This window comes from Cervus elaphus, chromosome 8 (assembly GCF_910594005.1).
Source record: "Cervus elaphus chromosome 8, mCerEla1.1, whole genome shotgun sequence".
NCBI lineage: Eukaryota > Metazoa > Chordata > Mammalia > Artiodactyla > Cervidae > Cervus > Cervus elaphus.
Window position 1 is genome coordinate 48510788 of NC_057822.1, and position 121896 is coordinate 48632683.

Sequence of the window (121896 nt, forward strand, 5' to 3'; positions counted from 1 at the left end):
CTGTTGTACAGCAAAATCAATCAGCTATACATGTATCTGCTGTGTTTTGGGTTTCCTTCCCATTTAGGTTACCACAGAACATTGACTAGAGCTTACTGAGCTATCCAGTAGGTTCTCCTTAGTTATCTATTTTATACACAGTATTAATAGGGTATGTATGCCTACCCCAGTCTCCTGATTCATCCCACCTCCTCCTTACCATCCTTTGGTATCCATATGTTTGTTCTCTACATCTGTGTCTCTCTTTCTGCCTTACAAATAAGGTCATCTATGAAATTAAAAGACACTTACTCCTTGGAAGGAAAGTTATGACCAACCTAGATAGCGTATTAAAAAGCAGAGACATTACTTTGTCAACAAAGGTCCATCTAGTCAAGGCTATGGTTTTTCCAGTGGTCATGTATGGATGTGAGAGTTGGACTATAAAGAAGGCTGAGCACTGAAGAATTGATGCTTTTGAACTGTGGTGTTGGAGAAGACTCTTGAGAATCCCTTGGATTGCAAGGAGATCCAACCACTCCATCCTAAAGGAGATCAGTCCTGGGTGTTCAATGGAAGGACTGATGCTGAAGCTGAAACTCCAATACTTTGGCCACCTGATGCGGAGAGCTGATTCATTGGAGAAGACCCTGATGCTGGGAAAGACTGAGGGCAGGAGGAGAAGGGGATGACAGAGGATGAGATGGTTGGATGATATCACCCACTCAATGGACATGAGTTTGGGTAAACTCTGGGAGTTGATGATGGACAGGGTGGCCAGGCATGCTGTGGTTCAGGGGTCACAAAGAGTCAGACACAATGAGCGACTGAACTGAACTGAGACTAGATTCCATATGTATGCATTGATATATGATATCTGTTCTTCTCTTTCTGACTTACTTCACTCAGTTTGACAGTCTCCAGGCACATGGACATTTCTTCTAAGCACATTTTTATGACCATTATTGAACTGATTATCAACTAAATTACTTATCTCTGTCTCATAGGTTTTATCTTGTTTCTTCATTTGGGACATATTCCTCAATTCTTTCATTTTACTTGAGTCTTTTTGTTGGTTTCTATATAGTAGATAAAAGAAACACCCCTCTCAGTCTTGAAGGAGTAGCCTTGTGTAGAGATGAACCTTATTGTTCAGCCCATCTCCAACTTTTCATTGTCTCTCCATCCTTTGTGACTGTCCACACAGCCTATTTTATTTTTAGTTGTTCCCAGTAGTTGAGTGTGTGTCAAGACCCATCCTTGTTCCAAAGGGGCATGTGTCAGTCAGCACCTAGATTCATGCAGATTTGGAAGCCAGACCTTTAGGCAGCAACTTTTGAAGCATGCAGATATATACAGTCCTCTGGAACTGTGATCTGGAGGTGACCCCTGGGCAACAGTTGCAAATATCAAGGCTCCAGAGGAGTGTATTAGCTCCTTTTCTGGGAGTGAGGAAGAGGAAGAGAGCATAGATGGTGTCCTCTTGCCTATATTCCTTGAGAGCACGTCTACATGGTTCTAAACACATGCTATAGCTGAATCCTGGCCAAAGCTCCAGGGCAAGTGAATACCTGCTTTGCAGGAAGACCAGGGGTGTGATTCAGTCTTCTGTCTGTGCAGTGCCCTGCAGTGGCAGTCTGCCAAGAATTATCCTTTCAATTGTTACAGTTCCGTGGAACCCAGGAATGTGAGTCCCTGTGGCTCCCAGAGCCAGGTAATTAAGGGGTGCTCCCCACGGCAGCCACAGAAAACCAAGGCACCAGAGATAATGACTGGGGGCACTGTACATGCGTAAGGGCTCCTCTTCAAGATATCCTGGCAGTTTGGAGTGTGCAGGGGGAGAGCACGGAGGCAGTGCCCACCCTCTGCAGTCTCCAGAAGGGTTTCCAATCAGTCCTTGGTGTGTCTTTAATGAGAAGCTTTGCCACAGCCCCCCCACACCCCCAGTGCTTGCTGTCAGTGATGGTAAGCTTTTAGGCCCCTTTCACAGGAAGACTGAGCTGGATCTGTTACCTCTTGTTGTGCTCTAAGCGTAGCTGTTTAAGAACAGCTTCTCCTGGTTGTAGTTCTGTAGGACCCATGAGTGTAAGCCACCCTGGCTGCCCAAGCCAGACAATGCAGAGGTGATCCCTGGTGGCAGCTGCAAAAATTAGGGCACCAGACAAGTATATAAGCTGCTTTCTGGAAGATAACCAGCAAACTGGAGTGAGGCGGGGGGAGAGCACAGAACTGTGCCCACCAGCTCCCTTCCTCAAGAGTACGTCCTAGAAGTGTACCAGGCCAGAAGCCTGCTGCTCAGGCCAGAGCTCTGCATGAGCAAATAGGCCCCTTTTTCAGAAAGACCATAAATATGTTTAAGCTGGCTGCCTTTGCAGTGCCCTCGGATGGTAAAAGCTGTCTCTGACTGTTATAGCCCTCTGGGACCTGGAAATGCAAGCTCCTGGGCCTCCAAAGCCAAGTGAGGTTCCAAAGGGCATCCCATGGGCATCAGCGACTAAAGCCAGGTACCAGATGCATATAAAAGCTCCCCTCTGGGAGATACTGACACTCTGGAGCACAACAGAGAGAGAGAAGGCACAAAGATGGCACCTACTAAGAAGAGAAAAGATCTAGGGTGGAAAACAAAAGATGACATCACTAGGTTTAGCAAGGTTAAAGTTTTGGTGAAGATGATGCTCCCCAGTTGGAGGATAGAGATGACACCTGCTGAGGGGTGAGAAAAAAAGTCACCCACTGGGTTTAGCAAGGCAGAGGAGGAGTGTGAAAAGGGCACCCACCACCCTCCATCCCTGGAGAGTATTCCAGCATGTCCCAGCTCTCTGGTGAATGCTCTAAGATTAGCAATGGGAGATCTTTCCCGTGAAGTCTGGGTGCTTTTCAAGTGGCTGTTTCTGGGCTGGGCTCCATGACAAGTGAGTTCAGGGCCATTTCTCAGATTGCTGCAGCCCTTTGGGTCTCATGGACATGAACCCTGTTGGATTTCAAAGTCAGGGGTCTTGGAGGCTCATCTTTCACGGGCAAGTCTTAAAAGTTGGGATGCCTTTTTGGGCTACAAGCCCTTTGCTCCTCAGGAAGCAGTTCAGTTCAGTTGCTCAGTCATGTCCAACTCTTTGTGACCCCATGGACTGCACCATGCCAGGCTTTTCTGTCCATCACCAACTCCTGGAGCTTACTCAAACTCATGTCATCGAGTCAGTGATGCCATCCAACCAGTTCATCCTCTATCATGCCCTTCTGCTCTAGCCTTCAACCTTTCCCAGAATCAGAGTCTTTTCAAATGAGTCAGTTCTTCACATCAGGTGGCCAAAGTATCAGGAAGCATCAGGAAGCAGGGATGGGGTTTATGGTGAAATTGGGTCTCAGACTCTCTTAAAGCGGGAAGCGGGACTTTGATTTCCAGCCAGAGGTTGCGGTGTTGGTGTATTGGTGTTTTCCTTTTTGACTTACTTCACTCTGGATAATAGGCTCCAGTTTCATCCACTTCATTAAAACTGATTCATAAAGACCAATACAGTATACTAATGCATATATATGGAATTTTAAAAGATGGTAATGATAACCCTATATGCAAAACAGAAAAAGAGACGCAGATGTACAGAACAGACTTTTAAACTCTGTGGGAGAAGGCAAGGGTGGGATGTTCTGAGAGAATAGCATTGAAACAAGTATACTATCAAGGGTGAAACAGATCACCAGCCCAGGTTGGATGCATGAGACAAGTGCTCAGGGCTGGTGCACTGGGAAGACCCAGAGGGATGGGATGGAGAGGGAGGCAGGAGTGGGGGTCAGGATGAGGAACACATGTAAATCCATGGCTGATTCATGTCAATGTATGGCAAAAACCACTACAATATTGTAAAGTAATTAGCCTCCAACTAATAAAAATAAATGGAAAAACAAACAAACAAACAAAAAGAACTGATTCAAATAAATTCTTTTTAATGGCTGAGTATTATTCCACGTGTATCTGTACCACAGCTTTCTTATCCATTCATCTGCTGATGGACATCTAGGTTGCTTCCATGTCCTGGCTATTATAAACAGTGCTGTGATGAACATTGGGGTACACGTGTCTCTTTCAATTCTGGTTTCCTCGGTGTGTATGCCCAGGAGTGGGATTGCTGGGTCATATGGCAGTTCTGTTTCCAGTTTTTTAAGGAATCTCCACACTGTCCTCCATAGTGGCTGTACTAGTTTGCATTCCCACCAACAGTGTAAGAGGATTCCATTTTCTCCACATCCTCTCCAGCACTTATTGCTTGTAGACTTTTGGATAGCAGCCATTCTGACCAGTGTGAGATGGTATCTCACTGTGGTTTTGATTTGCATTTATCTAATAATGAGTGATGTTGAGCATCTTTTCATGTGTTTGTTACCCATCTGTATGTTTTCTTTGGAGAAATGTCTGTTTAGTTCTTTGGCCCACTTTTTTATTGTGTCATTTATTTTTCTGGAATTGAGCTGCAGGAGTTGCTTGTATATTCTTGAGATTAATTCTTTGTCAGTTGCTTTGTTTGCTATTATTTTCTCCCATTCTGAAGGCTGTCTTTTCACCTTGCTTATAGTTTCCTTCATTGTGCAAAAACTTTTAAGTTTAATTAGGTCTCATTTTTTAATTTTTGCTTTTATTTCCATTACTCTGGGAGGTGGGTCATAGAGGATCCTGCTGTGATTTATGTCAGAGAGTGTTTTGCATGTGTTTTCCTCTACAAGTTTTATAGTTTCTGGTTTTATGTTTAGATCTTTAATCCATTTTGAGTTTATTTTTGTGTATGGTGTTAGAAAGTGTTCTAGTTACATTCTTTTGCAAGTGGTTGACCAGTTTTCCCAGCACCATTTGTTAAAGAGATTGTCTTTCTCCATTGTATATTCTTGCCTCCTTTGTCAAAGATAAGGTGTCCATAGGTGCGTGGATTTATTTCTGGGCTTTCTATTTTGTTCCATTGATCTATATTTCTGTCTTTGTGCCAGTACCATACTGTCTTGATGACTGTGGCTTTGTAGTATAGCCTGAAGACAGGCAGGTTGATTCCTCCAGCTCCATTCTTCTTTCTCAAGATTGCTTTGGCTATTTGAGGTTTTTCGTATTTCCATACAAATTGTGAAATTATTTGTTCTATTTCTGTGAAGAATACTATTGGTAGCTTGATAGGGATTGCATTGAATTTATAGATTGCTTTGATTAGTATACTCATTTTCACTATATTGATTCTTCCAATCCATGAACATGGTATATTTCTCCATCTATTTGTGTCCTCTTTGATATCTTTCATCAGTTTTATAGTTTTCTATATATAGGTCTTTTGTTTCTTTATGTAAGTATATTCCTAAGTATTTTATTCTTTTCATTGCAATGGTGAATGGAATTGTTTCCTTAACTTCTCTTTCTGTTTTCTTATTGTTAGTGTATAGGAATGCAAGGGATTTCTGTGTGTTAATTTTATATCCTGCAACTTTACTATATTCATTGATTAGCTCTGGTAATTTTCTGGTGGAGTCTTTAGGGTTTTCTATGTAGAGGATCATGTCATCTGCAAACAGTGAGAGTTTTACTTCTTCTTTTCTTATCTGGATTCATTTCTTTTTCTTCTCTGATTGCTGTGGCTAAAACTTCCAAAACTATGTTGAACAGTAGTGGTGAGAGTGGGCACCCTTGTCTTGTTCCTGATTTTAGGGGAAATGCTTTCAATTTTTCACCATTGAGGATAATGTTTGCTGTGGGTTTGTCATATATAGATTTTATTATGTTGAGGTATGTTCCTTCTATTCCTGCTTTCTGGAGGGTTTTTTTTTTTTAAATCATAAATGGATGTTGAATTTTGCCAAAGGCTTTTTCTGCATCTACTGAGGTAATCATATGGTTTTTATCTTTCAATTTGTTAATGTGGTGTATTACACTGATTGATTTGCAGATATTAAAGAATCCTTGCATCCCTGGGATAAAGCCCACTTGGTCATGATGTATGATCTTTTTAATATGTTGTTGGATTCTGTTTCCTAGAATTTTGTTAAGGATTTTTGCATCTATGTTCATCAGTGATATTGCCCTGTTTTCTTTTTTTTGTGACATCTTTGTTTGGTTTTGGTATTAGGGTGATGGTGGCCTCATAGAATGAGTTTGGAAGTTTACCTTCCTCTGCAATTTTCTGGAAGAGTTTGAGTAGGAGCTAACACCTGTTAGCTCTTCTCTAAACTTTTGGTAGAATTCAGCTATGAAGCCGCCTGGTACTGGGGTTTTGTTTGCCAGAAGATTTCTGATTACAGTTTTGATTTCTGTGCTTGTGATAGGTCTGTTAAGATTTTCTATTTCTTCCTGGCTCAGTTTTGGAAAGTTACACTTTTCTAAGAGTTTGTCCATTTCTTCCAACTTGTCCATTTTATTGGCATATAGTTGCTGATAGTAGTCTCTTATGATCCTTTGTATTTGTGTTGTCTGTTGTGATTTCTCCATTTTCATTTTTAATTTTGTTGATTTGATTCTTCTCCCTTTGTTTCTTGATGAGTCTGGCTAATGGTTTGTCGATTTTATTTATCTTCTCAAGGAACCAGCTTTTAGCTTTGTTGATTTTTGCTATGGTCTCTTTTGTTTCTTTTGCATTTATTTCTGCCCTAATTTTAAATATTTCCTTCCTTCTACTAACCCCTGGGTTCTTAATTTCTTCCTTTTCTAGTTGCTTTAGGTGTAGAGTTAGGTTATTTATTTGACTTTTATCTTGTTTCTTGACGTAAGCCTGTATTGCTATGAACTTTCCCCTTAGCACTGCTTTTACAGTGTCCCATAGGTTTTGGATTGTTGTGTTTTATTTCATTCATTTCTCTGCATATTTTGATTTCTTTTTTGATTTGTTGGTTACTCAGAAGTGTGTTGTTTAGTCTCCACATGTTGGAATTTTTAATAGTTTTTTCCCTGTAATTGACATCTAATCTTACTGCATTGTGGGCAGAAAAGATGCTTGGAATGATTTCAATTTTTTTGAATTTACCAAGGCTAGATTTATGGCCCAGGATGTGATCTATCCTGGAGAAGGTTCCATGTGCAGTTGAGAATTTGGGGTAGGCTCCATGGCAGAAGTAAAGGAGGTTTTGCCTTCCCTCCTTTAATAGGCACAAATATAAAGTAGGGAATTTGTTATAGTAAGAAAAAAATTAATGTGAAACTATTTTTAGAAAATATGTGATCAGATGTTTTTAGAGCACATTAGAAAGTAAACACAGTAAGTAAACAAGGTCTCTAGATAAAATTGACCCCTGAGTAAAAACCAGACCAAAAATTTTGTTAAGAATTGGAAGCCTATACTACCCAAAGTAATCTATAGATTCAATGCAATCCCTATCAAGCTACCAATGGCATTTTTCACAGAACTAGAACAAATAATTTCACAATTTGTATGGAAATACAAAAAACCTCGAATAGCCAAAGTAATCTTGAGAAAGAAGAATGGAGCTGGAGGAATCAACCTGCCTGACTTCAGGCTATACTACAAAGCCACAGTCATCAAGACAGTATGGTACTGGCACAAAGACAGAAATATAGATCAATGGAACAGAATAGAAAGCCCAGAGATAAATTCACGAACCTATGGACACCTTATCTTCGACAAAGGAGGCAAGGAGATACAATGGAAAAAAGGCAACCTCTTTAACAAGTGGTGCTGGGAAAACTGGTCAACCACTTGTAAAAGAATGAAACTAGAACACTTTCTAACACCATACACAAAAATAAACTCAAAATGGATTAAAGATCTAAATGTAAGACCAGAAACTATAAAACTCCTAGAGGAGAACATAGGCAAAACACTCTCTGACATAAACCACAGCAGGATCCTCTATGACCCACCTCCCAGAATATTGGAAATAAAAGCAAAAATAAACGAATGGGACCTAATGAAACTTAAAAGCTTTTGCACAACAAAGGAAACTATAAGCAAGGTGAAAAGACGGCCCTCAGATTGGGAGAAAATAATAGCAAATGAAGAAACAGACAAAGGATTAATCTCAGAAATATACAAGCAACCCCTGAAGCTCAATTCCCGAAAAATAAATGACCCAATCAAAAATGGGCCAAAGAACTAAACAGACATTTCTCCAAAGAAGACATACAGATGGCTAACAAACACATGAAAAGATGCTCAACATCACTCATTATCAGAGAAATGCAAATCAAAACCACAATGAGGTACCATTTCACGCCAGTCAGAATGGCTGCTATCCAAAAGTCTACAAGCAATAAATGCTGGAGAGGGTGTGGAGAAAAGGGAACCCTCTTACACTGTTGGTGGGAATGCAAACTAGTACAGCCACTGTGGAAAACAGTGTGGAGACTTCTTAAAAAACTGGAAACAGAACTGCCATATGACCCAGCAATCCCACTCCTGGGCATACACACCGAGGAAACCAGATCTGAAAGAGACACGTGCACCCCAATGTTCATCACAGCACTGTTTATAATAGCCAGGACATGGAAGCAACCTAGATGCCCATCAGCAGACGAATGGATAAGGAAGCTGTGGTACATATACACCATGGAATAATACTCAGCCATTAAAAAGAATTCATTTGAGTCCGTTCTAATGAGATGGATGAAACTGGATCCCATTATACAGAGTGAGTAAGCCAGAAAGATAATGACCATTACAGTATACTAACACATATATATGGAATTTAGAAAGATGTTAATGATAACCCTATATGCAAAACAGAAAAAGAGACACAGATGTACAGAACAGACTTTTGGACTCTGTGGGAGAAGGAGAGGGTAGGATGTTTCAAGAGAACAGCATCGAAACATGTATATTATCTATGGTGAAACAGATCACCAGCCCAGGTTGGGTGCATGAGACAAGTGCTCGGGCCTGGTGCACTGGGAAGACCCAGAGGGAGCGGGTAGAGAGGGAGGTGGGAGTGGGGATCGGGATGGGGAATACATGTAAATCCATGGCTGATTCATGTCAATGTATGACAAAACCCACTACAATATTTAAAGTAATTAGCCTCCAACTAATAAAAATAAATGGAAAAAAAAAAAAAAAGAATTGGAAGCCTATACATAAAGAAATCAGGAGATATAGTGCAAGTTAAAGGGGCAATGAAATAATTGTCCAATACTAGCTAAGAACCTGAAAGACAATCCAAAATCTAATCACGGCTGCTCTGAGGGAGACATGAATCTCTACAACAGGTCCTCATCCTTCCTCTAAATTCCCAAGTGGAATAATATAACGTTCTTGGTATTAGTGTTATCTACACTTAATAGTGGCTCAAATGGTAAAGAGTCTGCCTGCAGTGCAGGAGACCCAGCTTCAATCCTAGGGTCTGGAAGATACCCTGGAGAAGGGAATGGCCGGCCACCCACCCCAGTTTTCCTGTCTGGAGAATTCCATGGACAGAGGAGCCTTGGGGGCTACAGTCCACAGGGTCATCAAGAGTGGGACCCAACGAAGTGACTAACACTTTCACTTCACTTCACTAATCCCATCACTTTGGAACATCAGATCTTCACACCAAAGTGTAGAAGTTGTGTAAAAAGCAAAAAGAAAAGCAAAATAACTTGCAGTGAGAGTGAGAGAGGAATTTTGTCTTAATGTAAAAATGACTGTCATGATAACAGTTGATGAATTTGAAAATGTTATTACAGAAGCTTGAGAAGAAATAAACTTAATTTGATTTGGTCTACTGGAGCCACTGTTGAAAATGGGAATTTATAACAATTCTAAGTCTCCACTCACATCTCATATTTTGGGATCACTCTTGGAGAAATATTATTTTATTCTTTGTGACACCTACAGATTTAACAGGCAGGATCTACTTCCAGAGAAAATATGCTGCAGTATGATCATAGTTGATGTGACATTAATATATCTAAAGAAATGACTCAAGAAATTACCAAAGATACTTATATGTGGAATCCAAAAGGTCAAACTCACAGAAACAGGGATTAGAAAAAGTGATTTCCAGGTTTTGGGAGGTAGGTAGGGAAAAATAAGGTGCTGTTGGGAAAAGGGTACAAACTTTCAGTTATAAGATGAATAATGTATACCGTGATGATTGTGGTTGATAATAGGGTATTATGTAACTAAAATTTACTAATGGAGTAGAAATTAAATGCTGTCACCAGATATTTTTTAAAGGTGTGAGGTGATGGATGTGTTAATTAGATGAGAACAATCAGTGCTTATCAAGTTATTACAATGTATACTTTAAATTTCTTACAATTTGTCAGTTATACCTCAATGAAAGTCGCTCAGTTGTGTCCGACTCTTCGCAACCCATGGACTGTAGCCTGCCAGGCTCCTCTGGCCATGGAATTCCTCAGGCAAGAATACTGGTGTGGATAGCCATTCCCTGCGCCAGGGGATCTTCCCAACCCAGGGACTGAACTCAGGTCAACAAAGCTAACCAAAAAATTGTCAAGTTTCTTTTGACTATGGTCACAGAATACCCAAGGGTAAAAGACTTCATAGACAGGCTAACTGAAGCAAAGTTCATTATAGAGTCCAGATGCACTCTTACTGGATTTTCATAGTTCTCTTTTCACAGTAACATGGAAAGGTTAGGCTGGGCTCTTGGGGTGTTAACATGGCATCGCCCGTCTCTAAAATCAGCAGTAGCCATGGCTTAGTCTCCTTGCTTCAGAACAATTACAGTCCATCTCAGTTCACTGATCGTAAAATGTTGATGTTCCCTCTTGCCATCTCCTGTTTGACCACTTCTGATTGACCATTCACGGGCCTAACATTCCAGGTTCCTATGTGATATTGCTCTTTACTGCATCACCACCAGACTTTCACCACCAGACTAATCTGCAACACTGGGCATTGTTTCCACTTTGGCTCAGCCTCTTCATTCCTTCTGGAGCTATTTCTCCACTCTTCTCCAGTAGCATATTGGATATCTTCTGACCTTTTCATACTGCTCATGGGGTTCTCAAGGCAAAAATGCTGAAGTGGTTTGTATTAGTTCAGGGTCAATTTGATCAATTTGATTTTCACATTAGGGGTCCTATTTTCCTGCTTCTTTGCATGTCTCATAATTTTGGATGCCAGAAATCATGATGTTAGCTTGATATGTGTATTTTTGTATTCTAAATATTCTTAAGCTCTGTTTTGAAATGCAGCTGCTTTTGGATATGGGTCGTTTGGGGTCATGGTGTTAAGTAAGGAGCACAGCACTGTTGGCTCCAGGGCTCACTGGTCTCTACTGAGGCAAGACCCTGCTTCAGAGGCTACCCAATGCTTGTGAATCATGAAGTGTCTGATTCTGGCTGGTGGGACCTAGGACCGTGTGTGTGTGTGTGTGCCGGGCATTGTCGCTTCTAGCCCTTTTGAGTGGCCCTGTCTCCAGCCAGTGCTGACCAGTAGTCAGCTGAATACGCAGAGGGGGCCTTTAGGACATCTCTGAGATTCCCCTCTGTGCAGCTCTCTCCCATCTCATGCTCTGTCCTGGAACCCGAGCAGCCAGTGTCTTCCCTGGACTCTGAGTTCTCCTCCTTCAACTCAGGGACCCACCCTGATTTCACCTTCCAGGCTGTAAGCTGAGGCAACAGAAGAGCTCACTTCCCTTGTTCCTTTTCTCTCAAGGGATCACAGGGCTTTGCTACATGATGTTCAGTGTCTTAAAAATCAGTGTCATATTTTTGTCTGGTTTTTGGTTATTTCACATGGAAGTAGAGGGTCATAATAGAAGGTAGTATGTACAGTAGACACTCATCAAGTACTATAGAAACACTTTTAAAATATCATAGAAATACTTTAACAAATCATCACACTAAACAGGCAGTTTTAACTATAAGCCTGACTAGAAATGATCACCAATCTAATTCTTCTCTCCTGTTCTGGATGAGGATGTTAGTATTCTTGGCAAGTATATCACACTCAGGGACAATGTGTTTACAACCCACTAAGGCTGATCTCTCTTGTGCAGTAATTGGGACCTTATTCCTATGCAGAATTCAGGACCACGGTTTTCATGCCATCCCAGGACCAAGGATAATTCTTCTGCGGGGCTCCTAGGCTGTTTTAAGATTCTGACTCCCCAATACCATCAAACTGACTAGTGTTCGACTCTTTGTGACCCCATGGACTTGTAGCCTGCCAGGCTCCTTTGTCCATGGAATTCTTCAGGCAAGAATACTGGAATGGGTAGCCATTCCCTTCTCCTGGGGATCTTCCCGACCCAGGGATCAAACCTGGGTCTCCTGCATCACAGGCAGATTCTTTATCATCTGAGCCACCAGGGAAGCCCCATACTTATAGAATCCAAAGAGATAAACACCAGAGGAGTTTGACAACTTGAGGCTTTTATCAGCTGCCCATTCATGCAGATACAGAAATGGACACACTCCAATAAACTTGCCTCTGAATGTCAGTTAATCAACAATGGTCTTACCCAAGTAACCACTTCTACAGATGATGTCAACCCATTTAAGCTTCTGAAAGTCTTCCAGTGCTTGAACTCCATGCTTCCTTAAAATCCTATATAAGATCAGAGGCTGGCTCTGATCAGGGAGGATTCTGTTTGACCAACATAGCTCTTCCCTACCACAGTAGAACAAATGCAGCAGTAAATTCAGCTGTGTTTTTTTATATCAGCTATGGAGTGGTAGGCTCATCAGCCTCTGAGAGTTTGATATTCTCTCCAGTTTCATAATTGCTCACTTGATTTATTATGGTTTCTTATTTATTATCAGCAACTATCATTACTTGAACATCAATTAAGCTAGGCATTCTGGCAGCTATTTACATATTTTAGGTCTGGATTAACTAATCCACTACTCTATCTGAAATGAAAAGGTAAAGCTGAATTTATTGCTTACTGTATGGTAAGAGACAGCTTGGTTGGTCAGGCATAATCTCATGGAGCAGAATTCAATAACTCTGTAAATGTCGAAGGAAGCTGCAAATACAATCTCTGAGATATCTTATATAAAAATAGAGACATGGTTTTACTAAAGGTATGCTAGTAATTACCTCACATAGAAAAATATGTTTACTAGACAGTGGGACAGTTTTTACCTTTTTCCAGGTTACTGTATTTCCAGGGATTATCCTCTAGATGTTAGACTAGAACATTTCACTCAAAGTATATCATCAGTACCTCATTAAATGCTTTTTGATGAAATTTACTTAGGAAAAACAGCCAAGTATCATGCAACATCATCTCCTATCATAAAACACGTGAATATAAATTTATTGGGTGGAAAATACGGAAAGGGACAAAAAAGATGGGATGGTTCTGAACTGATATCATAGAATTCATAAAAGGATAAACTTAGGTCCAAAATCCTCAGCCCACATCAAAGACTTCATGTTCTGATGACTGTGGAAACAGGCCAGCCCTAGTTGCTGGGCTCAGGCAATCAGGGTGATGAAGCTGTTCTAAGTTGAAGAAGCTGCTCTGTCAAGGACATCACTTTCTCTCTAGTCCAGAGTGGCACTTCTTGGGCACAAGTCTATTCTGCTTACTCTCCCATCGATGCAGAGCAGACTGGTTTGATGTGCTGTTGTGCCTTTTATCTTGGTCCTGCTGGAAAGAACACACACCCCAAACTGTTCAAAACAACTGGAGAGCTGAGGACCTATTTTGTCTTTATGAAGGTCATTTTCTTCCCCATAAATATAGGTGGTTCTAATCTAGACAGCATGGGAGAAGTAGAACTTTTAAGAAAGAAATTCAGTTCACTGGTTTTCTAAGCAGTACGGTAAAGAAATCTACAAATTAGTGGAGTGAGTAGCTGGATGAAGAGAGGACTTGTGTAATTAGAAATCTGAGAAGGAACAAATCCAGAATTGCTTAAGACAGTTAAATATTCTACCTCTTCCTGCCACCTGTCTTCCCGGGGAAGCCTCTGCAACCGGTTTTTGGTCAGCTCAAGTTGTAGACCGTCAAACCTGCACTTAAACCAGCGGTGAGCTTCTTCCAGGTTAGCTGTTATCTGAATGTACAAATGTTATTAAAAATTACAACAAAGAAACAGTTTAAGTTTTTCTGTGTACCAGTTTGACTCTTTTTACACTGTATAATTTAAAAGCTTTATTTCCCCCCACAACTAGCAAGTGGGTTTCACATTAGTGTGAAAGTTTTCTTACTATAGCCAGTTTGAGAGACTTTTTACCTAGATATTAAAGACTTACATTCTGACTGCATGGTCTTTGCAACCTATTTGCATGTACACATCCTCCTACAGACGAGAGAATAATTTCTGAATGTGGAGTTAAAGAATGCATGCAGCCCTGCTACTTCACATGCATTTGTTAATATTTTCTGGATGTGAAGTGAGGTGAGAGAGGACTCAAAAAAAAGGAAAGGTAGGCAAGAAAGTGTCAGATGGCACTGAAAATTAATGTGGTGGTCTGAGCCACATTCTGAATTTGAGTTCTGTTCTCTAAGACTAAATACTTCTCCAGAGTCCCTAAACTATAAAGACTAGATTTTTTCTGCTGTGTTTTATGAAAGTAATAATAAATAAATAAGTATAAATAAGAATAAATTAGTAAGAACACTGGAGTAGCTTAGTGTAAATTGTACTCTTTATTTCCTTTATCAAAATATTTTATACTTGGGCCCCTAAGCACAAACTTCCAAATTATCTTTGTTAGACTTGAAAACAGTCCCTCTAATAGTCTGCCTTTGAAGATGATCTGGAATCAGTTTCATTTACTTGACAAATATCTGAGTGCCGATATGTGCCTGGCACTCCACTAAGGACTTGGGATATTCTGATATTTTGAACATGGAGCCAACAGGGCTTTATATAAAGGTTGCTTCAAAATGGCTCCACAACATATCCTCTAGAATAAAAAGTAAAATGACTGACTTCCCTCTCTTGATTACTTATGTTTCATGACAGCATTTTCATGTTTTGACTCAGTTCTCAGAGAGTAGTATATTTCTCTCTTGCTTGAGAAGGCAAATTTGGGAGCAGAGGCTTCATCTGGCTTGTTCACCCTCTAATCTCCATCACCTAGCACAGCGCCTGCCATGTAACAGGTCCTCAAATTTGTGCTACTATGTACCTGTCTCCTATTAACCAGGGCACAGTGTGGGTACAAGTGTGAGATAAGAAAGCAGAGCTCTCCTTGTCATTAATTCTTAGAAAGCCACAAAGCTAAGTGTTTTCCAGCCTGTGCATCCTGATGGTAGACACTTCTCCCACACAAATGAAAGCCCGCTTTTCTCTGGCACTCTATCAGAAGTGGAGGGAAAGATACTTGTAGTGGCATCACACATTATATCTCTTCTCTTGTATGGTGAATGAGAAGGGAGCTAACGTACATGCAGACTTACTCCGAGCCATCTATCAGAGAAACAGTGGTAGGTAACAACTTCCTGTTACAGACATGGTAACTGATGAGTTAAACAATGTAAACCTCACTTTACTTAGGCATAGGAAGTGTCACAGTTGGCAAACTCACAACAGGAGTCCATAATCCATTTAATATACCATTCTCACAGTCATACTGTCATGTAATTTAATGGCTATAAAAGGGACAAGCTGGCAGCAACGTCACTGTGCTACCTGTAGTCAAAGAATCTCCTTCCTTCTCTGGATAATAGGGGTGGTCGTGGTAGACTAATAATTTCGAAGATCTTTTCCAGTTCTAAAAAATGTAGGATTTTACAAATAGCTTCTATAAATCAACAACAAAAAGTCCAACTGAAAACCAGGTTTTTGTTTTGTAAATAGACATTTCTACAAAGAAGACATACAGATGGCCAGTAGGCACACAAAAAGATGCACAACATTGCTAATTACTAGAGCAATGCAAATCAAAACTACAAGAAGACACTATGTCACACTGGTCAGGATGTCCATCATTAAAAAGTCTATAAATAACAAATCCTGATGAGGATGTGGAGAAAAGGGAACCCTCTTAGACTCTTTGTGGGAATGCACCCTGGTGCAGCCACTACGGAAACAGCATGCAGGTTCCTAAAAAAACCAGAGCCACCATATGATCCAGAAATCCTACTCCTGGGCATACACCTGACAACACTGTCATTCCAAATGATACATGCACCCTATGGTCATGGCAGCACTATTCACAAAGAGCCAAGACATGAAAACCACCTAAACGTCCGTCGACAGGGAGCAGATAAAGAAGATATGGTGCACACACACAGTGGAGTATTGCTCATCCACACGAAAGCAAGCAAGCATGCTGTTAGCAGTGACACAGACGGGCCTAGACATGGTCACACCGGGCGAAGTGAGTCAGAAAGGAAAACACCACAGGACAGCACTTACACATGGAATGTAAGGTATAACGGAAATGAACGTATCTGTGAGACAGCCTCACAGACATAGAGACAAACCAGTGGTTACCAAGGGGGAAGGGAGTGGGGGAGGGAAGGAGTCAGACTTTGGGATTAGCAGATATAAACCAGGACACACAGGACAGATAAACAACAGGCTCCTACTGTACAGCACAGAGAACTACCGTCAACATCCTGTGATAAATCACGATGAGAAAGAATATATGTGTAACTGAAGCACTCTGCTACATAGCAGAAATTAACACAATGTTATAAATCGGCTCTATTTCCACAAAATATTTTTTTAAATGTATGATTTTAAATACCTTCAAAAAGGCCTATTTAAGAGAAATCAAATTCACAAATTAATAAGGTCTACCTTATATTTCTAGTTATTGGTGGAAAAGTGTTTTTACTTTTATTAGTTCATGTCAAATAATAATCACTAAAATTCAAACACATGCTGGTCTTCCCTTATATCTAGTGGTAGGGACTTGGACTATCAAGTTAATATCAGCATTTCAGTATTCTATGATCTCTCGTCAAGACACAGAACCTTAATCTAAAACTATTTGTTCTTTATAACATGTTAGAGGTGATAGTAAGGTATTGGTTCTTGCCTTATGCACTTCTGACAACTGTGTTAATGGAGGATTTTACAGAGACTTTTGTGTTTCAGGGTCATCCGTGTGTCTGGCTCACCTGCTCTGATTCCACACTGGCTTCTTTCAGCTTATTCTCTGTCGCCTCTTTACATTTCTTTAGGTGTCTGATAGTTTCTTCCAATTCCTGAAAATGTGATACAAAGATTTTTACAAACTCCCATGTGCCATATATGGGAGAAAAACCTTCAATATTGTAATAAAAGACAAACCAAATTATGAAAGTATGATAGGATACTTTCCAATTCCAGGTGCTACCAGACTACAAGCTAAAAACTTGTTTTCAGTTTAACTGACTGTATACACATTTGTACATGATGACAGATTTTGATTTATTGATTCTCCTGAGGAAAGGTGATTAACATTTCTTTCTAGAACTGAGTGAATAATATTCGTAGCAGACAATCTCTGTTGGAAGGCAAGAGCTTGATGCTCTCCTGAAATCCCTTTTCAGGAATAAAATATGCTTTTCATTAGGTTGGGAATAGGCAAAAGTCCTGTAATGGCAACAGAGAGATCTGAGCTACGGGTAAGAACCAAGGAGTCTAAAGTTCCTGAAAGACTATGAAATTCAGAAGTCTTACTCAGTAACTAGTACTTTGCATATGTGAGCCTAAACTGTTCTTTAAAAATGAGGTTTGTTTTTTTTTTTAACATTGAAAATGACAATGAGGTGCCATATTCAAAGCTACAGGCTTCTTCCTAGATATGATTCTGAGGTCTTAGCTAATATGAACAACTTGTAAATTTGTTTTCTTCTCTAGAGCCTAGAAAAGCGCATGGCATTTGCTGGTCATCTCTGAGAGGAATCCTAGGAAGCCTTTGCACCTGGCACCGACTCTCCAGCTCCTGCCTCAGCTTCCGCTCAGACTCCAGGCGCAGCTCTTGCTGCTTATTCCGTGCTGAGGTATCATACTGGCTCCTGGCCAACAGCTGCATCTCCTTCTGCAGGTTAGTCATTTCAGACACAAATTTCTGGATACTCAGTGACTGCAGGGCACAAAGGGAGACGGTTGGCGAAGCTGCCCAAGTTTGGGACTTTACATGAGTGGTAAACAGTATGTGGAGATCATCTACCTGTTCATAGTTCTTCCTCTGATACTGATCCTTAATTAGCTCCATCTGCCTCAGTTCTGTTTCTATTTGCTGAAAGTAAATGTGGAAATAACAGAAAGATAATCAGTGGAGAAACTGGCTTGCTCTTTTTGCCTATAGGATGACAGAAAGAATCCCACACGAGACCCAGTTATCAGTTCCTGCTGGGCTCTTCTTCCATCCAGCCCACTGACGCCAACAGAGCCAAGTCCTATACAGTCCCTGTGGGAGGACAGCCGGGAGCCAGCATGGGGCATTGGCAGCTAATGAGCAGCCGAACATTCACACAGCAACATCTTTGCTGGAAAGAGAGACAGCTCCCGCCCCCTGCAAGGCAATCTGCCCATGCCCCAGGTGTAGCTATAATTCCCCGAGGTCACAGGGCGGTGTTAGAGCTCTGACCATCTTCCTCCAACACCACTGCCTGCCTGGATCCTCATCAGATACTAGGAGGGGATGGGAGACCGAGGGTTTCTCAACAACCTTCATCCTCTCCACGTTCTGAGCGTTATTCGCCTTGGCCGACAAGTGGAGCTTAATCTGGGCCCTCTGGTTCTTTATTTTCTCCTTGCTGCTGTTGAGGAGCTTCTCCAGCTCCGTAAGTTTCTGCCGCAGCTCGCGGTTCATCCGGGACACTTCCACTGATCTGAAGTTGGCTTCCTCAAGGGCTTTCTTCATCTGTGGCACACAAAGGGAAAATGAGAACATTTTAACCTCCCATTCAGTAAGAGAACGTTAATTTTAGCTGTGTCCCTATATTTTGTTCTCATTGGACTATTCTTTTAAAAAGGAGGTTAAGTGAGGCAGTAAGAGATTTGTGGAGAAACACTCTTAGTGATTTAATGCTAAAAAACACAATCTTTCTTAGAACACATAAACCATATAAATATATGTTCATCATATATTAAGAGCATGGCTTTTATATCAGACACTTTAAATCTCAACTTCACCACTCACTAGTCAAGTAATTTCAGATAACATCCTTAAGCCCCGGGTTCATCTCTGGAGAACTGTGTGAATAGGCTACCTCATAGGAGTCATGTAACAGTTAAACAAGGTAGAAAAAGAATATAGAGCCTGACACACACTAATTGCTCAGTGATCATTATCATGCTTTAAAGCTTTTTTTTTTTTTTTTTTAATTAAGCTCATCTCTGTCACTTGTGATGTCATGTTTGGAGAAGTGAAAATAAATTATATGGTAGTTTATGGAATGGGCTTCCCTGGTAGTTCAGCTGGTAAAGAATCTGCCTTCAATGCAGGAGATCCTGGTTTGATTCCTGGGTCAGGAAGATCCCCTGGAGAAGGGATAGGCTACCCACTCCAGTATTCTTGGGTTTCCCTGGTGGCTCAGATGGTAAAGAATCTGCCTGCAATGCGGGAGACCTGGGTTTGATCCCTGGGTTGGGAAGATCTCCTGGAGGAGGGTATGGCAACCCACTCCAGTATTCTTGCCTGGAGAATCCCATGGACAGAGGAGCCTGGTGGGCTGCAGTCCCTGGGGTAGCAAAGAATAGGACATGACTGAGCGACTAAGCACACATGTAAATACCTATCAGCTACTGAGTATTGTTGCATGCATTTATTTTTAATTGGAATATAAGTATTTTTATATTATTGCTTTTCTATTGAGGTTTAGTTGATTTATAATATTTTTAGGTATATGAGTGATTAAAATATAGATTATACTGCAGTTGTTATAAATTTTTTTAGATTATATTCCAGCTATATTCCATGTGCTGTATAATATACCCTTATAGCTTATTTATTTTACATAATAATTTGTACTTACTGCTTTTAGAAATTTTAGGAAACTTGCCTTGTGGTAAAATAACAGTGATTATTAATAAAAAACAACACAACGGCCCCAAACAAAATCACTTATGCTAAGCCCTACTGTCACCAAACTTAAATAGTTTTGGCTCTCCCAGAAACGGACTCTCAAACCAGTCAATCAGGAATCGTCTGATCAGCATTAGTTGGGGAATCTGCCTGGTAGACACCTGCCATCCCCTAAAGGAAGTAAGTTTGCTGTAACCCATCTACTCTTCTGCCTAGTTTAACTCTCTTGTTCCTGCTCCCTTCTGCCTATAAGAGTCTTCCATTTTGTACAACTCCTCGGACTGCCTTCTACTGCAATCAATTGCATAATGTCCAATTCAAACAGATTTTTGTTCAAATAAACTCTTAATTTTATTATGCCTCAATTTATCTTTTAACATTACTTAAATCATTTTACAGAGTTCCTCTCCTCCTCTTGTATCCTTGAATTTTTAGGAAGAAGCACCTAAAAAGTACCACTTGATTTTTAGGAAGAGGAGGCAGCTGAGAAGGGAGAAGAAGGGAAGGTGGTATTCTCTATGACTGGTAAGTGTTTAACATGTCAAAGAAAGAACCAAAATTATGTTACCTTTTCTCTTTATACTAGCTCATTCCTTCAGCTCCTAAATTCACACTACAGTGTTATTTAGTCTTCTATCACCCAACCAAATTTCTGTTAGATATTACACCATTACCTCAATCACAGCTTTGTCAAAACTGAGTAAGCCTTAAAAACTATCACTTTGTACTTATGTTCAGGACTGTTATAATTACTTTTCATATATTTTCCAATTTAATCCTCTAAACCACCTTGGAAAGTAGTTGTGATGATTTCCATTTTATGATCAAGGAAACATTCAGAAATTCCATTTTATGATCAAGGAAACAGACTCAAAAGTTCAGTCGTCTGCAGATAGTAAATTACCACACTGCTCTTAAGAGGCAGAGCTGAGGCACTTAAGCAGTGCACCCCAAGGCCCCTCGCGGCTAACTGCTCAAGACAGCTCCCTCTTACCACCGTTCTTTGGTCTCCTGCAAAGTTCACGATCTTCACTGATTCCTGTTAAAAGGGTTTAAACTAAGTATTCTGAACAACTATCTCCGATTAAAGGTTATCTTTAACTTCAGTGTCCATTTTTGTTTCCCACAGAAATTGTTTTCATTATAATATTTATACAGTGCTTTTGCAATTTACAAAGTACCATATAAACAGCTGAATCTGATTTTTGAGACTGCTCCTTGTAAATTGCAAAGCAATGCACTAAATCTGGCAAAATATAGACCAGCTACTCCAGCTAAGTCTTGGAATTATTTTAATTACTCCCTCCCCTTTGCTTATGATACATTTCTTGTGTTTGATTTTTCTATTAAAAATGGCTTTTTTTATTTAATTGTTCCCTACTTCCAACAGAACCACTTTTCTTGGCCCCAATCATCTGAAGCCAAAGTAACTGCTCTAGTTCCCGTGAGCCTCTATGTTTCCAGTTTATCTTCATTATTATTTACTCTCCACCACCAACAGACTAACCTACTTAAAACTGTGCTTACATCCTTCTCAGAAACCTACAGTGCTTTACTTTTTTTTTTTTCTTTACTTTTACCTAACGGTTTCCAGCCAATATTCTGGTAGTTAAGATCGTCTACCAGTTGGCTTCCATTAAGCTAGCCCGTCTTTCTCAGGAATTTCCTAGTCCCTGCTTTAATCAAGACAGGCAAATGCTTTTCCTTTGCTCACATATCCTGTTCATTTTTCATTTGCTTATCCTCTTACATAGCGTGTCCTACCCCTGCAAGCTCTGCCAGTCTCAGTCCCGTTCTTTGGTCAAGCTTCCCTCCTCCTCCTATCACCCAGCCAGCCTAAAACAAACTTTCCTTTACTCTGAATTCATTTAAAATTGTACATAGCTTCTAAATACCAGAGAGTCTTCTGATGTCTTCCCTACTCATCTCATGTAAGAGTGGAGGTGACAAATAAGGGGTCATTTAGAACAGACCACGTTTTCTACTGTATGCCTTTAAATATGCCTCTCAGGAGAAGGTAGGTGCATGATGGATGCTAGTGAAGTGAACTGAGGAGATAGGTGAGTTGCTATCTGTCTAGCAGATGGCAGTCTTCTCCTTTCTCTTTACCACTCAAGTTATTATTCTCCAAGGGGAAGACTATCATCAAGGCATCCCTTCACTGGGCAGATAACTGTATATCAAACAGCTTAGAGCTGCATCTCACTTGCTGGTGAAAGGAGGACTAGAAGAGCTAAGGAACAACTGCAGCCGTTCTCAGGAACCCTCTCGCTGGCAATCACCTAGAGGACGGATGTTGTGTCTTTTGGTCATGTGCCTCCATACCTCAGTCACTTCCCGCTGTGCTGCTTTCTTGGCAGTTTCTCTCTCAATTTGAAACTGCTTTCTTAGAGCATCTATGCGTTCAGCATGCAATTCTGCTTCTATTTTGGATTCTTCACTCATCCGTTCTCTGTTTTGAAAAAGAGAGATTTAAATCACCTTTAGAAAACATCTTAGGCAGTATGATTTACAACTGAGCAGATCAGTCACCATGTGAAATCAGTGATCTGGAACTCATTAACAGAAAGAAAAATAAGCATTTACCTACAGCCTTAAAAAACAAAGTCATTAATATAGAGATCCACCCTTAAGAATGAAACACATATTCTTGTTTTAACCAATACTGAATAGTCCAGAGCTAGCAACATTTCACCAGAATATAAAATTTGTACAGATTACAAACATGAAAAATACCCTCCTTAGCTTTAGCTTATATAAATATGCTCTGCTATATCAATATGTTCACTCTATGTGCACAATATATTTCCCTTGGGTATAAATTTTCATGGGATGTTGTTAATATCTAAATCATATTTGCCTAGATACAGTTTAAGAAAAAAAGTCTAGTGGCTTGACTTGAATTAGAAGGATTTGAGCTAACTAATCTCAGGGCAAAATGGAAAACTTAATTTGGTCGAGCATCTACTTAAATGGAATTATCCCACTCCTGGAGGGGTTATTTCCATCCAGGCTTCTGTTGTTCCTTTTCCAAATGATGCCTTTAAAGGACACATAAGCTTCTGATAGAAAAGGTTTGGCAGAAATGTGTATATGTCCCTCCCGAATTGGTTTAACGTTCATGTACAGAAGATCAACACCAGATGAGGGAAGAGCTGAAGAGGACCGTATGCCAACCAGCATCCTCTGCTGTTTAGCTGTGCCGTCTCCTTCACGCAGTTCTGCAGGAGGACCAGCTCAAAGTAGGGAAAAGGCTTTAAGTGGTTTATGTGAATGAGCCAGACTTACTCTCCCAGAGGCTCTTCCCTAATTTCACTGTGACTATACTGCTCTTACTTAAAGGTTTCCAAATTCTGTCGCTCAAGTTCTTTGTTTTCCAGTTTCTCTTGAACATGATCAAGCTTTGTTTGTAGGTGATTATTTGTCTGGAGAGCTTGTTCCAAGCTCATAGCCAGTTTCCTGTTGTCTTCTCTAGCTACATCTAGAGCTTTTTGTAGAGGTTCCATCTGAAAAAGAAGATTGTTTTTAATCCTGCTGTTCCACTGTAAAAGATACTAGAAGTACATAACACTGTATATTCCCTCTTTAAACTTTGAAACAATAATTACTTGGAACCAGAAACAAAGACTCCAGAGGCCTGGGGTATGTATAAGTGAGAACTCATTACAGACAGCGCTTAGTGGGCTCTTAGAAGGTGATGGGAAGGGTATGCTCCACTGGTCACTACAGAGTTTTCGAAAACAGAGCAAACTTATTTATCCTAATTTCTAAAATTTTAAATTAGTTAAATTCCCCTTCTTGATTCTTTAACCTCACTGCCTACAGAGATACGGACTGGCAACTGCTCCTTGTATATTCCTCTAGAAAAAGCTTATTCATATGAAATATCCCTGTGTATTTTACATGTGTACACATGTGTAGATACATATTTATATATGTATATACCTATGAATGCATGTGTTTCCTTATTTAGTGGGACTACCCTACTTCTAACTGAAGTTATGTTATTTTCTAAACCCCTTAACATTTGCAATACCTTACGCATTAATATATGAAAAGAATGTAGACCATATAAGACAAGAAGAATCAGGCATAACTATGGTCCTGGTTTGCCAAATGACTCACTGCAAGATTACAGACCAGTTTCCCATTTGGGAATATGTATTGTTTAAAACTCAGACTTGAGTGGGAAGGAAATTTACCTGATTATTTTACTCCGTTTTTCCAAAACAGTGCTATCCCAATAAAATGAAAAAAAAAAAAAAACAACTAACATTATCATCCATAAAAACCTGGCTCCTACCTCACTGTTGTGCTGGGCATCCACGACAAGCATTCTGGCCTGCCACTGGTCCACTTCTGCTTCCAGCTTCTGTACCCGCTGCTGATTTAGGGCCCTAAAGATGGAGAGCACAGAGAAAGTGACCACTTTCTAGAAATGGAAAGCACCATCTAGAAATGATACCACTGGGACATGCAGGGCACTCTTCCAGGAAGCTGAAATGGCATTAGGTCATGGGCTACAGATGCTCAGAATATCTGAGAGCTGGCAGGTGATAATCTGCAACCCCAGCGTCAGAGTAAGAAACGAATTCTCCTGGGGATTAAAAATCTGTCCCATCTCTATGATTCAATTTTGCTTGGTATATTAAACTATCAGTACATGTTAATGACTAAGTGAAAAATGGGTAATTTTATACTATATATATATATACATATATATATATATCACTGGCACAAAAATGTATCACTTCTAGATGGACTGGCTTACTCTTGAGATTTCTGCTTTTTACCTAGAATTTTATTGTGAACAGTAAACTGTTTTTTTTTTTTTCATTTATTTTTATTAGTTGGAGGCTAATTACTTTACAATATTGTAGTGGTTTTTGTCATACATTGACATGAATTAGCCATGGATTTACTGTTTTTAACACCATCCCCTTGATTTCTTTAAGTTCAGAGGTAACAGTGATTCATAATGTAAAAAAAAAACTTAGCACGATGAAGAATATAAAAGTCAATAATTCTCCCATAACACAGAGGAAATATGTACCAGTAATACATTGTACTTAGAGGCCTTATTAAACTCAAACCATTTGTTCATTAACCTAGACGGGAAATATGCATGTAATTTTTTAAACATTCAAAGGAGTTCTCTTATAGCTGAAAGTAGTTCTCAGAATGCTTCCTCTAAAAGAATTTATTAAATAGTATACTAATAAATGGATAATTAATTCAAAATGAAGTAGATGCCTGGCTTTAATAATCTTGAAAATTACTATTCTGTAGACCCAAGGGCAGGTTTAAATGGTGTAGAAAACAGCAAGGATAAGACAGCATTTATCACATGAATTGCTGGAATACCTATTAATTTACCCTACTACAGAATATGTGAATTTTTGGACATTATTTCTGTAATTCCAGATTCTCCCAAATGTGCTAGTTCTTTAAACACCATTTCAGTACTTTTTTTCATAAAGGAAGCAATATAAAGTGACTGCTGCTTGCTCACACACTGTTCCTTACTACAACACAGCAGAAAAGTGTAAGTACAAAGACAAAAATCTCTGGTACCTTTCTTTCTTGAGGCCTGCAATCTCTGAATCCCTCCGGCCAAGCTCTATTTGCACTTTTTCCAGAGCACCTTGCATCTTACTGTGAGAAGCCAACACATTCTCTAACATGATTGTCACTTTGCAGTTGTCTTCTTTGGCTTCCGCCAGTTGTCGCTGAAAGTTTCCCACCTAATAGGAGATGAAATAAGACAATGTTTTGATCCGGTCTAGTTATTCTTCTGGAATTCCATCACATCCACTAGCTTTGTTCGTAGTGATGCTTTCTAAGGCCCACTTGACTTCACATTCCAGGATGTCTGGCTCTAGGTGAGTGATCACACCATCGTGATTATCAGGGTCATGAAGATCTTTTTTGTACAGTTCTTCTGTGTATTCTTGCCACCTCTTCTTAATATCTTCTGCTTCTGTTAGGTCCATACCATTTGTGTCCTTTATTGAGCCCATTTTTTGCATGAAATGTTCCCTTGGTATCTCTAATTTTCTTGAAGAGATCTCTAGTCTTTCCCATTCTGTTTTGTTTTCCTCTATTTCTTTGCATTGATCGCTGAGGAAGGCTTTCTTATCTCTCCTTGCTATTCTTTGGAACTCTGCATTCAAATGGGAACATCTTTCCTTTTCTCCTTTGCTTTTAGCTTCTCTTCGTTTCACAGCTATTTGTAAGGCCTCCTCAGACAACCATTTTGCCTTTTTGCATTTCTTTTCCACGGGGATGGTCTTGATCCCTGTCTCCGGTACAATGTCATGAACCTCCATCCATAGTTCATCAGGCTCTCTGTCTATCAAATCTAGTCCCTTAAATCTATTTCTCACTTCTACTGTATATTCATAAGGGATTTGATTTAGGTCATACCTGAATGGTCTAGTCATTTTCCCTACTTTCTTCAGTTAAAGTCTGAATTTGGCAATAAGGAGTTCATGATCTGAGCCACAGTCAGCTCCAGGTCTTGTTTTTGCTGACTGCATAGAGCTTCTCCATCTTTGGCTGCAAAGAATATAATCAATCTGATTTCGGTGTTGACCATCTGGTGATGTCCATGTGTACAGTCTTCTCTTGTGTTGTTGGAAGAGGGTGTTTGCTATGACCAGAGCATTCTCTTGGCAAAACTCTATTAGCCTTTGCCCTGCTTCATTCCGTACTCCAAGGCCAAATTTGCCTGTTACTCCAGGTGTTTCTTGACTTCTTACTTCTGCATTCCAGTCCCCTATAATGAAAAGGACATCTTTTTTGGGTGTTAGTTCCAAAAGGTCTTGTAGGTTTTCATAGAACCGTTCAACTTCAGCTTCTTCAGCGTTACTGGTTGGGGCATAGGCTTGGATTACCGTGATACTGAATGGTTTGCCTTGGAAACAAACAGAGATCATTCTGTTGTTTTCGAGACTGCATCCAAGTACTGCATTTCGGACTCTTTTGTTGACTGTGATGGCTACTCCATTTCTTCTAAGGGATTCCTGCCCACAGTAGTAGATATAATGGTCATCTGAGTTCAATTCACCCATTCCAGTCTATTTTAGTTCGCTGATTCCTAGAATGTCGACATTCACTCTTGCCATCTCCTGTTTGACCACTTCCAATTTGCCTTGATTCATGGACCTAACATTCCAGGTTCCTATGCAATATTGCTCTTTACAGCATCAGACCTTGCTTCTATCACCAGTCCCATCCACAACTCGGTATTGTTTTTGCTTTGGCTCCATCTCTTCGTTCTTTCTGGAGTTATTAATCACAATAGTGTGATCACTCACCTAGAGCCAGACATCCTGGAATGTGAAGTCAAGTGGGCCTTAGAAAGCATCACTACAAACAAAGCTAGTGGATGTGATGGAATTCCAGTTGAGCTATTTCAAATCCTGAAAGATGATGCTGTGAAAGTGCTGCACTCAATATGCCAGCAAATTGGGAAAACTCAGCAGTGGCCACAGGACTGGAAAATGTCAGTTTTCACTCCAATCCCTAAGAAAGGCAATCCCAAAGAATGCTGAAACTAGTGCACAACTGCACTCATCTCACACGCTAGTAAAGTAATGCTCAAAATTCTCTAAGCCAGGCTTCACCAATACGTGAACCGAGAACTTCCAGATATTCAAGCTGGTTTTAGAAAAGGCAGAGGAACCAGAGATCAAATTGCCAATATCCGCTGGATCATCAAAAAAGCAAGAGAGTTACAGAAAAACATCTATTTCTGCTTTATTGACTACGCCAAAGCCTTTGACTGTGTGGATCACAATAAACTGTGGAAAATTCTGAAGGAGGTGGGAATACCAGACCACCTGACCTGCCTCTTGAGAAACCTGTATGCAGATCAGGAAGCAACAGTTAGAACTGGACATGGAACAACTGACTGGTTCCAAATAGGAAAAGGAGGACATCAAGGCTGTATATTGTCACCCGCTTATTTAACTTATATGCAGAGTACATCATGAGAAACGCTGGGCTGGAAGAAGCACAAGCTTGAATCAAGATTGCTGGGAGAAATATCAATAACCTCAGATATGCAGATGACACCACCCTTATGGCCGAAAGTGAAGAGGAACTAAAAAGCCTTTTGATGAAAGTGAAAGAGGAGAGTGAAAAAGTTGGCTTAAAGCTCAACATTCAGAAAATTAAGATCATGGCATCTGGTCCCATCCCTTCATGGGAAATAGATGGGGAGACAGTGGAAACAGTGTCAGACTTTATTTTTTTGGGCTCCAAAATCACTGCAGATGGTGACTGCAGCCATGAAATTAGAAGACGCTTACTCCTTGGAAGGAAAGTTATGACCAACCTAGATAGCATATTAAAAAGCAGAGACATTATTTTGCTAACAAAGGTCCGTCTGGTCAAGGCTATGGTTTTTCCAGTGGTCATGTATGGATGTGAGAGTTGGACTGTGAAGAAAGCTGAGTGCTGAAAAATTGATGCTTTTGAACTGTGGTGTTGGAGCAGACTCTTGAGAGTCCCTTGGATTGCAAGGAGATCCAGCCAGTCCATCCTAAAGGAGATCAGTCCTGGGTGTTCATTGGAAGGACTGATGCTGAAGCTGAAAATCCAATACTTTGGCCACCTCATGTGAAGAGTTGACTCATGGAAAAGACGCTGATGCTGGGAGGGATTGGGGGCAGGAGGAGAAGGGGATGACAGAGGATGAGATGGCTGGATGGCATCACTGACTCGATGGGCATGAGTTTGAGTAAACTCTGGGAGTTTTTGATGGACAGGGAGGCCTGGCGTGCTGCGATTCATGGGGTTGCAAAGAGTCGGATACGACTGAGCGACTGAACTGAACTGAACTGAGTTACTCTTCTGCTGCTGAGTCCTGTGACTACTAGAAGAGTATCGAAACCAGGTCTGGTACAATGCCAAGAGGAATAAGTGTGTATATATAAATATATTTTTTGATTTTTTAATCAAAGCAGTTTTATTTAAATAAACAAGAGAATATAAAATTCTTAAATTCATTTACAATTCCCCAGAAATTTTCCACAGATAGGTGTGAGGTATGCTTCTACTATGTTTTATTTTTATTTTTAATTGGAGGATAATTGCTTTAAAGTATATTTTATTTTTATTTTGTTTATTGAGTTATTCTGACTTTGAGAAAAAGAAAACGAGACCCCAGATCCTATGGCTCCAGTTAAAAAGTCTGCAGTGCTTCCTGACTATTGTCATATCCCGGCACACACATCAGTATTAACTAGAGACATAAGGACCGACAACTTCTTGGGTCTGGAGGTAGTCCCAGGGTGGCCCATACAGGCCCTGCTCAGCTAATCTTACCATGAGCTCAGAAGAAGATAACACCTCTGAAGCCCATCAGAATGATCTGAGGGAAAAAAGAACATGAGGGAGAGTGGGAGCCGCTGAAGAATGGCGTTAAGTCACAGCCCTCTTCAGAGGGGAAGGAGTCTGGGATGTGACCTCACCTCCCACGGAGAACACACACTAAGCAGAAAGCATTATGTGATTTAACATAGATTCATAACAAAGTCTTATCACATTAATAAGACATAAGTAGGTGGCTATTATTACCAAGGTCAGATGTGTTCAACAAAAAAAATAGACCTTTGATTAAGAAAGAAAAAAAACCACTGTGAGTTAAAGCATCTATTTTTAAGGGAATTTTAAAGTTTTTCTAAAGTTATCTTTCCTTTAGAAAGGAAAATTCTCCTCTGATCAATCCTCTTTTTTTTTTTAAACTAAAGGTAACAAGAAATGAAAGAACGTGGCTCATAAAAATTTCAGAAGCGCTTCATGTCAGTTACAGACTTCACAAAGGGGTGATGTCTTACCTTCTTGTTCTCCCTGTCCTCCAGAGTTTCAAGGTCCCCTTTCAACTTCTGACTCTCTTTCAGGGCTGCATCACGACCCTTCACTGCTTGTGAAAGCTCCTCTTCATTCTTTTCGAGAAGGGATTTCACCTGAGCAGAAAAGAAAGAAACGATAACAAATGACTTTCCCAAAGCACAATCAGCAGTTAGAACGTCCTGCGCTTAAGTCGCTCAGTCTTGTCCGACTCTTTATGACCCCATCGACTGTTAGCCTGCCGGGCTTCTCTTCCATGGGGATTCTCCAGGCTAGAATACTGGAGTGGGTTGCCATGTCCTCCCCTCCAGGGGATCTTCCCAATTCAGGGATTAAACCCAGGTCTCCCTCATTGCAGGTGGATTCTTTACCATCTGAGTCATCAGGGAAGCTCTGGTTAGAATAAGACACAGTAATTTAGAAGCCAAATTTAAAATGTTTAATTAAATATGCTTATCTATAACTGCAAATAAAAACTAGCTCTAGTAGCTGTTTTTCCCCTTAAAACTACAAAGGAAAAAAAAATCTGTTAATAAACATGGGCAAATCTCTAATACATATGTCAATATGAAAAGCCTGGAATGAGGGATAAGGGAGATAAGACTATGATTAGGATGGCTATTGTATGGCACAAGGAACTCTTCTCAGTACTCTGTAATGACTTATATGGGAAAAGAGTGGATGTATGTATAACTGATTCACTTAGTACACCAGAAACTAACATAACACTGAAAATCAACTATATACCAACAAAACCTTTAAAATACTAAACAAACAAACACACCAAAAAACCCTCTGATGGTAAGCCGAAAACTGGGGGAGAAATTGGTTATCACAGAATTTGAAAATATGATGTAAATTAACATAATACATAATAAAAGCAGATGAGTAAGTATCAAATAGTGTCAAGAAAATAGTTATAAAAGTGTTCTAAATAGCGTTCTAATCCTAATTAAAAGTATTACGATTTTACATCCCTGAAACACTTTCAGTGTATCTACACAATCACTTCAGATCATCATACTATCTTAAATACTACTCTTAAAAAAAAAAAAAGATTTTATCTTGAAATAATTATAGACTCACAGGATGTTACAAAATTAGTGACAGTCCCCCCGCACTCTTCACCCTGCTTCTAATAATGACATCTTTACACCTTCACAATCTTACATGATTGTTAGTCAGATTAACTGGACTACAAAAGTTACAATTTTCACCATTTTTTAACCTGCATTCATCTGTGTATGCACACATACATATAACTCTACATAATCTGATCCCACGCACAGATTCCAGTGACCACCACCATAGTCAAGATACAGAACTGCCCCACTGCCACAAAGAGCTCACTTGTACTATTTCTTTGGGTTCATGTCCTCCCCAAATCCATTCCATACTCCTTGGCAACCACTAACTTGTTATCTATCTTTATTGTTTTTGTCATTTCAAGAATGTCATTTTAAATACTTATTACTTATACAAAAATAATTACTTATACAAAAATGAACATTTTTAAAAACAGCCATACTGGGATATAGCTGACATACAGTAAGTTGTGTACATTTAACATGTACAATTTGAAATATGTATAAGCTCTTAAAATCATCATCACAATAATGAACAATTTCCATTAACAACTTCCCCTACGCCTTTTAGTAATCAACCCCATTCTCTCTCTCCCTGTTCCTACATGTCCACCCAAGGCCTCCACTGGCCTATTTTCTGTCACAATAAATTCATTTTTATTTCCTAGAATTTTATATAAATGAGGTATTTTATGTACAGTAAGTCCCCTACATACAAATGAGCTCTAAGAACGTGTTCATAAGTTCAATTTGTTTTTAAGTCCAACTGTTAGTCTGGGTACCCAACTAACACAACCAGCTATGCAGTACTGTACTTTAATAGGTTTATAATACTCTTCAGACAATACATAAAGAACAAGCAAACAAAAATACTTCTAACCTTACAGTATAGTGCCTTGAAAAGCACAGTAGAACAGCAGCTGATTGGCATCAAGTGAACAGGTGAGAACTGGCTGGAAGAGGGAGTGGAGGTGGGGGATGGTTAAGAGCTACAGGCTCATCAGCAAGAGGAGACAGAGGGCAAGGTGCAGTCTCACTCATGCCTGGCACAGACGGCACAGGTTCTGGTTGTGTGCTCGATTCATTTCCAGCGACCCTCTTGAAAAAATGATCCAGTGACATCTGGGTAGTGTCAGTCACTCAGTCGTATCTGACTTTTTGTGATCCCATGGGCTGTAGCCCGGCAGGCTCCTCTTTTCACGGGATTCTCCAGGCAAGAATACTGGAGTGGGTTGCCATTCCCTTCTCCAGAGGATCTTACCGAACCAGGGATTGAACACAGGTCTCCTGCATTGTAGGCAGACTCTTTACCGTCTGAACTACAGGGTCATAGCTCTTTGGTAGCACTGGACTCTTTGGTAGCACAGCCACGAAATTAAAAGATGCTTGCTCCTTGGAAGAAAAGTTATGCCCAAGTTAGACAGCATATTAAAAAGCAGAGACATTACTTTGCCAACAAAGGCCCTTCTAGTCAAGTTATAGTTTTTCTAGTAGTCATGTATAGATGTGAGAGATGGAATAATAAAGAAAGCTGAGCACCGAAGAATTGATGCTTTTGAACTGTGGTGTTGTTGAAGACTCTTGAGAGTCCCTTGGACTACACGGAGATCCAACTAGCCCATCCTAAAGGAAATCAGTCCTGAATATTCACTGGAAGGACTGATGCTGAAGCTGCTACTCCAATACTTTGCGTCTGGCCACCTGACGCGAAGAACTGACTCATTGGAAAAGACCCCGACACTGGGAAAGACTGAAGGCAGGAGGAAAAGGGCACAACAGAGGATGAGACAGTTGGATGGCATCACCGACTCATGAGACATGAGTTTGAGTAAACTCCGGGAGTTGGTGATGGATCGGAGGCCTGGCGTGCTGCAGTTCACGGGGTCGCAAAGAGTCAGACACAACTGAGCAACTAAACTGGACTGAACTGGACTGTATTCTGAACAGCTGCTGCAGACTTCAAGTACTAGTCTATATTCAAACCCTGTGCTGCCTCAAATAGAACTAACCTTCATGACTGGACACGTGAACGCAAGTTTGAAAGTTCACAACTTAAAGATTTGTATGTAGGGGATGTACTATACTCATTTTTGAATGGTTTGTTTTACTCAGCACAGTTAAGATTCACTCAGTCTTCTGCATGTATCAATAGTTCTTCCTTCCTGTTGCTGAAGAGTATTCTGCTAGACATGTGAGTTGTTCCAGTTTCCTGTTCTATTCAGTTGCTCACTCGTGTCCGACTCTTTGCAACACTATGGACTGCAGTATGCCAGGCTTCCCTGTCCTTCACCATCTCCTGGAGCTTGCTCAAACTCATGTCCATTGAGTCAGTGATGCCATCCAACCATCTGGTCCTCTGTTGCCCCCTTCTCCTGCCTTCAATCTTTCCCAACATCTGGGTCTTTTCCAATGAGTAGGCTCTTCACATCAGGCAGCCAAAGTATTGAAGCTTCAACATCAGTCCTTCCAATGAATATTCAGGGTTGATTACGTTTAGGATCAACTGGTTTGATCTCCTTGCAGTCCAAGGGACTCTCAAGAATCTTCTCCAATACCACAGTTTGAAGGCATCAATTCTTTGGCATTCAGCCTTTTTTATTGTCCAGCTCTCACACCTGTACATGACTGCTGGAAAAAACAAAGCTTTAACTATACAGATCTTTGTTGGCCAAGTGATTTCTCTTCTTTTTAATATGCTGTCTAGGTTTGTCACTGCTTTTTTTCCAAGGAAAAAGCGTCTTTTAATTTCATGGCTGCAGTCACCATTTGTAGTGATTCTGGAGCCCAAGAAAATAAAGTCTGTCACTGTTTGCCCATCTATTTGCCATGAAGTGATAGTTTTAAGCTATTACAAATAGAACTGCTTTGAGCAGTTGTATACAAATCTTTGTGTAGATATAAACTTTCATTTATCTTTGGTAAATACATAGGGGTGGAAGAGATAGGTCATATGGTAGTAATATGTTTCATTTGAAAAAAAAAATTGGCTGCACCAGGTCTTAGTTATGGCATGTGGGATCTAGTTCCCTGACCAGGGATGGAACCCGGCGCCCCTGTACTGGGATTGCAGAATCTTAGCCACTGGATCACCAGAGAAGTCCCCTGTTTCACTTTTAAAGAAACTACCAAACTACTTTCCAAAAATGGCTGATTTCACACTCCCTTCAACAATGTATGAGAGCTCCTCCATATCTTCACTAACACCGGTACAATCAGTTTTTCAATGTTAAACATTCTACTAGTATGTGGTGGGCTTCCCTGGTGGCGCTAGTGGTAGAGAATCCGCCTGCTAAGGCAGGAGATGCAAGAGATGCGGATTGATCCCTGGGTCCAGAAGATCCCCTGAAGGTGAAAGTGAAAGTGTTAGTCGCTCAGTCGTGTCTGGCTTTTTGTGACTCCATAGACTGTAGTCCTCACCAGGCTCTCCTGTCCATGGAATTCTCCAGGCGAGAATACTGGAGTGGACCACCATTTCCTTCTTCAGGGGATCTTCTTGACCCTGGGATCAAACCTGGGTCTCTCACATTATAGGCAGATTCTTTACTGTCTGGTAACCCACTCTAGTATTCTTGCCTGGAAAATTCCATGGGCAGAGAAGCCTGGGGGGTATAGTTCATGGGGTCATAAAGAGTCAGACGTGACTGAACACACACCCACACCAGTGTGAGGCAGTATTTCTCTGTGGTGTTAATTTGCATTTCCCTGATGCCTGATGTTTAACATCTTTTCAAGTTCTTATTTATATCCACGTATCTTTTTACTGAAATATATGTTCAAATACTTTGCCTCTTCTTTTTCCAAACTGCTTCCTTCTTACTGAGTTTTGTGATTTTAATAAATTCTGGAGACAACACTTTCATCACATATGTGATTTGCAATTGTTTCTTCTCCCAGCCTGTAGCTTATCTCATTTTCTTAACAATGTCTTTGAAGAGCATAAGCTGTCATTTATCTTTTTGCCTTCCCTTATGGATCATGCTTTTGATGTCAAATCTAAGAAATCTTTGTGTAATTCAAGATTACAAAGCTTTCCTCCAATGTTTTCTTCTGGAAGTTTTAAAGTTTTAGGTTTTACCTTTAGGGTTCTCATCCATTTTAATTTTTATATACGGTAAGAGGTACAGATCAAAGGTATTTTGTTTTTTGTTTTTGCATGTGACACACAATTGCTTCAGCACCGCTTGCTGAAAAGACCATCCTTTGTCCACTTTTGCTTTTGTTGAAAATAAAATGTGCATAAAATTATTCAAGATAGGTATCACATTCACATTATTTTTAAGATACAAAAGGATACAGTGAAAAATCTCCCAGCCACCCAGTTTCCTTTCTTGAAAATAACATTGCCAATTTATTACCATTCATTTTAGAGATACTCTTCGCAAAGGTGAACACATGTATATATTCTTCATCCTCCCAACCCTTTTGCACACAAAAAGTGAAATATTTTATGCACTCTTCTGAACCTTGTTTTAACCTACGTTAAGATATTTATATATCTTATATTTAAAATCTGAAGATATTTATATATCTTATGTATCTGAAGATATATATATAAAATATATATTTGTATATCTTAATGCATCTTATATATTGTGTGTGTGTGCTAAGTCCCTTCAGTCATGTCCGACTCTCTGCGACCTTACTGACTGTAGGCCACCAGGCTCCTCTGTGAAAAAGTGAAACTGTTAGTCACTCAATAGTGTTTGATTTTTGTGTTGCGACCCCATGGATCGTGCCTGCCAGGCTCCTCTGTCCATGGAATTCTCCAGGCAAGAATACTGGACTGGGTATAGCCATTCCCTTCTCCAGGGGATCCTCCCAACCCAGGGATCAGACCCAGGGATCGAATCTGGGTCTCCTGCATTGCAGGCAGATTCTTTACCATCTGAGCCACCAGGGAAGCCCAAGAAATAAAAGTAAATAAAGCCAAATTGTCCTTTGTGGGAAGAGGGCACTCCAAACATCAACAAAGAATGCCTTTTCCCCACATCTCCCTCAACATTATACTTCCCTATAACTTTTAATGTGTAACATTTAAAATACTTTTTCTGTAGGGATCTAAGCATGGTACAAAAGATGCTAACTTAGACGTTTTGAAAACCTATTGAATGGGAAAAATACATTAAGAAGAATATAGTTTTTACAGTTTTACCACTGTTTATATAAATATGAAACGGCCGCTATCTAAAGTACTTAACAAAAATATCTAAACAGTAGTCAACTCTAAGACAAGTTAGAGTACTTTCTGTTTTTAAATAGGAAACATAGATAGATACTCTGGTAAGTTTTTTGGGGGAAATATATGCCAGCATCCAAGATATTAGGGCTCCTATTTATGTACTTCTACTTTAAAAATCAGCCTTTATCCAAACATTTTACTGTAAATGTTAAGATTATTAACACACTAATTTTTAAGAAATAGAAAATTAGATTTAAAAAATCTCAATGGTTAGTGTTAAGCCTAATTGGACATTTCTGTGTCCAAAAGAAAAATTAAGTATAAGATAGCCAGAATGATGGTTTCAATCTACATTAGTCTATCCTGTTTGAGAAGAAGTTTGTTTCCTTGTTACTACGCACATCTCTAAACTTTATCTCTCTAGACGTTACTACTTTTCTTCATTGTTGTATAAATCTGAAATTTCGTTATGATTTCTGGTCTTCACTTACCGAATCTCGATTAAGAAAATTTGGTGACTCATCATTTATTAATGGTCTTGAGGCAAGAATGTCTATTTTACCTTCTAGTCTTCCCTCCATGGTTTTAATGGCATTCAAAAGAGTCTTTAGAGAGATCCTAGAGTCGCCAATCTCCTGAGAAGACCTCACAGAAGCCAGGGTGGGTGCAAAGGTCACACGGCGTGTGGAGTTCGGCGCGACACTGGGCAAACCAACCGAGGAAGTCCGCTCCTTCACACTGTTTCCAGGAGGCCTGTAGCTTTCAAGGAATCTCGAAGAAGCAGGCCTCTCTGGAGATTTCCTTCTTCTTGGAGGCATCACCAATTGAGAAAAACAAATCAACTAAACCTAGGATTATTTCTCAATGAGCGCCCCGTTAACTGTGAGAAGCAACACAATGTTTTAAACAAAGCTGTGATGGAAAATATACTTAAAAATGTGTCCTTTGCTTTCAGAATGAAAAAAAAATACCAGAATGAAGTACGTCCTGGTGAAGAAAGAAAGCGTATCTAACGAAGCCCCCTTTACCAGTGAAGTCAGATGGTCAGAACGTTAGCAGCATTCCATCTGAAGACACATTCTAGTTCCTCGGTTACCAGAGGTATAACACACACAAACGTTACGGACACAGACATTACACATGCTAACACTGAGTGTTACGAATTAAAAATAAACAGATAATGTGGTAAACTGTCAATCACTGAAATGAATCACTTTTTTTTACTAACACATATTCCTGGATTGTTTTCTTCACTAAATGCTTTATATCCTAAATGTTTATTTGCCTAATTTTCTCTTCATCTGTTAAAGTATTATGTGACTTATTACAGGTTTTCAGTCTCAATAGCCACGATGCAGACAAGTAAGCACCTTCACTACTAATACCTCTTTCAAGTGCGCTGTTGTGGGTCTTGCTGGCACCAAGTTCTGTCTTTGCCTATAACTAAAAAATCAAAGATACTTGTTCCTCGCACTGGCCAAAAGTTTTAAGGCTCACATCAAAGAAACCTACTTTCTCTATGAACAACATGATTCTTGATGCTTTCATCATAATAATGCTCCTTAAGGATGCTCCCAATACAATCTATTTTGTTTCTGAAAGCCATAATCTTCTATAATAAAATCTACTGAGGACATTCCTAATCCTCCAGTTAGAGCATAAGCAAGCTGAATGTCCCGATCCTGATTCTGGCATCTTTCTGAAACCCTCTAGGATGAAGCAGAACTTTGTACATAGAGGGTGTTTTAAAAAATGTCTGTTGCACAGTGAGAGCACAGTGAGAGAATATTCATCTGCCTGGGATTGTATGGTGAGGTGGGGACAAAGGCCTGTTTCTTAAAAGCTAATGAAAACATAAAAGCAATCTGTTTTGTAGCTATTAATCACACCTGAGCATATTTGCCTTCTAGTGCCTTATTCAACTTGCGTAGATGGTCATTCTGTGAACTGGTTTCAGTAAGAGAATGCAGTTGTTCTTCTAGCTGCTTAACTTTTGTCTAGAGGAAAAATAATAGAAGAGCAATAAAATGAGCCTTGCTGATGAAATATACAGATATATACACTCAAAAAAAGTAAAAAACAAAACAAAAGCCAAGAATTTGGGGGGAAAAATCACAGCAAATTCTTAAGAAAGCAATCCTACATTTTCAATGATTCTATGTCAACTAAAATAGTTACTTTGACAAATAAAAGTAGGCCATAGCCATATACAAGTACTGAGATAACTTATTTGGTTTATAGCACTTATGGAAACTCCAAATTAACACGGTTCATGAACAGTGAGACTTTGTGGGCAATGTATTTCCATTTCTATTTCAAAGGAATTGTGGTATCTAGCACTCTGAAACCTGAGTATAAATAATTAGAATTGCCAGTATGTAAGGAGGAGACAGAATCTTGTGTTTTACCAACAGAGAATTACAAAAGCTGAATTAACAGAATTCTTATAGGCTGAATTATACTTGAAAACAAATTCATAAAGCTGACTATTCATATCTTTAAAGATGATGATTATTTGGGGGAAGGTGCATGTTAAGTTGCTCCAGTTGGTCCAACTCTGTGGGATCCTATGGACCTCCACCAGGCTCCTCTGTCCACGGGATTCTCCACGAGCAAGAATACTGGAGTGGGCTGCCATTTCTCCTCCAACCCAGAGACTGAATCCTAGTCTCTCACTTCTCCTGCATTGGCAGGCAGGGTCTTTACCACTAGTGCCACCTGGAAGCCCCACTTGGGGAAGTCAATCATTAATATTTATGTACAAATCTCCAAATTGTGTATTTCTCTATGTTTTCTTCCTTATTTCCAATCCTCTCATACAAATCAACATTACTGAGCCTATCTCTGAATCAGAAAAAGTTTCATCCAAAAATTTTAAGTAAATTTCTTCCTCTCTTGGAATCTTTTATTTCCCACCTGTGAAGGGCATACTCCTCTTGGTTGTAGCTACTGATCATTTTCAGGAACTGTTAAAATTTGAGGGCTAATATTAACTTTTTTGGGAAAGGCTACATGAGAACACATTTTGTCTCAGGAAATCCCTCCTGTTCTATCAGCAGCATCCTCCTTTCTCTCATCTTTGCCTGGTTCTGTTTCTCTTTTCCACAGTGTACAGTATAAAACAACTTTACACATGGACATCACCAAATGGTCAATACCGAAGTCAGACTGATTACATTCTTTGTAGCCAAAGATGGAGAAGCTGTAGACAGTCACCATAAACAAGACCTGGAGCTGACTGTGGCTCACATCATTAGCGTCTCATAGCAAAATTCAGACTTAAAACAAACTGGGAAAAACACTAGGCCAGCCCAGGTATGACTTAAGTCAAATCCCCTATGAATACACAGCGGTGGTGATGAATAGATTCAAGGGGCTAGATCTAGTAAGCAGAGTGCCTGAAGAACTATGGACAGAGGTCCATAATATTGTACAGAGGCATCGAACAAAACCATCCTAAAAGAAAAGCAAGAAGGCAAAGTGATTGTCTGAGGAGGATTTACAAATAGCTGAAGAGGAAGAGAAGTGAAAAGCAAGGGGGAAAGAGAAAGGTACACCCAACTGAATGTAGAGCTCCACAGAATACAAGGAGAGATAGCAGGCCTTCTTCAATGAACAACGCAAAGAAAAAGAGGAAAACAGAAGGGGAAAGACTAGAGATCTCTTCAAGAAAATTGGATATATCAAAGAAATATTTCATCCAAAAATGGGCACAACAAAGGACAGAAATGGTGAAGACCTAATAAAAGCAGAAGAGATCAAGAAGAGAGGGAAAGAATACAGAGAACTGTACAAAAAAGATCTTAATGACCCAGATAACCACAATGGTGTGGTCAGTCACCCAAAGCCAGAAAAAAACCTATAAACCTAGTGGAGCTGATCAAATTCCAGCAGAGCTTTAAGATGACGCTATCAAAGTGCTGCACTCAACGTGTTAGCAAGTTTGGAAAACCAAGCAGTGGCCACAGGACTGGAAAAGGTCAATTCTCATCCCAATTCCCAAGAAAGGCAGTACTGAAGAGTGTTCAAAACACTGGACAACTGCACTCATCTCTCATGCTAGTAAGGTTATGGCTCAAAATCCTACATGCTAGGATTCAGCATTGCATGAACTGAGAACTTCCAGATGTCCAAGCTGGATATAGAAAAGACAGAGGAACCAGAGATCAAATTGCCAACATTTGCTGGATCATAGAAAAAGCAAGGGAATTCCAGAAAAACATTTACCTCTGTTTCATTGACAATACTAAAGCCTTTGACTGTGTGGATCATAACAAACTGTGGAAAACTCTTAAAGAGGTGGGAATACCAGATCATCTTACCTGTCTCCTGAGAAACCTATATGCTGGTCAAGAAGCCAAAGTGAGAACCCTGCATGGAACAACTGACTGGTTCAGGACTGAGAAAGGAGGATGACAGGGCTGTTTACTGTCACCTGTCTATGTAACTTACACACAGAGCACATCATATATGAGTTATGCCAGGCTGGGTGAGTTACAGGCTGGAAACAAGACTGCCGGGAGAAATATCAACAGCCTCAGATACGCGAACGATACCACCCTAGTGGCAGAAAGCAAAGAGGAACTAAAGAGTCTCTTGATGCGGGTGAAGGATGAGAGTGAAAAAGCCAGTTTAAAACTAAATGTTAAAAAAACTTAAGATCATGGCATCTGGTCCCATCACTTCATGGCAATTAGAAGGGGAAAAAGTGGAAGCAGTGACAGATTTTCTCTTCTTGGGCTCCAAAATCACTGCGGATGGTAACCGCAGCCATGAAATTAAAGAAGCTTGGTCCTTGGAAGAAAAGCTATGACAAACCTAGACAGTGTATTCAAAAGCAGAGACATCACTTTGCTGACAAAGGTCCATATAGTCAAAGCTTGGGTTTTTCCAGTAAGACATGTGCAGATGTGAGAGCTGGACCATAAAGAACTCTGAATGACAAAAAAGTTTATGCTTTCAAACTGTCATGATGCAGAAGACTCTTAACAGCCCTTGGACAGCAAGGGGATCAAACCAGTTGATCCTAAACTAAAGGACATTAACCCTGAATATTCACTGGAAGGACTAATGCTGAAGCTCAATACTTTGGGCCACCAAATGCGAACTGCTGACTAATTGGAAAACACCTTGATGCTGGGAAAGACTGAAGGCAGAAGGAGAAAAGGGTGACAGGATGAGATGGCTGGATGGCATCACCAATGCAGTGGACATGAACTTGGGCAAACTCTGGGAACTGGTGGGGCACAGGGAAGCCGGCATGCTGCGGTCCATGGGGTCATGAAGAGTAAACATGGCTTGGCGACTGAACAGCAACACAGTATAAAACACGTTGTGTGGCTCCCCGTTAAAACAGTATAAAACACGTTGTGTGGCTCCCCGTTAAAACAGTATAAAACACGTTGTGTGGCTCCCCGTTAAAACAGTATAAAACACGTTGTGTGGCTCCCCGTTAAAACAGTATAAAACACGTTGTGTGGCTCCCCGTTAAAACAGTATAAAACACGTTGTGTGGCTCCCCGTTAAGCGGTTTCCACTTAAGGTTCAGAATTAGGATGGCTGCCCCTAAAGGTGTGTTTTGATGTAACAATTATTCTCATTTTAAATACAAGCAAACTGCTGATAATCTTAGAATTCAGTGGAAAAGTACTGATAAACACTCAAAGAATTTTAAATTTGCCTCTCTTCAAGCAAAACACACATTATTTTTGTGTGTAATTTTCCTCAGGTAATTACCCTACCCCCAGCCTCGAGGTACTCAATAAAATGCTCTGAAATTTGTTAGATGGCTTATTCGCATCTATAAGCCACTTTAGTTTTTGCAGTGGGTCTCTTTTTCAAAAGGATCTTTAATTCAGGACATTCAAATGGGGAAGAACATAGAAGCAAATAAATCCTGCTACCCTCAGAGATCTGATGCGTCTATGTCATTAAATCCATGAAAAATAGCTTCCATAGCTAGCTTATTAGGCAGTCTCAAAAAAAGCAGTATTTAGGTCAAGGTCATTTCCTCCTATTATTTCAAATGATCTATATATAGAGATGTATTTTTAAAAATTGAGGTACAGCTGATTTACAATATTATGTAAGTTTCAAATGTGCAACACAGTGATTCACAATTTTTGAAGATTATACTCCATTTAGTTATTATGCAATATTGGCTACATTTCATGTGATATACACTGTATCTTTGTAGCTTATTTTATGCATAGTAGTCTGTACCACTTAATTTCTTACCCCACTATTGCCTGTTATATATATTTTAGAATATAAAACTATGAAAATGTAACAGCAGTTAGGACCCCATGCTTCCAGTGCACGGGCACAGGTTCGACCCCACATACTGCACAGGACAGAACCAAACAGAAAAGAAACGGTGAGACACCTGAGACACCGAAGAAAAACTTAGTCTCATGTGTTTATAGTGCAAGCATTCTAAATGAATGCTATTAAGAAATTTCCTAGGATTTTTTTTTCAGTACGTATGATAAACTAGAAATTAAGTAGGACAAGCCTATACTGTTAGCTCCTTCATAGTTTAGATTGAGTTTCATAACGGAAACAACCTGAACTGCCAAAGTTACGTATTTTGACTTGAAATATGATAATATAGTCATAAGACTGATAACTTCAGCACAGCACTCTTAATAATATTCATATAATTCCATGCAGCAATTCAAGCCAAAGAAGCATTAACACAACAAACAACATGGGTGAATCTCTCAATTATAATGCTGGGTGAAAGAAACAAGACACAAAAAGTATATTCTGTTACAATTATATAAAGTTCAAAGCAGGTAAAACTGATCTGGCTAAAGAAGTCAAGATGATGGAGAGTAAGGTGGGAGCCTGACTGCAGAAGGTTACGGAATGAGTTTTGGGGACATTCCGTTTCTTACTCTGAGGGCCGGTCACACGGACACCTTTACTTTGTGAAAATTCCCTAGCTGTTCCTTGTGTACTTCTCTTTATGTCATGGCTTAGTGAGATTTACTAAAACAAAACTCTTACACAACCTTTAAGTTAAGATCATAAAAGCAGCTGCCTATGATAAGGGGCCAAGTAGCTAACATAATATTGGAATGCAGCTGGTGTAAGAGTGATGTGACTGACGGTAGATTGGTGAGCATAAAGCACTAACTGACATACGTTTAAAGACAAGGAAAAAGGTGATAGAAATCTTTCAGACCTATATAGTAACAGCCCATCTATCCATCACTCAGCATAAAAAGAATAAAACATACAAATATACCTCTGTGTAGCCTAATCCAACAAATCTCTTCCTGCCATCCTAGAGTTTACTACTATCCTGAATTTGGTGTTTATCATTCCTATTCCTTTAAAATAATTTTACTATAAATGTATCCCTAAACATCCATGGACAGAGGATCCTGGCGGGCCACAGTCCTACAGCCTCGGGTCACGAAGAGTCAGACACAACTGAGTGACTAACACTTTCACTTTTAAAACATCATGTAGTATCATTTTATGAGATTCATCTACTTTATAAGATTCATAACACTGTCATTCTACATTCTCTTATACAGACTGCTTTATAAACTTTCAGGAGAAATTTGAGAGAATCTAGTAAAATTCAATCTATGTACACCCTGAACGCATGGTAAGTCACTTCAGTCGTGTCAGGCTCTTTGTGACCCTGTGGACTGTAGCCCACCAGGCTCCTCTGTCCATCGGATTCTCCGGGCAAGAACACTGGAGGGCGTTGCCATTTCCTTCTCCAGGGGATCTTCCTGACCCAGGGATTGAACCTGTGTCTCTTATGTCTCCTGCACTGGCAGGCTACAACCCAGTAATTCTCCTAATAATTACAGTTAGAGACTCTTTGGATGTGAGTACAAAGACAAGTATAAGAATTTATCATCATATATATGGAATTTAGAAAGATGGTAACGATAACCCTATATGCAAAACAGAAAAAGAGACACAGAAATACAGAACAGACTTTTGAACTCTGTGGGAGAAGGTGAGGGTGGGATGTTTCAAAAGAACAGCATGTATACTATCTATGGTGAAACAGATCACCAGCCCAGGTGGGATGCATGAGACAAGTGCTCCGGCCTGGTGCACTGGGAAGACCCAGAGGAATCGGGTGGAGAGGGAGATGGGAGGGGGGATCGGGATGGGGAATAAGTGTAAATCTATGGCTGATTCATATCAATGTATGACAAAACCCACTGAAATGTTGTGAAGCAATTAGCCTCCAACTAATAAAAAAATTAAAAAAAAAAAAAAAGTTGGACACACAGTAAAAAAAAAAAAAAAAAAAGAATTTATCATACAAGCATTGTTTGTAAGCAACTGAAAACTGCCTAAATATCCATCAACATAAAGGATAAATACATTTGGACATATTTAGACAATGTAACAGTATACAGCACCAAATATCAAATCAAAATCAAGTTTGAATGCAAGGCAGCAGTTTCTGACAGTCTATATTAACACCTGAAACCCAGTATTTATATTATTAGTTTAAAAATGCAATCTCTTATCTAATATGGTTGATACATAATATTTTAATTAATTATAATCCAATTGAGAGAAAACAAACTATTTTGATTATGTTTAGTATGCAGCTCTTTCTTTAGATTACCTGGCAAGAATAATGTATCATTTACAATAGCCAAGACATAAAAGCAACCAAAATGTCCATCAACAGATGAATAAAGAAAATGGTGCATGCATACACACACACACACACACACACACACACACAATGGAATATTGCTCAGTCATAAAAAGAGCAAAATAATGCCATTTGTAGCAACATGGATCACCCTAGAGATCAAACTAAGTGAAGTCAAACAGAAAAAGAAAAATAACATAGATATTTATATGTGGACTCTGAAATATGATATGAAAGTGAAAGTCACTTGGTTGTGTTCGACTCTTTGAGAACCCATGGACTGTAGCCTGCCAGGCTCCTTTGTCCATGGCATTATCCAGGCAAGAATACTGTAGTGGGTAGCCTTCCCCTTCTCCAAGGATCTTCCCAACTCAGGGATCGAACCCAGGTATCCCACATTGCAGGCAGGCTCTCTACCGTCTGAGCCAAATATGATATAAATGACATTATTTAGAAAACAGAAACAGACTCACAGGTATTAAAAACACACACACACAAAAAAAAAACTTATGGTTACCAAAAGGGAAAGTGAAGGAGGTGGCTAAATTAGGAGTTTGGGATGGGAGGTGGCAAGCTATTGTGTATAAAACAGATAAACAACAAGGTCCCACTGTACAGAAGAGGGAACTATATTCAGTATCTTGTAATAAAGTATAATGGAATATAACATGAAAAAGAATATGCATGTATAACTGAATCACTCTGTTGCACACAGAAAGTAACACACGACTGTAAATTAACTGTATTTCAATTAAAAAGAGTAATTAATGTGCTATCCGGGCTTCCCTGGTGGCTCAGGCGTGATGACTTAGCAACAACACCGCCACCACCAATATGCTATATAAGAGCACTTTCCCTTGGGCTGATGAGATCAGTATCTTTGTAGTGTTTCAGCACAAAGCTTGACATAAAAACACCAGTGGCTGATTCATATCAATGTATGACAAAACCCACTGAAATGTTGTGAAGTAATTAGCCTCCAACTAATAAAAAAAAAAAAAAAACACCAGTGAATCAATAGCTTCAAAAGTGTTTCAGCTTTCAAAGACTATCAAAACACTTTGGCCCTTATTATAGGAATATAGGCAGAAAAAATGCACGTATTTTCCTTAAGATTATAAGGATAATCTCAAACATGTAACTGAGGTTTAAAATGTTAGATAAGTAACATCAGACTCACTAACAAACCTTAAAATGTAATCCACACCCAGAAAAGGTTTGGCTTCAAGTTGCCTATGAGTATTTGTGATTTTTCTCACACACATAAAAATATACTTCATTTCTCCTGGGAAAGCTAAAAGAAGGTCAATATTCTGGGCCACAGCTTCTATGAGAACATTAGTTTCACAAAGGAGAAAGTTCTTTTGTGCCTGTAATAATCTAAATATCCAGCCTGCTACAGTCTTTTCTAGTGAGAAAGTAATTGAGAGAGGTGTGTTTCCCCAGCTCACTTCATAGGTAAGATGAAACTCAAGAAAATTAAGACTTGTGCAAGATTACACAAGTATAGATTATACTTAAATGTATCATTGCCTCCAGAAAATATTAATTAAAAGCATGCAAATAGTGGTCAAACAGCTCTCCTGCTGTTTCTGAGCTGGATCATGTCTGCTAACCCAATGGCTAAGTCCCTTGAATAGATGAGATTAACACTGAGGTGCGTGGCAAGCCTCTAGTGAGATTACTTATTCTATCAGCTCTATAGCTGCCAAGCCTAACCGGACATTGCTTCATAGCATTCAGTCCAGTGCTCAACTATGGCTGCACATTGGAATCACTGGGGAGTTTTAAAAAGTATTGAAGCCTATATAATGTACTCTTTGAGATTCTGATTTAATTGCTCTGGAGTGCAAGCCTTTTCATGGGGATTCTTCCCCTTTTATTTTGAAAATGTTTAAACATACAGACACCTGCCATCCAAATGTAGCCATTCACATTCTTATACTCACTTATCATATATCCATCTATCACTTCTTCTATGTATGTAAAAAACTAATTTTTCTAATGATTCATTTGAAAGTAAATGGCAGACATCATACACTTCCCAGCATGAGGTGGTTTTAAGATTCCCCAGAGGACTCTACTGTGTAGCTGAAGCTAAGAACCATTAATTCAGACTTCAGTGTTTCTACCAAAGTTGGTTTAAGGCAGACTTAATCATATTAGTGGCAAGTTTCCTGCTCTGTGGATACTACAGAGGCAAAACCCACATTAAATTAAAGAACAGTGGAATTAAAGAACAGGGGATTAAAGAATCATCTTATGCATTCAAGTCAATTCCATTGCCTTGAGACCTAATTTCCAGGATTATTTCTTTTTAGGAATGTTAGAGAAATTCAGCAAAAAAGAAAACATATGTGATAAAAACCAAGATGGTGGAGTAGGACAACACTGAGCTCATCTACCCTTACAAATAAATCAAAAATACATCTGTATGTGGAGCAGCTCTCGTTAAAAACAAATGAACCTGGAGAAAGATGTCTACAACCAAGGCTGTAAAGAAAGACAAACACAGCTTGGTAGGAAGGGAGACGTGATCAGGTCAGGATTTGTGCCCCTAGTAGAGACACAGAAAAAAAAAGCGCTATCACAGGATCAGAGATCCTCCCTGGGGATTTGGGGGCTCATGCCACATATTAGGAATCTCAGTTCTGGGGACCAACACTGGAAAGATGAGTCCCATTAGCTGATTTGAAAATCAGTGGGCCGTACCAGAGAGTTGTAAGGAACAGACCCCACTCCTAAAGAGCACACGCAGGCTTGCTTACTCCCAGGAACAAGGCAGAGGAAACCAACGGAAATTAGCCTGGGGCCAGGAGCCGAGCCCACACCAGACGCCAGCTCCAGACCCTCTTGCTCTGGAGCAGCTCCCCACTAGGGCAAAGGCTGGCACTGTCAGGGCGAGTGAGCAACTGGGGGAGATGGAGCCGATCAAACCCAGCGCTGTGCCTGAAGAGGGGGAGGGTAACCACAACCAGGGTGTGTCAAAGTGGGGGCGGGGGCCGAAACTGCAACTCTGACGTGTGGGGACCGCCCCAGCCCGCAGGCTCCTGCTCCTCCCTCCAGCCCCAAAGCAGCTCCACACCAGCGTGAAGGCTGTTGCTGTGGGCGGGGGGAGGAGCGCACACAACGCGTCACGGACCAGGGATGTATTGAGGCGTCTTTTGTTACCTGGACGTTACTGACCAGGGGCGCTGCAACAAAATGGCAATGAGGACACACTTATCAGTAATCACCTTACAAATCAATGCATTAAAGCTCCAATCAAAAGATACAGGGCAGTTGACTGGATAAAAATCAAGACCCATTTATATGCTGTCTGCAAGAGACTCACCTCAGAGACACACACACACACACAGTGAGAGGATGGAAAGACAGTTCATGTAAATGGAAGAGGAAAAAAAGGTGAAGTAGCAGATAAAGTAGACTTTAAAACAAAGTCTGTAACAAAAGACAAACAGCACTATATAATGACAAAGGGATGCACAGAAGAATTGGATTTATGTTCACTAACATACATATGCCTAAATAGATACATCTAAATAGGAGCATCTAAATATATAAAGCCAATATTAATGGCCATAAAGGGAGAGAATGACAACAGGACAATCACAGTACAGGACTTTTAACACCCCTCTTGGATCAGCGCACAGATTTATCCAGAGTCCATGGGGTCGCAAAGAGCCGGACACAACTGAGTGAACTGTGTTTGGAAAACTGGACCACTAACTTATGCCATTTATAAAAGTTAACTTGAAATGGATTAGACTTGAACGTAACACTTGAAACCATAAAACTCCTAGAAGATAAAACTCCTAGAACACACTTTGACGTATATTATAGCAATCTTTCTTGGAATCTGTCTCTTAAGGAAAAGGAAACAAAAGCAAAAATAAACAAAGAGAGACATAATTGAGCTTGAAAGCCTTAGGACAGCAAAGAAAACCAGTGACAAAATGAAAAGACAACCTACCAGATAGGAGAAAATGCTTTCAAATGTTATGACTGATAAGTGGTTAATATTCTAACCATATAAACAGTTCATACAATTCAATATAAAAAATCCCAAACAACCAAATTTTTAAAATGATCAGAAAACCTGAATAGACATTTTCCCAGTGAAGACATACTGAGGACCAACAGGCACATGAAAAGGTGCTCAACACTGCTTATCATCAGGGAAATGCAAATCGAAACCACAATGAGATATCACCTCACACCTGTCAGAATGTGACATCAAAAGACCACAAATAACAAACGTTGACAAGGATATGGAGAAAAGATAACCCGAGTGCAATGCTGGTGGGAATGTAAATTGTGGTATAGTGGTGCCTCAAAAAACTAAAAGTAGAACTAACATACAATCTAGAAATTCCACCAGAGTATGTATGTTAAGAAAATGAAAATACTAATTCAAAAAGACATAGGCAGTGTTCAGAGCAGAACTATTTACAATAGCCAAGATACAGAAGCAACCTAAAGGCCTATCAACAGACAACTGCATCAAGATATGGCACACACACAGACACACACACAGACACAGACACACAGACACAGACACAGACACACAGACACACACACCAGACACAGACACACACACAGACACATAGACACAGACACACAGACACAGACACACAGACACACACACAGACACAGACAGACACACACACAGACACACACACGAACACAGTCAGACACACACACACACAGATATACACAGACACAGTCAGACACACACAGACACACACACAGACAGACACACACAGACACAGACACACACACACAGACACACACAGACACACACACAGACACACACACACAGACACACACAGACACAGACACACATACAGACAGACACACAGACAGACACAGACATACAGACAGATACACACACACAGATACACACAGACATACAGATACACACACACACACAGACACACACACACACATAGACACACACACACACATAGACACGAATATAGACACGAACACACACACACACACAGACACACACACACACAGAGCAGGGTATTACTCAGTCATAAAAAAGAATGAGATCTTGCCATTGCAATAATATGGATGGACCTGAAAGATGCTGTACTTAGTGAAATAAGTTAGACAAATAACTGTATGTTAGCACTTATATCTAAAACCTAAAGAATCTGAAGAATCAAAGGAATGAAAATAACAAAACAGAGACAGACCAATAAATACAGAGAATAAACTAGTGGTTTTCAGTGGGGAGAGGGATGGTAGAAGGGGCAAGACAGCAGTGAGGGATTAAGAGATACAAACTACCATGGATAAAATAAGCTATAAGAATCTGTTGTTCAGCACAGGAAATATTGCCAATATTTTATAATAACTTTATAGAGTATGATCTATAAAAATACTGAATCACTGCTGTATACTCAAAGCTAACATAATATTGGAAATCAACAGAACTTCAATAAAAAGAGACAGACCATAGGCTTTCTACACTGGCAGCAAATGACTATGCATAAAATAATTATAATAAAGTTTCATTCTGTCACAGAATGAACCTTGGGATCACACTTTTAGGTTTCAGCATTATTTTATAAGTGTATAAATAGAGGTCAGCTGGATTTGAATAAGGGACCAAGCTTACGGAGGTTTAAAAACTTGTCCAAAGTTACAGAATTGGTAAATGACCAAGCTAGGTTCTCTTCAAAGTCCAGCAATATTTAGCTTCACAACTGGCATTAGAAAATTAGAAAAAAAAAAAAAAACAGAAAATGAAATCTCATACCTGAAGTTTTCCCTTTTCATAGGCCAGTTTATTTTTACTGTCAGTAATTTTTCCCAAGACGTTTTCCACCTGTTGTTGGGCAAGCTAATAAAACAAACACAGGTATCAGTATCTCTAGACATAGAATAAGTAATCATTTTTCTTCTTAAATAAGCATTTATACCCTTACTATTTCCACAGTGATGAAGCCAGGATTCATATTTATTTGCCCCTGCTGCCCCTTTGTCCTTCTTTAGGCAGCTGATCATAGTGTAATATGCAACACATGTATGTGTGTTAATCGCTCAGCTGTGTTCAACTCTTTGCAGCCCCATGGGCTGTAGTCCACCAGGTTCCTCTGTCTGTGGAATTCTCCAGACAAGAATACTGGAATGGGTTGCCATGTCCTTCTCCAGGGGATCTTCCTGACCCAGAGATCAAACCCAGGTCTCTCTTCCACATTGCAGGCAGACTCTTTACTGTCTGAGCCACCCAGGAAGCCCTGCAACACACAGGGAAACTTCTAATAGAAGTATGAGTGCCTTAAGAGTCACAGAGTTTGTTTTTGTTTCCTATCTCTATTTTTGTTACATAAATTATCCCTTTGTAGTTGCGATCTAAGCCAGATGTGGATGGTTTTATTAGTGGTTACAGATATGCAGTTTGAGGATTACATGCAGTCAGCCCTCTGTATCCATAGGGTTCCATATCCACTAGTTCAACCAACTGCGGATGGAAAATATATGAGAAAAAAATAATTTCCAGTTAGTTCCAAAAAGCAAAACTTGAATTTGCCACATATGGGCAACTGACAACTCCTTATAATAGCATTACATCATGCTAGGTATTATATGCAATCTAGAGATGATTTAAAGTATATGGAAGGATGTCTAGAATATATGCAAATATACCATTTTATATAAGAGACTCCAGTATCCACAGATTTTGGTATCTGTGCGGGTCCTGGAACTAATCCTCCATGGATACTGAGGGATAACTGTAGCTCCTTAAGAAAATGGTCACAACCACTTGGACAAGAGAAGACACTTCAGTTACCATAGTTAAAAGGCAGTGAGGAAAAAAAAACTGAAAAAGCAAAATAAATGCTTGTTGGAAACATTATTTGACAAAGTACTCAACACAATGTTACCTAGGAAAAACATTACTGAAGCCTCCATATTTCACGAAATTACATTTTTAATCATTAAAAACAGCTTTAATAATGACAGTTATTTTTTTCCTTTTTCCTCAGAGGAAATAGGTATATTTCCTATTTCCTCAGAGGAAATAGGTATATATAAATAGGTATATATTTCCTTGTCAGAGGAAATAAGTATAAAATAGATTCTCTTGATTACATTTTGGACCTTACTGGTATACTTGAGGAACACTACTAGTGACTGAAGATGGAAATTTTCACCTTCCACAATCAGTTTCACTGTTATATCTTAATAACAGAAAACACTGATATTTGCCATTAAGTGAAAATCATCTTCATAAGTTCATGGTAGGGATAATACACACATTCTTAATCACAGAGGCTAACTAGCTGCACTATGGATCATTGGCAGTTAATTTTGAGTTCAAAGTCTTGTTAATGTTAGTAAATATCCTATACTGACAAAATCATTATTTCTGGCTTATATTTGCTTAATCTGTGAATAACAGAACAAGGCTCCTTTTTAGCATTTAAAGCCAAAGAATTTACATTCAAAAAGTTTTAAAGATAAAAACATATATGTTGGGATATTAATTTATACAAGAGACGTTCCTCACTGTCTTCAACATAGCCAATCTGTGGTGCACTTTATTTCATCTTATATATTGTGAATATTTTCCAAATAAAAGTAAAAACACATTCCAAACTAGATTACTATATAACATGCAGCTCATTTTTTCCTCTGTTCAAATATTTTCATGATAGCATATTAAGAGATCACATTAGTCTGAAACACTGTCTTCTTCTTGGTAGTTGCCTCGACTAGAAGAATTAAGCCATTTCAGACATTCTAGGCTTAAAAAAAAAAGATGGAAAAATTATAGTGACTAGTTCTACTATAAAATTATGTACATTCAATATAAAAATGTATACCCAATATTAGGGATCAGTGGGTTACTAACTAGTATGGCCATCTAGGCATTTGTCACATTAGATCAATATTTATTTCATACTTATTTATATATATTCATACTTTCAGTTTTTTAAAGTTTCACTTTTAATCACTGTGTGTTGCTCCCACCAAGGCAATTTTTTTTAAAGCATTAAGACCAATTAAGTATCAGTTACAAAGTAACCTAACAGAAATGTAGACTGCTAGCAATAAATAGAAGGCTAGTAATGATATATTATCATAACATTAATTTTTTTTTGTCTATGGAAGACATACCGTCCTCCTTTAACGCAACATTTTAGAAACTATGATCTAAAAAATGTAAAATCATCCCACAAATGAACATTTGGGGCTATGTTTTGATCAAGTCTTCAGCAGAAAATATATCACAAGGATGGCCAATAACACTACAAAAACAAAGCTACACCATATAACTATTGAAATAACAGCTTAACTACTTAAAATTTAAAATTCAGTTCCAAGTCCTATAAATCAAGGTGCCCAAAGTATTGCAAAGTGTAGATAAAGCTTATAAAAAATCAAGAGCTAGATTTAACCAAAAATGTGCCATTACACATAAGAACACTCAAAAATACTCTGTGTTCCTGGTATGTTGAAGACTTTTATTTTTTTAAAAGAACTTGGACAGTCTGGGTCTCTTATACAAATTTTTAAAATAATGGCAACTTTTTCTTCAATAAAATTTCCTTTTTTAGGCAAAGGCATAAATAATTCTATTAATCTTTTAAATAAACTTTAGAAATAATGTCCTCCTTTTTTGCTAACATAAGGTAGATGTTAAGGCAGTAATTTAAATTATCATTTAAACAGGCCCTAGACTTAAGAAAACTGATGGGACACCAGAAATTAGAAAGAGACCATTTAAATGAGTGAATATCTCAGATTCTGAGTTGTGGAATGCTGAACTCAAACTATCCTTTGTTTAAATAATCTTAGCAATATACAAGGAACCAGAATGAATTGCTAACATTCATTAGATCACAGAAAAAGCAAAAGAATTCCAGAAAAACATCTATTTCTACTTCATTGACTATGCTAAAGCCTTTAATTGTGTGGATCACAAAAAACTGGAGAATTCTTAAAGAGATGAGAATAGCAGACCACCTCACCTGCCTCTTAAGAAACCTACATGCAGGTCAAGAAGCAACAGTTAGAACTGGACATGAACAACAGACTGGTTTAAAATTGGGAAAGGAGTACGTCAAGGTTGCACATTGTCACCCTGTTTATTTAACTTATATGCACAGTACATCATGCTACATGCCAGGCTGGATGAAGCACAAGCTGGCATCAAGATTGCCAGGAGAAATATCAGTAACTTCAGATATGCAGATGACACCACCCTTAGGGCAGAAAGCAAAGAGGAACTAAAGAGCCACTTAATGAAAGTGAAAGAGGAGAGTGAACAAGTTGGCTTAAAACTCAATATTCAGAAAACCAAGATCATGGCATCTGGTCCCCTCACTTCATGGCAAATAGATGGGGAAACAATGAAAACAGTGACAGACTTTATTTTCTTGAGCTCCAAAATCACTGCAGATGGTGACTGCAGCCATGAAAATAAAAGACACTTGCTCCTTGGAAGAAAAGCTATGACCAACCTAGACAGCATATTAAAAAGAAGAGAAATCACTTGGCTGACAAAGGTCTGTATAGTTAAAGCTATGGTTTTTCCAATAGTCATGTATGGATGTGAGAGCTGGACAATAAAAAAAGGCTGAATGCCAAAGAAGCAATGCCTTTGAACTGTGGTGTTGGAGAAGACTCTTCAGAGACCCTTGGACAGCAAGGAGATCAAACCAGTCAATTCTAAAGGAAATCAACCCTGAATATTCTTTGGAAGGACTGATCCTGAAGCCGAAGCTCCAATACTTTGGCCACCTGATGTGAAGAGCCAACTCATCGGAAAAGACCCTGATGCTGGGAAAGACTGAGGGCAGGAGGAGAAGGGGGTGACAGAGGATGAGATGGTTGGATGGCATCACTGACTCAGTAGATAAGAGGTTGAGCAAACTCTTGGGAGGCAGTGAAGGACAGGGAAGCCTGGAGTGCTGCAGTTCATGGGGTCACAAACAGACACGACTTAGCGACTGAACAGCAACAACAAAGCTATTTTACAAGCAGACAGGTAAGTAAGAATTTTATTCTATTAACAACCAGTATGACATGGGCCCATGCAGATGGAACCGATTCTGTCACCCTCACAAGTGTACACTGAGTAAATGTCATCCGAGTTTTAAGAACTAATATATTTAATACATTGTTTAATTTCAAGTCATTAAAATCCTAGTTGTATATGGAAATAATTCTGTTTCTTTCTGGAGCTACCACTTGAAAATGTATGTTTAAAATACCAACAAAAAGTGAGGAGACTAGTCATTTAATTTGAACCCAGAACAGTAAACTTCCCACATTTGGATCTTTTCTCACTGTGGTTCCCTTCATGATGGCCTGTGGTAATGGACTTAACTTACGCCGTCATTCATAGGAACTCACTTGTGGTTGTCAAAGGGGCGTAGGGAGCGTGTGAGGGATGGAGGGGAGTTTGGGGTTAGCTGATACACGCTATTATATACAGGACGGACAAACACCAAGGTCCTACTGTCCACCACAGGAGCTATATTCAACATTCTGTCATAAACCGTAGTTTGGAAAAGAATAGGAAAAAGAATACATGTATGTAAAACGGAATCACTTTACTGTGTGGCAGAAATTAACATTATAAATCAACTATACTTCAATAAAAATTTTTAAAAATTACAGTCACTAAAGACTGAAATGGCAAACACAAACCTAACATAAGGAAGTGTGAGAAAAAAAACGAGCATGGTGTTTACACAGGGATGCTGTATGCTGGCCCTGTGACTGGTACTTTACTCACAATATCACACTTGAGTCTCAGTCTGGCAAGATACACATGACCCTCCTTGTGTTCTACCCAGCCAAGGTTTCTTAAACACCTATTACGTACGGGCACTATGCTAGGCCAGGGAGCACAGCGATAAGTAACTATTCTTACACTGTAAGAGCAGGAAAGCAGAGGCATGAAACAGGTCAGTTTCTAACTTAGAAGTGACAGTAACTGTTTTAATGAGCATGCACAGTAGGCTCTGGGAACCCTCAGGGGAGTTCCACAGCGAAGATCCCCTTGGCACTGAGGGCCACGGAGGTTAAGAACCTGTCCAGGTCACACAGTAAATGAAGCCATGGGTTAAAACTGGATCTGAATTTAAATCTATGGTGTGGCTTATAAGACACACCCTCATATGCACATCTCCAAAATAAGAGGTTATGCTAGAGGGTAGTTTTTATTGAGGATTAAGTGTTAATTTTTAAAGAACAAAAATATACTGCCAGCAATGAATGGCAATAGGTTTAACGATATTGCTCAGATTAAAAAAAAAAAAAAAGTCATAAAATCTCAACCTCTTTCCTCAAGACTCATTACAGCCAAATGCAACACTTCCAGGCAGGCCTGGTTAGCGATTATGCGGAGACATGTAAGCTGGAATTGAGGTATGGGTAATTACTGCGAGACCTTAATCAAGAGGTGTGGTGAGCAGGCAAGAATCAACACTGACCAAGTGACCTGCAAGATCTGTCAAAGTCACTAAAAGGATAAGGCCACAGGTCTGCTCCCTGGCAGTCCAGGCATGAAAGCCATGCACACTGAGAGACAAACCTGGTGGGTAGATACGCCCAGCTGAGGTCTGCCCAAAAGCAAAGGACAAGGACAAATCTTTAATTTTGAGGGAGGGAGGGCTGGGCCTGAGATAATACCAGGATTTAGAGCTAATGCACCCTGTTGCTCTGAAAGGAACTTAACAGGCTTTTTCCAGGGATAGCTGAGATACTAAGAATTCAATAAAAGTTAAAAATGTGCTACATGTTTTACATGTATTAACTCACTTAATCTCAACAACCTCCTAATAATAGTATTATCCCCATTTTGACAGATAAAGAAACTCACGTTCAGAAAGGTTAAGGATCACACCCAAGGTCACAGCCAAAATTGAAACACAAATAGTCTGGCTCCAGAGGCATGAAAACTAACAGGATTTAGATTTAGTTTCTGTAATTTTTCATAGTTGAAGTAATGAGCAGCTTATGACAGAGCTTGGAGGAATTTAGCTCAGATTAAGACAGACTTCACACCTTCTTTGGAATTCTGAAAGCTGAATTACATACTATAAAAGAAACAGATAATCCTTAAGTATTCAAAAGCACACAGAAAACTTACTAGCTGTTAGTAAACAGAACAATCTCTTTAAGTCTCCTTCACCTGGAGATGTTGTAAGACTTATGTTTATTTGTAATGACTTCCCTGGTAGCTCAGATGGTGAAGGGTCTGCCTGCAATGCGGGAACCCGGGTTCAATCCCTGGGTGGGGATCTTCCCCAGGGAGAGTCCAGAGGACAGAAGAACCTGGCGGGCTACAGTCCATGGGGTCACAAAGAGTCAAACACAACCAGTGACTTCACTTTCACTTTCCTTTTCATTTATTTGCAATGTAATAACCTTGTCAAACAGCTTTAAGAAATCTAACTTACTACTGATTTCCCAACAGAACTGTCGGGGGGAAGAATACAAGTTTCTTTCTCACAATTTATGGAAAAGAAATTATTTTAAAATGTTAGAAACACTGGTACTTTTCATCATTACAGATCATCTGTGTAGGCAGGTGTTTAACAGCTGCTTTCAATCCTCGTTCTCCTAAATCTATTGCCTGAATACTGCAGGGCTCTCTGACATACTTGGCCTGCTAAGTTATTCAGGACATGTGATAATATCATCAAAACACAAACAAATGAAGAAACCCATCCCCTAATTATCCTGATTTGTAAAAAACTCTTTAGTTATTAATTCCTACTTTAGACTGACCTTTTTATACCCACCCAATGGTAATCAGAAGATGCTTGCTCAAGTTCTAGGGAAGCAATCTTATCTGTCAGTTGCTTATTCTTTTCCTCTAGAGTCTGCACGTTGCAGGTTAATGCATTTATGTCTACCTTTGAAAAACAAAGGGAGAAAAGAAATCTATGCAGATCCAAAAATGATATCTTGTCTTTAAAATGACATTTTTAACCATAAAATAAATGGTATCTTATGAACACGTTCCCCTGCTTTTCTAGTTGTCTTTAGCAGGTGGGTTATAACAAACTGCATAGTGTGCATTTACCAGAAGTCCTTCTTATTTAAATATTGACTTGTGTACTTATTTAAATATTAACTCAAGCATATAAATACAGATGTAAAAATAAATCCTCCAAAAAATATTAGCAAAATGAACCCAGCAATACACACAAGGATAATAAATCAGGACTAAGTGAAGTTTATCCTGGTAATACAAAGCATGTTCAACATTCAAAATTAATTAGTATAATTCACACCAATAGACTGTAGAAGAAAATTCATATAACCATCTTAACATATAAAGGAAAAGCATTTCACAAAATTCTTATTAATTTATGATAAAAACCTAGTAACCCAGAAACAAAAGGGAATCATCTCTACCTGATAAAGTATACCTATAAAAAACCTACAGCTAATACCAGTATTGGTGGAAGACTGAATGTTTTCCCCTAAGACCTGGAAAAAGGCAAGGACATTTGCTCTTGCCATTTCTATTCAACATCAAACAGGAGGGCTTAGTTGGTGCAATCAGGTAAGAAAAAGTAACAAAAGACATGGAAATGGGGAGAAATAAAACTGTCTCTACTTACGACAGACACGAGTTTCTATACTCCAAAAAGATCTATAAAAAAGGTGCCTGAGTAAGAGTTTCAGTAAGGTTGAAGGTCACAAGGTCAAATCAACTGCATTTCTATATATTAGAAAAGAAACTGGAAATTCTCTATTTCTTTAAGGTTCCATTTATAACATCAAAATCCATGAAATTTTTAGGTAAAAATCTAAAAAAATCCAATATTTGACATGCTGAAAATTACAGAATACTGACAAGATAAATCAAAAACCTAAATAAAATGGAGAGATATATTGTGTTCCTGTCTGAGAAGATTCAATATTGCTAAGATTTCAATTCTATCTCAGTTTAAACCGTGTCGGGTAATATTACCAGTGTCCATCCTTTCGTGGGGTCTGGATTGTGAGGCTATAAAAATCACCCTACAAAAAATATTAAGGGGCAGTCTTCAAGATGAAATAAAAGGGCATTACATGATAACTGGAATCTACACAAAGAAATAAAGGGTACCAGCAAATGTAGCAATATATAGGTACAACATACAGCTATTTTTGCTTGTAACTCTGTTACCTATAAATAAAAAATATACAGTAAAAGAAAGATTAAGGGAGTTAAAACAGTTCACAAAAATATCTAATACAAAGGAAGGCAGTAATGGAGAAACAGAGGAACAATAAAGTATATAAACCATTAAAAAAATAGCAGAGTGGCAGATGTAAATCCTACCTTATGGGTAATTATGTTAAATATAAACAGATTAAACACTCCAACGACAAAACAGAGCTAGGCAGAATGAATTTTTTAAAAAAACCAACTATCTTCTGTTCATAAGAGACACACTTTAGATCCAAAGACACAAATGGGTTGGAAATAAAAGGATGGAAAAAGATATACAGTGTAAATAGTAACCTGAGAAGAAATGGTGTGGCTACACCAACATTAGACAAAGTAGATGTTAAAACAAAAATCTGTGAGGTGAAGGACATTATACATTTAAAAAGGGACCGATCCATTAAGAAGATAACATTGATAAATTAATACACATCTAACAGAGCCCCAGTGAAGCAAAAACAATAAAGCAAAAATTGACAGAACTGAAAGGAGAAATAACAATTCAACAGTAACAAAGACCTCAATAATAGAACAGTTAGAAGATCAATGAAAAAACAATTGATGACTTCAACACTATAAAGGAACTGAACCTAACAGATCTTTATAACTCCTCCAAACAACAGAACACATTTTCGCCAAGTCTGTATGATGCATTCTCTACAATATACCAACATGTTACAACTATAAAAAAAGCTCAATATATTTGAAAGGACTGAAATTACACAAAGTATGTTTTTCAACCATAATGAAATAAAATTAAATCAATAAAAGAAGGAAATTTGTGGGAAATGGGAAATTTCTCACATATGGGAAATTCAACAACATATTTTTGAATAACCAACTGGTAAATGAGAAAATTACAAAGGAAATTGAAGAATATTTTGAGATAAATGAAAATGAAAACTTGATAAACAAAATGTATGGTATGCAGTTAAATTGGTGCTTAGAGGGATATTTTTAGCTGTATAAACATATTTTAAAAAGGAAAAATATCTCAAATCAATAATCTAACACCATACACAAAAATTAACTTGAAGTGAGTTAAAGACCTAAATATAAGATCAGATACTGTAAAACTCTTAGAGAAAAACAAAGGCAGAATACTATTTGACATAAATAGCAGCAATATCTTTTTCAATCCATCTTCTAGAATGAAAGTGAAAAGTGAAAGTGAGGTTGCTCAGTCGTGTCCCACTCTTTTCGACTCCATGGACTGTAGCCTACCAGGCTCCTCTGCCCATGGGATTTTCCAGGCAAGAATACTGGAGTGGGTTGCCATTTCCTTCTCCAGGAGATCTTCCCGACCCAGGGTTTGAAGCCGGGTCTCACGCATTGTAGGCAGAGACTTTACTGTCTGAGCCACCAAGGAAGTCTAGAGTAATTGAAACTAAAGTAATTATCCTCCAAGTAAAATAAATTAAAAAAACAAAAATATACAAATGGGACCTAATTTAACTCAAAAACTTTTGCATAGCAAAGGAAACCATAAACAGAAAGAAAAGAACTCAGAGAATGGGAGAAAATATTTGCAAACAATGCAACTAACAAGAGATTAGTGCTCAAAATTTACAAATAGCTCACGTGGCTCAATATCAAAAGAGCAATCTAATAAAAAAATGAGCAGAAAACCTAAACAGACATTTCTTCAAAGAACACATTCAGATGGCTAAAAGGCACAGGAAAAAATGCTCAACATGGCTAATTACTAGAGAAATGCAAATCAAAATACGAGATTATCATCTCATACCAGTCAGAACGACCATCATCAACAGTCTAAACAATAAATGCTGGAAAGACTGTGGAGGAAAGGGGACCCTCCCACACTACTGGTATTAATGTAAGTTGGTACAGCCACTGTGAGGAATATCAGTTCAGTTCAGTTGTTCAGTCGTGTCTGACTTACTCTTTGTGACCCCATGGACTGCAGCACGCCATGCCTCCCTGTCCATCACCAACTCCTGGAGTTTACTCATGGCCATAGAGTCGGTGATGCCATCCAACCATCTCGTCCTCTGTTGTCCCCTTCTCCTCCCGCCTTCAATATTTCCCAGCATCAGGGTCTTTTCTAATGAGTCAGCTCTTCACATCAGGTGGCCAAAGTACTGGAGTTTCAGCTTTAACATCAGTCCTTCCAATGAATATTCAGCACTGATTTCCCCCAGGATGGACTGGTTGGATCTCCTTGCAGTCCAAGGGACTCTCAAGAGTCTTCTCCAACACCACAGTTCAAAAGCATCAATTCTTCAGTGCTCAGCTTTCTTTACAGTCCATCTCTCACATTCATACATGACTACTGGAAAAACCATAGTCTTGACTAGACAGACCTTTGTCGGCAAAATAATGTCTCTGCTTTTTAATATGCTGTCTAGGTTGTCTAGGTTGAAAAGTTCCTCATAGCTTTTCTTCCAAGGAGTAAGTGTTTTAATTTCATGGCTGCAATCACCATCTGCAGTGATTTTGGAGCCCAAAAAAATAAAGTCAGCCACTGTTTCCCCATCTATTTGCCATGAAGTGGTGGGACTGGATACCATGATCTTTGTTATCTGAATGTTGAGTTTTAAGCCAACTTTTTCACTCTCCTCTTTCACTTTCATCAAGAGGCTCTTTAGTTCTTCTTCACTTTCTGCCATAAGGGTGGTGTCATCTGCATATCTGAGGTTATTGATATTTCTCCCAGCAATCTTGATTCCAGCTTGTGCTTCATCCAGCCCAGCACTTCTCATGATGTACTCTGCATAGAAGTCAATAAGCAGGGTGACAATATACAGCCTTGATGTACTCCTTTTCCTATTTGGAACCAGTCAGTTGTTCCATGTCCAGTTCTAACTTTGCTTCCTGACCTGCATACAGATTTCTCAAGAGGCAGGTCAGGTGTTCTGTATTCCCATCTCTTGAAGAATTTTCCACAGTTTATTGTGATCCACACAATCAAAGGCTTTGGCATAGGCAATAAAGCAGAAACAGATGTTTTTCTGGAAATCTCTTGCTTTTTTGATGATCCAGTGGATGTTGGCAATTTGAAGTTCCTTAAAAATGTACAAATAGAACTACCGTATGATACAGCAATCCCACTCCTGGGCATATATCCAGACAAAACCATAGTACGAAAAGATATGTGCATTAATCATAAAAGCCAAAAGGAAGAAATAATGCAAATATCCATCAACGGATAAACAAACTGTGGTATCACACACAATATTACTCAGCCATAAAAAGGAATTAAGTACTGATACATGCAGAAACATGGATGAACCTCAAAAACTATTATTGTAGGTGAAAGTAGTCAGATACAAAAGATGACATATTGTATGATTATATTCATATGAAACATTCATAGAAGTTAAATCCATAGAGACAGAATGCAGACTGGTGGTTGTAAGGGGCAGGGGAAGGAGGGAGTGAGGAGTGCCTGGGGTGTGGAGTTTCCTTTTGGGGTGATGCAATGTTTTGAAACTAGACAGATGTGGTAGTTGTAGAATACACAACTACTAGTTGTGGATGTACTAAATGCCACTGCTCATTTTTAATGATTTTATACTATGGTCACTTTTAAACAGATGAATTTTTCAAATAAACAGAAACACAATGAGATATTTCACACCTACTAGGATGGGTATAATTTTTTTAAAGTGGACAAAAGTTTAGGTGAGGATGTAGATAGTGAAATCTTCCTACAATGCTAGTGGGGTTCTAAGATAGTGCAGCAACCTTATTTGTAAAACAGTTTGGCAATTTCTCCAAATGACAGTTATCACATGGCCCAGTAGTTTTATTCCTATATAACTGAAAACATATGCTCACAAAAACAATTGTACACAAATATTCATAGCGTTATTCTTAATAGCCAAAAAGTGAAAAAAGTCTAAGCGTCTATCAACTGATAAATGGATAATAGAAGTGTGGTATATTTATGTAAAATTATTCAGTCATAAAAAAATGAAATATATATACATTATATATACTACCAAATGGACAAACTTTGAAATCATCATGCTAAGAAGCCAAACCAAAAAGCCATATATTGTTTGATATGACATGTCCAGAACAGACAAACTCATTGTTGTATAAAGTAAAATGGACTTCTCAGATGGCTGAGCGGTAAAGAATCTGCCTGCCAACTCAGGAGAAGCAGGAGATGTGGGTTTGATCTCTAGTTCAGAAAGATCCCCTGGAGGAGGAAATGGGCAAAACTCCCTGCACAGAGGAACCCGGCAGGCTGCAGTCCACGGGGCTGCAGAGGGTCAGACACGCCTGAGCACCTGACCACGTGCAGGCACACGGACAGGAGCGGCCGGGGCGGCGGGGTGAGCAGAGAGGCTCCTCACGGGCGCTGGGTGCTTCCTCAGCTGATAAAAAGGTTCTGGAATAGGAGAGTGGGGGGTTTTGTGCAAGCTGTGAATATACTAAGAAACTGCTAAATCGTGTACTTCAAGAAGGTGAACTTATGGCATATTAATCATATCTCAATAATAAAGCTTACTAGAGCAATCAGATGATTCACCTAAAAATAAATGAATCTTGGATTATATCTTGCATGATGCATAAAAATTAACTCAAAGTGGATCAAAGACTTAATATCGTACCTAAAACCAAAAAACTTCCAGAGGAAAACAAAGAAGAAAGTCTACACGATCTTAGATTAGGCAAAAACTTCTTAGATATGACACAGAAAGTATTCTCCATAAAATTTGAAAAATAAACTGGACTGAAAATATAAAACTTCTGCTCTTTAAGAGATCATAAAAAGGCATGAAATAGAAGAAAAAATATATAGAGCACATACAAAGTTTATTTATGTGCAAACAGTAATAACTTACATAAGAACTAATGAGACTTTTTAAAGCTCTGAAAAATCAGTAAGAAATCTACTGAATTAAAAATGGTTAAAAGATCTGAAGAGACTCTTTAAGTTGTTGATGGCAAATAGGCACATGAAAGGACACTCAACATTACTAGTCACTGGAGAAAAGCAAATTACAGCACAATGATGTATCCCTACTCACCAAATGGAATGGCTGAAAACTAAAAAAAGTGACAATACCAAGTGCTAGTGAGAATGCAGAGGAACTGGAACTCATTACCAGCAGGAATGGAAAATGGCACACATCCTCTGGAAAACAGTTGGAATGTGTATTTATTGCAGGATCTAGAAGCCCAACTCCTGATATATATCAAGAGAAAAATATTATGTTCACATATCAATATTTATACAGGCTACTTTCATAACTGCCGAAATCTGAAACAGCCCAAATATTCTTCAGTTGGCAAATGGGTAAAGAAACTGTGATAAACCTGTGATATAATGGAACATAAACTACTGATACACACCTGTATGAATCTCAAATGTTTTATGCTAAATAAAAGAAGCCAGACTTAAAATGCCATATATTGTATGATTCTATTTATATGATATTCTGGAAAAGATGTAACTACAGGGATAAAGAAAGAGATCAGTGGTTGCTAGGGGATGGTGATGGAGGAAGAGGTTGATTCCTAGAGGGCGCAAGGGAACTTTCTGGGGTGACAGTATAGTAGGAACGCTCTATACACCTTTGACTGTTGTGGCGGTTAAATGACTGTCAAAGCTCACAGAATTTACACACACACACAAAGGGTGAATTTCACTCTGTAAATTATAACTCAATAAGCCTAACTTAAGAAAGCATACCATTACAATGAACACACATCTAAAAAATATCAAGTTAGACCAAAAAACAGAACTCTGTAGAAGCACTGTCATTTGGCTTAATAGAAGCTTTCTAATGAGCAAGCACTCCTTCATGGATCACTGCCTTGTCATGGTGAAGGGGCTTGTACAGTTCAATTAAGCTATGAGCCATGTTGTGTAGGGCCACCCAGGATGGACAGGTCATAGTGGTGAGTGACAGGATATGATCCCCTGGAGGAGGGAATGGCAAATCACTCCAGTACATTAGCTGTGAGAATCCCATGAACTATATAAAAAGGCAAAAAGATATGACACCAAAAGATGAGACCCCCAGGTTGGAAGGTGTCCAATATGCTACTGGGGAAGAGCAGAAGACAACTACTAATAGCTCCAGGAAAAATGAAGCAGTTGGGCCAAGGCAGAAATGACAATCAGCTGTGGGTGTGTCTGGTGATAAAAGTAAAATCTGATGCCATAAAGAACAGTATTGCACAGAAATCTGGAATGCTAGATCCATGAATCAGGGTAAATTGGACATGGTCAAGCCAAAGGATTGGCAAGAGTAAACACTGACATCTTAGGAATCAGTGAACTAAAATGGACAGGAACAGGTGAATTTAAGCTGATCAGTGAGGCCTAGAAGATCTCCTAGAACTAACACCAAAAAAAGATGTCAGTTCAGTTCAGTTCATCGTCAGTTCAGTTTAGTCATTTCCGACTCTTTGTGACCCCATGGACTGCAGCATGCCAGGCCTCCCTGTCTGTTAACAACACCCGGAGCTTGCTCAAACTCATGTGCATGGAGTCCGTAAGGCCATCCAACCATCTCATCCTCTGTCATCCCCTTCTTCTACCTTCAATCTTTTCCAGCATCAGGGTCTTTTCTAATGAGTAAGTTCTTCGCATGAGGTGGCCAAAGTACTGGAGTTTCAGCTTCAGCATCAGTCCTTCCAATGAATATTCAGGACTGATTTCTTTTAGGATTTGACTGGTTGGATCTCCTTGCCGTCCAAGGAACTCTCAAGAGTCTTCTCCAACACCAAAGTTCAAAAGCATCAATTCCTCACCTCAGCTTTCTTTATGGTCCAACTCTCACATCCATACATGACCACTGGAAAAATCATAGCCTTGACTAGATGGACCTTTGCTGGCAATGTAATGTCTCTGCTTTTTAATATGCTGTCTACGTTGGCCATAGCTTTTCTTCCGAGGAGCAAGTGTCTTTTAATTTCATGGCTGCAGTCACCATCTGCAGTGATTTTGGAGCCCCCCAAAATAAAGTCATCCACTGTTTCCCCATCTATTTGCCATGGAGTGATGGGACCACATGCCATGATCTTCGTTTTCTGAATGTTGAGTTTTAAGCCAACTTTTTCACTCTCCTCTTTCACTTTCATCAAGAGGCTCTTTAATTCTTTGCTTTCTGCCACAAGGGTGGTGTCATCTGCATATCTGAGGTTATTGATACTGACAATCTTGATTCCAGCTTGTGTTTCATCTAGGCTAGCATTTTGCATGATGCACCCTGCATGTAAGTTATATAAGCAGGGTGACAATATACAGCCTTGAAGTACTCCTTTCCCAATTTGGAACCAGTCTGTTGTTCCATGTCCAGTTCTAACTGTTGCTTCTTGACCTTCACACAGATTTCTCAGGAGGCAGATCAGGTGGCCTGGCATTCCCATCTCTTGAAGAATTTTCCACAGTTAGTTGTGATCCACACAGTCAAAGGCTTTGGCATAGTCAATAAAGCAGAAGTGGATGTTTTTCTGGAACTCTCTTGCTTTTTTGATGATCCAACAGATGTTGGCAATCTGATGTCCGGCGCCTCTGCCTTTTCTAAATGCAGTTTGAACATCTGGAAGTTCACGGTTCACATACTGTTAAAGCAGGGCTTGGAGAATTTTGAGCATTACTTTGCTAGTGTGTGAGATGAGTGCAATTGTGCGGGAGTTTGAACATTCTTTGGCATTGCCTTTCTCTGGGATTCATCATGGGAATTGGAATGCAAAAGTCAAGATATACCTGGAGTAACAGGCAAGTTTGGCCTTGGAATATAAAAGGAAGCAGGAAAAAAGCTAATAGTATTCTGCCAAGAGAATGTACTGGCCATAGGAAGCACCCTTTTTCAACACCATAAGAGACAAGTTTACACATGGACATCATCAAATAGTCAATTCCAGAATCAGATTGATTACATTCTTTGTAGCCAAAGATGGAGCTGAAGTAGTATACAGTGAGCAAAAAGAAGACCTGGAGCTGACTGTGGCTCTGATGATCAGCTCCTCATTGCAAAATTCAGGCTTAAACTAAAGAAAGCAGGGAAAGCCACCAGACCAGCCAGGACTGACTTCAATCAAATCTCTTATGAATATACAGCAGAGGTGATGAATACGTTCAGAGGATTAGATCCAGTAAACAGAGTGCCTGAAGAACCATGGACAGAGGGTCCGAAATAGTGTACAGGAGGCAGCGAACAAAACCATCCCAAGGAAAAAAATGCAAAAAGGCCAAGTGGTTGTCTGAGGAGGATTTGGCATAATGCAGCATGTGGCGCAAACTCTCTTGGAGGAAGTCGCCATTAGCTCCACCATAGAACCACCGAGCAGATGACCCACAAAATGCAGAACAATTATGCCAAAGAAATTCTTGCACTGTTAAGAAAGTTCTAGGACCCACAACACATTTCCCAACCTGGGGATCCAACAAAGGGACTGAGAACCCCTGGGAAATTTGACTTTGGTGGCCAGTGGGAGACTGAACCAGACTTGCCTGTGAGGGTCCAGGAAGTCTTTGGTGGAGGTCCACTTTGGCCTGAGGGCAAATAACAGGGAAGGAACACAGCCACGCCCATCAACAGAAAATTGGATTAAAGATTTACTGAGCATGATCCCACTTATCAGAACAAGACCCACTTTCCCCCACAGTCAGTCTCTACCATGGGGAAACTTCCATAAGCTTCTTACCCTTATTCATCAGAGAGCAGACAGAATGAAAACCACTATCACAGAAAACTAACGAAACTTAAATTGAAGAAAGTGCAGAAAACCACCACACCATTCAGGTATGACCTAAATTAAATCCCTTATGATTATACAGTGGAAGTGAGTAATAAATTTAAGGGACTAGATCTGATAGACAGAGAGCCTGAAGAACTATAGACGGAGGTTCATGACACTGTATAGGAGACAGGGAGGAAGACCATCCCCAAGAAAAAGAAACACGAAAAAGCAGAATGGCTGTCTGAGGAGGCCTTACAAATAGCTGTGACAGGAAAAGAAGCAAAAAGCAAAGGAGAAAAGGAAAGATATACCCATTTGAATGCAAAATTCCAAAGAATAGCAAGGAGAGATAAGAAAGCCTTCCTCAGTGATCAATGCTAAGAAATAGAGGAAAATAATAGAAAAGGAAAGACTAGAGATCTCTTCAAGAAAATTAGAGATTCCAAGGGAACACTTCATGCAAAGATGGGCTCAATAAAGAACAGAAATGGTATGGACCTAACAGAAGCAGAAGATATTAAGAAGAGGTGGCAAGAATACACAGAACTGTACAAAAAAGATCGTCATGACCCAGATAATCATGATGGTGTGATCACTCACCTAGAGCCAGACATCCTGAAATGCAAATTCAAGTGGGTTTTAGGAAGCATCATTACAAACAAAGGTAGTGGAGGTGATGGAATTCCAGCTGAGCTACTTCAAATCCTAAAAGATGATGCTGTCAAAGTGTTGCACTCAATATGCCAGCAACTTTGGAAAACTCAGCAGTGGCCACGGAACTGGAAAAGGTCAGTTTTCATTCCAATCTCAAAGAAAGGCAATACCAAACAATGCTCAAACTACCGCACAATTGCACTCATCTCATATGCTAGCAATGTAATGCTCAAAATTCTCCAAGCCAAGCTTCAGCAATACATGAACGGTGACCTTCCAGATGTTCAAGCTGGATTTCGAAAAGGCAGAGGAACCAGAGATCAAATTGCCAACATCTGCTGGATCATCAAAAAAGCAAGAGAGTTCCAGGAAAACATCTATTTCTGCTTTACTGCCTATGCCAATGCCTTTGACTGCATGGATCACAACAAACCGTGGAAAATTCTTCAAGAGATGGAAATATCACACCACCTGACCTGCCTCTTGAGAAACCTGTATACAGGTCAGGAAGCAACAGTTAGAACTGAACAAGGAACAACTGACTGGTTCCAAATAGGAAAAGGAGTACGTCAAGGCTTTATATTGTCACCCTGCTTATTTAACTTATATGCAGAGTGCATCATGAAAAGTGCTGGGCTGGATGAAGCACAAGCTGGAATCAAGATTGCTGGGAGAAATATCAATAACCTCAGATATGCAGATGACACCACCCTTATGGCAGAAAGTGAAGAACTAAAGGGCCTCTTGATCAAAGTGAAAGAGGAGAGTGAAAAAGTTGGCTTAAAGCTCAACATTCAGAAAACTAAGGTCATGGCATCCGGTCCCATCGCTTCATGGCAAATAGATAGGGAAACAGTGGAAACAGTGGATGACTTTATTTTTCTGGGCTCCAAAATCACTGAAGATGGTGACTGCAGCCATGAAATTTAAAGACACTTACTTCTTAGAAGGAAAGTTATGACCAATCTAGACAGCATATTAAAAAGCAGAGACATTATTTTACCAACAAAGGTCCGTCTAGTCAAGGCTATGATTTTTCCAGTGGTCATGTATGGATGTGAGCAATGGACTGTAAAGAAAGCTGAGCACCGAAGAATTGATACTTCTGAACTGTGGTGTTGGAGAAGACTCTTGAGAGTCCCTTGGACTGCAAGGAGATCCAACCAGTTCATCCTAAAGGAGATCAGTCCTGGGTGTTCATTGGAAGGACTGATGTTGAAGCTGAAACTCCACTACTTCGGCCACCTGATGCGAAGAGCTGACTCATTTGAAAAGCCCCTGATGCTGGGAAAGACTGAGGGCAGGTGGAGAAGGGGACAACAGAGGATAAGATGGTTGGAGGGCATCACCAACTCAATGGACATGGGTTTGAGTAGACTCCAGGAGTTGGTGATGGACAGGGAGGCCTGGCGTGCTGCAGTCCATGGGGCTGCTAAGCGTTGGACATAACTGAGCAATTAAACTGAACTGAACCAAGCTGATCACTTAGACCACAGCCTTGTCTAACTCAATGAAACTATGAGCCATGCCATGGAGGGCCACCCAAGACAGACATGGTGGAGAGTTTGACAAAATGTGGTCCATTAGAGAAGGGAATGGCAAACTACTTCAGTATTCTTGCCTTGAGAATCCCATGAACAGTATGAAAAGGCAAAAAGATAGGACACTGAAAGAGGAACTCCCCAGGTTGGTAGGTGCCCAATATGCTACTGGAGATCAGTGGAGAAATAACTCCAGAAAGAAGGAAGAGAAGAAGACAAAGTGAAAACAATGCCCAGCTGTGGATGTGACGGGTGATGGAAGTAAAGTCTGATGCTGTGAAGAACAATACTGCATAGGAACCTGGAATGTTAGGTCCACGAATCAAGGTAAATTGGAAGTGGTTAAACAGGAGATGGTAAGAGTGAACATCAACATTCTAGGAATCGGTGAACTAAAATGGATCCAAATGGCGAATTTAATTCAATGACCATTATATCTACTACTGTGGGCAAGAATCCCTTAGAAGAAATGGAGTAGCCATCATAGTCAACAAAAGAGTCCAAAATGCAGTACTTGGATGCAATCTCAAAAATGACAGAATGATCTCTGTTCGTTTCCAAGGAAAGCCATTCAATATCACAGTAATCCCAGTTGATGCCTCAAGCACCAATGCCGAGAAGCTGAACGGTTCTATGAAGACCTACAAGACCTTCTAGAACTAACACTAAAAAAAGATGTTATTTTCATCATAGGGGACTGGAATGCAAAAGTAGGAAGCCAAGAGATACCTGGAGTAATAGGTGAATTTGGCCTTGGAGTACAGAATGAAGCAGGGCAAAGGCTAATAGAGCTTTGCCATGAGAACGGATTGGTATACAAACACCCTCTTCCAACAATGCAAGAGAAGACTCTACACATGCACATCACCAGATGATCAATACCAAAATCAGATTGATTATATTATTTGCAGCCAAAGATGGAGAAGCTCTATACAGTCAGCAAAAACAAGACAGGAGCTGACTGTGACTCTGATCATGAACTCATTGGCAAATTCAGACTTAAATTGAACAAAGTAGAGAAAACCATTGGACCATTCAGATATGACCTAAATCAAATCCATTATGATTATACAGTGGAAGTGACAAACAGATTCAAAGGATTAGATCTGATAGGCAGAGTACTTGAGGAATTATGGACGGAGGTTTGTGATATTGTACAGAAAGCAGTGATCAAGACCATCCCCAAGAAAAAGAAGGGCAAGAAGGCAAAATGGTTGTCTGAGGAGACCTTACAAATAGCTGAGAAAAGAAGAGAAATGAAAGGCAAAGGAGAAAAGGAAAGATATACCCATCTGAATGCAGAGTTTCAAAGAACAGCAAGGAGAGATAAGAAAGCCTTCCTCAGTGACCAATGCAAAGAAATAGAGGAAAACAATAGAATGGGAAAGCCCAGAGATATCTTCAAGAACATTAGAGATACCAAGGGAACATTTTATGCAAAAATGGGCACAATTAAGGATAGAAATGGTATGGACCTAACAGAAGCAGAAGATATTAAGAAGAGGTGGCAAGAATACACAGAAGAACTGTACAAAAAAGATCTTCACGACCCAGATAATCACAATGGTGTGATCACTCACCTAGAGCCACACATCCTGGAATGTGAAGTCAAGTGAACCTTAAGAAGTATCACTGCGAACAAAGCTAGTGGAGGTGATGGAATTCCAGTTGAGCTATTTCAAATCCTAAAAGATGATGCTGTGAAAGTGCTGCACTCAATATGTTAGCAACTTTGGAAAACTCAGCAGTGGCAATAGGACTGCAAAAGGTCAACTGTCATCCTAATTTCCAAGAAGGGCAATATTAAAGAGTGTTCACACCACTGGACAACTGCACTCATCTCCCATGTTAGTAAGGTTATTCTCCAAATCATTCATGTAAGACTTCAGCATTATGGGAACTGAGAACTTCCAGGTGTTAAAGTTGGGCTTAGAAAAGGCAGAGGAACCAGAGATCAAACTGCTGAATCATCGAGAAAGCAAGGAAATTTCAGAAAAACATCTAGTTCTGTTTCACTGAATACGCTAAAGCCTTTGACTGTGTGAATCATAACAAACTGTGGAAAACTCTTAATGAGATGGAAATACCAGACCTTCTTACCGGTCTCCTGAGAAACCTGTAAGTGGGCCAAGAAGCAACAGCTAGAACCCTATATGGAACAACTGACTTGTTCAGGATTGAGAAATGAATACAACAAGGCTATTTATTGTCACCCTGTCTATTTAACTTATACACAGAGCACATCATATATAAGTTATGACAGGCTGGATGAGTTACAAGCTGGAATCAAGATTGCCAGGAGAAATATCAACAACCTCAGATATGTAGATGATACCACTCTAATGACAGAAAGTGAAGGAAAACTAATGAGCCTCTTGATTAGGAAGAAGGAGGAGAGTGAAAAAGCTGGCTTAAAAGTCAACATTAAAAAAACTAAGATCATGGCATCCAGTCCCATCACTTCATGGCAAACAGAAGGGGAAAAGGTGGAAGCAGTGACAGATTTCCTCTTTTGCAGTTCTAAAATCACTGTGGATGGTGAAAGCACCCATGAAATCAGAAGGCCACTGCTTCTTGGCAGGAAAGCTATGACAAACCTAGACAGTGTGTTAAAAAGCAAAGACATCACTTTGCCAACAAAGGTCCATATAGGGAAGGCTATGATCTTTCCAGTAGTCACATAGGCTTGCAAGAGCTGGGCCATAAAGAAGGCAGTGCTGATGGTTCAGTCGCTAAGTCTTGAGGCCCCATGGGCTATAGCCTTCCTCTGTGCGTGGGATTCTCCGTGCAAGAATACTGGGGTGGGCTGCCATTTCCTTCTCCAGGGGATCTTCCTGACCCAGGAATCAAACCTGGGTCTCCTGCACTGCAGGCAGATTCTTTACCAACTGAGCTATGAGGGAAGTCCAAAAGAGGGCAGAGTGCCAAAGAATTGATGCTTTTGAACCGTGGTGCTGGAAAAGACCCTTGAAGAGTCCGTTTGGACATCAAGGAGATCAAACCAGTCAATTTTAAAGGAAATTAACCCTGAATACTCTTTGGAAGGACTGATGCTGAAGCTCTAATACTTTGGCCACCTGATGCCAACAGCTGACTCCTTGGAAAATACCCTAATACTTGGAAAGAGTGAAGGAAGAAGGAGAATAGGACAACAGAGGATGAGATGGTTGGATGGCATCACCGATTCAATGGACATGAACTTGGGCAATCTCCAGGAGATGGTGAGGGACAGGGAAGCCTGGCGTGCTGCAGTCCATGGAGTTGCAAAGGGTTGGACACAACTTGCTGGGGAACAACAGCAAACAAGCAAGTATAGTATCTTTCAGTCCCATGAACATATACTCAGTCTACATTAGGACAAATGAAATCAGACAAGCAAAATAATAATGCTATGTTGTAATCATAAATAGCCATTTACCATAGCCACAAAATATTCACTAGCATTTTAAAGCAAAAAGTATTAATGAATTAATAGTATCCACCAATTTTCCAAATTTTAAAAAGCATATTGAGGCCACATTGATACCAGCAAAATCCTAGCCACAGGAAGTCAGCTTTATTTAAAGGTCTTTTAGGGGGATTGTTTTTGAATCACTGGACGTGAGTGAGTAAACCACAGAAGGTACTGCCAGCTTGGTGAACTGTCTCGGAGCTCCCATACAGAATTTAGCTTTTTTTCTCTCTGTAGTTCTTAAACTAAAAGTTCACATAGAAGGGTCTTCCCTGGTGGCTCAGTGGTCAAGAATCCACCTGCCAATGTGGGAGACGCAGGTTCAATCTCCAGTCTGTGAAGATCCCACATGCTGCAGAGCAACTACGCCCGTGTTCCCCAACTACTGAACCTGTGCCCTAGGGCCCGGGGGCTACGCCGACCAAAGCCCGTGTGCCTGGAGCCTGTGCCCTAGGGCCCGGGGGCTACCCCGACCAAAGCCCGTGTGCCTGGAGCCTGTGCTCTGCGGGGGAGAAGCCACTGCAGTGGGAAGCCCGCGCGCCCAACGAGGGAGCAGCCGCCACTCAGCCGCAGCTAGAGAAAAGCCTGCATGGCAGCCGAGACCCAGCATGGCCCGAGAGAAATACAGTGATTTTCTAAAGAGGTTCACATATGTGGTGGGTGGTACGGATGCTATTTGGTTGAGCCAGAAGCCGAGCAGTCAAGCCTTGATGGCTCTCTCTGACACCCGTTGCTGGTTTTACTGAGCACAGCGGCCTAATAGTCCTTGGTGTCCCAGATATACTACAGATGACAACGATACATAATCCTTACTCTCTTAAATTCTGAAATGCAAACAGCAATGTTTTGTTTTTTTTTTTTTTTTGAAATGCAAACAGCAATGTTTTAAAGTTGTTTTTTTCGTTTTTGCTCTATTTCGATAAGGACTGTATTCGTTTCTCTGGCCATTCTATCTTTATAGAACCTAGAAAGGGGTATCTCACAAAAATGCAAGAACTAATAAGAAGCCTAAATTAGCCTTATTTATTTTTTTTTAAAAAGCACTGTCAGCAATCATCCCTCTGCTTCCCACAGGCCCATGAGCTCACACTTGGGAGTCTTTCTAGCTAAACTGTTTGGTGAACACTAGGGTCAGAGGCAGTGATGACTCACTGGCAAACACAAGACGCTCAACAAACAAACCTCTCCCAGAAGCAGCCTTATGCTGAAGTGACTGAAGTGCTCTGAGGGCATCCAGCTTCGCAGCTTCTCTACTCCACTACATTTTGCTATTCAGCAATATAACCTGTCTCCTCACTAAGATAAGCTGATACAGCAGGCAACAATACAGAAGGAAATAAAATATAATGACACAAAAAGAAAGAAAACGTGGAATACCTTGCTTTTAGATAATTCTTTTTCCAAGTTGCATTTTTCCTCTGCTACTTCTTTCTCTGTTTTATTAACCTGCCCAAGAAGGGGGGAAAAAAAGGAGACCAGTCTTTTAAAAACAGTTGACAGGCTCTACTATAGCAGACACACCCTGCATGTGAGTTAATACCTACACTGCAGAGATAGCACATCCTCTCAGAAAAGGGGCCACTCAGGGAGTCTCTGAAGCAGGAGACTTCACAAACAGCCCTGAAATTAGAAAGACACGTCTGCATGTCAGACTGCTAGTTCCTTCCCAACTAGGAAGACAGGGCTGTTTTCCCTTACACTGTTTCTGCTACACTGTCCCACTCCCACTGGGGAAAATGGATTTTTAAAATCTGACCCCTTAACTAACATGAGGATGTGTGAATGGTTAGTTAACGTTCACTAATGCTATGTAAGGGTATACTATTTGGCACAGACTACTCACATGGCTAAAAGACATAGATTACCCACCCAAAGACTTCTTTCATGGGTAACTCAGACAAACTCCATCCGGGTTGTATTTCTTTTCTTGTCTTTTGCACTTAAAATACAATTTTAAAAGAAGATCACCACCCACAACCAGGAGGTAACAAATCTGCCTCCACCTACCTCTTTCTGAAGTCTGTCTTTCTCCTCCTGTAGAGACTTCTTCTCTTGCACTGACGCTTCCAGGTCAGCTCGCAATCTTGCAATAGTGGATTCCAGCAGCTCTTTCTGGACGGTTGCCCTCTTCTCAGCCTCTTCTGCTTTCTGGATACACTGGTTATGCTCAAGGATTAAATGGTCCCTGCAGAAAGAGAACAAGGAGATATGAAAGCTGAATGAGAGCTCTTCTTTATGACTAATGTTCTTATGGAATGTATCTCCTGCCTGAGAGCAATTACTAAAATGTTCTAACAAAATTAGTTCCGTGAGGGCAGTGTCTTTATTTTTGTGGCTGGCCCAGCAAATGCAGAATCAGAACATTTGCATTAAGATACGAAATACAAGTGCAAAAGCGAAAAATACAAAAGTTGCCTACAATTTACTTACAGGTGCACTTGGAGTTGTGTTTTTTCATTCTGCACAGTCTGTAGCTCACTTGTGATACTGGCATGGGCTGCATCCAGCAGTAAGTTTTGTTCTTGAAATGTCTGTGTCATCATTTTCTGTTCCTCCTGTTAGAAGTAATATTAAAAGCTGAGATGCCAGAAGTCATTTGATAGGATATCATTCTAAATAACTAATCAAAGATACTGATACTTACAAAAGTAAAATTTAATTTATATAAATAAAACCTCTTTTTGAAAGAATTTATCTTAATGTCCAGTTTTCTCTTTGTCCCTACCCTGACCTGACCACAATTTTATCACTTTACAGCTCTTCTTGCCAACAATCAAGGTGCATCATTTACCCAGCTTGCTGAAAAATTTATACAACTCCTAACATGAACAAATTTTTGGATATAGAACTATATTAGGTATATTTTGGTAATTTAAAATTTCAACATGGTACTATACTTTAAAAAGTAAGACAATATCAATGTATATAAAGTAAAAAAAGTCTTCCACCTCTAACTCCTCCACACCTCTTCCAAATAATTCCACTCTCCAGGGACAATGATGTTTCACAGTTTAGTGTAAATTCTTTTGAGAGTATCTGAAACTGTGCTCAGATACTGTGAGAGCAGAAGTCTGTAACTGTTTTTGCACAATTAATTTTTCTCTGGCTCACCATTTTTATGCATACTCCCTCTATCCACAATTTATAAAGCTTTTATAAATAGAGTACATGCTAATAATTACTTTTATAAACATACTTTAAAATACATTGTTTTGAACAATATTGATTACAAGGCAAACCCTCACACCTTCTACTTGATAAAATGGGATCTCACCTGTGTCATATTCCAAGGTTTCAAAATGTTTATGAAACTGTTATGTATCTAAGTCACATTATTCAATCTACTAAGTGGTAAATTTCATGAAAGTAGGGATTTGTCTTGTTCACTACCATAATTCTATCCAGATCTAGTATCATAACAATACTTACATGGGGTAAACACACAATGTTTGAAATAATGAAAAATATTTATTGAGAATCTGTTAGATGCAAGATACGCTCAGCACTACGGGTAATAAAGACATATAAGACAGTGTCCTAGGAAGAACACAATGCAGTACAGGAAACGAGTCACACACGTAAAGTACTACTACAGAATGCAGCATAAAAGGCGACATAACATAAATTATTAAACACCAAGTCTGGAGTCAAACCTAGATTTATATCTGCTTCATCCCGTTCTAGCTGGGTGATTTTGGACAAGTTGATTAACTTTTCTAAACTTTTTTATTATCTGTAAAATAAGGATGACAAATATCCCTTTATATAACAGCTGCTAGGATTAAAGGAGGTAATATATGTAATCCTTAGCACAATGCTTGGTATATACATATGCTGGAAAAAAAAAAAAGAGAGAAAGCGAGAAAACCTTGTGATTATAGTCTGCTTAGGGTCCTAGGAGTAAAAATTGAAAGACAAAACTGATCTTTTTTGATTGGAGTGATCAAGCTTCTGTATTACAATGAGTCTTAAAGAATAAGCAGAACTTCCAGTTCAAAATGGCAAAGTAGGAGGACATGCACTCATCTACTCCTGCGAGAGCACCAAAATAGCAACTAGCTGTTGAACAACCATCTATAGGAGAATGCTGGAACCCACCAAAACAAGATACCCCATGTCCAAAGACAAAGAAGAAGCCACAGCGAGACGGTAGGAGGGGGCAATCACGATAAAAATCAAATCCCATACTCACCAGGTGGGCGACCATAAACTGGAGAACAATAATATCAAAGAAGTTCTCCCACTGTTGTGAAGGTTCTGAACCCCACATCAGGGTTCCCAGCCTGGAGATCTGACAAAGGGATTAGGAATCCCCAGGGAATCTGACCTTGAAGGCCAGTGGGATTTGATTACAGGACCTTCACAGGACTGGGGGGAAACAGAGACTCCAGTCTTGGAGGGCACAAACAAAATTGTACATACACCAAGACCCAGAGGAAAGGAGCAGTGACCCCACAGGAGACTGAACCAAAACTACCTGCTAGTGTTGGAGGGTCTCCTGTGGAGGCGTGGGCTGGCAGGAGCTCACTGCAGGGACAGAGTCACTGGAAGCAGCAGTCCTGGAAGGTCCCCCTTGGAGGTCACCGTTAATCCTACTATAGACCCTTAGACACCAGGGCTGGGTTGCCTCAAGCCAAACTACAACCCCAGCCATCAGAAGATAACTGGATTAAAACTTTACTGAGCAGACACATTTCTCACAAAACATGGTCCGCTAGAGAAGGGAACGGCAAGCCACTTCAGTATTCTTGCCTTGAGAACTCCATGAACAGTATGATAGCACACTGAAAGATGAACTCCCCAGGTCAGTAGGTGCCCAATATGCTACTGGAGATCAGTGGAGAAATAACTACAGGAAGAATGACAAGACGATGACAAAGCAAAAAGAAGGCCCACTTGCAGATGTGACTGGTTATGGAGGTAAAGTCTGATGCTATAAAGAGCACTATTGCATAGGAACCTGGAATGCTAGGTCCATGAATCAAGGTAAATTGAAAGTGGTCAAACAGGAGATGGCAAGACTGACATTTGACATTTTAGAAATCAGCAAACTAAAATGGACTGGAATGAGAGAATTTAACTCAGATGACCATTACACTACTACTGTGGGCAAGAATCCCTTAGAAGAAATGGAGTAGCCCTCATAGTCAACAAAAGAGTCTGAAATGCAGTACTTGGATGCAATCTCAAAAACGACTGAATGATCTCTGTGCGTTTCCAAGGAAAGCCATTCAATATCACAGTAATCCAAGTTGATGTCCCAACCAGTAGTGCTGAAGAAGCTGAACAGTTCTATGAAGACCTACAAGACCTTCTAGAACTAACACCAAAAAAAGATGTCCTTTTCGTTATAGGGGACTGGAAAGCAAAAGTAGGAACTCAAGAAACACCTGGAATAACAGGCAAATTTGGCCTTGGAGTAAGGAATGAAGCAGGGCAAAGGCTAATAGAGCTTTGCCACAAGAACACACTGGTCATAGCAAACACCCTCATTCAACAACACAAGAGAAGACTCTACCTATGGACATCACCAGATGGTCAATATTGAAATCAGACTGATTATATTCTCTGCAGCCAAAGATGGAGAAGCTCTATACAGTCAGCAAAAACAAGATGGGAAGCTGACTGTGGCTCAGATTATGAACTCCTTATTGCACAATTCAAACTTAATTGAAGAAAGTAGGGAGAACCTCTAGACCATTCAGGTATGAGCTATATCAAATCCCTTATGATTATACAGTGGAAGTGACAAACAGATTCAAGAATTAATTAGATCCGACAGACATAGTGACTGAAGAACTATGGATGGAGGTTCATGACATTGTAAAGGAGGCAGTGATCAAGAACATCCCCAAGAAAAAGAAATGCAAAAAGGCAAAATGGTTGTCTAAGGAGGCCTCACAAATAGCTGAGAAAAGAAAAGAAAAGCGAAAGGCAAAGAAGAAAAGGAAAGATACTCCCATTTGAATGCAGAGTTCCAAAGAATAGCAAGGAGAGATAAGAAAGCCTTCCTCAGTGATCAATGCAAAGAAATAGAGGAAAACAATAGAATGGAAAGACCAGAGATCTCTTCAAGAAAATCAGAGACACCAAGGGAACATTTCATGTAAAGATGGGCACAATTAAGGACAGAAATGGTATGGAACTAACAGAAGCAGCAGATATTAAGAAGAGATGGCAAGAATACACAGAAGAACTATACAAAAAAGATCTTCATTACCCAGATAATCACAATGGTGTGATCACTCACCTAGAGCCAGAAATCCTGGAATGCAAATTCAAGTGGGTCTTAGGAAGCATCACTATGAGTAAAGCTAGTGGAGGTGATGGAATTCCAGTTGAGCTACTTCAAATCCTAAAAGATGATGCTGTGAAAGTGCTGCACTCAATATGCCAGCAAATTTGGAAAACTCAGCAGTGGCCACAGGACTGGAAAAGGTCAGTTTTCATTCCAATCCCAAAGAAAGGCAATGCCAAAGAATGTTCAAACTACCGCACAATTGCACTCATCTCACACGCTAGTAAAGTAATGCTCAAAACCCTCCAAACCAGAATTCAACAGTATGTGAACCATGAACTTACAGATGTTCAAGCTGGATTTCGAAAAGGCAGAGGAACCAGAGATCAGATTTCCAGCATCCATTGGATCATAGAAAAGGCAAGAGAGTTCCAGGAAAACATCTACCTCTGCCTTTATTGACTACATCAAAGCCTTTGACTGTGTGGATCACAAAAAACTGTGGAAAATTCTTCAAGAGATGGGAATACCAGACCACCTGACCTGCCTCCTGAGAAATCCGTGTGAAGATCAAGAAGCAACAGTTAGAACCAGACATGGAACAACAGACTGGTTCCAAGTGGGAAAGGAGTATGTCAAGGCTATATATTGTCACCCTGCTTATTTAACTTATATGCAGAGTACATCATGAGAAACGCTGGGCTGGGAGAAGCACAAGCTGGAATCAAGATTACCGGGAGAAATATCAATAACCTCAGATATGAAGATGACACCACCCTTATGGCAGAAAGTGAAGAACTAAAGAGCCTCTTGATCAAAGTGAAAGAGGAGAGTGGAAAAATATGGCTTAAAACTCAACATTCAGAAAACTAAGATCTTCGCATATGGTCCCATGACTTCATGGCAAATACATGTGGAAACAGTGAGTTTATTTTGGGGGGCTCCAAAATCAGTGCAGATGGTGACTGCAGCCATGAAATTAAAAGATGCTTGCTCCTTGGAAGAAAAGTTATGATCAACCTAGATAGCATAATAAAAAGCAGAGACATTACACTGCCGACAAAGGTCCATCTAGTCAAAGCTATGGTTTTTCCAGTGGTCATGTATGGATGTGAGAGTTGGACTATACAGAAAGCCGAGCGCCGGAAAAATTGATGCTTTTGAACTGTGGTGTTGGAGAAGACTCTTGAGAGCCCCTTGGACTGCAAGGAGATCCAACCAGTCCATCCTAAAGGAAATCAGTCCTGAATATTTATTGGAAGGACTGATGCTGAAGCTGAAACTCCAATAGTTTGGCCACCTCATGCGAAGAACTGACTCATTGGAAAAGACCCTGATGCTGGGAAAGATTGAAGGTGGGAGGAGAAGGGGACAACAGAGGATGAGATGGTTGGATGGCATCACTGACTCAACGGACATGAGTTTGAACAAGCTCTAGGAGTTGGTGATGGACAGGGAAGCCTGGCGTGCTGGATGGGGTCACAAAGAGTTGGACATGACCGAACGACTGAATTGAACTCAGCATGGCCCCGTTCACCAGATCAAGACATAGTCCCTCCTATCATCAAGCTTAACAAGTCTCTTAGCCTCCTCCATCAGAGGGTAGATTAAAGAAGGAAGAAGAACCACAAGCCCACATCAGCTAGAACAAACGTCGTATTACAGAAAGTTAATCAGGATTAACTGATTTAACTAAAAAAGCAGGAAGTTACATTCCAGATGAAGGGACAAGATAAAATGGCAGAAAAACAACCAAATAAAACGGAGTTAGGCAACCTTCCAGAAAAAGAATTGAGAACAATGATAGTGACGATGATCCAGGATATCAGGAAAACAATGGAGAAGATGCAAGAAATGTTTAGTAAAGACCTAAAAGAACTAAAGAACAGACAGACAGAGATGAAAACACACTTGAAGGAATCAATAGCAGAGTAACAGGCAGAAGAATGGATAAATGACTTGGAGGATAGAACAGTGGAAATCAGTGCTGCAGAACAGAATATAGAAAAAAGAATGAAAGAAAAAACGAAGACAGCCTAAGAGGCCTCTGGGACAACATTAAATGCACCAACAGAGAGAGAAAGAACGTGAGAAAATATCTGAAGCAATAATAGCTGAAATTTTCCCTAACACAAGAAAGGAAATAGTCAATCAAGTCCAGGAAGCACAGAGAGTCCCCATCAGGATAAACGCAGGGAGGAACATACCACGACACATAGTAATCAAACTGATAAAAATTTAAGACAAAGATAAAATATTAGAAACAACAAGGGAAGAACGACAAATAACATACACGGGAACTCCCATCAGATTATCAGCTGATTTCTCAACAGAAACTCTATAAGCCAGAAGGGAATGCCACAATATATTTAAAGTCATGAAAGGGAAGAACCTACAGCCAAGAATACTCCACCCAGCAAGACTCTCAGATTTGATGGAGAAACCAGAAGTTTTCCAGACAAGCAAAAGTTAAGAGAATTCAGTGCAACCAAACTAGCTTTACAACACATGCTAAAGGGACTTCTCCAGGCAGGAAACACAAGAGAAGGAAAAGATCTACAGAAAGTAAACCCCAAACAAGTGAGAAAGTGGTAAGAGGATCATACATATCCATAATTACCTTCAATGTAAATGGATTAAATGCACTAACCAAAGGACACTGGGTGGAAGAAAACATGTGCATATAACTCTGCTTGACTCCCCCAAATTGTATGTAATTATTTTATATTGTTAGGTTAATCATGTTTCCATTATGGCTTGCAATTGTAATTACATTTTTTGTCTGGCTATTGATTATGGAAACTAATAAGCATCTTTTACTATTGTGAAAAAAATAAAAATGAGTACCTGCAGAATGGCTTGGTGGTCAGCAATGATTCTGGTATTTTCCATTTTAACAGTCTGAAGCATGTTGCTCAATTCTGAACACTTTCTGGTCAGTTGGTCATTCAAAATCTAAGACAACATATATAGCAAATCACAGATCTCTCCAATAAATAATTCTTTTTACTTATGCATCATTATTTTTAACAATTACATAGTATTTCATGGTATTATTTCACCATATATGTGAACTTTATTTAACCCAACGGATATTTAATTATAAAATACTTTCAAATATTTGGAATCACCATCCTAAATAATTCTAAATTAAAAGGAGAAATTTGTTGATTTGGTAGAACAACTGAAGCATTTGGCAGTTTACCAATCTTTTGTTCTTTTGCATTTTGCATGCTGGTCAATTGGAGCAAGATACCTACAGAATGGGATTTACAATGTAGATGCATGGCCAATGTTATACAAATCCATTCCCAAAATTGGATGATGAGTTTTTAGAACTGTTTAGCTGGTAACATAAAATAGCTAAGCTCCTTCATTACCAATTACAGTATTCAAAAAAGCGAAATACAGATGACTGTACCATTTCACAGGATTAATCTTCCAAAATGAAATAGAAGTCTTTCGTGCAACACATCTATTAAACATGTAGTTAGTTTATAATTCTTTTGTCCTTTTGGTATTTTTTAATTTGTACTCCTGTGGAAAATATTTATCTTAATTCTCAGTTATTTTTGCAAAGTATATTTGGTAAGGATCTTATGTTTTAATATACAAGTTCTTTAAGAATTGGGCAAATAACTGAAGAATTAATAAAACCCTCAAAAATTAGTAACAAGAAAGGAGAGATAGATGAAAGACTATGTGTACAGGATAATAAGTAGTATGTATAGCAAAACAGACAGAAATACACTAAGGAACATTTTAAAGTTATACCCAGACGTACAAACTATTCATTGAGTAACACTCGAGAGGTGAGACACAGAAGAACTCTTACTCTTTGAAAAGAAATAGCTAATTTTCTTTAGAGTTAGATTGCTGGGCTCAAATTCCAACTGTGTCACATATTAGTTATATTATTAAACCTCTCTGCATATCAGCTTTCTTTCCTTTAAAGTGAGAAAAACAATAGTTTCTATAGTAGAGCTACTGAGAGGACGACAATTTATTGGTAACATAGTATACAGTAGGGTTCGGTGAATCTTAACTATCATTTATAGTAAGAATAGCAGTAGAGAGCTGGAGCATAAAAAAGGCTAAGCACCTAAGAATTGATGCTTTTAAACTGTGGTTCTGAAGAAGACTCTTGACAGTGCATTGGACAGCAAGATCAAACCAGTCAATCCTAAAGGAAACCAGCCCTGAATAGTCACTGGAAGGACTGATGCTGAAGCTGAAGCTCCAATATTGTGGCCACCTGATGCAAAGAGCCCATTCATTGGAAAAGACCCTGATGCTGGGAAAGATTGAGGGCAGGAGAAAAAGGGGACGCCAGAGGATGAGATGGCTGGATGGCATCACTGACTCAACGGACATGAGTTTGAGCAAATTTCCGGAGATAGCGAAGGACAGGGAAGCCTGGGGTGCTGCAATCCATGGGGTCACAAAGAGTCAGAGATGACTTTGTGACTGAACACATTAGTAGTTATTGTTGTCACTATTTTATGAAAGAACACATTTTGTATTTTATCATAAAGAGCATAGCAACACTATGATCCTAACACTGAAACATCAAATTGTACTAACAAAGAGTTCTTTCAGTTGATCAACACTATTTCATCAGGCCCTATAAGAAACAACATCGTTTCCTGTATCGGTGGTGACTCCTCTCCATATGCATGCATATGCACAAAACATTAGCTGAACGTGGGGACCACCACCCCACATTAAATGATCCATACACCTTCAGTATCAGCAATTACTTATTAGCTTCTTACTGTGCTTTGACAAAGAAGACACAAAGAAAGAATAAGACAGAGCCCTTGGCACTGAACTGCTTAGAAGTTCAATCGGGGAAATAAAAGGTATATATTTAACGAGTAAATCAGTCAGCACACAAGTATAGACTAGTGCATGATGTAACAGTGTATCTCAGATACCTATGTATCATAGGAATTTAGAGAATTCCTAAATGGGAATTGGGAGTTAACTTGATGATGCTTCATAAATGAAACAAATCTTAAGGAAATAAAAATTTTAGATGATGGCAATGGTATGACTATATGTAACCAGGATTATTCTTGGTTACTTAATTGAACAAAACTGATGTCTAAACATGAGAGAAATGGGAAGATTTACCTGTGCTTTTTCTGATGCTTCATGAAGAGATACTATTTCAGACCTCAAATATGCATTTCCTTCATGTTCCTTATTGAAAGACATCTGTATATTCTACAGGGGAAAAAAATAATCTCTCATTTTCTTTGTGTAAGAGTTATTACATATACCTCTATCAAAATACCCGTTCTGTACTGCGGCCAGTACCAGTTCAGGTTCTAATGATATACATAGAAAAGGACTTTTTAAAATTTTGCTATCTTCAACTCCCAAACTTCTGTTTATAAGTTATCAAAAAGATTTGCTAAAAATATTTTCATACTGGGATTCCAATAAGAAAGAATTTGCCTAGAAATCTGAATTAGAAAAAACAAACCTTGGTATTTATCTAGTATTCATATGTCAAGAAAACTATACTAAGATGAAATATTTGTTAGTTTAATTACATACACATTTCTTCCAAGTAGCAGTAACATCTTATTATTTCAAAGAAACAGATGCAAGGATCTTTTCAAATTATAAGTAGGGGAAGATATTTTCATCAAGGGATACCTGTGGAGCAGAAGAAAGTGCTTTCATTCTGTGAAAAAAAATGTTCCCTTTAAGATGAAGGAAGGTGATAGAGATGTGAGTTGTGGGGTGGTTTACCTAACCAGTACTTAAGTCAAATGGGGATGAACAAAGTCTAAGTCCTCTTCCTTCACTTTTCTAGTTTTCCAGAAGAAGCATCAAGAAAAATAAACATCATATAACATCGACACCATGAGACTGATTTAGAAATATTTTAAGATATAAAAGTAGTAACATTTATTTCTTTTATTTTTATTGTAGTAAAATACACATAACAAAATTTATCATTTTAACCACTTTTTTTTTTCATTTAAGGGAGAAGGGAACTTTGCCGGGAATGTAGTAAACATGGCCTCCCTTTGCCCTCTTTATACTTTATTCAAACAATTTTAAAAAGTGACTGTAATTTATATCTAGATAATTAAGAACTGATTACAATATGCCTGCATCCATTGTTTATAAATGTTGAATGGCAGTGTGTCTCTCAGATGCTTTGGTAATAGGGAAAAAAATGAATCCTTGATAAACTACAATATATTCACACAAATCTGAGTACTATTTAAGCTTATTAGCATGGCAACTTAAACTTAAGCAACAAGGTAAGTACTTAGTATATTCACAGCCAAATAAAACACATGACCTGCCTAAAAAATGTTGCATCTAAAAAATTCATATTCACTTCCCACTATTCTGTGGCTATTAACATCATGGTGTGCTTTAAAGTCAAAAACATTAAATTGTCTAGAAATACTAAGAATAGTAATAGAATTACACTGTGAACTTTATTTTTAAGTTTAGATCAATAAGGAGGAAAACAATAAACTAGTCAGAAAAAGCATCAAAAAAATATAGTCATTTATATACACAGAGGATTTGAACCATACAGATTCACTTTCAGTTGATTCAATCCTATTTACACATTTACAATACAAGCTACATCTTAACTCAAGAAGCTGATCATATTTAGCACCGAGAAAGAAATTTCACTTAGCCTTTGACCATGACCTCAGGATCTTGACATAGGGAAAGAAATTTTATGAAATCTCAATATATTTATCACTATCAACTTAAAAAATTGATTTTGAAAAATAACTGCTGCGTATCACCAATTCACAAGTGATTCGGGAGGAAGAAAACAAACTGGGACTACTTGATATTGCGCACGCGTATCACCAATTCACAAGTGATTCGGCGGGAAGAAAACAAACTGGGACTACTTGATGTTGCGCACGCGTATCACCAATTCACAAGTGATTCGGCGGGAAGAAAACAAACTGGGACTACTTGATGTTGCGCACGACTCTCCTGCAGTGGTCTGTTTTCACCTCCTCCAAGGCCTGTTCCAACTGTTGAGCCAAGTGCATCAGGGTGGCTGGGTCTGTCTGCAGAACGTGGGTGTTGTGGTCTCCATTCTGATTAAGGTGGAGCTTTATAGTCACTGATGGTTTAATCTGTTGCCTGAGGCTTCTGCTTGCAAGCTGTACATCCAGTCGCCATTCAAGGCTGTGGTAACTGGGAAGGTCTGGTGCCAATTCACTCAGGATAGCTCTGATCTCCTTTCTGTTGTACAGATAAAGCTGAAGCAACAATTTGTTCAATTCTTCAGGAAATCCCAGAACAAAAACAGAGTCTTGGAAATCCAGTTCAGAAATCATGAGCTTCGAACTTTCAGTGAGGAGGTATATTAATCCTTCCACGCCATGTTGGACAGTGTCACTACTCAGGCTGAGTTTTCTGGCAGCGCCTTCGTAGATCTTGGGGTTCGAGCCACCCGCAGGAACTCCACCGCGATTCGCCCAAACTCTGCAACCACCGCGCTGTCCACTTTCGGCAGGAAGGCCAGATGCTCCTTGTGCTCCTCCGACAGGTCCAGCAGCATCTTCCCGGCGTAGCCAGTTTTTAACCACTTTTAAAATCTTTTTAATGAAATGTCTTTTTTAAATTGAAGTATAGTTGATTTACAATATTGTTAGTTTTAGTGATTCAGTTACATATAAATGTTATATATGTTATATATTTATTCAGTTATATATAAATGTTATATATTCAGTTATATAAAAATGTTTATATTAACATTCTATATTACATATATAATGGCTAATTATATATATAAATGTTAATTATATATATAATTCTATATATAACATTCTATATTATATATATGTTAACTATATATTATATATATTAATACATTATATATACATAATATATATTTTATATTATGTTAAGATATATTCTGTTTATGTGCATAATATATTATATATTAACATATGTATATGTAAGGTATATATATTATGTACACAATAATATATACATATATAATAAGAATATATATAATAATATATACTTTTTCAGATTATTTTCCTTTATAGGGGGAAGGGTGGGGAGGGATAAATTAGGAGGTTGGGATTAACATAAAACAACAACCAAAAATGACCTACTATATACATAGCACAGGGAACTATACTCATTTTTACCATTTTATTTTATTTTATTTTTCCTTTCAGCACTTGCAGCCATCAGATTACCAAAGATCTGTGTTTCATCTCTCAGTGGCCACAGCACAGTCTAAGCCCTCTGGATCCCTGACCCTGATGTCCCGAGCATGCCCTATTCCTACTCTCTCACTCGTTACCCCACGTTCTCTCTGGCAACGGGAAGAATAGCCTCCACTGAAGAGAGGCAGCCCACAAGTAGGAAGAATATTGTCGGTCTGCCCTTACAGTGAACACACATTGCTCTGTATCGCCTCATTTTTACCATTTTAAAGTGTACAGTTCACTTTAAAATATTTACATATTAAGTTTGTTTAGTTCAACAGTATTAAGTACATACATTCATGATGTTGAGCAGCCATCAACAAAAATAGTTTTATAGTTTCTGGTCTTACATTTAGATCTTTAATCCATTTTGAGTTTATTTTTGTGTATGGTGTTAGAAAGTGTTCTAGTTTCATTCTTTTACAAGGGGTTGAAATAATTTATTTCATAATATCCAGTTGATAACAGTTCTGGATATAAACTCATATACACTGAAACTTTTAATAAAGATTTTAGAAGAATCAGAAGGACTATAAACCAGCATGAATGAGGAAATATTACTTAATGAAGAGATGAAAGAAAACCTCTGTACTCTAAATTTCTAAACTTACCTTATTTTCTTCAACCAACTTGGAAATGATGTCATCTCTAGAAACTAAAGACAAAAAGTTCACATAACTAAGATGTTAATAACTTACAACTACATTGAAATCACATGTTATTTTTTCTCCTGAGAAATTTTCATTTAAAAAAAATTTTTTTAGTCTGTATTTGCAGAAATAAGCAGAACGCCAGTATTTTGATCATGTTTTTATAAACTTGAAACTAAATCATGGAAAACTAGTCCACAGTCACATGCAATGGTAAATGAGGTCACATTTTACTCAATACACAGGTAATGATGAGTTTCTGAGGTATTTCAAGTTGGAGAGGCAAACGGACAAAGCTGTTTGTTAGATTACTTTGACAAAGGCTCCATAAAGACAGGGAGATCAGTTTAGTAGCTGTTGCAGTAACCAGAGTGTAAAACAATGAAAGCTGGCTCTAAAGTAATGACAATGGGAATGCAGAAGAATAAGCAGAAGACTGTCAGGATCTGCTGACTGACCAAGTAAAGTGAAGGCAACAGATGTGTCCAGAAAATTATCTAGGGTGCAGCCCTGGACAGCCGGGTGGATGGTGGATCCAACTAAACAGAGAATTTAGGGCAAGGAGCAGGTTGGGGAGATACAATGAGTAAGAATGACTCCAACACTTAGCTTTCATCATGTGTTTGGAGGTATTTGCAAGGTCTCTAAATGTAGACGATTAGTTGGCAGTAAGATACCATCTGGAACTCAGGAGGATGATTTGAGGTGGGGGCTTGGATTTGAAACCACTCAGAGAGTCTGTATATATAGTGAAAAGAAAACCAAAGACAAAAATAGGGGAACAGTCTGGCATTTCCTTCTCTAGGAGATCTTCCCAACCCAGGGATGGAACCCGAGTCTCCTCATTAGCAGCCAGATTCTTTACCACCGAGCCACCAGGGAAGGCCTTGATACACTAGTAGCCAAAAGATGTAAACTCTTCAGAGATTAATATTTGGCTTCACAGAAAATTCATAAAGATCTATTAGTTTTGTCACTTAAGTATTTAAAGCCAGAAAAATTATAAAACACGTAAAAATTCACATTTACGATATACTCAGGAAAAGTATACTTCTTGAAAATGAGTCCAAGACTTATTTTAAATAAACTCTAATTTAACATATGTGAAGGATCAAAAAGGTAAACTATATGATCTATCTTGGAAATTCCACTAGTCAAAGAAAGAATCAAAGGGGAAAATTTATTCTATTTAGGAAAACAATGTAATCACTTTAGTGTGTGTGTATTCATGCACACACATATACACACACATATATATACATGTTTATTGCTAATAATAAAAAGGTACACTTTAAACTTCATTGAAGTAAATATCTAAAGGCATTCCTTTTACTAATCTAGTTATAATAACTATCAATATTTGTATTTTTAAATAATAAAATTGCATGCGTATAAAGTATATATTATTCAGTATGAAGCATATAGTTGGTATTGAGACAGGTCTCCTTTTCTTTATGTTAGCTTGAATTACTGTTGTTCTAATCTTAATGTTTTTAATGGTCTTTCATATATTCTTTAAAAATTCAAAAGGAAAGCATTAATCTATCAAGAAAGAAACATTTTTAAAAAATCACTTAATCAGAAGGACAACTAATAATAACAGAAAGTTATTTAGTCCCAGCTTTTCTATTTATTGGGGGCCCTTCGATACACATCTTTTTATTCTTCTGTAGAATGAGGTATATTTTATCTTTCTCACAAGTTTGCTGTAAGGCTCAAATGGGATACTGTCATAGTATCATAAAATGTAATGTGTGTTTTTTTAAGTATGCAATCATAGAAGACAGAAACTTATCCTGGGGCATTATCAGTGAGAATTTCACAGAACAATTCACTACTTGACAATTATATGAAAAGAGTACCTTCTGCTAAAAGCAGCAAGTAAAACCATTAAATGGATTACTCTTTGCTCTATTTTTTTTTTAAATTTCATTTATCTTTCAGTATTCCCCACCCTCATTACAGCCACACTGTAGAAGTCACACTATCTCATAAGAACACTGGGTTTGGAGTTAGAAGATCCAGTTGAGGCCTCACTTCACTATTTATTCATCCTGTAACTCTGGAAAGTATAGGTAGTTTTGTGTGTTACCCGAGATAATTTTTGTAAAAGCCCTATTTAAACCATGAAGTGTTACTCACTTGTGAGGCACTGCACTGGAACTGATTTCTACAGTGAGATCTATTTGAAAACTGCCTTTATAATTATATATTAACAAACAGCAGTCTGATAAGGATGTTGGATTGGAAGAAACATGTCTCCAAGTACCCTGGGATCAAGTCTAGACACTTCCATTTTCTAGCTTTGTCATCTTTAAGGATTCTTTAAAAAAAAAAAACGTTAAACGAGTTAATCTAAGCTCTGTCTATAGTACCTTACAACCATCCATTTCTACAAATGTAAGTTAACCAAAATAGACTGATAACCTGAAGAATGGAGAGTCTGACATGATAAATGGTTAGAATCAGTAACTCAGCAAGGATTAATGGCCTCATTTCTTTATTAGCACTCTATAACCCAACATTCAATATAGATTTACAGAACCCAAAAGTCCCAAGTCCACAATTAAATAAACTTGGTAAAAATCTAAATAATTAGTTTAAAATCAAGAGGGTCAAATTCTAGTTTTTTCCGCTCAGGGCCATGGATAGAAGGAAAGTCAGCAATTTTTTACATTCTGTGGGAATACCAGTATCACTGGCCACTACAAGAATTTAGAATCTTGAAAGCTTTTGCATAAAATCTCAACAAACTAACAGAAGTGTAGTTTCCAGCATCTATTTTCATACCGAGGTCAGACTTGAGCTGTGAGGAAGCCGTCTCCAACGCTCCTTTCTGCTGCTGCTCCTGGGCCAGTAGTTCTTGGGTGGCCTGAATAGAACTGCGTAGGGCAATGCAGTTCTCCTGCAAAATGTGCACCTGAAATTGTGCAAAAAAAAATTCCTTTTAAGCTATCTTACAGCACATGTGTAAAGCCGATTTTCTGAATGTTACTGGAGGAAGAAGCAGAGTTTGTATGCTGAAGATCTCAGCAGAGTACAGTGTCCTAGAGTGGGGCCACCCAGGAGACGTCCGCGCACCCAACACAGCAGGCACCAGCTCAGGACCAAGTGCTGGGCGCGCGAAACGTGGCCAGGGTGAGGAACTGAGGCTTTAATTGTGTTTAATTTTAACTAATTTAAATTTAAATAACCACATGTGGCTAATGGCCTCTTTATTGGCAGTATAAATTATAGCAATAACGGATCATTTGCAAATTCCTTAAGTAGAATCCTTTTAATAATTCCACTGTTAGGAATCATTTAAATCAATTAAATAATAAAATCAATTAAAATAATAAACATTACATAATCTAATTATAGGTATCAGGATTTGAAGCTACTAATTGCCTTGGGTGCTTGCAATTTAGAATCTTATGTGAGTGAATGAACTTGAGTGACACGCTCAGTCATGCCTGACTCTTCGAGATCCCATGGACTGGAGCCTGCCAGGCTCCTCTGTCTCTGGAATTCTCCAGGCAAGAATACTGGAGTGGGTGGCTATTCCCTTCTCCAAGGAATCTTTCCAAATCAAACCTGGGTCTCTGGCACTGAAGGCAGATTCTTTACAATCTGAGCCATACATATAGGTACTTCAAATAACAACTTTTGGAGGCAAAAATATTATGCTAAAATAAATAACGAGAACTGAAAACAGCAATGTAAACACGTTCCTGATTACTTGACTTACTGGTATTCTTTGCTTCAAATGTCAGATCAGTTTAATTATTCTTTTCGTGTACATATAATACAAGACCAGGGAAATACCTTCCAAAATCAATTCCTGGAACACAGAGTATGTGGTAGGGGGAATGATTCCCTCCTAGGAGCTAAGAGTTCACCTCTATAAACTCTGACACGTAATAACTTCTTTGTCCTTTGCTTCCCCATTCATAAAGTAAGAGTATTGGACTGAATGGCATCAGAGTCCTTATTTTGGACTAGAATTTTTTAAATCATAGTAAGAATGTTAATAGAGGATTATGAAAGAAAAGAATTTAATAAATCTAAAGGAAATTAGCAAAACTATAGGTTTATAGCCAAAACACTGGCTTTTCCCTTTTGGTTTCACTTCCCCAACATAAACAAGGAGAGAAAATCTCACTACCTGTTTCCGTTCCACCTCCACTGTTGATTCCATTTCTTGTATTCTGAGTAGCAAGGCTGATCCAGATTTCTCAAGAGATTCCCTGAGGTGCTTCTCCTGGGACAGCTGTCTCCTTAGCTACAGAGTAACACTGCAGTTAGGTGAGACCAAGGGAACTTCGCAGCAGTTTAGCAAAGATCAAAGTCACCATGAAAAGTTTACAGACATACCATCTCACCCCCATTCTTTGTATGTTTGTGACTACCCAAGAACATGTTTTTGTTTCTCCCTAATGGTTAACTTTCTAAGAAATGCAGAGTCAAATTTGTTACCCTCACTTTCCTACTATGTAAGTCTGTTTTCCAAACTGCAGTCAAGACTCCTCTGTAAGTTGCAAGAAGCATTAGAAAAGGGGGGCAAAAAAGAACACAAAGAAAATACTGGAGCTCACAGCAAGTAGCGAGTCCTGCTTCATGGGACGTCTCTCATGGAACCTCCCTGGGCTGCTGCTGCTTTGTGAGATAGGTCGGGAGTTTGAAAAACACGAATACGTCTTAGTGTGTGTATCGTCTGTATTTAGTTTAACTATTTTTCTATAATTTGATTTCTTCATCTATATATGTGTGTGTGTGTATATATATATAATATTATAAACATTTCTCTGAAAGCTGTTTTAATTATGTATTGGATTTTTTTGTGTCAGAATTTAAAGATCAGAACAAATAATGAAGTAGTTGCTAAGTAGCAGACAAAAATAACATTCAAGAATTTGGGTACACTGACCTTATTTCTATCCATAAATGACTATGAGTCAGATAAAGATACAAAGAAGGTTAAGTTTTTTTTTTCCTTCTTTCCAATTTAAATGGAAACTGAAGGTGGCACTAGTGGTCAAGAACCCACCTGCCAACGCAGGAGACACAGGAGAACCCGGGTCAGCTCCTGGGTGGGGAAGGTCCCCGGGAGGAGGGCATGGCAATCCACACCAGTGAGCTTGCCTGGAGAATCTCCATGGACAGAGGAGCCTGGGGGCTACAGTCCACGGGGTCGCAAGCAGTCAGACACCACTGAAGCAACAGAGCATGCATGCATTCCTTTTATAAACTTATATTAAATTGAAAGAAATTCTATTTTTAAACTCAAGTGAAGACAACTTGAGTATATTTTATAATCCTTTTCTACATTGTACATACATAATTTATATTGGTCTTCTTGAAGGATGGTTTTACAGTTTTTAAAAAGTTTTTCAAAGTGAAAAAGATGAAAAGTATGTTGACATGAAACTGTTACAAGATAGACTGTTTTGGAAATGTTCTATGATTCTCTTAACCCTACACCTAATCCTGAACATCTGGACATTTCCAGTGTCTTGCTATTCCATACTGCTCTGCTGAACATGATTGTGAACAAACCTTTCACTGAATTTCTCATTATTTCTTTGAGATAAATCCTACAAAAGGAATTACTAGGTTAAAAGTATAAACACTATTTTATTTTAGACTTTTCATACATTTTGTAATTATTCTTCCAATCTTACTTTCTTATTAGTATTTGAATAAATGTCATCAGCACTAGAGATTATCATCTGATAAACTAATCTAACAAATAAAAAGCAATATCTTAATATTTTTTTCATTTCTTTGGTTCCGAGTAAGACTAAAATTTTCCAATATGGTTATTAGTTCTTCACATATTTTCTGAACTGTTCTTATCCTCTGCCCACTGATTTTTAGATTTTCATTTAAAGTTCTTTAAAAGGTACGATTATTAACTGTCTAATTTCATTATGTTTTCTTTGGTTTTTTTTTTACATGTATAAGATTTTAATTTTTATATAGTCAAACCAACTGAGCTTTTAATAATCCAGTTCCTTCAAGTTTCAAAATTCCTTTCTTAACCAATGATCAGTTAAATATTAGTTTTATTTAACAATGAGTCATAGTTTTTGCTTTTGGCTGTACTTTTCAGGTTCTATTTCAGTATCACATTACAACCACTTTATGATTTAAGAGAAGCATCACACACTCCCCTAAGCTCTACCTCAAACTATACAGTATAATTTGCTCAAGATACAATTTATGTGCCTTACAAAATGAATCTTCATTTGATAATTATACTACTGAGATACTCATTCCTAAAGCTTTATTAAGGGCAATCAGTTAATCTATTTCATGTTTATCAGAATCAGATTTTATATATATATATATTTATCTCTTAGAAAGGATACACACTGCATTTACTCTTTTCCTTGTATAGCTCTGTTATGGGTTGAACTGTATCTCCCCAAAATTCATATGTTGAAGCCATAACCCCAGTATCTCAAAATACGACCATAAATGGAGAGAAAGCCTTTGAAGGGTCATTTCAGTAATGAGGTCACTGAGGGGGGCCTAATCCAACGTGACTGGTGTCTTTATAAGAGGAAATGTGTACTCAGAGACGCCAGGGATGTGTGCACAGAAAAAAGACCATGTGAGGACACAGAAAAAAGGGCAGCCGCCTGCAGCCCAGGGAGAAAGGACTCAAGAGAAAAACAAGCCTGCTGCTATCTTCATCCTGGACCTGCTGCCTCCAGAACAGTGAGACAAAGACTTCCACTGCTTAAGCCTAGCATGTGGCAGTGTGTGGTAGCCCCAGCAGAACACACCCTCCTTGTCCCACATGCCCCAAGACGTTCCTGCTGGACTCACAGAGTCCTCCCCTTCAGGTCCTCAGCGAGCTCAACGAAAATTCAAGATTTTACCACAGCACCAAGAATTAAGACTTTTCCAATAAAAAACAACGCTAAGTGGCAATCCAATGGAGAAAGGACAGTTTTTTCAACAGATTGGTGTTGGATCAACTGGACATATACAAACTCATACAAAGAATCTAAATACAGACCTTACACCTTTCACAAAAGTAGCAATTCAAAACCTAAATGTAAAATGCAAAGCTATACAACTTCTAAAAGATAATACTGCAGAAAAATCTAGGTGACTATGGGTTTGGCAATATTTTTTTTTAATATTTTAGATATAATTACCAAAAGTATAATCCACGAAAAAAGTGGCAAGTTGAACTTTATTAAAATGAAAAGCTTCTGCTCTGCAAAAGACACTGTTAGGAGAAAAGACAAATTACAGATTGGGAGAAAATATTTGTAAAACACATATGGATAAAGGACTGGTATCCAAAATATAAAAGGAAGTCCTAAGACTCAACAGTAAGATTAAAAAAAAAAAAAGGCCCAGCTGCAAAATGGGGAAATGATCTAAGACACCTCACCAAATAAGATAAACAGATGGCAAATAAACATATGAAAAGATGCTGAATATCACATCATCAAGGAACTGAAAATTAAGACAAAATACCCCTATACATACACCTATTAGAATGGCAAAAACTCGAATCACGGACTACCCCAAACGCTGATGAGGATGTGGGACAACAGGAACTCTCATCCATCGCTGGTGGAAGCGCACCACGGTACAGTCACGGCAGGGCAGGCTGGCAGTTTCTTAGACATCTAAACACAAGCTTACCGTATGATCCATCAATCACACTCCCAGGTATTTATCCAAACGAGTTACAAACATGGCCAAAAAACAAAAAAAGACCCGCACATGAATGTTTACAGCAGTTTTATTCATGATTGCTAAATTTGGAAGGAACCAAGACATCCTTCAGTAGGTGGATGGATAAACTTTGGTACATCCAGACAACTGATTATTCTTCAGTGATAAAAATAAATGATCAAACGATGAAAAGACATGGAGAATTTAAATGCATATGCTAAATAAGTGAAAGAAGGCAGTCCAAAAAGGCAACATATTGTATGACTCCAACTACAGAGACAGTGAAAAGATCGGTAGTTGCCAGGTGCTTGGGAAAAAGGGGGTGGTAGTGATGAGTGTGTAAAGCAGAGGGTATTTTTAGGGCAGTGAAGTGAAACTCTTTTGTATACTGTAATCAGTTAAAAAATGAAACAATCTAAACTGTGGACTTAGTAATAATGTATCAATTCTGGTTCATAATCAAATATAACAAATCAAAGGCACCAGACTAATACAAAATGTTAATAATAGCAGAAACTCTGGGGGTGGGGAGAAAGGGTATATGGGAACTCTGCTTATGTGCAATCTTTCTAAAAACTTAAAAGTGCTCAAAAAAGTCTATTAAAATATCCAAAGTATTTTTTTTAATGTGAAACAATATATTCCAGCAATGAACAATAATGCTTTTGTCAGTAATTACTGGTAAATAAAGCACTTCACATAAGAGAATGTTCCAGATATAGCTACACTTACCATCTTAAGCACACTAAAATTTATAATTTTTAAAATAGTATATCTGTTTTGTAGAACAGAATATTTTAAATATAATTTGATCCTTTTGATTTGGACTAATGTCAATTATTCTGTCAGGGAATACTGAGGTTTTTAGGACACTGTCAGGGTATATTGAGTTAGTAATTCTGACTCTTCTCACTGTTTTCAGCTGCAAATTTTTAGTCCAACAACTTTTAGTAGCCACCTACTTCATAATTCCAATCTGTTATCTACTTAAATAGAGGCTGAAATGAAAGTTATAAGGTAAAATTAGATGAGCAGACTTATTAAAAGCTTTTTATTTTAAACATTAAGTTGATGTAAAAGGTCTTTGTGTGAAGGGGTCCCCTAACTCTAGCGGACGGGCAACCACGCGAGTTCCATGGTTACTGTTTCCCTCCCGACTCAGCGCACTTATTTTTTCAGTTTTATGGCATTATTGAGGTGAAAGGAAGTCTTAATGTCATATAAACACAGGTATAACTTCAAGCAGCATATTCTAAAAACCTTCCTGATAGCCACATTTTCTTCTTCAGTGGTTTCCTCTCACTCTATTCACTTTCTTGGCGTCCCCCTCTACAATTCCAGTGCCCCCTCCACCCGCTCAGCATCCTTTTACCTTACCTCTTGAATTTTAAGGTTCATTTTACGTTTTGTGGTCTTCAGTTCCTCTTCAATAATAGCTGCATTCTTCTAAAAATAGAAGAAGAAAAGGTTCTAAAATCTGATAGGAATAAACTGTCCATAGGTATATCAAATCTAGACTTTTGGGGGAAATCCATGAAAACTATTCTGACTACAGTTATAAATACTTCTTAATATGAATCTAAAGAAATTATTACAATGAGATATTTAAAGTTATTTTATTACTTTGATTCATGACTTCTATCATTTTCCCTTTTAGATCATTAAAAAATGATTAGTCACAGGTATCGCCTATGTAAAATTCAATCATCAGAGGAAAACCTGGTAACTGCTAGATATTTTTCTTATGGGATATATTCCTATTTTTTTTTTAAGTACTCTATTTCTTCTAGGGCTTCCCTAGTGGCTTCAAAGCTAAAGAATCCATCTGCAAGGCAGGAGACGTGGGTTTGATCTCTGGGTCAGGAAGATCCCCTGGAGAAGGAAATGGCAACACACTCCAGCATTCTTGTCTGGGAAACCCCACAGAGTCCATGGGGGTCACAAAAAGTCGGACACAACTTGGAGACTAAAATAATAGACATCATTCTTCTAGCCTCAACTTTGCTTAGGAGTTGAGGATGAAAAACGCAGCTTTCACTATTCATTCTTTCATATTATTATTAATGGCACCACAGTCTAAGATGTAAAACCTCAGAGTCATCTATGCCTTCTTCCCTACCTTGAGCCCCTGCCCAATACCACATTCCAGCATACCTTTCTTTTCAAAATGCCACAACTGTAGTTCAGACCTAGTAAGGTCCATGCCTCAAATAATGCAATGGATTCCTAACCAGTTTTCCTGTCTCCAGCCTCTCCTCCTGTAACTGATACTCTACGCCAGGGCTCCCCAAGCCCTGAGGCCATGGAGCAGGCCTGGCCTGTGGGGTGTCAGAAACGGCCGCATGGCAGGAGGTGAGCACTGGGTGAGGGAGCGAAGCTCCCACCGTGATTACAGCCGCGCCCATGGCTCAGCTTCCCGCCTGAGCTCCGTGTCCTGACAGACCAGCGGCGGCACTCGATTCTCACAGGAACGTGAGCCCTGCCATGAACTGCACGTGAGGGATCTAGGGTGCGTGCTTCTTGGGAGAATCCAATGCCTGACGATCCGAGGTGGAGCTAACAATGCAGAGCAGCTGCAAATACAGATGACCAGCAGCACAACCAATGTGCCTGAATCATCCTGAACCATCCCCGTGGAAAAACTGTCTTCCACGAAACCATTCCCCAGTGCCAGAAAGGGTGGGGGCTGCTGTCCTATACTATTTCTGGGTTAGTTTTCTTATTTTCATTATGTCACTTCTTATCTCTGGAGAAGGAAATAGCACCCCACTCCAGTACTCTTGCCTGAAAATCCCATGGATGGAGGAGCGTGGTGGGCTACAGTCCATGGGGTCGCAAAGAGTTGGACACAACTGAGCGACTTCACCTTCACTTTCTTATCAAAAATCTAATCACTCCCCCTAAAACCAAGCCCAACTACTCGATTACTCTTGATTTTGAGATCCTTTACGAAGTTAGCCCTAGCTGCTTTCCAACTTACTTCACACAAACAAATCTTCACTCTGGTCAGGCTAGCCTATGCATCTCCCCCTAACTGCACCCAGGAGAAAGATGCAGGTTCAAATCTGAGATACAAGAAGAATACAGGGAAGTGTGATCTCAGAGAAGTGACCTCTCTCTGGGCCCCAGTCCTCTTATCACTAACATAAGGGCAATAATACCCTACACCTTGAGGTTTTGCAGAGATTAAGCAAAGTAACATATTTTAAACAAAACAATCTCTGTTATACTGCCTGGCCTATGGAGGGAAGACATATTCCTTTCCTTAGTCTTTATTTTCTGCTGCCTCTGTGAGTGCTCTTTGAAATATCCACACCTCTCTGCTTTACCTTCTAAAGGTTCAGCTCAGGTCCTGTCTCTTCTTTGACGCCTAGCCTAATCTGTTCTAGACAAGACATGTACATCTTCTCAAACCCGCCTGAACATAAAACACTTAGCTGGCAATATTGGCTTCCATTTGTCCTATACTGTCCTTTAATATTTCTTATACCCTTATTTTTTCTCTTTAGTTTCCTGCTTTGCCTTGTTCTCCCAGTAAGCATATAAGCTTTTGAAGAACTCAGACTCCCTCACACCTCTGTGTCCTCAAAAGTCGCATAGAAGAGATCTATAAATATTCAGTTACTAATAGCACACAATGCTTTACACTATCGATGGAGATAAATTTCAAATGTCAAGAATCTTCACATCAACATCACCTATTTTTAAAAGTCAGTTTTTTGGGTCTGTTGCCTCCTCCAGCTAACACACAATGGTGAATTTGTCTTCCAGAACGTGGACACAAACCTTTGTCTCAGAGGCAATCTCCAGAGTCGCAGTCAGCCTCTGCACCTCATCCTGCGCTTTGTCTTCCTCCTCTTTTACATCTCGCAGCTGCTGGCGCAAATTCATCACTTCCAGTTGCAGCAGCTTGAGGTCCTTGGAATGCTCCTCCTGTATTGTATTCAGTCTTTCCTTCAGGAAATCTACCAGACAGGACAGAGGGTCATAAAGCAGCTTAAAGAAGGTGAGGAAAAGAATCACGAACTCATCAAGCACCCACACAGGACCCACTTTCTGGTGATTCTCTTCTCTCCATACCTGTTTTCTGTGGGTTCAGATCCTTTTCAGTTTGCAGACGGAAGATGTTCATCTTCAAAGACTGGATGAGACTTTCCAGGCGGCACATTCGATTGACCAGGAACTCACAGTTCTTCCACAAAATATTTGTTTTTCCTGAATAAATTATCTCATTCTGGATAGGTCCAGTGATGTTCTGGCTCACAGGTTGTTCTAAACATTTTGGAGTTTCCAACTGGCCCCTGGACAAAGATGCCAATATAACAATATTATAAAGTAATCCCAACCACTGAATTAGAACTGGACATGGCACAACAGACTGGTTCCAAATAGGGAAAAGGAGTACATCAAGGCTGTATATTGTCACCGTGCTTATTTAACTTATATGCAGAGTACATCATGAGAAACGCTGGGATGGATGAAGCACAAGCTAGAATCAAGATTGCGGGGAGAAATATCAATAACCTCAGATATGCAGATGACACCACCCTTATGGCAGAAAGCAAAGAACTAAAGAGCCTCTTGAAGAAAGTGAAAGAGAAGAGGCAAAAAGCTGGCTTAAGGCTCAACATTCAGAAAATGAAGATCATGGCATCTGGTCCCATGACTTCATGGCAAATAGATGGGAAAACAGTGGAAATAGTGGATGACTTTATTTTGGGGGGCTCCAAAATCACTGCAGATGGTGACTGCAGTCATGAAATTAAAAGATGCTTGCTCCTCGGAAGGAAAGTTATGACCAACCTAGACAGCATATTAAAAAGCAGGGACATTACTTTGCCAACAAAGGTCCGTCTGATCAAGGCTATGGTTTTTCCAGTAGTCATGTACTGATGTGAGAGTTGGACTATAAAGAAAGCTGAGTACTGAAAAATTGATGTTTTAGAACTGTGGTGTTGGAGAAGACTCTTGAGAGTCCCTTGGACTGCATGGAGATTCAACCAGTCCATCCTAAAGGAAATTAGTCCTGAATGTTCATTGGAAGGACTGATGTTGAAGGTGAAACTCCAATACTTCGGCCACCTGATGCGAAGAGCTGACTCACTGGAAAAGACCCTGATGCTGGGAAAGATTGAAGGCGGGAGGAGGAGGGCTTGACAGAGGATGAGATGGTTGGATGACATCACCAACTCAATGGACATGAGGTTGAATAAACTCCAGGAGTTGGTGAAGGACAGGGAGGCCTGGTGTGCTGCGATTCATGGGGTCGCAAAGAGTCAGACACGACTGAGTGACTGAACTGAAACTGAAAGCATTGAGTCAGTGTTGCATTTCTATTGAGAATAAACAGTAAGTTCTTTAGTTAACAAATATCTGATAGCCTCTGCAAATTTAACTGCAGAGAGAACTATTAGGTAAATCCCATGGACAGAGGCGCCTGGTGGGCTACAGGTCATGGGGTCACAAAGAGTCAGACGTGACTTACCAACCAAACAACAACAACTAGGTAAGCAGGATGAGACCAGTGGGGCTGGGGGGGGGCGGTGGGGGGTAAAAGTTACCAACATTTTAATGATCATTTTAATCTGAATTTTTCGTAAACCTGCTTGGTATGTAAAAACAAGTGATACATAAAACATGCTAAATGCTAATTCTATAATAGAAAATTAAGAATTAGTTAGCATGGAGGCAATATACTCACATCCTTCTTAGAAAATTTTTAAACAAAGACATAATAAAAATTCCTATTTTGTTCTAACATACTCAACATTGGTACAGTTTAATCTTTTAACTGCTGAACAGTTATTTACTCTATAGGTGCTATAACACCAATCATACTAATTTTTGATCTTCATAAGAGACATTCAGGAAATATATATATGTAATTTTAAAGAAAATCACACCAGTAAATTCAATATTGGCTGTGTAAGCACCCATATTCCTCAGGCCTTTAACAACCTAACTTTTAATGGGAATAACTTCTTCCACAGCACAAAGGAAAAATACAGTTCTTTTTTTGAGTACTTCATTCTAAACTCGGGGAAGGCAACGGCACCCCACTCCCTCCAGTACTCTTGCCTGGAAAATCCCATGGACGGAGGAGCCTGGTAGGCTGCAGTCCATGGGGTCGCGAAGAGTAGGACATGACTGAGCGACTTCACTTTCACTTTTCACTTTCATGCATTGGAGAAGGAAATGGCAACCCACTCCAGTGTTCTTGCCTGGAGAATCCCAAGAACGCGGGAGCCTGGTGGGCTGCCGTCTATGGGGTCGCACAGAGTCGGACACGACTAAAGCGACTTAGCAGCAGCAGCACCATTTTAAACTATGAATTTTTAAGACTTAAAAAACCTCTCTTTTAATTTACAATAAATCTGGACAAAGAAAATACAGATCATATTAATGGCATGAATCAAGTGAGATGTTCATCTTAACTAATATCAAAGTCTATTTTTACAAAAGGATCAAATATTTTTCTAATTATGTAAATAATTACATTTGTTTTTAATCAAGTATTGAATATAACACACTTAGAATACCTGTTTAGAAGTGGTAGTAGCTCTATTATAGGAGGACAACCCTTTATCTTGCAAATATTTTCTAATTAATATTCTATGTGAAATGGTTATTCCTCAATTCTTTTCTAAATACTTATTTCAACTGCCAAACCATCCGTACTGTGACTCCTTATTGTAACCGGTGAAGCAAAACTCAACCTACAGGGTTCATTTTTCATTTGCTACCTTTTGTCACCAAAGTCCAACATTATCAGGTCATCCCTCAGAGAACTGGTCTGTTCTTCAACTATTCTCATCCTTTGCTGAAGTACTGTGAATGTTTCAGAAGCTGTAGCGTTGATGCGGGTTGGAGAGAGGACTGGTCTGGACATTGTAGTTTCCATATGCACCTGAGAATAAAGTTACAACATTAGCGTAGTTGATTATATTATTGTTCAAGATAGCGACTGCCCCTTCCTGTGGAGGATTATACATCCCTGTCCTGTTTAGCTTGGAAAAGGCCATGTGCCCTGCCTTGGTCAATTAAATGTGGGTAGAAACTAATTTAAGGAGCTTCCCCAGGCGGCTCAGCAATAAAGAATCCACCTGCAATGCAGAAGATGTGCAGGAGATGAGGGTTTGGCCCCTGGGTCAGGAACATCCCTGGGTCAGTAAGATCCCTGGAGAAGGGCATGCCAAGCCACTCTAGTACTCTTGTCTGGAAAATCCCATAGACAGAGGAGCCTGGAGAGCCATGGTCCATGGAGTTACAGAGTCATACATGACTGAAGCAATTGAACAGACACACATAGAAACTTTAAGAGCCAACATGTCATTCATCAGCTCTTTCTTTTCCCTTCTCTGTAAGATGAGCAACATCCCAGATAGGGCCTTCTCCACAGGCTAAGATCCCAGAGTAAGGATGACGGGAGCAGAACTGTGGCCCATTCATGCCGCACAGCGTGAGTGAGCAATAAACTTCTGTTGTTACAAGCCGCAGATTGCTGGGTAGTTCGCTACTGATCACAACCTATCCTGTCTGCTACTATTAGACATACACTGGGATCTATAACTTGGCTGAGGGAGTTATTACCTCTTTTGTTACCAGCCATTTTCATTTTAACATGTTGCCATCCAAACTTTCTGATAAAAACAACTCTGCAGTACTTGGACCTCTGAGCAGTTGCCATAAAATAGATTTATCAAATACCTTGAAGCAGTGACTTTTAAAAATAACTTGCAAACTAACTTCACAGCAAAGACTCTTCTACAGCTACTGACATCAAATTACTAGACTCCTCCCTCAAGACCACACAAGAGTAATTGGGAGTAGTGACACTACTCTTTCAGGTATTAATTACAGAAGCGGAATGAGCTTAAAAGCTTTCTCACCACTGAATCACCTTTCCAAAGTTCGATGACAAGATCACTGGTGGAAACTTTAAGAACACTCTCCTGTAACTCCATCCTGTACAGACATTTCTACACTAAACAGACTGTACACCTCAACCATCACTAGCAAGACTGTACCTGTGAGCGTGTGCTCACAAAGGCCCCACTTGGGATATTGTTAACACATCTTTCTCCCCAACTTGGTGTGTAATCAGATACTCTCTCTTCCCCTCAGCTCCCAGGCAATGGAAGTGGAGACTACCTCAGGTTCAAGTCACTGAAGATGGTCCCCTGGAACCAATGAAGGAATTAAGTAAGTCTTAAAATTGATGGCAGGATTTAAGACCCATGGTGGGGGCGGGCACTGTGGAAAGGCTGAGCTTCTTGCCAACGTAATATTGCTATAGCCGTTGAAGACATTTTTTCATCCTGGAGTAGCTCTTCAATTACCTTCTATCTTTCGTCTATAGGTCCCAGAGAATGGCTTTTCTATTTATTTTTACTTAAATAAAAGGAAAAAATTTTATCAAGGAACGTTACTGTTCAGCTGCTAAGTCACGTCCAACTCTTTGTGACTCCCATGGACTGCAGCATGCCAGACTCCTCTGCCCTTCATTATCTCCGGGTATTTGCTCAAATCATAGTTGACAAATATAAAATTGAATATATATAATGTGTACAATGTGATTTGATACACATATACTTTGAAGAATGTTTATCAAAATCAAAATAATTACATCCACAAAATTAACAACCTCGTATAGTTAATGTAGCTAACTTTTTTGTTGTGGCAAGAATGCTTAAAGACCTTCTCACAGTAACTGTCAAGTATACAATCTCATTTTAACTATACTCACCATGTTATACACTAGATCCTCTAATTTGAAAAGGTAACTTACAGAATGGGACAAAATATTTGCAAACCATATTAAAGGGCTAATATCCAAAGTAAATAAAGAACACATATAGCAGAGTAGCCAAGAAACAATCCAATTAAAAAATGGGCAGAGGATCTGAAAAGCTACGTTTCTATTGAAGGTTTACAGGTGGCCAACAGGTACATGAAATGATGCTTATCATCACTAATCATCAGGGAAACAAAATCACAAGATAGCACCTCACATCTGTTAGAATGGCTATTTTTTTTTTAAAAAAAGACAACAAACATTGGCCCAGATGTGAAGAAGAGGGAATTTTATGCACTGTTGGTGAGAATGTAAACTGGTACAGACATAATGGAAAATGGTATGGAGATTCCTCAAAAAATTAAAAATGAACTACCAGAAGATCCAGCAATCCCACTTGGGTAAATAATTCCTCTTGGGTAAATATCTGAAGGAAGTAAAATTAGTATCTTAAAGCTGCTTCTGTCACTGCAGTCGTGTCCGACTCTGTGCGATCCCATGGATGGCAGCCCACCAGGCTCCCCCGTCCCTGGGATTCTCCAGGCAAGAATACTGGAGTGGCATGCCATTGCCTTCTCCGAGTGTCTTTAAGAGTTATCTGCATTTCCATGTTCACTGTACCAGTATTTAGAAGAGCCAAGGTATTGAAACAACCTAAATGTCCTTCAGTGGATGAATAAAGATGTGATTTATAATGTTATTCAGCCACATGAGAGGCGATCCTGCCATTTGCAGGATGAATCTGGAGGGCATGTGCTAAGTGAACTAAGCTGCACAGAGGAAAAGAAGTGTGTGATATCACTCATATATGGAATCTAAAAACCAAACCAAAAAAAAAAAAAACCAATTTCATGGAAACAGAATAGAATGGTGGTTGCCAGGGGCTAAGGGAAATGGAATGATGAAGGTCAAAGTGTACAAATTTTCTTTTTAGTCTTCTGACCAAGATGGCTTTCCGTGCGCCTCTATAAAGCATAACGCGCTTCTCACACACACATAACCTTTCTGAGTTCTTTAACAGATCTATGTTAACAGTCAACTTAAGGATATGGCATAAAGATGCTCTTATGTTTTCAATGCATTCTTAAAGGGGAAGACAGAAGTACAGGCAGATACCAGTGGAGTCTCTGGATACACAAAGATGTGAAGTGAGGTTCATCTACATTTCTGGGAAAAAGCTGTATTTCGAGATTCCTGCTCAGGTTACCACAGGAGCAAAGATAGTGTTCCTCAGGTAACAGAAGAACCACAAGACAAACTCTAGGACTGGTTCTACTGCCATGACACTAGGGCCAGGGTTGGGGGCACCACCAGTAGTGGGGGGTGGGGAGACAATGGAGGAGGAGCAATGAAACACACACAGCATGGATTTACCCTCCATTCCACGTTCTTTCACCTGCTGTCTGGCTGCTGCCAACACAGAAAGAAACCAGCCAAGGGTTGTGAGAAAAAGAAAAGGGTGTTTAATTTGGTTTGTGATAGACAGCTGGCTCCTTTGTCCTCTCTCTCCAAAAGAAGTTGAAAAGGTTCACATCTCCACCCTCCCTTATAGCTGGCACATCCATGTGACATATCCTGGCCAGTGAGGCTTTAGGCACTTTTCAAGAAGCTTCTGGGAAGGTGTTTTTTTCCTGATAAAAAGAACAGAAATGGTGGAACCAGTCCTTCTGGTGCGATGCCCAGAGCTCTGCAGGCCCTCAGAAGAGTCAGCCATGCAGTGCCTCACTGTTAAATATAAACAGAGTCAGGGACCACCAGCATCTGAGAACATGGAAAAGGCCACGGTAGCTCAAATTAACCTGACATTTAAAACTAGTAACCTCCGAACTTTGCTTATGTGAGAAATATAAACTTTCGTTAAGTCATTCTTCCCTGTTTCTTCCAACAATAGCATTCCTGGGATACACAGTAGTCCCAGGTAATAGGTGGTAGAGAAATGAGGAGGAGGAGATAAAGGAAATGACAAGCAGTGTCTGAGGTGGGAGGGAAGGGCAATTTATGGGCAACTTGTTATGCCCAGGAATCTGGTTATAATAAAAAGGATTGTCTGATTAAAAGAAGTCAGACAAATAGTAACACAAATATAAAAGTTCATTTTTGGGGAAAAAATACAGAAAATAGAGTACAAGTTCCCCATCTATTTTTAGTAGGATGTAGATTTCCACTTAAAATTTTTTCATGTAATTATTGAAATATCATAGTTTTGCTGCTATTTTCTCAAGGTACCCATAGTATGTACAAAATGCTTACATTATGCTTACATTATGCTTACATTATGCTTACATTAAAGCTTACAAAATGCTTACAGGTTGTGCATGCATTCAGTCAATAAAACAAGATGAAAAAGAACTCAAGTTGCTTCATTTGCTTAGAAAAGAGAAAAGTCTATATACATTTAGGTAAGAATTTGATTGGCATCATCACTCACACCCACCTGAACCGGAACTATACTGGAGCTTCTCAGGCTTCTGGAGAGAAAAAAATACTTTCAAACAAAAAGGAAGAAGAAACTTGGCCCCCAGCCTCTGAGGGACAGGTGGTTTATAGAAAACTCATCCTAAAGAAGGAGAGATCGAAAGTTTATATTTCTCACATAAGCAAAGTTCGGAGGTTACTAGTTTTAAATGTCAGGTTAATTTGAGCTACCGTGGCCTTTTCCATGTTCTCAGATGCTGGTGGTCCCTGACTCTGTTTATATTTAACAGTGAGGCACTGCATGGCTGACTCTTCTGAGGGCCTGCAGAGCTCTGGGCATCGCACCAGAAGGACTGGTTCCACCATTTCTGTTCTTTTTATCAGGAAAAAAACACCTTCCCAGAAGCTTCTTGAAAAGTGCCTAAAGCCTCACTGGCCAGGATATGTCACATGGATGTGCCAGCTATAAGGGAGGGTGGAGATGTGAACCTGGGCCACCAACTGATGGTGTGCAGGGCATCTAGTTTTTGTGTGAAATATATGGCGTTGTCCCCAAAATATTCTCTTAGTCTGTCACTGAGGTTCAGGTCATTTAAGAGGTTGATTCAAAAACTAAACAAGCCAATTATCCCTTGGAGGATTGACTACATACAGGTCTCAGGGTTAGTTGAAAATTCTTCTTCCCCATCCCCTCTCCACATGGGGAAACAAACAAGGCTAAGGTCAGGAGAATCCTCAGAAACAAAGTGGCAACGATGGCCAGCAGTGACAGCAGGACAGCCTAGCGTCCACCAAGAAATCCCCGAAGCCTGCGAGAGTCAGGGTACAGGAAGGACTTGGGATCACATGAATCTACTGAGCTGAGGCTGAGGGTCAGGGGAGACTCATTTTCACTGCAGTTACTCATACCCCTGCCTCTCCTCCCTTATCAGGCGGGTCCAAGCAAAGACAACAGAAATACCACACCCTCAGACAATCCACCGGCCACTTGGAGGCCAGTGGCCAGAACCTTATGACGTTATATTCAGTAGACTTGCAATTCTATAAGTTACTAAGTTATAATAGACTTTCAACTCTTTAACATAAGGGGATAGAAGCCATAACTTCTCTTACAAGGAAAGAGCTTTAATTGCTAATATTCTAACAAAGAGACTATATGGCTTAAACATATCTGTGCTATGCTATTTCTGAAAAGGAGTAAATATTGAATGCAGCCTTGATTCTAAGTCCTTAAGTTCAATAGCAACAATAATAAAAATACTAAGATATACGCTTTTATTTTTTAAAAAGTTAATTCACAATTACTTTCATAAATATGTCATTATCAAATTAATACAGTTCTGTCCTTATGTTTAGGGAAAGTATTTTCAAAAAGCTCAGGTTACCTCACTGAAAGCATGGCTTGAATAAGACAAATGTCATATGCAATATCTAGTAAATCAGGTGATTCTGAAAAGGCAACATTTGCTTTTGCTTCCATTCTTATACATGGCAATAACCACAACTATATATTGTTGGTTCCAAAACAGGCCAAGGACTCAGTGTTGCTTATCACAATCACTAAAAAATAATTTTGTCAGTAATATTGTCTTCATTAACTCATATGTCCAACAAACATTTACTGAATGCCCACCATGAACCAGAAACTGTTTTGACACCAAGGAATACAGCCATTATCTAGAGAGACAAACTCTTTGCTCTCCTGGAACTTATATTCCATTTGAAGAAATAAGTAAAATGTTTAGTTTGTTCATTTGTGGTAAGTACAATGACGAAAAAGTTGGAAAGAGGATGAGATGGAGGCTGTGGTACAGACTGCCGTTTTAAACAAAGTGGTCAAAGAAAGCCTCACTGAGATGTTATTTAAGGAAAGACCTGTGAAGGAGGTGCAGGAGTGAATGTGGATATCTGGAGACAGAAAAGTCCAGAAAAAGTGAATATAGTGCAAAGACCTTAAGTCAGAATGTCTGATGGGTCTGCAAACAGTAAGGAGGTCAGTTTGACTGGGGAGGACAAAGTGAAGGAGAGAACACTGGGAGATGCGGTGAGAGGGACTGTGTTACACAGTGCCTTAGAGGCTATTGTAAAGGTCTGCCTTTCTCAGAGCACTCGGAGGTTTTAGAATGGAGAAGTGCTGGGATCTAACGCAACTTTTAACTGGATCACTCTGCCTAGGTGGTAGCCAAGACAATGGAAAGATGGCAGAAAGACAATAGAAGTAGGAAAGCCCACTGGAAAGCAACTACAATAATCCAGGGGAGATGCCGAAGGCTAGGTCCAGGGTGCTCCAACGGAACAGTAAGAAGTAAGAAGAGGTCAGTGTCCAGACATACTTTCAAGACAAGTTTGGCTCATCGATTACATGGGAAAGGAAGACCTGGAAGGAGGGTGTTGTCATTAGTTGAGACAATGAAAGTCCATTAGGAAGAACAAATTTCGGGGGAAATTTGTTTTGGAACAAATTTGTTGTTTTGGAAATGTTAAATTTAAAACAGGAAAGATGCCCAATACATGATTGAACTTGTAGATATGGAGTCAGCAGAGGAAGGTGGAATAGGGATATACATTTTGAAGTTGTCAATACAGACATGGCTTTTAAAGCCGTGGAGACTGGATAACAAGAGAACAGAAAAGATTCAAAGACCTAGCCCTGGGCGCTCCAAGATGACTGTGAGACTTTCAAGACTGATCAACTCGAGCTTCACCTAAGGTCACATTTTAACCACTTCTACCTCCAGAGCCGGACAGTACATGGGATATTGAGGGTAGCAAACGGGGATAGTTGAGCAAAAAATTAAGTTGTTCCATCATAATTAGTAGCTAACAAGCAAGTGAAGGAAGATAACAGGTGGCAAAACTAAGAAATAATTAACGTCTAAATGGTTTTCCCAGGAACCTATAACGCCAACTTAACATGTAAAGAAAAGCTGTCCTGGGGTTTATCTGCAGACCCTCTGTGGTGGCTATCCTTCCGTCGCTGGAGCCAGGTCAATGGAAACAGTTTTCACCCGAATCCAGTGCAGAAGTGCCATAACCCCCAGGGTCCTGAGGTCTAGAGGGCGAGACTAAACTCCGCCAGCGAGGGGAGAAGGCGGCAGGGAGAGACAACTGGGGCCTTATCTGAGCCACCGACCCGCCCCCGGGGACCCCGCACCCCCCAGGGCCCCGCAGCCCCACCGCACAGCCCTTCTGCCGCCCGGGGCTCCGTCCCGCCGCAGGCAGGCTGGTTTCCAAGGCACCAAGACTCCGCTTTATACCCACCCGCTCCCCGGCGCGGTAGCTCCCGTACGCAGGCGCACCCGTGGCAGGGCATGCCGGGAATCGCAGTTTTCCCGGCCCTACAGGGCCCTCCGCCCCGGGCGGGATCCAGGCCGGAATCCAGCGGCGCGCACGGAACGCACAGCCCCGTGACCCGGATGACGACAGGCTCCATTGTGCTCGCGAGCCGGGCACGCCGGGATAGGTAGTTTCCGCCCACTCTCCTCCCGGAGGTCCTGCGGCGCCAGCTTTGCAGAGTTAAGCTTCTCCTGCCCGTGAGCTTGTGCTTCTGGGTCATTTGACACCCTACAGCAGACCAGAGTCCAAGAAAAGAAAATGTTTTTAGAAGGACGGAAAGTATCAAGTTTTCCTGAACAATAGGAAAATAGGATTTTTTAAATGAGTATTAAAAAATGGTAAAACCGAGCTCAAACATTTTTCTCATTAAAGAAAGAAAAAACAAAAAACAAAGTCCGTCTTCATCTTTGATCATGATGGTCAGACCGAGAGTAAAACACCGGGGATCCGCTCTCTTGTCTTCTATCTCTTCGGCGTAATTTATTTCTTGTCTTGTGTACAGATTAGTAGGTATTTCTCAACGACAGCGTTGAGAATAAAACTGCAGTCGTTTCTGATTTTTAAGAGTGGGAATTCAGACTTAACAATGTCTTCTACAGTGAAAAGACAATGCGATTTTGCTTTAAGCAAAAACCTTTTACCAGCGCGAGGGCAATTAATCCATTCTTCTCGTCTCCCTGGGGTTGCAGCTGAGAATAACTTTCGCCCTCAAATGAATGCAGTCGGATCCGAGATGAGTCCTCATTTGCCTAGCGAGTGGCTGGCTGAACTGATCTCGCTGTTCTTAGTCAGATAGCTGAGCCCCGCGTGAGATGAATGTCCATCAAACCACAGCTATAAGACATTCTTCAAACTGTAAGCCCACCCGGTGAAAGAGATGAGCACCTCATATATTATTCAAGTGAAGGGACCATATAAAGCTTTTAATATGATAAGCCAGAGAGTATTTTAGAGCGTCAATACAGAGTCATTTTCTCTCACGTTTTTTCTTGCAGTGACTTCTGATTTATGCGTGGAGGTAAGGGGTATATGTATGCACAACACAGATAATGTGCACATTTCAGTGTAATGAGAATTTTCAGGTTCTCCTTGAATATCCATATTAAGCAGTAGTCAGGGAGCCAAATTGTTTAAATTTAGTGTTTTTAATTTATTTTCCTCTGTCTACCATCTGGCAAACCATATAAAAACTTTAGCAATTACAAAGTTAGAGAAAAGAATCTGAAATCTTCAATAAACTAGTTCATCTGTTAGAGAACCAGTTTCTGGACACCTGAGAATTTGTTATATTAAAAGACTTTTTTTCTAAGTGCCTAAACCTATTGATTTTTCCCCTGATTTCCCTTTTGATTTCAACTGATAAATACTGGGTTAGCCAAAAGGTTCATCTGGGTTTTTTGTAACATCTTTTGGCCAACTCAATAGTTTTCATACTTGTTGGCCTCATTCAAAAAGTAAGGTCTTTTCAGCCATGGAAATCCTAGGGATTCCATGAGGACCACTCTCTCTCTCATCACAGTACTATGATAGTGTTCTAACTGGGTTTATAATCATTCTTCCTAAAGCATCTTTCGTATAATTACAAAAATGATCTTTTGAGAAAGTAACATGATTATCTTGGTCTTTTGCTTAAAAACATTTAATAGCTCCCACTTAAACTTATCGTTTTCCATTTGAAAAGTATGAAGCCCAAACTGCTAATAGCTTCAGCCTCATCCACAAGCCTCGTATGCACCTGACCCCCTAAAGGAACCTTGAATTCAAGCCTACAGGCATGTCTTTGCCCTTGCAGGGTCTGCTTGCTCTGCCAGGCATGCCCTCACTCTGGTGAACTCAAAGCAGATATAAAGATTTACATCTTTTTTAAAGGCATTCTATTCCCTCCCAAAGTATTTATTTCACAGCATTAGAATTGTCAGTGTGTCTTACCTCCCCTGGATTGGGCTGTGAGTTACTCAAGGGCAAGACCTTTGTTCTCTTCATTTTGATTTTTAAATTTTCAACAGTGAGCACAGGGCCTCGCAGACAGTAGAAGCTTGGTAAATCCTTGTTTAGTGAATGAATTAATGAAAAAATTTTTAATGCTACTACAGACAGAATGCTTCTACACTCTCCTGACTGTTTATATATTCTATTTGTAGGCCAGGAAAAGGCATCTGCTTTTTTCCTCACCTGGGAATGATCTAACGTTGCAATTACACAATGGGAGCAAAGTTATCTGCAACCACTTCCCCTTAGAGTTGGAAAGTACTCTGTGGACAAAGAAATGCAAACACAAAAAGAAATGCATACACAAAATTAAAGTTTTCATATGTTGGTGGTACTATGGAGGAATGAGAATGGCAAATTCACTAACTGGTTCTTCACCTTCTGTGGTCAGTCCAGACCTTCTGATGGAAGTATTGGCTTCAGGTTTATTAAACATTAAAGTGCAGGCAAGAGTACTGGAGTGGGTTGCCATTGCCTTCTCCAAAGGGCTTCCCAGGTGGCGCTAGTGGTAAAGAACCCGCCTGCCAGTGCAGGAGACATCAAAGATCTCTGGGTTGGTAAGATCCCCTGGAGGAGGATATGGCAACCCACTCCAGTATTCTTGCCTGGAGAATCGCATGGACAGAGGAGCCTGGAGGGTTACAGCCCATAGGGTTGCAAAGAGTCAGACACAACTCACCCATAGAGATTAAAATGTGGAGGATTCTCTGGCTTTTTAATGAACTGGTGATCAGCCCAGAGTTGAATATATAAATCTGTTAGTTGAATCAATTTAGGGTGGCAGTGCTTCTTACAAGGTCTCTGTCACTTAGCTTTAGCAACCACATTGTGTCGTCAAACAGATTTTCACATTGTGGTGTTGATCCAATTGACGAATAAAGTCAGGGTTATAGGGATGTTGCTGGAGCTCTGTTTTCCATTTCCTAAGATAAGAGTACTCTTGGTATTAATAGGATGACATAATCAACAGAAGGAAGAAACATGGGTGTTTTTGAAGTTGACTTAAATCAGCTGCCAGGCATTTCTGAAATTTTCCGATTAAATCATAGTAACAGTATGATCTATTGAATATCTTCTGAATTGGATGTTTTATATACAGTCATCCCTCCCCGTTTGCAGGGTGTTGTTCCCAGGACTCCCCCACCCCCAGGATATCAAAATCCAAGGATGCTCAAGTCCCTTATATAAAATAGGATAATATTTGTATGTAAACTATGCACATCCTCCCTGCACTTTAAATCGTCTCTAGATTACTTGTAATATCTAATTTAATGTAAATGTTATGTAAATAGTTGCTCTCTGCAGCAAATTCAAGTTTTACTTTTTGTAACTTACAGGAATTTTTTTCCCCCCGAAAACCTTATATCTGAGGTTGGTTGAATCCATTGATGTGGAACTCATGGATATGGAAGGCTGACTGTATGTTGCCTCACGTGATCCCAACTGTAAGTTTAAGATGTAGTAATTATATTCCCATTTTACTGATAAGGCAGTTGAGATTTGAGGAAGTTAGATTGCCTAGAGCCATACAGACAGTGACAGAATGGTTATTTGGACTTGGATCTGTCTGGTTTCAAAGCCTATGCTTTTCAATTTGATTCCATCTCCGACTCATTTTCTACTCCATTCTGACAACAGTAGATCAAGACAGACATTTCAGCATCTAACTATGAGATGAGATATACTTGAGTTAATGCCACACAATGGGATGCCACACATTTAGAAAAGAAAATGAGGAAATAGAGGTGATGGTATATATTTACCAGTTTTCTCTATGTTTAAAATTTTCTTCATAATAAAAAAGTGGAAAAGAAAATATATATGTACTTATATGGAAAGTCTCCAAGATACACATTAAGTGAAAAAAACAAGGTGTTATGGGATAACAGAGGGGATAAGAATTTTATATCTGTGTAAATAAGTACTGGGAGGATACGTAAGGAATCAATAGAAGTGACTAAAATTTTTCATCCCAACCAAGATAATTTTTACAAACTTTGTATTATCAGGTAATTTTAGATTCACAGAAGAGTTGCAAAAACAGTATGATATACCCTTCATCCAGCTTCCACTGCTATTAATATCTTATGTGATCATGGCACAATGATCAAAACTGAGAAATTAATACCAGTACAATACAATTAACTAAACGGCAAACTTCATTAGGATTTCATCAAACGTTAATTTTCCCACAAATCTCTTTTTCTCTGTGTCAGGACATAATCCAGGATCCTATTCTGTGTTTACTTGTCCTGTCTCTCCTTGATCTTTGTCTTTTTTTTTTTTTTTTTTTAGTTTTGAAAAATGTTTTATTCAAGAATTTCAAATATCTTCCAAAATACAGTTTCCTAGATTGCTACAAAAGAAAGCAAGTTTAATATGAAATTTAAATCATTAAATATGTTTCACTAGTATATACATACAGAATGCCAAGCAATTTATATTTAGCCCTGGAATGCGTACCATGTCTTTCGTTCTTCCTTATTAAAGGCTCAATCCAGCACTTGGTATATAGGCTATGTACAACAGGCAAAGTTCAGTGTTCACAGGAATTTCACATTAGCTTCCTCAACTTATAGCTGTGGTAGTTTGTCCACAGGGGTGTCAAATTTGAAGTCTGTAGGAAACAGATCTGGGGCCCGCGGATAGATTAATCTGTACGACTGTCTGATCGTAACATCAGCAACACCAGCAATATCTCCAATCTCTTTTTGGGTCCGTTTCTCAGCTGATGCCTGTGAGGCCATGTAAATAGCAGCTGCTGCCACAGATATCGGGCTCCTTCCAGGAACCAAGTCCAACTCCACAGCTTTACGGGCTATATGTGTCGCTGCCATCTGTACTTGCTTAGGAAGACAAAGGTTGGAACAAAACCTGGACATGAAGTCCCCAGTTGTAATCAAATCCACACTGGTTTCTAAAGCTTTCAGAATAAGTTTAAAACATCGGCCAATTTCTTTCTTAGAAATTCGTGATACAGCACATATTTCTTTAAATGTTCTAGGAACCCCTTCCTGTCTGCAGGCAATATAAAGACAAGCAGAAGCTATGGCATCATTGGCTCTCCCCTTTAGGCTCTTCTGTTCATACACTTGCTTGAATAGGTTATTTGTTCGATCAACTATATTTCGAGGGAGGTTGATTCTGTCTGCCATGGTAGTGATTTCTTTAAATGCGTTCATCATTGCCCGATCAGAACTACTCATGGTTCTCCTATTCTGGTACTTAGAATTACCAAATTCATCAAAACTTGTAGCTCCTGTACCCTTGCCAATCATAGTAGACAAATCTCCATCACTCAGAAGAGGATTCTGAGAATCTCCAACTCGAGATGGATCTTTTGTTGCTTTATCATTGCTGAAAGTTCTCCACTCAGATCCTACATCAATAACTCGGTCACCTACAACCAGGCCACATTCAGGACAGATCATATCACCAGCTCTGTAGTCTTCCACTAGGATCGCATCTGGATGGTTTGGACATGTGACTCTTGGAAGAGCATCCAAACGGCTGGTAGACGCCATCTTCACGGCCACTGCAGCTCCAGCTACAAACAATGACAGACGCAACCGCAAACAGGAAGAGACAGTCTGATCTTTGTCTTTCTTGACCTTGGGGTCTTGAAGATTACTGGTCAGTTATTTTGTAAAATGTCCCTCAGTTTGCGTTTGTCATGATTTTTCATGGCTAGATTGAGGTTATGCAGTTTGGAAAGAATACCACAGAAGTGATACTGTATATTTCTTCATGCCTCCTATTTGGAGATATATGATACATCTGTCTTATTACTGTTGTTCATCACTTTCTTAAGGTGAAGTCTGTTAGATTTCTCCACTAATCGTCCTGTATTCCTCTCTGTAACTAATAAGGATTTGGGGAGAGATACTCTGAGGCTATGCAAATATCCTGTTTCTTCTCAAACTTTCACCCACTGAATTGAACTGATTTAGCTGTTATGATGTCTTAATGGTGGCTTTCTCTTTCCTCATTTCTTATTTGGAATTCTTGTGCAGAGAAGACTTCTATGTTTTCTCCCATTTATTTATTTATTCAGTTATTTGTATCAGTATGAGCTTATGGATATTTATTTTACTCTTTGGGTTATAATTCCGTACTGTGGGAGTGGGGTGCCTATATGTGCCTTGCTCGGTCATGTTGAACACTTTGCAACCCCTTTGACTGCAGCTTGCCAGGCTCCTCTCTCCACGGAATATTTCAGGTAAGAATACTGGAGTGGGTTGCCATTTCCTACTTCCAGGGATCTTCCCAACTCAGGGATCAAACCCACATTTCTCACATCTCCTATATTGGCAGGCAGATTCTTTACCATTGAGCCACTTGGGAAGCCCTATAATTCAATACTATCATTCTTTTTGCATTTTCATACTGTTCATGGGGTTCTCAAGGCAAGAATACTGAAGTGGTTTGCCATTCCCTTCTCCAGTGGACCATGTTTTGTCAGAACTCTCCACCATGACCTGCCCATCTGGGGTGGCCTTACATGGCATGGCTCATGGTTTCATTGAGTTAGACAAGGCTGTGGTCCATGTGATCAGTTTGATTAGTTTTCTGTGGTTGTGGTTTTCATTCTGTCTGCCCTCTGATGGATAAGAATAAGAGGCTTGTGCAAGTTTCCTGATGGGAGGGACTGGCTCTGGAGGAAACTGGGTCTTGTTCTGATGGGCAGGGCCATGCTCAGTAAATCCTTAATCCAATTTTCTGTTGATGGGCGGGGCTGTGTTCCCTCCCTGTTGTTGACCTGAGGCCAAACTATGGTGGAGGTGATGGAGATAATGGCGACCCCCTTCAAAAGGTCCCATGCATGCACTGCCACACTCCGTGCCTCCGACCCTGCAGCAAGCCACCGCCAGCCCACACCTATCCCGGAGACTCTTGGACACTCACAGGCAAGTCTGGGCCTGTGGGGTCATTGCACCTTTCTCCTGGGTCCTGGTGCAGACAAGGTTTTGTTCATGCTTTCCAAGAGTCTGTTTCCCCAGTCCCATGTAAGTTCTGTAATCAAATCCCACTGGCCTCCAAAGTCAAATTCCCTAGGGATTCTCAGTCCTTTTGCCAGATCCCCAGGTTGGGAAATCTGTTGTGGGTCCTAGAACTTTCTTAACAGTGTGAGAATTTCTTTGCTCTAATTGTTCTGCAGTTTATGGGTCGTCTGCTCAGTGGCTCTATGGTGAGGTTAATGGCAACCTCCAAGAAGGCTTATGCAACAGGCTGTGTGACCAGGTAGCTGCACCCAGAGCCCTTGCCCCCTGCAGCAGGCCACTGCTGACCCGTACCTCTGCAGGAGACTCAAAACACAAGTCTGGCTCAGTCTCTGGGGCCTGGTGCACACAAGGTTTTGTTTGAGCCCTCCGAACATCTCTCACAGGTATGGGGTTTGATTCTAAACATGATTTCACCCCTCCTACTGTTTTGCTGGGGTTTCTCCTTTGCTCTTGGATGTGAAGTATCTTTTTTTGGTGGGATCCAGCATTCTCCCCCATGAACAGTATGAAAAAGCAAAAAGATAGGACACTAAAAGATGAACTCCCCAGGTCGGTAGGTGCCCAATATGCTACTGGAGAATAGTGGAGAAATAACAGCAGAAAGAAGAGGCAGAGCCAAAGCAAAAACAACGCCCAGTAGTGGATATGACTGGCAATGGAAGCAAAGTCCAATGCTGTAAAGAGCAATATTGCATAGGAACATGGAATGTTAGATCCACAGATCAAGGTAAATTGAAAGTGGTCAAACAGGAGATGGCAAGAGTGAACATTGACATTTTAGGAATCAGTGAACTAAAATGGACCCAAATGGCCAAATTTAATTCAGATGACCATTATATCTACTATTATGGGCAAGAATCACTTAGAAGAAATGGAGTAGCCCTCATAGTCAATAGAAGAGTCCAAAATGCAGTACTTGGGCACAGTCTCAAAAATGACAGAGTGATCTCTGTTTGTTCCCAAGGCAAATCATTCAATATCATAGTAATCCAGGTCTATGCCCCAACCAGTAATGCTGAAGAAGCTGAAGTTAAGTGTTTCTGTGAGGACCTGCAAGACCTTCTAGAACTAACACCCAAAAAAGATGTCCATTTTGTCATAGGGGACTGGAATGCAAAAGTAGGAAGTCAAGAAACACCTGGAGTAACAGGCCAGTTTGCGCTTGGAGTACAAAATGAAGCAGGGCAAAGGTTAACAGAGTTTTGCCAAGAGAATGCAGTGGTCACAGCAAACACCCTCTTCCAACAACACAAGAGAAGACTCTCCACATGGACATCACCAGAGAGTCAATGCTGAAATCAGATTGTTTACATTCTTTGCAGCCGGAGATGGAGAAGCTCTACACAGTCAGCATAACAAGACCAGGAGCTGACTGTGGCTCAGATCATGAACTCTATAATGCCAAATTCAGACTTAAATTGAAAAAAGTGGGGAAAACCACTAGACCATTCATGTATGACCTAAATCAAATCGCTTACAACTATACAGTGGAAGTGACAAATAGATTCAAGGGATTAGATCTGATAGAGTGCCTGAAGAACTATGGGATGGAGGTTAGTGACATTGTACAGGAGACATTGCTCAAAACCATCCCCAAGAAAAAGAAAGGCAAAAAGGCAAAATGGTTGTCTGAGGAGGCCTTACAATAGCTGAGAAAAGAAGAGAAGTGAAACGCAAAGGAGAAAAGGAAAGATATACGCATCTAAATGCAAAGTTCCAAAGAATAGCAAGGAGAGATAAGAAAGCCTTCCTCAGTGATCAATGCAAAAAAAATAGAGGAAAACAATAGAATGGGAATACTAGAGATCTCTTCAAGAAAATTAGAGATACCAAGGGAACATTTCATGCAAACATGGGCTCAATAAAGGACACAAATGGTATGGACCTAACAGAAGCAGAGGATATTAAGAAGAGGTGGCAAGAATACACAGAAGAACTGTACAAAAAAGATCTTCACGACCCAGATAATCACAATGGTGTGATCACTCACCTAGAGCCAGACATCCTTGAATGCAAAGTCAAGTGGGCCGTAGGAAGCATCACTACGAACAAAGCTAGTGGAGGGGATGGGATTCCACTTGAGCTATTTCAAATCCTAAAAGATGATGCTGTGAAAGTGCTGCACTCAACATGCCAGCAAATTTGGGAAACTCAGCAGTGGCCACAGGACTGGAAAATGTCAGTTTACATTCCAGTCCCAGTGAAGGGCAATGCCAAAGAATGCTCAAACTACCGCACAATTGCACTCATCGCACACGCTAGCAAAGTAATGCTCAAAATTCTCCAAGCCAGGCTTCAACAGTATGTGTACCATGAACTTCCAGATGTTCAAGCTGGATTTAGAAAAGGCAGCGAAACCAGAGATCAAATTACCAACATCTGTTGGATCATCAAAAAGGCAGGAGAGTTCTAGAAAAACATCTACTCCATTATTGACTATGCCAAAACCTTTGACTATGTGGATCACAACAAACTGTGGAAAATTCTTCAAGAGATGGGAATACCAGACCATCTTACCTGCCTCCTGAAAAATCTGTATGCAAGTCAAGAAGCAACAGTTAGAACTAGACATGGAACAACCGACTGGTTCCAAATGGGAACGGAGTACATCAAGGCTGTATACTGTCACCCTGCTTATTTAACCTATATGCAGAGTACATCATGCAGAATCCCAGGCTGGATGAAGCGTAAGCAGGAATCAAGATTGCTGGGAGAAATATCAGTAACCTCAGATACACAGATGACACCACGCTTATGGCAAATAGTGAGGAGGAACTAAAGAGCCGCTTGATGAAAGTGAAAGAGGAGAGTGAAAAAGCTGGTTTAAAACTCAACATTCAAAAAGCTAAGATCATGGCATCCGATCCCATCACTTCATGGCAAATAGATGGGGAAACAATGGAAACTGACTTTATTTTCTTGGGTTCCAAAATCACTGCAGATGGTGACCACAGCCATGAAAATAAAAGATGTTTGCTCCTTGGAAGAAAAGCTATGACCAGCCTAGACAGCATATGAAAAAGCAGAGACATTACTTTGCCAACAAAGATCCATCTAGTCAAAGCTATGGTTTTTCCAGTAGTCATGTATGGATGTGAGAGTTGGACCATAAAGAAAGCTGAGTGCTGAAGAATTGTGAGTTGAGTGAGCTGAGTGCTTTTGGGCTGTGATGTTGGAGACTTTGAGAGTCCCTTGGACTGCAAGGAGATCACACCCATCAGTCCTAAGGGAAATCAATCCTAAATATTCATTTGAGGACTGATGCATGACTGAAGTGACTTAGCAGCAGCAGCAGCTGAAGATGAAACTCCAATACTCTGGCCACCTGATGCAAAGAAGTGACTCATTGGAAAGGACCCTGATGCTGGGAAATATTGAAGGCAGGAGGAGAAGGGGACGACAGGATGAGATGGTTGGATGGCATCACTGACTCGATGGACACAAGTTTGAGCAAGCTCCGGGAGCTGGTGATGGACATGGAAGCCTGCTGTGGTCCATGGTGTTGCAAAGAGTCGGACACGACTGAGCGACTGAACTAAATTAAACTAACCTAAATCATTCTTTTATTGCTGAAATTGTTCCAGCTTTGGTCATTCAGAGACCATTAAAGGAGCTTCTGTGTCTTTCCTTTTTTTCTTCCTAAGCAATTCCCTACTGTCTATCATTGCATAATTTCCAGGCTCATCTTGTATTTTCCTGGCTCATCTCTGGATTCAACCACTTCTGCAAGGAGCCTTATTTCTTTCTTTTTTTAAATTAAAGAATAGTATTTAAAATCTGAATGTTGGCTATCACTGCCTCTAGTTCCTCTCCGAAGGGAGAAATAGAAAATATATGTATAAATATATGTATATTTCTGTATCTACTTGTGTGTATATATATATATGTGTGTGTGTCTGTATGTAATACGTTGTTGTTCTTTAGTTGTTAAGTCATGTCTGACTCTTTGCAACCCCATGGACTGTAGTCTGCCAGGCTCCTCTGTCCATAGGATTTCCCAGGCAAGAATACTGGGAGTGGGTTGCCATTTCCTTCTCCAGAGCATCTTCCCAACCCAGGGATTGAACCCAAGTCTCCTTCATTCTTTACCACTGAACCACCAGGGAAGCCCATATCCCATATATATATATATATATGTATATATATATATATATATATTTTACATGTATATAAATGCATGGATATATAAATATATATAAATATAAATATATATATATATTACATGTATATAAATGCATGGATATATAAATAGAACATGAGTTCATAGTGATATTGCCACTCAAACCAGCACCACAATTTATTATAACTTTTGACCCTTTCTTTTAACTTCTTTCTGTGACTGTAAAAAACCTGGCTCTCATTTTCTACAATTTATTTACTTGTTTGTTCAACCCTAGTACGCATGTAAAGCAGTTTTAAAAATTGAAAATCCAAACCAGATAAGAAACATATTTA

At 39.5% G+C, this 121896-nt stretch overlaps 2 protein-coding genes, 1 non-coding gene and 1 pseudogene across 7 annotated transcripts; all 4 read right to left on the reverse strand.

Annotated features, from left to right (window-relative positions):
• Positions 1–13145: 13145 nt before the first annotated feature.
• CCDC150 (coiled-coil domain containing 150) lies at positions 13146–110490 on the reverse strand. Of its 5 annotated transcripts, none has more exons than XM_043910509.1 (27): positions 110375–110490; positions 102648–102811; positions 99985–100205; positions 99691–99869; positions 97282–97350; positions 92369–92485; positions 91012–91141; positions 88183–88226; positions 84483–84575; positions 82194–82301; positions 75539–75663; positions 75116–75293; positions 74486–74554; positions 57372–57485; positions 50366–50449; positions 37841–37948; positions 29675–29803; positions 25404–25573; positions 24133–24226; positions 23166–23335; positions 22155–22281; positions 18471–18665; positions 17970–18038; positions 17721–17882; positions 16933–17019; positions 13790–13909; positions 13146–13497 (listed from the first exon to the last, which is right to left on the reverse strand). In XM_043910509.1, exons 2-27 carry the CDS (start codon positions 102803–102805, stop codon positions 13384–13386), a joined length of 3234 nt encoding a protein of 1077 aa, XP_043766444.1. In that variant the 5' UTR covers positions 102806–102811; positions 110375–110490; the 3' UTR covers positions 13146–13383. The 5 variants fall into 5 exon arrangements, with proteins under 5 accessions (XP_043766444.1, XP_043766443.1, XP_043766447.1 ...); XM_043910508.1 differs by lacking the exon at positions 110375–110490 and adding an exon at positions 110291–110357 and having other exon boundaries at positions 13146–13500; XM_043910512.1 differs by lacking the exon at positions 17721–17882 and having other exon boundaries at positions 13146–13500.
• On the reverse strand, positions 85590–91099 carry LOC122698845 (annotated as a pseudogene).
• LOC122699027 lies at positions 87546–87854 on the reverse strand. Its single transcript, XR_006342518.1, has one exon. It is a non-coding gene; the product is annotated as a small nucleolar RNA U85 (small nucleolar RNA).
• Positions 110491–114712: 4222 nt separating the features above from the next.
• LOC122698846 (transcription initiation factor IIB-like) lies at positions 114713–116024 on the reverse strand. The gene has a single exon (XM_043910515.1). The coding sequence runs from the start codon at positions 115960–115962 to the stop codon at positions 115012–115014; it is 951 nt and encodes a 316-aa protein (XP_043766450.1). The 5' UTR covers positions 115963–116024; the 3' UTR covers positions 114713–115011.
• Between the last annotated feature and the right edge of the window lie 5872 nt (positions 116025–121896).

Coding starts and splice junctions, on each gene's coding strand:
- CCDC150 (XM_043910508.1), bottom strand. CDS start 102,805: ATGGAAACTACAATGTCCAGACCAGTCCTCTCTCCAACCCGCATCAAC. Junction 92,486..97,281: donor TGAACCTTAAAATTCAAGAG/GTAAGGTAAAAG, acceptor GTTACTCTGTAG/CTAAGGAGACAGCTGTCCCA. Junction 50,450..57,371: donor CATCTTCTGATTACCATTGG/GTGGGTATAAAA, acceptor TTGTTTTATTAG/CTTGCCCAACAACAGGTGGA.
- LOC122698846 (XM_043910515.1), bottom strand. CDS start 115,962: ATGGCGTCTACCAGCCGTTTGGATGCTCTTCCAAGAGTCACATGTCCA.